At 48.0% G+C, this 114097-nt stretch overlaps 2 protein-coding genes, 1 long non-coding RNA gene and 1 pseudogene across 3 annotated transcripts; 3 read left to right on the top strand and 1 right to left on the bottom strand.

The window, feature by feature from the left end:
- Positions 1–42441: 42441 nt before the first annotated feature.
- LOC146182491 (uncharacterized) lies at positions 42442–43235 on the top strand. The gene is made up of 2 exons (XR_014700061.1): positions 42442–42671; positions 43146–43235. It is a non-coding gene; the product is annotated as an uncharacterized LOC146182491 (long non-coding RNA).
- Positions 43236–55037: 11802 nt separating this feature from the next.
- On the top strand, positions 55038–74614 carry LOC146182492 (ribosome production factor 1). The gene is made up of 9 exons (XM_084577620.1): positions 55038–55211; positions 55739–55795; positions 55874–55954; positions 56053–56148; positions 56864–57017; positions 62817–62899; positions 65947–66125; positions 68940–69066; positions 72665–74614. The coding sequence occupies exons 1-9, from the start codon at positions 55047–55049 to the stop codon at positions 72704–72706; spliced, it is 984 nt and encodes a 327-aa protein (XP_084433746.1). The 5' UTR covers positions 55038–55046; the 3' UTR covers positions 72707–74614.
- Positions 74615–74767: 153 nt separating this feature from the next.
- Hacd1 (3-hydroxyacyl-CoA dehydratase 1) lies at positions 74768–86405 on the bottom strand. The gene is made up of 7 exons (XM_084577621.1): positions 86145–86405; positions 82346–82463; positions 80594–80701; positions 79631–79752; positions 78116–78155; positions 77132–77270; positions 74768–75395 (listed from the first exon to the last, which is right to left on the bottom strand). Exons 1-7 carry the CDS (start codon positions 86246–86248, stop codon positions 75316–75318), a joined length of 711 nt encoding a protein of 236 aa, XP_084433747.1. The 5' UTR covers positions 86249–86405; the 3' UTR covers positions 74768–75315.
- A 1280-nt stretch (positions 86406–87685) lies between these two features.
- Positions 87686–87771, top strand: LOC146182494 (U6 spliceosomal RNA; annotated as a pseudogene).
- Positions 87772–114097: the final 26326 nt, after the last annotated feature.

Raw genomic sequence — 114097 nt, forward strand, 5'->3', positions numbered from 1 at the left:
CCATGACGTCAATGCGGAAACCAGCGTCGCAACACGCTGGTTGGTCGGCATGAAGCGCAGCGTTGCGCGAAGTGTCACTGAAATGCGTCACGCTGAAAGGTCCGAGAGCAGTGACGTCATGCGAAGAACACATCCCGCTCCCTCCGTCATTGTGAATTCTAATCGAAGAACCGGTGCAGTCCCCACGCTTCGGGATAGCGATGTTGCGCCTGAATCCGGCGCAGACAGTGTGACCTTACTCTGCGATTGAAACGCACATGCTCGGGCCGAAGAGAGTATTTGGCGCTTGTGAACTGACAGACACGTCAGTCTTTGTGCTTGCCCCCGCTCCCCTCGCGAGTCATCTGTTTTCAAAACCTGCAACGCACCTACGTTGCTCCGACTGCTGTTTGAGATGATGATTGCCGCCAATAGTTTGGTTTGGTTTGGTTTGTGGAGTTTAACGTCCCAAAGCGACTCAGGCTATGAGAGACGCCGTAGTGGAGGACTCCGGAAATTTCGACCACCTGGGGTTCTTTAACGTGCACTGACATCGCACAGCACACAGGCACCTTGCTTTTCGCCCCCATCGAAAAGCGGCCGCCGAGGCCGGGATTCGATCCCGCGTCCTTGGGCACAGTAGTCGAGCGCCGTAACCACTGCACCACCCCGGCGGGGATTGCCCCCAATAGTGTACGCGATGCTTTCATTTATGTTCACAGAGCCGAGTGCGGGAACACAGAGTAATTGTTCTGGGGCACTTGTTTTCGCGGTTAACCATTTTCAACCTTCCTGAGCAGGGCGATAATTAAATGGCTTCGGGTGTACAACATAGAAGGACAAAAAAAAAAAACATTTGTTTGTATATTTTGTACGTATATGAGGTATTTAAACACATTAATCGGTACTACTGCTGCTCTCTGACTCGCTGTCCTGAATAGCGAACACTAGCTCATGACGGAAATATGCATCCATACCGGCTGCATGTATCGGGTGAAGCCACTGAAAGGGCATGTCACGCAAACTTCCTATTAATCTCACCGATTTCGGTGTAGCTGCACTGCTTCACGGAGTGACGTTGGCTCGATGATCGCCACTTATCTGCGATTGTAAGAGGCGGCAGATATCGAGATCAGCGACTGAAATGCAGCTGCTCCGAAAAGAGCAGAAATGTTGCATCGTAAGTGCTCCAAGTGGCGGCTGGAAATCACCTTAGCACTACTGCCACTTCCACAAACCTCGAACCCTGTTCTCTGAAATTCCTATTTTTACCCATGCCATCTGATGTTCAGCCTTTGCGTTGGAACTTGTAAACCTCGTGTGATATTTTTTTATTGCGAAAGCAATACTACTCTATGCTTCCTGCCTTTAGCGTAGCGCGGCCGGTAGCCCCACGTGACGCTGTGACGTCACACCCAATGTGACACTAGGGTGTGGTCTGACAGGAGCTGCCAACTTGGGTCTCTCGTTTCACATGGGACGGTTATTAATCAGCCTGCTAGGACCCTGGCATTCACGTTACCCCTATAGGCCACTAAGGCACGTTCATACGGCTTAGGCTTAGTTAAAGCGGGGCTTTATATGTGGGTTGAGGAAGACGAAAAAGAGAAGAACAAGAACGCTCGGTCACCCGCAGCTAATGCTTTCACTCAATATTCGGTTCAGCATCGTTGAACCCTTGTAATTTTATTTTTATTTCTTGATTGCTGACCATGACGGCTCCGTTCACCGTTCACCATTTTGAAGCTGTCGCGGTCAAAACTGCACACCTTAACATCGATAGCTACTAGCAAGGCATTTCCCATGTCAAAGGACGTCGGCACCGGCGTCCTATTCACGAATGAGTAAAACTGTCTATGTTTGCGTGATTCCTTTTCGTACGGTCAGAACTTCGTAGCGCTTCGCAAGTTTCAGAGCGGCAATTTTCGCTCGTAGGCACCTTGACACCTTACCTGAAGAACGCACATTACCAAGAAATGTAAGCAAATAAGAAAAAAAAAAGAAAATTATCGTCAACTGCAGCCTCCCATGTTCAAAAACGGGAGCCCATGAAGCCGGCAAACGGGAGCCTATGAAGCGGTATTGTCGTAACCTTAAAGATGGACCTTATACATGCTCACTAACTCACTCACTCTGTCTCTCTCTCTCACTATACTGACTCATTCTCTCACACGCACACTAACTCTCTAATTCACACGCTCAATCACTCACACTATCACTCAATAACGCATTCAATCACTCTCATTCTTAGTCTCCACAATATTTTCATCATTTTCTACCTTCAATTCCATCCCGATCGATTTTATTATTTTTCAATATCGTAATAATTGACTGCATTAATGAGAAACCATCAAAATTCCGCTGGGAGGGAAACCTGGCGTCCCTCAAAAAGCGATGTCCTACACCCAGCTGCCAGTAAGCACACGTCATAACTAATTTACGCCATCCTAAATTACAGAAATATGCACAAGCGCAGTTCTTATAACGCGACGCAACCTATGAGCTGTCTATAGCATATTTTGTGAAGTTTCTATCGGCAAGAACCTTATTCCATATGGATCGAGTGGTAACTGTTTCTTAAGCGTGCGCTGTAAAACATCCCAGTGAAATATTGGGTCCCAGCAGTCAAGAAAAACATGCTCGATTGTTGCAGGTTTTTTGCATAAAAAACAATTGGTAGTCCAGGGTATGAAAATGCCTTTGCTGCTCATTTCGGAGTTCTTGTCAGAATATTTTGGTGATGTCATCTCACCGGCGCACGATGCCACAACGAATGTGGGAGGACATGTATTACCATGAATATGAAATGCGATCTTCTAATGGCCTATAGTCATAACTCATACACATTGCGCAAGGTAGCATTACTCAACACTTTAGAAGCAATGTACTGTAGGACGCAGGTACGTACAAGCATTACGCCTAGTCGGGACTCATGACTCACACATAAACGGTTTTTATGTACTACATACATCTGTTATCCCGGTTTCTGTTATTTATCGTGCAGTTATTCTATTCTGTCTTTCCGCAAACCGTATTCGGTTTTCTCTCGCTCGTTTTGCTCGATGTGTTCTTGCTTTCGAAATTGCGAAGAGCGAATATACATGTATAGCGAAAAAATCTGAGAGCACTGCGTAACCATCACTGGAGAAATGCAAAAGCATTTTTGCTGCTGCTGTTTTGACACTAGATGCGTTTTTTTTTGTTCACTTTTATTTTTTATTTTATGTCGTAAGTTTCAATTTTCTATTTTGAGTTTGGTTTTTGTTTCTTTTTTAACGCTTTTACTTTTTCTTCAACGGCCTCCAGCATCCTTGTGCTAAAAACGAGAGTTATGGACAGGCTCGCAGAAAGTCGGCGCAAAATAGTGCTTAGCCCGCTCAACTTGAAGACGGAAGGATGGTAGTTCGAATCGTGGCCTGGACACGATTTCCTTTCTTAAGTTTCAGTTCATGATGACACGCTTTGGTGACACGCTTCGATGACGTCTCTCATGAGGCAAGAATCATGCTTCCGCATTAAAACTTTTGCTGCGCATTCCTTGCTCCAGGTATCGTGCACTCCTCCAGCGGCAATCTCTCGCCGGTTGTCGCGCCCGAATAAGGGGCCACCGGTCACCCTGGGCACCTGGGTAGGCGGTGGAAGCGGCCCCAGTCCTGCCTCCGTGGTGGCCTCCCTCTTCACCATCACGTGTAGCATCTTTGTCATGGCCGCCATGGCCCTCAGAAAGTAAGAATCCTTTGTCCATATAGATAGCGTGAACCCCCGTATACAGCACTTACTGACCGGCCGAAAAGCGGAGAGTTCTTTTGCGACCCTTGCGGTTTACGTCCGGTGAGCACTGCTCGCTTATGGTACTGAAATAAATGTTACGGGTGATACGGCTGACAGCCGAGCTGCACAGATCTTATGTGGGGCCACCATCTGCTGACTCCTGGAAACTGAACCTGGACCACCACCCCACTTGGACATATAATATCGTAAATTGTAAATTTTGAGTCTCTTGGTTAATTCAGACCACCTGAGAATCATTAACGTGCGCCGACATACCGCGGTGCGCGGACGCATTTTGTGTTTAGCCTCTATCAAAAAGAGGCCGCCGCGGCCGTGTTTGAAACGGGTTCCTCCGACCGATGTCCGAGGGCCTCAAGCGGTGGCCCCACATTGCGGCGGGCCGATTAAGAATATCGTGCTTGCAGATTGCGATCCGTGACCGATATGTCAGCGCGTGGGTGTGTCAGAAAGGGACGAGGGAAGCTATCCACTGAGTCATCTATCAACAAATAAATGCTTTTAAGTGAGCAAAACTACTTAATATATTAATGACTTATCGAAACAGTACGGGAATATATCCAATGTGCCAGTCAAGGTATGGAAGACAAGGCGCTTGATAGTACACTAGGTAGTTAACATGAACTATACAGTGCTGTTGAGTTCGGAAGAATCGAGGAGGTTCCTGCGATAAGGAATCAATTCTGCGAAGAATTTCGGCTCATGTTTTCATCAAATAGTTTGTGAAGGGAGTTCTTTTCCTCCCACTCTGATCATTTGTCGAAGCCAGACGTGCGCGGTAAACAATGAAGCAGAAGCTTTCTTTTGGTTGACAGTGATGTGTATCCGACTCTTCTGATATCTTCTCACCGGTCGTGTACTCTTTGCTAACCCTTCTTACTCAGTTTTATGTGAATTCCAAGTCATAGCCATTTTTAGTGTAATTTTGACATCGTTGATTTTCGCTGCTATCTGTCTAATTTAGACGTTCCTACGCAAAACAAAAAAAAATAATTAAAGAGCACCGCAGAATCTGCATTAGAGCAATGCGAAGGCACGGACGCTGCTGTTGGTTGCTTCCGGTTGCTTCTAGATGATTAATTCCCTTCTTGTTTGCCAATTTTAGTCTTTGGTACTTTCTAATTGCGCGCCAATCCCTTCCTACGCCCATTTTGCGGCTCTACTTCCGGTTGTTAGACGTCACATCCTTGACGTCATATCCACTACGGCACCCTATTCTCTCTTTCCGCTTTCACTCCCACCTTCCTCCCTTCCCTTACGCGCGGTTCAGGTGTCCACAGAACAAGTGTGGCAGATACTGCGGCTCTCCTTTCCTGTGAACCAGTTATTCTAATTAATTACATAATTAACTTATTGGCATAATTATTTTTAGACAACAATATTATGTCACCCTCTATCGATTAACGCACTCATTAGTCTCTACCACATCTCAATTACTCACAACTGCTGCGGACACGATTTTGCGGATACGTTCTGCGGACACGGTCTGCGGGCAGAAATCTGTGAACATAGCGAAGTAATGCTTTTGCATTAAACAACACGCATTACCCCCTATATGCAGAATTCCCTACTTATTATTCACACTGATTTTCGTTTTATTAGAACAGGGTACAAACAGGGTATTAGAACAAGACTTCCTGGAACCCAAAGCTAAGTATTCACACTTCATGTGCGAGGAGTGTTCCCTCATGGCATAAAGCCAAAAGTAAGGCGCCCGAGTGCTGTGCGATGTCAGTGCACGTTAAAGAACTCCAGGTTGTCGAAATTTCGGGAGTCCTCCACTACGGCGTCTCTCATAGCCTGATTTGCTTTGGGACGTTAAATCCCACAAACCAAACCAAACCAAACCAAACCATGTTGAAGCCCAGAAGTCGACGCTGGCACATCTTGCATTGCTGTCTCTCTGTAACGCCACACATCTGGGTCCGCATTCAGATTTTGCGTCTTTTACAGAAGTGTCGTTATCGCCCTCACTTCAAGTTCGCTGATTGGTGTAAATAGCGGATGACTTCTAGTTCCGGCGTTTCCAACAATCAGACGAGGGTGAAAACGACACTTCCGGAAACGATGTAAACTTGTAATACTGGTCCTGGCGAACATTTACGTCCAGTAAAGACGCTTAAGATACTCATTTAGCTACGCTTCGTGGCGTGCAGCGCTGGCAGACGCTGAAAATGAGCAAGTAGGAGATGCAGCCGAGCTGGTCTTCTCCGTCGTCTGCCGACAGTGGACACAAAGAAGTGGCTACGAATACGTGCCTACAGCCTGGCTGCACACTTTTCATAACTCTTCCTCATAACTGCACTTCGTAGTCAGGTTTTCTTGCGTGCCGCCTTATCTCCGTCGCCATCGTTGAAGTAGTGATGCTGCCGAGCGATGTAGACGACGAACGTGGAATTTAGAACGTTTTATGTTATTCCACTCGAACTTAACTGTTTAACCGGAGGGCGCGAAGTTGGCACAACTTTGTCTCTCTTTGATGCGGCAGCGCTTCTATTAAGATTCCTGTATTTAAATTGCAGTTACGGCAGTTTTCCCAGGAGTCCCAGCAGCCCCTTTAGAAGCCAACTAGTCAATAATTTGTACTAGTTATTGCGTTTTAAAAGGGCGAAATTTGTTATTTATTTCACGTAATCGCATCACAAGTGGTGCGTCATACGACTCTTCGCATAATTGTTTGAGGAAGGCGCGCACTGATATTCCAACAGTGTAGTCGGCCGAATACTGCTGCACATTAGTTACATCGGCATTGAATGTCAGGAGGGGGGGAGGGGGGGTGCCAGAATTGAACTAGAGGAAGGGATGTTGAGAGTAGAGGATTTGTTGACTTTTTTTTCTTGGTCATGAGCATAAAAAGGAATTGTTTAAGAGTGTTTACTCAGAAAAACAAGATACCTGTAAAACCCATCCAGGAAGTGTGTAGGGAAACCACGTCTGCTGCTCCCTCCCCGTACAAGCGGAGAAGTGGCACCAATCGCGGTGTTCCGGTGAGTGCACCCACGTCCACGCCGCGGAAAAATTTCTGCTCTTCCGATGCGTCAAATATTACTGATCTGCGCGCAGCTGGGACGATGGCTTGTACTCGGAGGGTGACCAGATGTGCACGACGGACGACTGTCGGCAGCACGCGACGCGACTGAGCCAGACGGTGGGCACCTCCGGGGCGAACCCCTGCGGCGACTTCGAGCGCTATGTTTGCGGCGGATGGGCCGCAGAGGGCCCCTACTTGGGCACCGTGGCACAGGCGGCTACGGCAAAATGGCTAGCACGCATCTCCAGCCCCGCCTTCCTGCAGCAGTCAGACGACGGATCGAACAAGCAGGTGAAAGGAAGAAGCCCACAACATTTTCATGATTGAGATCAGGGCACGTTGACACTAATCAAAGCCGCTTGATCTAGTCACAAAGTTAGTTGGATTCTTCTCTTAGCGGGATGGTGATATTTGTCGCATAACGCCGTCCAACGACGGGCGACGAATGGGAACTGGAGGCAGGACAGTTTCATTTTCCTGGCGGCTTCTCCCTTAGACAACTTTCTCCATTATTGCAGCAGAGTTCTTCCAAGAGTCAAAGTCGAAGGCAAAGCGTTGTATTTAGACAATGCCGTCACAGTTGCCTGAGTAGTGCTAAAATGGTGGTAATTTGTCCAGAGCCAAATAATGTCCCTCGTAGGTTTAGTCGCTTTCACCCCCTGTGCCAAACCAATGCAAAAGGGTAAAAACTTGTAAGCCCAGCCCAAAAAAAATTGAATCTCGACGGTGGCCATTTTCTTGCTATAAATCAATTCCCTCATTGTGTGATCATTCATGTGATCTCCCGTGCTATCTGTCCGACGTGCTGTGTCTCGCACGAGCACTGAATTATTTAAATGTCGTCTGGAGCATCACAGCTCAATGCTGCTCAGTTATTAAACTAAATTTCTCACTGCCCAATTAGCTGCATATGACCTTTCTTTGACCTCATGTCCGATCGATTTTTGTTAGCTACGTGCGCTTGATTTGGCGCCTGATCAGTAAACCATAGCGTCCTTACGATTGTGTGCAGAAGCGATCACACTTCCGCAGTGTGTCCAAAAGAACGAATAAAGTCCTCCATTTAAAGGGGGATGTTGTAGCAGGTCGGCGGCTAAGTAACTAATTTATGCTATTCAGGACAGTGTGGCAGCATTCTGTGTCATATACCTACCTGAGTTACACAGAGCAGTAGCTGACTAAGGCGAGTTTTAGGCTGAACTAATTGAAACATGTTGTGCGCCAGCAAAAAACCAAACAAGATGGCTCTATATGTCACCGGCAGTAGCATAGCCAGAAATGTTTTTCGACGAGGGTTGACGTTGCTGCGTGGTCTCCACTGTATCGAGTTACCTGTCGCGAGTTACCTTCCACCAATTTGCACCGTTCAACAGCGCTATAATTAGGTGCTTGGTTCCGGGAGGCAAGGACTGAACCAACTAATAATACCGCCCTTGGCTTTCTTTCCACCGAGTACTCTGCGCATGTATTGTTTTAGATGAAAATTGTTATTTTAATTTAGCAAATACAGAACTTGAAATACATCACAGCCAGTTTCCTAACCATGAAATTAACGTTAGTTTGAATGCGTAGTCTCCCTGACGGACCCATAGATTAAAAGGTTATCTCCAGTTCTCAAACACTGATTACATAATGCAGCATTTGCACACTAAGCAACCAATGTGTTTCGAACGGACGCGAACTTTCAGCAGACCACTTCGTCAGGCTTTCCGCAGTAGCACGGGTAGCCGATAAAAACATCGAGATTCAGTGCGCACAAGGGCCCCGGGAGACAGGAGGTAGCGATGTCAGAGGAGGCTGCCCTGCGGAAGCTGCGCATGTGTCGTCACGATCCCTCTTAGGTTTTTTCTTCCTCCATGCAGCGGACTTCGCTGCGTGCTTTGTCAGCTTGTCTGATAGTGCGGCTTGTCTCGTTTGAAGGGTCCTATGTACCACTTCAGACAACAGAATGCACCTTTCGCGTTTTTATTCGTACCGAAATGTATCTTTGAACGTGAAAAAGACATAGACAATGTCCAGATTGATTTCTGGCGCCGGTTGTTGTTTTTTTCCTCTGCAGTGTATGACAATGCGAAACATTTTCATGAGGGGAGGGGGCTCCAGTCCCATAAGTCCTCCCCTTGGCTATGCACCTGATGCCAAGTGTCTGCAGCCTCATAAACCCTCCCCCTAGCTACGAACCCAATGCCAGGTGCCTGTAGCCTCATAAGCCCTCCCCTTGGCTACGCACCTGATGCCAGGTGTCTGCAGCCCCATAAGCCATCCCCTTGGCTACGCACCTGGGCCCGTATTCCGAATTTGTGTCGTTATCGAAGTGTCGCTATCTCACGTCACTTCAAGTCATCTGATTGGCTGAAACGCCGAAACATATTGCCATCTCTTCTGGTTCCGTAGTGGCAACACCCGATTCCGGCGTTTCGACCAATCAGATGACTCAAGGTCATGTGAGATAGCAACACTTTCGATAACGATGCAAACTCGGAATACGGGTCCTGATGACAGGTGTCTGTAGCCCCATAAGCCCTCTCCTTGGCTACGCACCTTATGCCGGCTGTCTGCAGCCCCATAAGCCATCCCCTTAGATACGCACCTGCTACCAGGTGTCTGCAGCCCCATAATTCCCACGCTTGGCTACGCACCGGATGTCATGTGTCAGCAGCCCCATAAGCCCTCGCCCTGGCTATGCACCTGATGCCAGGTGTCTGGAGCCTCATAAGCCTTCCCCTTGCCTACACATCTGATTCCAGGTGTCTGCAGCCCCATAAGCCCTCACCTTGGCTACGTACCTGATGCTAGGTGTCTACAGCCCCACAAGCCCTCCCTTTGGCAACGCACCTGATGCCAGATGTCTGCAGCCCCATAAGCCCTCTCCTTGGCTACGCACCTGCTGCTAGGTGTGTGCAGCCCCTAAGCCTTCCCCTTGGCTACGCACCTGATGTCAGGTGTTTGCAGCCCCATAAGCCCTCTCCTTGACTACGCAGCTTATGCTCGGTGTCTGCAGCCCTATAAGCCCTCCCCTTGGCTATGCGCCTGATGCCAGATGTCTGCTGCTCTATAAGCCCTTCCCTTGACTACGCACATAATGCCAGATTTCTGCAGCTCTATAAGCCCTTCCATTGGCTACGCACATGATGCCATGTGTGTGCAGCCCCATAAGCCCTCCCCTTGGCTACGCACATGATGCCATGTGTATGCAGCCCCATAAGCCCTCCCCTTGGCTACGCACATGATGCCATGTGTGTGCAGCCCCATAAGCCCTCCCCTTGGCTACGCACATGATGCCATGTGTGTGCAGCCCCATAAGCCATCTCCTTGGCTACGCACTTTATGCCAGGTGTCTGCAGCCCTATAAGCCCTCCCCTTGGCTACGCACATGATGCCAGGTGTGTCGAGTCCCATGAGCCATCCCCTTGGCTACGCACCTGATGCCAGGTGTCTGCAGCCCTATGAGCACTCCTCCTGGCTACGCACCTGATATCAGGGGTGGTTTAAAGATCTGCGAAGCATCGCGATGCCACTTTCAGGCAGCCGTTAGCGTCTAGACAAGCCTGGAGGAGCTGTATTCTTATGCATGCAGACATGTCAATTTTCCTGTTTCGATTCGTGGCGCCTGTGCTTTGGGAACGCCGAAAGGCAGAAAAGCGGCAATCCCTATTATAAAAAGTTCTTTGATGTAATCACCTCATCATAGAGCGTCATTCAAATAGCATACATATGTCATATAGAATGTCAAACAATACTATAAAAATGGCATATATTTTATGATCGTGTGCGCATACTATATTGATACGTGGCAGAAGGCTAGCTCAGGTTCAGATTGATATAGTATGATAAAGCCTGCACTGTTTCTACATCACAGAACGTTTTAGGTATTGTTTAGTTTTGTAGCTGCGCGGGATGCATCATTTATTTTTACAGTGCGCGTGTATTGCATGTGAAGTTAGTGATTTACGTTACACTACCTATAGCGCCGCCGTAGTGACTCGAGTCTCTATGACGACGCCATCATGACGACCAGTGGTGCCATTGTGGAGAACTCCGGAATGATTTCGGCCACCCGTAGTTCGTTAACGTGCTGCATTATAGCAGAGCACACGGGCATAATCGCGTTTTGGCTCCATCCAAATCAACGATCCACTGTGCTACGTATTCGATCCCAGAACCCTTAATTCCGCTGCCAGAAGCGTTAGCCACTAAACCATGCCCAGGCGATTTCTTGTGAAGCAAGGACGTCACAACACTGCTTCATTAGACTTTGCCTTTAGCGCACCTACGTTGTTCCGTTGCGAACTGCAGACCTATTATTATGAGAATAAAAAGAGGAGCTTTCAAATCACGTAGCAAAGGAAAGCACGGGAAGGACGCGGCTTCCACCCATAGGTTAATTATCCTCGCCTCTTCGATGTTATGCCAGACCACTCTATTGAAAAGCGTTCTATGATGCAATAACTTCCTACAGGCTTTACCATATAATGTAATTCAAATGTTGGCTGACCGCTCCTGCCCGCGCCACTACCTGCTTCTTCCTCCTTCTTCGTCCGTAATATTACCCCGGGCCACCGAGCAATTGTCTCGATCGTGGACGAGGAAGTTTGCCGATGTTGATGAGTCCATGTCGTGACGAAGGGCGTGTTTGGATGGCTGAAGAAGAGGAAGAAGCAAGAAGAAAGCGGTTTGCCGGCACGATGATTCCCGATGGAGCTTGCTGGCCAGGGACGCTTTCGGGCCACAGGTCGCCAAGACCAGATGGCCGAGGTCAAGGTACGCATCGCATTGCATGAGCAGGGGAGGGTATTTTCAAGTGAAGCTGCGTCTTGGGTCGTGGGGTCCTTGGCCGGCACATCTGGTCAGTCGGGTCACATATGGTCATTCGGTTGTCTTGTGTCTTATGGTCACCTGTAGCCTTCTCGGGTCAGTCTCTCCTTCGTCGTGTCTTGTGGCCGGGGCGGGGGGACGGGGCGGAGGAACGGCAAGGTCTTGCTGGGCCCGGGAGGTAAGGGAACAGCCGTACGATTCCTGCTAATCTTCTGCCGACTGCGCAAGAAGTCGCAGGGCGCCGAAGCTCCGTGCCAAGGTGAGAGGTGATGATGACATACCCGGCACCTCCAACCAAATGTTACGGAGCGGCAAGCCGATGAAAACAGGAGAACAGAGAATAGAGAGATGTTCGATGATCATGAGATGACGTTTAATGAAATGTTGGCTGGCCTACGGCGAGCGCTCCTGCCCGCGCTACTACCTGCTTCTTCGTCTTTCCTACTCCGTAACAATATATTCCATACTGTATGGTAATAATGAGGCGATAGCGTTTAATGGCTCATGCTCGCTGATCGTGTCCGTCTGTCCGTCCGTAACGCTTTTGTTACGTGGAAGGCGATAGCTGGCAGCTGACATGGCCGAGAACTAACTGGACGTAGGGCTTCCTGGCATTATGTTTGGCAGAAGCTGCCAACTCGGGGCTCTCCTTTCATATGGGATGGTGATACCAAAATCAACCTGCCAAGATCCTTGCATTCACGTTATCCCTAGGTCACGCCGACACGTTCATACGGTTCGGTTAAAGCGGGGCTTTGTATATTGGCTGGTGGCTTACGCTATCGCGTCATCTCGAAGGCGGGAGTGAAAACAGAGAGAAAGAGATGCCGAAGTGGAGGGCTTGGGACCACTGCGTGATAGAGCCTTCCGCCTCATGACAGTTTAGTGATTCAAAATGCCCCCCCCCCCCCCCAGAATTTTTGTAACTCTATGATATGTGCATGCTATTTGAGTGACATTGTATGATAAAGCCTGGACGATGTTAATGCATCATAGAACTTTTTTTCCGTAGATCTGGTAAGTGACCGCCCCATTCTCATTATTTAAAGCTGTAAGGACTTCACGTGACTTTCAGCTGTGTTCCTTGTATTCTACGTTTAATCGTGTGCTTGGCCTTCCGCAGTCCAGTGTCGAACGTGATGTCGACCGTAGAGCACACTGTAAACACAACTGCACCGTTTTCCTGTCTAATTTGCGGCCTCCAGAAAGAATGCATTAATGTACATATGCACCCTTTTAAATAGTGTAGCAAGCAGCGCTTCACCCATCAAAAGGATGCATCAGTACCTAAATACAACCTTTCTGGAGAGTGTAAGTTATAGACACGGAAGTACACCTTTAAGGGTCCGATTTTGATTACAGTGCACCTAGCATAAGGATTCATACGCGACGTACAGCTCAGTGCCCTTCAACGCTGCTGCCTGTGCAGCTTCTGTACTCCCTCTTTGCTTTTATTCTCCCTCACGTGTCCGTTGCAGAGCCTTTCTCTTCCTCTATGCCCACGTGTGCAGGCGGAGCAATATGCTGGCGTCCACAAGGCCATGGACCTCCTCAGCCGCTGCATTCACAGGCCCGGTGAAACGAAAGAAGCAACGGAGCGACTCTGGCGCAAGGTGTGTCAAGGCACACCCACCTCGCTTTAGCCACAATCTACCCGTCAGGACAAATGGCTAGTAGCCACACTGACCTCTCAGGAAGGCAGTGCCAGAGCCAGAAGCCATAGAGCTAGCACCGATATTTAGCATTTGTGATTGATTCTTATGAGCGTAAGGCGCTTCTTCAAAGTTCCCCTAATGTTTGCACGTCCCACATTTTAAGGCGAAAGCCTTTACTGGCTCATGCTGTCGCGGACAAAATGTGTCCCGGTTTTGCGGTGGCTCTGAATGGCTGAGGCGGAATGACGTCATAGAGGTATCGACCAATCACAGAGCACCACAACAGTATGCGCGAATGCGTGCCTTATATGGCCATATGCCAATCAATGATCAATAACAAATTAATGACTAATTACGCAATGCTATAACTTATTAGTAAAATAATAATTTATGCCTAATAAATATTTATTCAAACAAGGCCTAATTATTTAGTTCATTAATTACTAATTAGTGCCTTGCGTAGCAGAATGCGGCACTCAGGCTTTCGCCTTTCACTACTTTAGTCGCTAAAGTCCCTCGTAATTGTGATTTCGCTGCTACGCACGCACGTTCATAATATGCGACCCGCAACCGGATCCAGTCTAAGAAGGTTTGAGATCATAGATCGAGGCCCGTACTCCGAGTTTGCGTCGTTATCGAAGTGTCGCTATCTCACGTGACCTCGAGTCATCTGATTGGTCGAAACGCCGGAACCGGGTATTGCCACTGCAGAACCGGAAGAGGTGGCAACATCATGTGTCGGTGTTTCCTCCACCAATCAGCTGCCTTGAGGTCGGGGAGATAGCGACACTTTCGATAACGACGCAAACTCGGAATACGGGCCCGACAAAAGCCTATCACCAATCCTGCTATTTGTACAGCTTTTGTCAAACGTTTAGAGCCCAGAGGGTTTGTTTTTAAGCCGTATATTATGACTTATTTACCAATCGTGGAGGTCCTAGCCATTGGAGAGGGTAGGACAAAAAATATTCTTGCCTTCAACAAGTTTGGAAACCTGGGAATGCATTACGAGCCACATAGTGTTTCTCAGAAGTTGACGCCCTGGACTCTAAACTTTACGACAAAGGCTGTACATTTTTTGTCAAATTTTTAAAGCTCGGGCGATTTACTTTACTGTCGCATAGTGGGATTCGTAATTCATTTCTTGTAGTGTTGCAATTCTTCAGAAGGTAAGATTTTTGTTCTACCCTCTCTGTTGTAAACGACTTCCACGTATGCTAGAAGGGGGCCGCAATACAGCTGAGAAGCAAACTCCTTGCCCTAATGAAAAATCAATGAACTCCAATAAACCAATAATGAAAGCAAATAAACTAATGACACCGGTAAACCCGCGGAAACCAATATACTCATACTTGGGTTCTCATACAAAATTGGGGCAAATCTCATATCATATCATACAAAGATCATTTAATATTTGAGGATTATGAGATTGTATGACATTTGTATAAGTTTGGTATGAGAAAATTTGTATGAGGTTATTGTGACTTATCTTTTCTTCGCTAGGGTGGGCTCTGAACTTTTGACAGACTGTTGATGTACTGATGTCATCGCGTAAAGAGCATGGGGGAGGGGGGGGGGGGGCAGACAAGCAGGTTCAAGCAATGCTAGCTGCTTTGCTGAAGCCTGCCTGCGTCGTTTCGCGAAAGTCGTTCACTGCAAATTATGTGGATAACTGAAGCATCATGCAGTGTTTACAACTGCTGAGTGGCGGTTTCTTCCGCATTCCCTTTGTGCCATGTCACCTCCCGTGGGAGTCCACAAGATGTGCTTTTCTCCGTGTCGAACTGATGGGGCTAATTAAGGAGCTTTCAATATGTCGCCGTACAATGTCTGTGTTGATGGTACGTCTCTGCTTTGATAAAGACCTAAATATTCGATGTAGTTTATTAGGTTAACGTAGTGAATTCCGTGTAAAAGGAAATGTATCTGGTAGCGGTAGTTGGCAGCCGGGCACAAAGATGGCGGCAAACAGAGAGCAGGGAATGTGGGATCCTTGCTCCTCTTGTCAGACGGGCTTCAAATCGACAGTGGACCGTAAGGCTGTCTTGATACCAGTACCCGTCCGTGCAGTTCCTGGACGACAACAATTTTGTCTGGCATCGGCTCAATGAGAGGAACGTGCTGAGGGACCACGCTGTCAGCGCCCTCGAGCGGCTTGTCGTGTTCGCCGTACGCTGGCGGCTGCCATGGTGTTTTGACGTGGTATACATGCCCGGTGCTACTGGCGGTAGATCAAGAGAGTTCTACCTAACTCCGTCACCGCTGATCCCTACTTTCTATCGGGTAAGCGACTACCTCTGGCGGCGTCATTCTCACGGAACGGCTTTTTTCCGCTCGCTGGCGCGGTGGAGGACAAAATGCCTGTAATAAAGAGCCACAAAGAAAGGTGTGGAGAAAAAAGGTATAGGAGTGGTCACAGTTGTCAGGTGTCAGGCCCTGCTTTCCTGCAGTGGATCCTGCATTTAAAATGTGAGTAAGACTACTAAGTTTCTCAAAATTGCGGTTGTATTAACTGGCATTTAGCGTTACTTCAAATTGACAACATGAGATTACAGAGATACATTGCTGTGATCGCAAAGAAGCGCAGGAGGAAATATGGTACGAAGAATGGCTGCAGAAGATGAACGAGAACCGACGAACAGCTAAAAATTTTCTATAATAACAGCGTTGACGCAAAGTGGGAGGGGGGAACTATATGTAAGAAACACGCATGATACCAGAACTGGGTATTCAAGAGCGTTTAAAGGATGGTCAGTTGTGTATAGAGCGTATCGTCAACACTGCTGTGAAGCTAGAAGCGGCCTATGCACCTATATAGAAGGGGAAACAGCACAATTGGAAAATAATCTCAATGCAGGTAGCTTAAAAGTCATTGCCGCAACGTTTAAAGCGAGATTTGGGTAACTTCAATGATCGGACGCAAATAGAAGTCCACCCATAGGGACGATGAGCCTAAAGAGAGAGTTTAACATCCGAGGCTCTAAATTAAGTAACAAAATAGGTAACGTGATTGTCTCCGTGTTAGAGATGGGTAAGAAACGGGGTGGAAGCTGATTCAGTTAAAAGTAGGAAGGTGACTCAAAAGCATGGCTTTGTAAGACTCAAAACATGATTGTGTTTGTAAAAGTGGCATAATGGTTAAATAAATTTGCCCCATTTGTCCCATTTGGACGAAGCCATACGAGTAGTATTGTGTACACCCGTAATGCACCGCCGTATCAATCGGCACAGTGCGTTCTGTCGATTGTCAATTTCCCTTGATGCTGAAGGCAACGAGGCTGTCCTTCGCGCCCCGCTTTCCTCAAGAGGCGCTATACACTGCACCGCTTCGTAGGCCAGATGCTTTCATCGGTCACTCGGTCCTTCATTTAACACCGAGAGCAGTCGTTTCAGTCGATCTTTGGTGGTTAGGCGCTCAAACTTCGCAGAAAAGCGACACGCGAGAAGCAAGAGAAAAATTCGTAGGTTTACTCTAACGGGCTATAAGGTCACCCTTCCTTAAGCGCCCTCTGGGTTCTTCCCTTGGCAGTCACCCTCAAGTTGCGCATTTTGCCGCTATCCCCATGACCACACGAGACACTTGATCAACTGCAGCCTCCCACCCCATCTTTATATTCCTTTGGCTTTTACATTTTACCCACTCCCCAATGTGGTAGGTAGCAGAAGCATTAGGCAGTTAAATTACTCTAATTAATTCAGATGTTACGGATGGCACTGCATAATCCAGGGTACAATGAGAGGATGTATATGTCTAAAGCGACCTCATAAGAGCTTTCCTAGTAAAGCTAGCTAAGCACGCGATCGCTGTGTCCTGGCACTCATCACTAAATATGCTTCTCGATCGCGGCCCGGCGTTCTGTGTCATGAACAGCCTGCGACACTCCAAGTGAAGTCGGTCGGACACCGTAATTTTCGGCTGTTACAAGTCCGCGGCCTGCACACTCGTTTCATCCGAGTGATGTCGATGCGGCTGCTGCGCACCGGCGTGTCGTGCAGGCTGTAGAAGAGCTGAGCGTGTTTCCCGACGGTGTGGGTATTGTGTGGGAGGCTTTGCTGGCGGCCTCCAGGAGGAATCCCATAACCGACGTGGACCGCTACTGGGCGGGCCGTACCGTGGCGTTGCAGTCCCGGGTCCTGCGCATTCTTCGAGCCCTGCGACAGGTACGTAGTTTCGCAGTGAGCAAACAGTCCCTATTTTGGTTTTTCTCGACGCGATCTCTATTAGCCTTTTCTGTTGTGTGGTCTGACAACCGTATGTTTACATACTGGCTCGGCTAGGGCGAGACAAATCTCACAGCATCATACACCGGGGTGGGCCATCGCTGCTGTCACGTGACTCTACGTCACTGTTTAGCCGAGATCAAATTCGGCGTCGGTAGCGGTGGGCCGACGGCGGCTGTGCGAGTGCAGTGCTCATGTCATCTGCTTCTATCGCTGTGCGCTGCCAAGCATCATTTCATTAATTCATTCCTTCTGCGTTCGTTTTCAGGAAGCATACGTACGTCTCAAGGAACTTAATAATATTTAGACTGTGTAAAGACAGATATAGAACTAATCATGCGTAGTTATGGCTCAAGACCGGCTTTGTCATTTTCTGTTCTCCGCTGTAGCATAGATATACGCGGATTGCGACTTGTTACAAAAGTACGCATAACAGCCACCTGACTGACCGAAACGTTAGCAAAGGATATATCCCAAGTCCAATATTAAATATTCCTGCTCCTTATACAGCCTTATTTGACCCAACAATCCGTTTTCCTCAGATTGTGATGCAAACAAACAACTGCAGCTTGTAGCATACGTGTGCATGGTGCCTTAAAGGGGGAAGTACTATTCATAACGTCTTGTTAATTACGAACTATGTTTTGAAATATGCAAAAAATGTCTTCGGTGCAATGATATTTTTATACCTTAAATTCAATTTGTTGGTTGATACACAACTCCTTGTATTCCAAGATTTGTGCAACAGAACACGTACAGCCTTTATCAAAAGTGTAGAGCCCGGGAGGCCTGCTTCTGAGCCGTGTAGTGACGCTGATTAAGCATTAGGGGAGGAACTTGCCATTGGAAAAGGTAGGACAAAAAAATCCTACTGTCAAGAAATTCGGAACACTGCAACTGCATTACAAGCCGGACGAAGTGATTCAGAATGACACCCCCTGGGATCTACACTTTTGACAAAGACTGTACATTGCTGCATGTGGCCGCTATGTGAGACTCGTGGACTTGTGCATCGGAGGAAATTGCTGGCATTTACGGTACCCATCAATTATGTCATGAGCCTAAACATGGCTAGTGAAGTGGACACCGAAAATTTTTAAGTATATTTGCCTATCTTCATATCTGCATTTTAGAAAGCATTACTGTATCTTACTCCGCAAATTTTGTCAAATAACCGCAATGGCGATACGCGCCTTCGGTGGATGCCGTGACTGGCTGCTCCATGCGAACAAAAGATCGAGGAACGACGCGGAGACAGTGTAGTTCCGTCCGTTGACCGGCTGTCTCACACAAATATTTCGCAGTTAATGTAGCCTTCCGGGCATGAATATCGGCCAGAAAGCCAGCGCCACTTGTGCTAGCATCTCCTTAGCCCGCTTCCTCTCTGGATTTGAATTGCGCGCCGCGGAGAAAAAGTAAGCGAGAAGCTCTCCCGAGCAAGATGGCGCCTAGCTCGAATCCGTCTTCCCAAAATGTAACGTAAGGTTCTCTCCTGTAATTTTTATTTCCTCTATGCTAATATTCGTGGAGAATAAGAAGCTATGAGGGAGCGTAACGTCACTTGGCCAGCCTTTTATAGACCTTTCCATCAGGCGAGGGATCGAGTTGTCGAAATTCCTCCTCTGTGAACTGTCGGATACCGGTTTCGCTGCAGCTTTCCACAGTGCTTGCGCGTGGCGCACACCACAGTCCAGTGAACAATATGAAAGCGTCCAGGAAGCCCAAAATACAAGGCCGCCTCCGATGTCTTCTCTATCTGAAGACCGTTTTAGACCTTCATATTTAGCAGGCTGCGATCCAGCTTCGCTCGCGGGGTCTTTTCAGAGAAAGTGCAGGTCGGCAGCTTCGTAGCAATTCGTAGAGAGGGGGTCTCAAATTGTAACGGGCAGGCCTATTTCAGGCGCAGGATTAGGATCCACCGCTGCCATATCACTTGAGGGTCTTTCTCCAGTGCTGCGACCTCAATATTATTATTCATGACTAGGTTTCAAAAATGTCACGTGACAATCCTCATTTTTTTCCTTCATGACAACCGTGGTTTTCATCATTCTGTGCGTCTCCTTAAGAGCATTTTTTTTTCTTACTGCGCAGGATACTTAAAGCATTGTATGCAATTTCGCAATACGAACACGGAACAACTGAGAGGACACACAGAACACTCGTCGCATCTCCTCATGTGATTCCGTGCTCGTACTGTAAAGTGTAGAGCAGGTTACAAGAAACGTTTTCCTAAGCTTTCGCATTGAAAGAGTGACCTAAGTGTCTGTAACGAGCAATGTTGACTGACACTGTCATCCGTTTCGTGGTGCCCAGGCGCCCGGCGGCGGTAGCAGCGGAGGCCCCGTGCCTCGGACAATCCCTCTGTACAAGATGGCCACTGTCAACGGATCGCTTTCGCCCAGCGTGTGGACGTCGGCTCTGCAGGCGGCGCTGCGCGTCTATCCGGCGGTGAGCATGCGCAGTGATGTGCTTCACGTGGTCGACACCCGCGTCCTGGATGCCGTCGAGCTGCTGTTCGCCGAGAACGACGAGTTCTCGGTACTAGTGAACGTCGAATGGTCGATCGTGCTCTTCTTCGGCACAATGATCCTCTCCGACGCGGCCGCCTACCTCAGGTCAGCCACTGTATTCTGTATAGAACAACTCAAGAGTCGCTACAGCTCGGTACTTGCCTGTTAGCATTCCTTTTTAGAGAGAGAGAGAGAGAGAGAGTGAAGCCCGTTCCTGGGCTTCGCGTCGGCGTCGGCCTCGTAACCAGCTGCGCCCCCCTTTCAGCCCCCCAGTTCAGCGGTTCAGCCCCTCTCTTCCTGCCGCTGACCGCGCGTGTTATCTAATTGCTGCGCGCGCTCCCCCGTTCGCCGCTGCTTATACCCCCCTCCCCTCCCTCTTCCCGCGTGGCGGCGAGGGCGCTCTCCGGTTGCCTAAATACCGGCTCGCTATCAGCGGATCACGGTGCGTGCATCAAAAGCCGAAACGCAGAGTCTCTTCACTCGCTAGCGGCGTCTGCGGCATCAGTCTGTCGCTGCTATCTGTTCGTCGCGCAACGTTTTTATGGGCCCACGCGCTGCCTGCCGCAACCTCCCAATGACCTAATTGCTCTCTTCATTTCTCCGACCACAAGGCTTCTTTCATGACAGCCAAGAACTGTTAATGGAGTGTTTCTTGAAATAATACTCGTGAAAAATTAAAAAAAAAGAAAAGTCTGTAATTGTACATACGTGTCTTGCTCGAAATATTGGCCTCAATCTATCGAAAAGGTGAAACAGCTGATGAGCTGCGCTCAAATTTCGCATTAGGAAATAACGCAATCGTTGGCAATTTTTTTAATTTTGTTGCGACAGTGCGTAAAGGCTTCAGTTCGGCAGAAAAACTGGCATCGCCGCTGCGCGAAAAAAAAAACTATTGGGGGCACTTATTAAGTTCCGCCTTTAAGGAGCCTAATAATGTTGCTTTAATAATAATAATAATAACAATAATAATAATAATAATAATAATAATTATTATTATTATTATTATTATTATTATTATTATTATTATTATTATTATTATTATTATTATTATTATTATTATTATTATTATTATTATTATTATCTTAAAAAGGAGCACTAGGGAGCTTGCCGGTTGATTCGGATATCGCCCTCCTGTGTGAAAGGAGAAGCCCAAGCTGGCAGCTCCTGCCAAGCGTGACGTCACGCGGCCCTACGTCCAATCAGCGCGCGGCCATGTCAGCTGGCAGTGCCATCTCGTGTGATTTTTCGCTCACAACACCGACGCCGGATTTACTTTAACGCTATCGCGTTCAAATCACGAGTATGTATCCAGCTGGCACATTGTAGTCGGCAGGTGATGTGGCTGGGCGCTGATTGGTTGGCGCTTCATGTGATGTCACAAGGTCACGTGGCGAGATAGGAATGGAACCAGGGCAAATTGGATCCTGGAGACAGGCATGCTACTCCAAGGCCACGCAAGCGCTTTCTTACGAATTGGGAAAGCGGGGCTGTATAAATGGGGACTGTGACTTAACCTTACGAGTGTGTACTGGTGAGCACATGTGAGATAATAGATTCACAGATTAAGGTAGTAGTGATTAATCTAGCTCTGCAGTTGGTACAGTCCGACTGATGATTCCGATGATGATTAACCTAGCAGAAATGTGCATGTAGGTGTGTGAGGATCTGTAGGCTGACCATCAAAGTTGTATGTAATGTTTTGCAAGCAAATGGTTACTTATAATCGATTGCATCTCCCTGTAGAGCCTTTATTAAGGATTAATCAAGAAGACTACCTTAGCCTTCCTGATAATTCAGTTACTTGTTTCTACAATCGACTTCTCGTAATAAAGAGTTGTTCTTTACCGCAAGCCCAGGTAGGGCGACAGTATCAGCAAGTGAAACGCAAGAGATTAAAACTAGCTGCTCTGTCCGCACAAGCACTACAGGAATGGCGAAAAAAAAAGATATTATAGCACTAACAATAACAGGAACAGAGGCAAAAATAATAATCAGTGATTTCAAGCTAGCAGTCAGAAATTATATCAAAGGAAGAAATCAAAGGACGCAAACAATAAATCATATCTAGGCTATTCGAAAAGAGACATTCAAATAATATGGGAACCAGCCCAATCCAGGCAACAGGCCAGTAAAGGGCTTCACGAGCTTGCCCGAGATCTAACGAGATCCTATGATAGCGGCCGGGACCGATTACTTAGATGTAAAAACATCACACAACACTATAGACTAATTAGAGTGGTATACCCACCGACCGACAGATCACTAACAAAGAGCAATATCTTGCTCTTACTCTCTTGAGAATATTTGGGGACTCCTGCAAGCAAGAACGCGTATCCGGTACCCAGCGCAGTACGAAGAGACATGTAAAAATCGCAAAAACAAAACAGACATGGTTCACGTGCAAGTTCTGGACAAGCACACACCACACCAGGAAGAAAAAACAGGCCTCCCGGAAGGCTCCAATGCTGTGCTCGGCCCCGACTACGCATCTATAGCTATCATCCAACTGGCTGAAGCTCCGGGACGCTGTTTAAGCGGATGGGAACTCCATCCTGCTATGTTGGAAAGTAAAATTGGTTCAATCAATCAGTCACAATACGTAACCGTGCCATTCAACTTAGAGAACCTCAACTTGGTTGCAAACGCCGATGATTAGGGGAATTTTCATCCTGACAGAGAGACAACGGCTTGGCGACGGAGAAGCATGTCAGGCGCGATTATGTTATAGGACTCGTCAGGGTTACTGCCATCCCCTGCGGCATATCCCGTCCTGGAAATAACTGCGCATGCGCTCTGTAGGGACCCGTGCTCTGCCAAATGGCTTCGCGACTTCCACCCCACTGCCTCCAACTCGAGAGCTTCCGCACGGGGCAGCAAGGGATGGATGTATCTCAAGAAGCCGCGCAAAGCAACATTTCTGTTGAAACCTGTATTACAACACTAGAGGTTTGTGGACTTTAGCTGTTGCTCAATATGTTCACACGTGTACTTACTTTATAATATTGCCTTTCACCCCAGTGCATTCATAAAGAGGGTTCATTGTAGGTGCGCGTATTTTGACGAGGAAACCTGAAGTTTGCGACAACCTTGGAAAAAAAAGATACTCCCTATAAAAACTAAAACGTTTAACGAAAAAATTGGAGGGGAAACTGACGTAAGGTGACGATGTTACGTGATCTCGCGCATTTCAGACAACCTGCTCAACTGTCAGGACCCGACCGTGTTACCTGCCACCTACCACCTGCTGGAGGCATGCCTGTGATTTTTCGCTTGGAACGAGGCTTTTAACACGATCGCGTTAAATGTCGTAAACATTGCAAAAGTAAAACGTTTCCTTCCTGCAATTGTCCAATTACTTTTCAGAGGCTGTAAGCAGTTGCTTCCACATTGAATAATTGTAACTGCAATCGGTTTCTTATTTGCTGTAACGTGCAAAATAGGGATGACAGCTGCAGACGGGAACGCTATCCCACCATAGTCTTAACCCTGCAGAGCTTTCGTGTCCACCGAATATTTGCTGTTAGCCTTGCTTTTTGCGCGCACCGAAATTACATTTGACGACGCAACAACTACCCTTCGGACTAGCCAATCTATCCTTTGATAACGCGTCGCAGCCGAAAATCATTTTGTACTCCACTGTAAGGACTTCTGTGCCATTCGCATCGCACCAACGACAGGAGGGACCGGTATGGCGCCGAGGTGCTGCAGCAGCTGTGTGGCCTGCACGTGGAGTCCGTGTTCGCGTTTCCCCTGGCGCAGCACGACAAGGAGGCACGTACCGCTGAGGAGATGCGCCGGCTTCGGGAGGTTCTCGCCGCCGTCAAAGACGCCGTCCTACACAAGGTCCGGGGAGTGCCATACTTCTTCCTACTCGCGTGCGCTTCGTAGGTTATCTCTGCAATGCGCCCATCTTGTATGCACCTCTGTCGATACTTATTCCTGTACATTCTGTTCCCATTCTGTCACTGTTGACAGCAGCTTATCACGCCATAGCCGGCAAACACACAAACGACACCTATCGCCGGCTGCACGATGACCCGCGTACACCAGGAGCCTCTGGTCATCGTTGTATTGCTGGCTGGGCACGGTGGAATGGTCTACTGAACTTCCCATCGTGTAGACGCCGACAAATTTGTACCTCCTTTCTAAACTTGTGCAAGCTGGTTCTGCTACAGTGGCGGTGGCGATGTCCATGAAGGCCCGATTGGAAGGGTTTATAAAGGCAAATACTGCCCTGTGGCAAAGGCAACAAAGGACTCGTTAACACAATATTTTGACAGACATGGTTAAATTCCACTAGTATTGGAGGCTTTTTTGCGTAATGGGCAGGTAACTGTGGAATTCGATTTCCTAGGGCAGGCTGCTACCGCTCCGCCATCGTTATATTTAAGTGCGCTGAGAACTGCACTCATAGAATCATGCAATCCGAGCATCAAAATTGTGTTTGCCGTGACTCTGATTTGTTCAGATTTTTCATGACGTCATTAATATACCTGACAACCTTGTTTGACGTCGCTAGACCGCATGGCATTGAACTTCCAGCTCGGCAGTTCCTTTAATTGGAAGGGTGAAATGAGAAGACCGTCGAACATTGTGTTAACATTCTACATTCTATTGATTAAGATTTTCATTGGCGTCGCAACCACTTGGGCTCGCGCGAGTAATTAAAACTAATAAGCGTATGACTAAACAATGACTGAGCATAAACTGGCATTTCACTTTGATCTGATCATTGCAATTGTATTGGCCTTTTATTTGACTTTGGCCTAGACCATAAGCCTGCCCTGCCCAGTACACAGCACAGTGACATAGGGGGTAGCATGGTTGACTCTATTCATATTTGTTTCGTGAAGTAGCGTGGAGGGCGTTGTTTGTGCAACCCCCGGTACGCATCAATCAGTCGCGTAACTCATTTTCGCAAGACGTAGCGCGGACGTCCCAAGGTAGCCTTAACTACAACTGTCCTCTGTGTTCAGAAAGATGACGTGTTGAGCAGTATTAAACAATGGTTGAAATGTTGAGGGACTGTATAATCTCCCACGGGGCACCCGAGACCGGAGCCCGTGAAGCACGTTCTCACATTCTTGCCTTTCAGGTTACAACTGCCTTTCTGGTTTCTCGTGATAGCTTAAAAACTCATCAATAAATAATTGTCGCAGCCCCAAGCAAAAAAAAAAAAAAAAAAGATTCTTTAATTTCTAGTTAATTTTTGCTCCCTCACCACGAATATGATATCGAGAATTCAATATTTTCGGCAATGATATCGGGAACTGAATAGGACTATAATGCCTTATTTGGCGAAAATTAGAAAAACAAACGCCGACAAGGTAAACTTGTACGCCGGTTAACTAAATAATGATTGTTACTTTTTTTTATCTGAGGCGCCAGGTTGCAATTACTGATTGTAGCCAGCCATTAGCAAAAATCATAAAATCATATAGCTTTTTTTCGAATTTCGAAAGCATTGTTACCCTCAACTGTGTGGCTCGACAAATTCTGATTTTCCCGTGCCAATGGAAGCGCTATCGAAAAACCCAAACACCTCCTCCCCTCCTCTTCCCTACTGCTGTTAATCAATAAATCGATAGGGTCTTCCGGTGTGCGAAGCGCTGTTTGCAGCGAACGACCGGCTATAATCTGTAATGGTTAAAAACTTAATTCTTGAAAATAGCCAACTTACTAGTCCAAATTTACTAGTGCCCACCAACAGGTCATTATTATAATGCTACAGATGCTGTGTTCAAAATAAGAAAAACCTATTTTAACAATTAATTGGTGGAATTCCCGAAACGCCGGGCATTCTTACGCGCGCGAGTGTAAAACAGCAACATCTAGGCAGCTGACTAAAAAATAAACGAAATTGCGTCCTTATATGCAGTTTTAAACTTGAATAAACAAGCAGGCAGCAGATAAACGCGCTCCATAGCCGCTGAAAAAAAAAAAAAAAGGAAATCTGTGCTTATGGCGAAATCATGTGCGAAATCGGTGGCAGCTCTCACCTTGCCGCTTGCGTCAATGCAAAGGCTTTTGCAGCCAACCGCTGCTACGGCCATCCTGCGCTGTGTCGTTCACGATCCGCCAGGCCTGAACGCTAGAGCGAAGTTGCGAATCCTTATCCCACAGCCTTCTCCTGTGTCGCCTGGAGTTGACGACGAAACGCATTGTGCATAACCATCTGCGACGTCACTACCACATGGTGGCACGGACATTCCTTCGGTTCGACCTCAGCTTTGCGGACACGAGTAGCTTGGTGCCTCATAGTGTCATACCGAGAGGGATTTAGCATACCGTGATCCACGATCTGTCACCGTGACCCTCTACTGTATACCGGGCACCGGCGATGCGCATGCGCTTATTGGTCCTGATGCGGCAGGTCTATGTGCCGACTTCCAACAGGTGACGCCATCTATCGGCGCCAAGGGATCTGGGCATGCGCAGTGTGACACGCGATGGCGGATCACGGTAACGTATCGCGGTAAACTAAAACTGTATTAATCTCATTGTTGGGTGGAGCAGGTGGAAGGCGGAGACTGGCCTTGGGAGCTGCGTGCAGCCATCTCGAGCCGCGTAAACGCCACGACAACCGTGATGTGGACTGAGAAAGACGGTGACGAGCGAGGCGAACAGTGGCTGCTGTTCCGCGCCCTGTACGCCAACATGCCGACCGAGGGCGCCCTGTTCTTCCAGCGCTGGAGCTCAGCCGTCCAGTACGTGGACGACTGGCACAGCCCCCTCCAGCCCGTACTCCTGCGGAGGCTACGGCGCACTCTGCCCGACGAGCTGGTGCACTATGACCCGGCTGACAACACCATCACGCTGAGCCCTGCCGCCTTAGGGTCGCCTTTCTTCTACGCTCGGGCTCCCAACGCGGTCCTGTACGCGGGTCTCGGGTATCTGTACGCGAGGGAGTTGGCCAGAGCAGTAGACTACGCCGAGTCGCTTCTCCAGCCTACCGTTGCGAAAGCGCGACCACGAGGGGCCACCAGAAGAGTGAGGATGAACGGTGGTCTTCCTTCAGACTCGCCGTTACCAGCGCAGATGATACGCGGACAACTGTGGGCCACGGACACTGGCGAGCGCGGAGCGTTGTCTATGGCGGAAAGCGCGCCGTTGACAAAAGAGGCGCTACCCCTGCTGAACTGGACGCTGACCAATATCTCCAGCGAAGCTGCGGAGCATCGGATCCAAGCGTCGGAGACCGCTTTTCCACCGGAAAACGACAGGACAGAAGCCGAAATGACGCTATCGCGGAGGTGGAATAATGGTTCTCAATTGACATCGTCGAAGTCGATGCCTCCAGCGGCGAACACGTCTCCAGAGAACGGGACGCAGCGAAAGCTACCCTCCAATTTAGACAATTTAACCTCCAGAGTACCGGCGGCCCCAGAGAAGGCGTCGTCGACGTCCGTTTCGAAGCCAACGTGGAAGCCTGCCTTGCAGGTGCAGCAGCCGTTGTGCAACTGGAAGGGCAAGTCCCATGGAGAGTTCCTGGACGTGACCGCCTTGGAACTGGCGTACGCGGCCTTCGAGAAGGTGCTGCGACTCGGCGAGAACGTCCGTCTCATGGAGCTGCGCCAGTTCTCGACCGAGCAGCTCTTTTTCCTGAGCGCCTGTTACACGGGCTGTCGCCGAGGTCTGCGGCCTCAAGGCATGGGCTGCAATGAGGCGCTCATTAATCTGGAGGCATTCGCCAAGGCGTTCGGCTGCCGCCCAGGGTCTTTCATGAACCCCGCCGAGCGATGCCGGTCGCCCTGGCTGCGTGTTCCTGGCCCTTGATTACCACTTACCCATTACACTGGTCACGACGGACCACTTTGTGCACCGGACACACACGTATATATATGCGTAACCTCGCCAGCCTTTCTTTGCTTAGGCCTAACGTTTCGAGTGTTCTTAATTTTCTCTTTTATTCATATTACATCTGCATTGTGTGCTGAGAACCAGCAAAAGATGGGTTGAAATTTCTTTGGTGTCGCTTGCTTGGAGTTTTAAGCGGTGGTTTCTTGTTGTCCCCGCTCATCACGTCACTTTGTTGAACTTTCACTGTCGATACAAGAGCAAATAGAAATGTTTGGCGTGTTGCACCTGCTCGCTTCGCAGAAACCTTGCCACACCACCGCACTTTATTGCAGCGGGTGCCTGCAGCCACTTCACGAATTAACGATGTCACCTTTGCGTGCTTTCCGATGATATCGATTTCGAAGCGCTTATTCCACGGGAATTTATAAACGAATGCTTTAATACGCCCTCCCGTCCTTGCTCGGCTTATGTTTTTATGACCTTGAACATGCGGCACTCGGGGCAGATGGCGCTCACTTCTGCTTCACTTCTGCATCGCACAACTTCTTGTTCTTCTTCACACACCTGGCAAACTTCATTCGTCATCATCATCATCATCATCATCAGCCTGATTATACCCACTGCAGGGCGAAGGCCTCTCCCATATTTCTCCACTTAACCCGGTTCTGTGCTAGCTGCATCCACTTGACCCCTGCGAACTTCTTCATTCGTACCGGTGCATATATCCACAAAAAATTTGGAGGACGCTTAAGCTTCGCCTTCAAGAGCGGAACGCGATAGCGTTATTACACGCCGTACTGAGCTAAACTGCCTGAAATACTGCACAGTTTGACAAGAAAGTCAAGAATGAAACGTTTCTCACTTTACCAGCAGAAGCGCTACGGCGCAGCGATCACGTCAGAGGCGTCCGGCATCAGACGCTGCACCTAGCAATCGCGCTGTGAGCGGAAAGAGGAGCCGCGTCGCCTAAACACCACTGTTCGAGTGACGCACGCTGGGTATTGGAAGGGGAGAGAGCGAGAAAACTTATTAAACGCAAGGGTATTGGGGCATCCTCGCACCGGTACCCGCGCGGCCCGAAGGGGAGAAGCGGGTGAGCGAAGATAGTGATCTAAAGAAAGGAAAGACGCTTGATTTTACAACCTGTGAGGGTGCACGGCGAAACGTCAGGGGCGAGTGGCGCGCCACGTGTCGGGGCAGCGCCGCACATGGAAGTTGCTTTTTATTTATGAAGTGCATGCCGGGATTTGTCGCTCACGGCCAACGACGCCGACGACACCGGCTTTTCTGCGACACGAGCTCCTTAACGCTACCGCGTTAATACACAACACTGCCTGACACAATGCCACACAGCCTTCCATTCCCTTGTCCACTCTTTCTCTCCGCCGCCACCGCATGCCCATCTGGCTCGCCTACCGGGACCTCCCCCTTCAAAACGCCTTCGACACATTCGCGCCATCTGGGCCCATGCTGTGGTGTCCATGAGATTCGCAGACATCCATACAGATATCGCGCACTTTCTATTCGTCTATTTTGGTTTTAGCCGTGTTGAACATTTCCTTAATTTCATTTTTGCATTGGTGCAACACTGTCACTGATTTTCATGTCTTTTTGTAATATCAGCTTCTTGACATTCTTGAGAGCAGATATATTTTTGCGAGCGCACAACTCAAGCAAGATTTATGCTTTGGGGGTATTCGTCCAGTGCACCCTATCGCTACTATGTGTTAGTTAGATCTGCTTCCCAGAAGGTGCGTTTCGGTTTAAAATATGCGCCATACGATTTTTTATGAGTAGATTTATTTTAGCGCATTCTGCATGTGTGCTTCTATCCTTTTCCCCATTGCCGTCGTAAAATTTAGTTTTCTGAGAACCGCATTCTTTCTCTTTTTTTGAATGAGGAGAACTCTTTAAGGAAAAACAGATTTTAGCTGGCGTTAAGAATTCGCTGGAATGCTACTCCGTATTCCTTTGTTCAAAAAAGTAGAGAGAATACCTCACCTCTTGCTTATTGCGCAAGCCGAGTGGTTCTGTGCAGTGTATAATTCTCGGGTGCTTTTCCCGATGATTAGCACTCTGTCAACTTATTTAGATAATAATTGAAAGGCCTGATCCTCGTGAATCAAGAATCTTATGCGCGATAGCGCTCAAGGGTCCCGTGTCGCGAAAAAGCTGTGGTCGCCATTGTCAGCATCACCGTATTTGGCCGTTAGCGATAGGTGCTGATTGGTCGAGAGTGTCATGACGTCACAGCCACATGATCCTGCGCGGGAATTTCGAACACTCCGCACGCGATAACTTGACGTCATGCGTGAAGTTGAAGTGATAAATTATCTCCTCAAAACACGACTGACAGTTCTCCGCATGCCAGAATTTTCTGGCTTTATAAACTAATGTCAAAGAAAACCTTCGGGGCTTAGCAACAATAGAGCTCACGATCTCTCGTTTGCGAGCTACACATGCTTCCGACTAGAGTACACAAGCCTTAATTGGGGAACTAACGGAAGGTCGTATGTATCTTGGTGTGGTCTTTCACGTATAGTGGCATCTTCAAGCGCGTGCTCATGAGTTACTATTACAAAGCACCATGGGCTGCTACTACGTCATATCTTTAAGGAAGAGCTAAATTGTATCCCCAAGTTCTAGCGCAGAAATGCATTTAAGAATTTGCACGCCAGCTTTCAGCAGAACCACGATTGTGGTAACATCCGACCTATAGGGCTGAGGAACAGCGGGGGCCATGGTGGTGGGGGCAGTCAGGATGCTGTCGAGGTAACTAGGGCATGCCAGAATTCACTCAGCAGTCACTCGCAGTGGCCTAGCGGAGCCCTCCACAAAGGCACCCCTCACAACCATCAAGCGCTACATGCCAGGGACATTTTTTATCCACATGAATCATTGGCTACCTATAGAGAGCATTAATAAGCTATATGAATTTGGATCTGCGCATGCAGGCACTGAAAAGAATATTCTCATTAGTTAGTGCTTTAAGAACCGCAGCATGCTTATTAGCCAAGATCTTCATGACAGGATGGTTTTTCGCTCGCTGGTTTATTTCCTAGTTTTGCAGCGTGTAGGCTGTTGCCTTCCCTGGTGGTTGAGAAATAAATGTGTGTGGTAGTTCAGCTCAAACTCGACGAAAACTACATTTTGCCACGTACGGCGCTTCTTTTTCGTTATCTTAGCGTTCGCGTACGTATTCTCTTACTCCAAGCTCCACGCATGCGTTCACAAATTCGAAGAAAGCGAGGATGCCAAAGGGTACATTTCAATTTGGAGAACAAATGAATCTAGTCTGACCGTGGTCTGGCAGTCAGTATACTGTCCCCTCGCTATGGCTTGCGCTGTCTGTCACCGTGAGATGCCGGTGACTAATGCCAGACAGCGAGAGGGACAGGACACGGGGACAATTAAACTCGGCACCGGGCGTGTCATGACGGGATGCTGGAGCCCAAAGTCCATTTGCAGTCCCAGGACGTCCTAACGCTGTTGGCGAGGCTGCCCACTGTACTGGGGATCTCAGCAGGATGATGATCTAATTCGACATGAAGTTCCGATACACCCTGGCGTTGTTGCTGAGGCTGGCCACAGTACCGGAAGTCTAGTAGCTGTGTGCTGGAGTCCAAAGTCCAGTTGCAGTTACAGCTGCAACCCGAGCGTGATAGTGCAGATAAGGGCGGTGTCTCATAAGCGTCTCGGTTGTAGCCGAAGTGGGCCATCATGGCGGCAGAATGCGCCGGACACAGACTACGGCCCGGTGAGCCAGTTGCCTTTTTCCGATGGGGCGACCACGGTGTCATGGCTCCAGTCTCCAGATGTGGTCGAGACCTTGATTTTGCCGGATTAGTCTTTTCCAGTGCGACATAGGCAGCACCGGCTCAACCGACTCCACCTAGGTTTACTGCTGCTGCTTCTATCGCGAGGCCTTGCGTGCTGTGCAGCACGTGCCACTCACCTTTTTCTTAACATCCATAAATGTGTTCTTCGGCTTGTACACCAGGGTCTTCGCCCACACCACAGTTCGCAACTACTTTTTTTTTTTTCTTCGTTTTCACCGCTCCGGTGATGACCCGACTGTATAACAACTGACTCGAAGCGCGGCTGCTAGAATACCGAGACGCCGGTTTTCTGAAATTCACACGATGTACACACCGACATGTACCTCAAACCATGTAGACTTCACTGTGTGAATTCCTACGCATATTTATGAGGAAGCATGGCTGCGCCCTCTTTATTCACTACGTGTATACATTCACCCTCGCTGTGTACACATATTCGTCCGCCGTCACCTTTGGGAATGAGTAGTGAACTCCTCTGTGCTAAGCACTGGAACCCCTCCAGGCCTAAGCATAGGTGTCCATCATATAAGCCGCGTGCTTGGCCAGGTATGAGCACAGGCTATATCCATGCTAGCATGCAGCAAGTAAAAGACTAAGAGGAAGATTGCCAAGATAGAGTCAGCGGCATGTGACCCAATTGAGTTTCCTTATTCATCCAGGGGAATTCGTCAGTTTAAGGAGATCTCGCTTTCAGTCTCCACAAATTTCGTTGAATCCTTGCTGGGGGCCACTAAATCTTCAAATGCCTGAAATTGTTCCGGTGCAATCAATCATATTTGTGAATATAATCGTCGATCAAACTTATCAACCTAATGCCAAATTACTGCCTTTCCCTTTGATAGACGGCATGTTCCACAAGACTGACTTTTCGCTGTTATGTTACGATTCCAACTGACGCCTCGATGTGCGGAAAAAAGTCAGGTGGGGGCATTTTCTCTCAGTCCCTTGAGTGGTCTTTTTCTCTCCGTATTCCAGATGTCATCCTGTTTGTTTAGCTGAGTTTCTAGCGCTAGTCATTGCCCTGCGCAAGTTCCCAATTCTTTTTCAAAGGCTCTAATGCTTACAGACTCATTATCTGTGTGCATTTCCCTATTTGTGTCTAATGGGTCGCCAGTTAATTCGCACGTTTAAGTTTCTCATCCCTCTACATGTCCAATCGATTAGGATTGTTTGGTCACTTGGACACAGGAACCTTCAATGAATACTCTGATGCATGCCTTAGCGAAAGCAGCCCTGAGCGGCCCGAGCTTTGACCTCCTTCCAATCTGTGCGATCTTCACAGCGGCACGTTTTCTTGCGTATATTTTAATGCGAGAATTTGGCATCTCAGCGCTTACTTCCCTGGATGATTTTTCATCACCTTCTATTCCCTTGAGGGTGCATTTAGTCGATAATGATGATAGTAACGATACTGACGATGACTGTGATAGTAGGGATGACAATGACGATGCAGTTAGTGAAAATAGTCCTGTAAAGCGAGTTTCGCCATTCCCACTCTTAAGCAGACCTGTAACTTTGCGCAGTCTAATTTTGTGTAGGGGTACGGTAACGGCGTATTCCTCAACACGAAGGGCCATATTCGGACTTGACCCCGCCGGGGTGGCGCAGTGGTTACGGCGCTCGACTACTGTTCCCAAGGACGCGGGATCGAATCCCGGCCTCGGCGGCAGCTTTTCGATGGAGGCGAAAAGCAAGGCGCCCGTGTGCTGTGCGATGTCAGCGCACGTTAAAGAACCCCAGGTGGTCGAAATTACCGGAGTCCTCCACTACGGCGTCTCTCATAGCCTGAGTCGCTTTGGGACGTTAAACCCCACAAACCAACCAACCAAACCATATTCGGACTTGATCGCCAAATGTGCCGCATCCGATCACAAGTTCATCAGTGTGCAGTTGCATATCCGATATGTAAACTATTGCGTGGGCGCCATCAATTGATTATTCGCTGTGGGAGGTACCGTTGGTTCACCTTTGCTAGCTTTTCTTTATTTACCTGCTCCAGAATACGATAGGGGGGTTCATAATGCTTATCGATCAATATGTGATTGATTGCGGTATCTAAACGCCAAATCCGGTGATACGGAGATAAGCCGCGTAGTACCACACAACAGTAACAGCCTGTCATCTCCGCCCATTCACAAACTTGCGACAAAATCCTGGCTCGTGTTCGCCGCCGCGTTCGCATTCTAAACAAACCTGTTCGTTCAAACACACGATCGCATTCCGGACTTGGTCGCTACACACACAAACAGTGCTCGCTTTTCGCACCGCCGCTTTCCGGTCTACCAAGCACGGGGCGGCATAGAGTGGCAGGCGGCGTCACGTATGACGTCACATGACGGAGGGGTGCCCGTGACCCCGATGTATCGCGAAGTTATGCGCGAAGCTGGAATGACTGCCGGAGAGCAGGGCGCTTTCGCGGGACCGCTTTCTTACCCGCCGGCAATGGTGGAGCTGGTATGTGCCGCGGGACCTCTCCGAAACTGGGCGTCGTATTCGCCCGGAGGCAGCAGGTACCAGCCCGTATCATCTTGCGCCGAAATGTTTTGCCTGGCTGCCTTTGACGCGTTTTGGATGTACGCGTCCCTCCAGACGGGATTGCGGATGTGTATATGCATCGTCTGCGCTCAAGTCTTGGTCGTCGTCTGCTGCTGCTTGCATCGCTGTGGTCGCGGATGCTCATATCGTCTGCTCCCATAGCACACACACTCAGAACAGCGTCGTCTGCTACACGCTTTGCTTGAAAGTTCTGCACCGCTCACTTATACACTCGCGGATGCTGCAACTTTTATCATCCGGACTAAGCGTTTGGGAAAAGCCCTCGTTTTGGGAAACTGAGTCATGCGTGGTGCGGCGCGATGGCGTATGTCGTGTTCGTCTGCGTTGCGCTATATACGCTCCCGTGTATCTCGTGCATGTGTGGTGCAGTGCATCGTCTGCATTAGCGGACGCGCTGACGCGTTTCAGACGACGCCGTTCCAACAGCGGAGTAAAGGACAACTAGGGCTGAATATCAGACGAATGGGGAACTCGAGGCAGGAGACACGAGGTTTTTAAGAATAAAAAAAAAAATGAAATACCTCTCAGCTTAGAAAAAAAGAGAAAACCTCGAATAAAATAAAACTAGGTCGCAGTCTTTTTTTTTTTTCACGAGCAGACGAAGCGCAAACATCCAAAATGCAGACACGGGTGAAGTTTCATTGTGGACTACCAGTCTACACGACGAAGAGACTGCAAGCATGATGGCAGTACGAACCTACTGCACAGCAAACGACACTGATACTTGCGCACTTACGCGATGTATTTCCCATAATGCACCGCTCCACAGAATAAAAAGAGAGCACTACACAATCTGCAGTGGAGAAATGCGAAAGCCTGGGTGTTGCTGCTGCACACGGTACATCGCGCGCCCCGTGCCGAACAAGAGCAGCGTTCCGTTGAACGCGTCAAAGTTCACCGGCGTTCTATAATTGGTTTACAAGAAAGAAAAGGCGCAGTATATCTCACTCGCGGAATCTCGCTCACACATCTCGCGGACAAATCACGCCGGCGCGAGATTTTCACCATGAGCCTAGCAATGTTTTCTTCTTAAAGAAGAAAAAAAAAGTTATGTTAAACATTGAAGCCAAAGCTTTTATGCAAAGACGCAGCAGTCCAGTTCGAGTATAGAGGATAGCCGCTGAAGAGTCTACCTTTATACTCTCCTTCCTGCATAATTTATTTATGCAGTCTTTAATACTCAGCTGAAGATTTTCAGAATGCTCTCTTAAGATTGTAAAAATTGCCTAAAGAAATGGTGAAAATTATTCAGTGGCTTTTCACGAAATATCTTGAGCAGTATGTAGCACCTGTGCACAATCAGCGTGCACCTTGGCGACCTGCTGCTGATCCAAGTACCGTAAGCTCGGTCCCGAGTGCAGCGGATATATGAGGATGGCCGTACGTGCGATATCAACTTACGTAAATAATCGCAAGCAGTCTAGATAAACCCGGAGCCCTTCCCTACTGCTTCTCTCATAGGTCCCTCCCTGTCCATAGATTATCTATCATGGTCCCTTCGAGACCTTAAGCACCACAGTTTACAATTTTCCGAAAACTCAGCCCTGAAGCGCTCAAATTATTGTTATCATTCGAGCGTAACACAAATAAAGCTGGAACTTTCGCTTCCTGCGTTAAGACTGCGTCGAGATATTGCCCTTCTATCTCTATTTCACAAATTAATCCACGCTACTCACTCATATTTATCGCACCTGCAACGACCGTCTTATTCGTCAACCATATGTGCCACACTAACTTCAGTTTTACACGCATTTATGGCAGTACTCATACGTTTAACTTTTCTTCGCTCCCACCTGTTATGCGCCTGTGGAATGACCTTCCAAGCCACGTCGCCTCTCAGCGCAATCATGAAGTTTTTCATGTTCATCTAGTGAAACATTTAATCGACATTTGCACTTAGGGCGTTCCCATCTGTATCAGAAAGTTGTGACTCTTGTTTCACTTTATTTTTCCCTGTCATATCACACGCGGCTGCTATTTGTTGCTATTTCCATATCTGAAAGATATGCATGTGTTTTTCTGTCTGATTGTTTTTTTTTTTTTACGTATGTTTTCTCAATTTAATTATTTTGTTCATGTTGCGTTTTTTTCTTTTCCTGGGTTGTTATGTTTGCAATGCTTGCTTGATATATTTTTGTATTTAACACTGTTCGATACTGCGGATTTTGCTGCTTTTTCAGGCACTGTTATATGTATGTATATCTGTTCTCCCCCCCCCCCCCCCCCTACACAATGCATCCCTAGAGATCTGTAAGGTATTTTACATAAATAAAGAATAAAAACAGTATGATTTCACTTTGTATGTAATGCGTGTGATGCCTGCGACGCTTCTTTGTCAAGCACAAATTCGTGGGAGAACTGCAAGGTTCGCTCTGTCTCTCTCTCTCTCGCAGGCTCTCATATAGTGTCACGCACGAGAGCCGACGGTTGTTGTTCGTATACGTTGCAGTTACGCCTGAAATATTATATCAACTCTCCAGAAGCTCCTTTTCATTTAGAGCTAAATGAACGTTTAGCACTCACGAAAAAGAACACTCCAAACGCCTTCGCGCCTCTGCAACATGAAATGAAAGCTGGAACGACGTCCTAGCCAAGGTGGCACCAAAGCATGCAAGGCAAGAATAAGAAGAAACGAGCCAATTCTTCGGGGTCAAGGTCAAAGAATCCTGGAAGGAACAAAAGTCGCCCTGAGCGGCGGCGAACCGCAAATCGACTACGCTGAATTCCTCGTGCCGCGCCGAAATAAGAAGCGGCACTGCAGAACATAATAAGCGTCACAGCTAGACGGAGAGAAGGAAATAAGCGCTAAAAAGAACAGGTTCCAAGTGACCCGCGAGTTTGGGGCGTGTTTTGGAAAATAGGCTTATAGCTCCGGCGGCTGCGATCTGCGCGTTCTGAGCCTTTACGCCGTCCGCCGTCACCTTAACTGCTTGATGTCTTCATATCATATGTGAACGGAGAAAACGCTCAAAGGCTGAGGAGACGCGCAAAGAGTGGAAGAGGAATGTGTAAATAGCCATCTCTTCGTATATTCGTTGACGCGACGAAATTGAAAACGAACTGTCCTTTCGCACGACTGGGTTGGGGACAGCGTCGAAAACTGGGCAGAAACGCTGACCGATTACGATTTTTTTCTAGCACGGGAAAAACCAGCAACGAAAATACCTAAGGAAGAAAAGTCCCTGCCACGTTTGTCTGCTCGTAACCCAGCGCATTGCCTGAGAGCTCGAAGCGCGCTTATGTGGAAATGGGTCGCCTGCCAATGCCTGTGAACTGCGCTGATATCGTCTGCGCAAATTTCGGCTAGTCTGCTTCAAGTTTTCTTTTTTTTTTCTCTCTCTCTCGCCGCGCGTTGCAATACTAAAGCATGTATTTCTGATCACGCGCTTCAATGCTCGCTACAAGCGAAACCGTTGTGAAGGTTTGGTCAGCATGGCCACAAAAACCCATATTGGCTACAAATTTTTAGAGTTCAAACTCTGTACAGGTGCAGGTTGAGATCCGCATTTTTTTGTTATCAGCTTTTTCTCTTCTCGTCTCAAAAGCGCTGCGTCAGTGCAGGAAACGACAATCTGCTAACGAGTACGAATTGACTAAGGTTCTTATATTAAGGTTTAGTGGAGTGCTTGATTAGTCAGTGTATAATTTTTGTACACATTTCATGCGGAATGCTTAGGATGACACAGTTTAATTTACGTTCCCTCACTATGCATCTGGTTCGCCTGCAAAGCATTTACTTTTGAACGGAAGAGGAACTATCGTTCGCACAGGGTAATACGGGATGCTCGGCGTGTATATATATAGCCAGAAAGCCAGAAAGTGTAGAAGGAGACGTCTTGAAGGTTTCTTTTTTATATATATATATATATATATATATATATATATATATATATATATATATAAAAGAAACCTTTAAGACGTCTCCTTCTACACTTTCTGGCTTTCAGCCTTTCTTTCTGACTGCTTAGTCTTCACAATGGCTGTACAAGATGTTTGACTGAGGGCCTTTGATATTAAATAAGTGTAGTAGGCCAGCGGCTGGATACGACGAAATGTCACAGTTTTCGTACGCATCGACACAGCAACCGTTTAGAAAAGGCAGGCGCGAATCGCCGGCGTGTTTAAAGGCACACTCTAAGAAAAAAGGGTGTGCGAAAGGGGTAAAAAGGGCATAGCATGGTCCTTTACCCCCTTTAGAAGGCCTTGGGGGTAACTTTGCACCTGCTGGAAGCAGGTCCCTATTCACTTACCCCCTCTTAGAAAACTTGCACCCTACTGCAACCCTACTTACCCTCTCTACCAGCGTTTGTGTGTTTGTGTGTGTGTTCGTGCCCCTTAGACAGCAGTGTGAATAGTTTGGGCACATGTCACGATGGGGCGCTGGTTCAGCATTCTGTCCCATCATGTCTCGTTCCTGCACCGTCGCTTTCAGAGAGGGGACGCCTTTTGTGCCACCTTCGCCACCGTTTTTCTCTCGCAGCGTTTGTGTCCCTCTCCATGTTTACTCTCCCCAGTCAGGAACTGCAAGCTGCAGGTGTGTCCTGGTTTCTATGGGGGGACGTAATGACTGCAAAACTGCTTCTAAATTCTAATGAAACAGCAGATACTTTTGTTTTGCTTGTGGGAGTAATGCTCTGGCAGTGCACAGCCTGTTTCAGGCTTATAGTGGAGCCACTCCGACTGCATAGCGAACTGTCACGGGCCGTTCTGCAAACGTATTTCCTAAGCTGCTTAAAGGAAAGAAAAGGCACAGTATCTGTCACACTAATTGGTAGAATCCTGAACCACACCGTAAGGGGAAGCTTGAGAATCTTCGAAGGAAGGTGGATTAAAAGAAAAGAGAGAAAGAGGTGTTGGTTGTGTTCAGCAACAAAATTATGCACATATTTGATTTTACCTGAAGCGCATACAGCTCGTTCGGCCGACAAGGCATCGCCATTGCCATGGTCGTCGCCGAAACTCGCAACTCGTGGAAAAATATATGCTCTGTTTTATATTAAAATCTTGATAAAATCGATTCCTTATACAGCTTTCAGGGTGGTGTCATGCCCTTTTCGCGTCACATTTAGCATCCATCTGCTAGTCATGTTGAAGGTTAGTTTGCGACAGAGATTGGAACCAACGACCTATGTACAGCTGCCGAAATCTTAACTGACGTTCGTGACGGCAGTACTTTCTGTAATTCTGAGTGTTACAGAGCAGCTAACCTGCGAAAAGTCAAGTATAAGAAATAGCTCACCAAGCTGTTGCGTAATCTTGATCATCTGGCAAGTATTGTCCTTATTAAGGCGCAGGAGCATAGAAAAGGAGGTCGTCATGCGCACGCCAGTTAAAGATTTGGGCGGCTCTACCTCCGTTTTTATGCCTTTCATTTTAAAGCTCGCCGTTCACCGAGAAGTGAGGCAGATAGAGCACCTTCCGTTCCTCCAAACAAAGCAAACTAAAGGCGTTAATCACATTGCCAAACTCTGCGTCTCTTAACGGCTAGAATTCGCGGAATGAAAACGCCGTGTTAAAGGCGCTATCGCGCCTACAGCTTTGGTGTCATGCTGGCTTGAAATTATTTAATTTTATAGCGTTAACTAGAGGCAGGCTGGTGGGCAGCTGAAAGCTGTGACACTCGAGGACAAACTTCATCAAAAGTTGAGTCTTTCTACTAGTTTTTTGTTGAGTGCGACCAGCTACACTGAAAATAAGGATTTCTTCACCCTCATTTACTGTACCGCGGAAAGTATGTCAGTCGGACATTCTTAGTTTACAAAAGGACACACACACACGTATGTATAATATATATATATATGCTTAAACTGACCATTAAAAAGACAAAGATCATGGCGTCTGCCCCTATCAAGTCCTGGAGCATCAAGGGACAAGAAGTGGAAGCTGTGACAGATTTTCTCTTCTTGGGCTCCAAGATTACCCCGGAAAGAGACTGCAGCCATGAAATTGGGAGACGCCTGCTTCTGGGCAAGAGAGCCATGGCTAGCCTTGACCGCCTTGTAAAGAGCAGAGACATTACACTGCCAACCAAGATCCGTATAACTCGTGCTATGGTCTTTCCAGTGGTGATGTATGGATGCGAGAGTTGGACTGTGAAGAAGGCTGACCGCCGAAGAACTGACGCGTTTGAATTGTGGTGCTGGCGGAGACTCTTGAAAGTTCTTTGGACGGCCAGGAGATCAAATCAGTCGATATTGTCGACCATAAACCCTGACTGCTCATTGGAGGGTCAAATTCTAAAGTTAAAGCTCAGCTACTTTGGTCATCTGATGAGAAGAGAGGAGTCGCTGGAGAAAGATTTGATGTTGGGAAAGTTTGAGGGTCACCGGAGAAGGGATAGGCGGCGAACGCGATGGTTGGATGGCATCCTCGAGGCGCTGCAGATGAAGTTATGTGATCTTAGGAAGATAGTGGGAGACCGGAAAGCGTGGCGTAATATGGTCCATTATATATATATATATATATATATATATATATATATATATATATATATATAGCCGGAAAGCGTGGCGTAATATGGTCCATATATATATATAGCTCAAAATTTCGGGCAGAAATGGCATTTTGTCGATGGTATGGTTCTTGCCTGATTCGATCAGAAGTTGGATGTTCCCATTGTATGCGGCGGCAATGCCGGTGCTATCGCTGAGGCAGTGGCTTGTCTTGCATCGCAGCCGCCGCATATTATGGGAACATTCGACTTCTGATCGAATCAGGCAAGTACGCCAAACAACTTTATTATTAAAAATACCAACGGCAAAATTCCATTTCTGTGCGAAATTTTAGCTGCGAGGATTTTGCGGTTTAGTTTGGAGGAGCATTCTACAGCGCGCTGCGCTGGTAATTGTACAACGCCCTGTATATTCCTGGGTCTCCTCTTTTAGAGAGTTTTCATGTTTCTGCAAACGACCTACCTGCCTGTCTGTCCTATAAATGCACTTTTCCACGGGCCGTCGGAATGCGGTAAATAACTCGTCTTGCCTCGACCAAGGTTTTCATTTGCTTGATCTTACTGTTCTACACACATGCTCTCTTCTTCATTCATTTTTTTTTTTTAATTTTCAAAAATAGGCTAATCAGTTTGGAAAGTGAAGAAAACAGAATGCGTACACCGTGTCGTATTGCACTGTATTAATATTGCAGGAGACGTTATTTTTGCATGTCATCATTCATAATTTTTTCATTCGTTCCGATTTCAGCAGGTTCTTTTAATTTTAAGGTGTACAAACTGCCCCAAGAGCTAGCTCTATTGTTCTTAGTTTACCAGGGCTCCTTTTTTTCGCAGTGCTTCGGCGTGTTTCGTACTTGCTGCACCAGGCTGTCGGGTGGTTCCAATCGCCACTTCTCCGGCGCTTTTGTGATGAAACACGACGCATGCATGTTTTCCGCCACGCCGCACACCAGGCACTTCGCGTTTTTCAATGCAGCACACACGTGTTTGCAGCAGCATTGTGCGACACGATGCCTTCGAGCATAAGTTGAGTGGAAAACTTACAAAAGACCAGCTAGCAGGCTGCGGAGCCACGTACAACCTGTGATACTTGCACGTGGTCACTTCTCCTTTCTAGTTCCGAGAATTCAGGAAACTGGGCATTGATTCCTTCGCTCGCCGTATGACACAGCGCAAAGGTGACGCACGCTCTTTTGTCCTGATAAGCTTGCCCCTTCAGTGAACATCAGAATTTTGGACACTGAATCTCAAGCGCCAATGATGGAGGTGGGGTAAGGAACAATCAGAAGAACCTGCTGCTCCCCGGAACTCTTTTCTTCACAGCATGAAGTCATTTTTCGCCGGACTTTCGGAAACCAGTTTGGCTGTAGCTTCCACAGTGCCTAGGCGGGGTACACAATACTTCATTGTGAACAATATGACAGGTCCCAGGGAGCCCAAAATGCGTGCCTCTTTTTGACGGCGAGCACATGGTGGCTCTGAACACATACTCTTCTCAAGACTCCGTGGGATCACGAGTCATTCCAGCAGAAGCGATGTCCTGTTCGGACGCGGAAGCATCGAGTGGTCTCAGCCTTATGCCTATGGGCTGCACTGCCCTTGAGTTGTAAATATTTGTATCATACTCAACATACAAATAGATATGTGCGAGCAAAGTCCTTCGTTGTCACTGCAGGGAACTACCCTCTGTAAAGACGTAATCTTAAATTAACTGACGCGGCAGAATTCTGTTAAGGACACAGTTCACGACGACTATGCAATCAGCGACGACGTGGAGCTCGGATAAAGCAAGAGGTACGCATCTTCTAGTGCTGCAACAGTCTTGGGCTGCCCAAAAGCAGCAGCGGAGGAGAGATCACGTTAGCAGATTCGCTGGGCCAGCGTTGAGAACAACTATGGACTTGAAAGGTTGCTGCTGCTGCGGTGGCGCCATGTACCAGCTTCGGACTCCATTACGCATGTCAATGATGGGCGACAGCAGCAGGTGCGGCGGCAGCGGTCAACGTAAACCGGCGCATGGTGCTTGTAAGTTCCATTTTTCAAACTTTTTGCTGCCCTTATTGTGGGTTTAAGCCGGTACTCGTGTAATCAGCATGCATCGCAATAGTGAGCACAGTGTTAAGTCCGAGGTTCGAGTGGTCCCAATCTCTATGATCTATATCTCTATATACTGCTTGGAAAACAGGCCGGCACCACTACTGCGAAAGAATTTGTGCAGAAAAAATAGGAGCGATCTTCGGTAACCCTCCCCGTCAGATGTTCCTCGCTTGGCGGCCACAAGAAGGGTGCGGTGCTGGAAAAATGTTCTCCATGCAAGAGAAAGCGCTTGCTGTATCTGCAGCCGCGATGCGGTTCCAACACACTTCCATTTTTTTTTTTTTTTTTGCCGCGCCGCCGCAGTTTAGTCGCCGAGGTGTTTCGATCGCTTGCATGTGTATACATTGTGAATGTGTCTATTCCCTCCACATCTCATTTTTCTCTCGTTTTTCTCTCACACAGGTTCCCTCGGAGTATGGATTCAACCACGACGATGACAAAAGACTGCTCGGTTATCCTGCCATTTTCAAACGCAATAAAAAGTAAACCCTGCCTTCCGTTCTCATGTACTAATATCGGTGTGCAAACTGCACCCTGAATGGCTACATGGCCCGTCACAAATATGTCGCTCTAGCACGAAGAAACCAACATTGCGGAAGCGAGGGCGTCTGTGACCGGCTGACGAAGACATCATACATATTTTCACCAAACGTTTTTCTTCTGTATAGGGCGTATGTTAAGGCTGTCTAATGTTGCAGCGGAGGCAGCATTACCACACATATGCCAAACGGAGTCGCTTGCGTTGCAAATAAAGAAAATGTATGTCTCGTATCGCTTCGATAGCGGCGATGTCTTGTGACTAAGTGCACAATCAGTCGAAGTGCGGTTGTTTTCAAATTACTAGCGTACCAGTGTGCGCCTAGACTATATTTAGAAGGGCGCAAACATACCCTTCGAAGGAAAAGAACATTATTTTAAATGGGTGTAAAAAACACTATAATATGAATTTATTTTATTCCTCTGGGTGGTAATATTACCCTTCCAAACAAAGCATAAATATGAACGTAAAAGTGCAAAGTTACGCCCATTCATAAGGTGCAAAGATGCACTTATGGGGTGCTGTAGTAAGCTCATTACGCTGGCATAAATGCAGACCCTGTGAGGGTAAGTTTACGCCTTATGATTAGGCATAAGCTTATTCCAGCTGGGAGCAAACATGCACCCGATTTTAGAGGATATTTTTGCACTTTCATGGCCTAACCTTTAGTCCTTCTGAGAAAGGGTAACGTTACTCCCCAGTAGCATATACTTGCACTTCACCATATGGCATAACGTTAGCCTCGTTGTAGCGTAAACTTTACACCAGACACACTTAAGCCCCCGTCGAGGGTGTAACTTTGCACCCAAAGGGGCTCCCCAGTGCGTCAGTGGACTTACCCCCCTAAAGGGGTAAGATCACACCTTTTTTTCTTAGAGTGCAAAACTTCCCGCTGTTCTATCGTTGCCCACTTATTAACCTTCAGTGGCATTGATAGTGAAAGCCGGTAAACCTATTGGTCTCGAGATCGACTAGTGTCGCCACCTTGCGGCACTGCTATGAACCCTACTAAGTGTGGATGCGCGCTCGCGCCGTCGGCCTGGTGTCTGCTGCTATTAGCGTTGCGATTACGGTATTTTGTAGCGAGAGGTTTTCGAGCCGTCAGCGTGACTGCGCCGCCACCTTTAAGCAGCTAGGGGTCACGTCGAGCGAAGCAGCTGTGCGCATGCGCCGGCGCACGATTGGCCGTCGGTGGTGTAGTACTAATGGCTAACTAGTCACTAACTAGTACTATTAGTCATTAGTCATAAGTAATGACGATGATGACTGGCTATGACGTCATCACGTGGTGACGTCATCGGCTGCGACTTCATGACCGGATGTGGCGTTATTATGACGTCACATTTGGTCATGATGTCCCAACTGGTGATGGCGTCCCCAGGGGATTCACGCATTACGAATTTGACCCAGCCGGGAGTTCGATCCAGACGTCCGTGCGGCGCCACTCATTAGCACTTCCTCGAACGCCGCACCATTCAGCATATAGAAGCAGGCAGTGCAGCAGGCATCAGCGGCGTTTCAAATTGGTTTACAGGAAAGAAAAAGCGCTGTATCTGTCACAATCCTCCGCTGACACCTGATGTGCGCAACGCTGGGGTATGCGTCTATGTCAAAGAGAGCATACAGGCCGTACGTCTAGCTCGAACCGTGCTCGCTGAACACGGCGAAACTGCATCGGCGTCGTTGTGACCGGTGTGCACATATCTCCACAGGCCAGCGTCCAAACCGCCCTCAACTTCGTGGCTAACGGTTTGCCAAACCGCGCTGAATGGTGTTGGTTCGCGTGGTCGGCGATTGCAACAAAGGCCCGAAGGGAGACCCGACGTTTCTCCAAGGCGTAGAAGAAAGGTTCCAACTAGAGTTAAGTAAACATCAGCCGCCAACCAGGACACAATGGGGAAGCAGCCTGGACTTGCTACTTCTGCGAAGCTCTGTGACATCTAGCCACGTCGTCGACCAGGTTGAAACCAAGTCTCACTATTTCAGGGACCATCGAAGTCTCTTCGTTGGCATAAATATAGCTGAAACCATAGAGTAAACTATACTATGTGCAAAAGCCATGTCTAATTTCAAGCCGAACCTAAGCGTAGCTAGGCAGGTGTAGCTCTCGCGTAACTCCAGGTTTAACCACAAGCTAAACAACAGCTAATGTTTTATCCACCTGTTTGGCTCTTAAGGTAGACTATGAGCAGAATATCATCCCTAAAGGCAATAATTGTCCTTATCGAGTATGTCACGCTGAATATGGCATCCTCCGTCAATCTTCGGCACTTGACAGTCTTTGCCAATCGTCGTCTCAAACACAGCGATGAGGTCATTAGGCGCCGTGTCAAAGCAAAACGAACCGGTCGCCAACATCCATACAACTTAACGCAACCACCCAGAAATTATATACTCTTGTTTCATAGAATCCGGCCGCTACTCAAGTGTGAGCCGGCCTGAACACTGTTCCTGAGCAAATGCAGACTGACAGGCCATTCTGCGCCCTCTGTACGTGCGATCAGGTTGTTCGAGGGCTTCTCTCCATGTTAATCATCTTAGTAAAATCTTTTAAGTGCTGCTGCTCCCTCCCGTCCAATGCCATTGTTTCCGAGAAGAAAAGAAAACAGCATCAAACTTCATTCGGGTTTAACTATATCGCTTTCCTACTATCTTGACCGTGTTTACTTCGGAGATAAATAAATTTGGCAGTCGCCAGAATACGCAGAGAATCCATTTCTTTCGAAAGAATTTTAAATCCTGCCCCTGTTCTGGTAATAATCCCAAACTTTAGCTTTGCAAAGACCGAATCACTCCTCGATATTTACAGTGTACCTAACTCCACGAAAAGTTTCCATATGCCTTCGTCGGTTCAGTAAATGGTGGCCTTCTTTTACAACCTTTTTATATTCATTAGCGCAGCGTCACGATATCAAATTCACTGACATTACCGGAAGAAAGTACCTTCCTCGTACAGTTCAGCGAACTCACTCCATTCGACGCGCTACATGTGAATTAAGTCAGCCTTCCGGTTTCGGCGAGAATTCTTGTGGAGTATCGGCGTGATCTCACTTGGGGTGAATACTTCGCAGCACTGCCGGCGCTGTCTATGAGTTGGTGTGCAGTCATACTCTGCGAAAACCTCGCCGGGCAGGGAGCTGTCTCAACCACATATTCAGTTAGCGCAATCCTTGGGTTAGTGAAGACGTAGCGGAGCAGGCCCTGCCTCCTTTCTTAAGCCTGCTCAGAGCACAAAGTTTGCATCTACATGCGATTAGCTAACTTAGAAGATATTAGAGAGATTTAGTTTCCCGTGATCCGCGATCCGCCACCGTGACCCTCTACTGCGGGCGGGGCGCACAAGTTGATTGGTCCCGACGCGGCAGGTCTATGTGCCGACATACAGTATGTGGCTCCATCTATCGGCGTTAAGCGGGTCTGGGCATGCGCAGTGGAACGCGAGGTGGCGGATCGCGGATCACGGCAAACTAAAACTCTCTACTCACAGCAACTAGTACATCGTCCTGCATTTCGTCGTACCCCTGCAGAGCGGAAGACCGGCGTAGCGCTTCGCCTCATAAAAATAGAGGAGGACGAGAGAAAGCGCATGCGTAGTACGTTGCTCGCAAACAGTTAATTTCGGAAGGCGATTTTCTCCCCCCGTAGCACGGTGTCGCCGCAGTGAGATTTTAAGACGCGAAATGCACTCGCTGGAAGTGACATTAAATTTGCTCGTCCCGAGCACCCACACGCTGGACAAGAGAAAAAGAAATAAAAAAAAAACTGTCATCTGGTGTGTGTGACGCAACGAAGCTCCTAAGCCTATGAGCGCGGTACAACGCAAAACGTGTGGAAAACGACAGCACCCACTTCAAAAGAGGGGTGGCAGCATGCCGTGTTTTTCTATAAACCACGGTTTTTTTCAGCAGTGTTGGTAGATTCAATGTTTTTTTTTTCAAAATTGGAACGGTATAAACAGTAAATCGTTCATGCATTGCGGAGAGAACATTTTCATAGCCAGAAAACCTGGTTGCTGTGAACTTGGAAACAAACCGACGCCGCGCACACGTTTCTACGAGCGCCGACGACGGCTGCCGATCCACACTATCATAGCGATGATGGCGCCCCCCTCTTGGTCGATCTCGCGACGGATAGATAGATAGATGGATTTATTGAAAGGAAAAGCGAGGTTGGCCGGAATGATTAAAACCTGGCCTGCTACTCTGCACTGGGGAATGGGAAGGGGAGAAGAAAGAGGCTCATGATGGGTACATGATGATGATGATAGGGTTGTGCCTATATATTTTTTTCATATGCCTTCTCCCACGTCGTCATCCACTGCCCAAATTTTTCCAACTGGTCTTATGACAGTCACCACCTTATCCAAGCCCGCGCAGATGTCGGTATGTAAACGTTTGCTCCAGGAGGCGCAAAACTAGACCAATTGCTTTAAAATTGAATACCGAGTGGATCATCACCGCTGATGTGGTGATCCAGTCGCTTCAGACAAGTTAAAAACAATACATTGGCATGACCATTTTTTGCAATAGGCAGCTGTCAAAACTGCTTATTGGAACTGAGACTTGGGGAGCGGCCGCGCTATGTCACGGACATCGGACGCTGCCTAAAGATGCAAGGTCAACTGATGTTCTGCTTTCGCCTATGTAATGCCAAGGCGTCAAGCAGACTCAAAAATGAAGGCGCAGGCGATTCACTGAGTCCGACTGGAAAACACCGTGCATCTCGTGTGCATGGTATCATATATAAAGCTTTCACAAAAATGTATAAATTTCAGAGTATACCCCAGCTCCGTTTTCCTCACAAACGTGACAGTCAGACCTGTAGCCGTCCGCAACTTCCGTTCTGCCGTATTCAAGCCACACAGAGTTAAACGAGTGCGGAGACGTGAGTTCGTCCTAGCGACGCAAGCGCAAAAGCCGGTCGGATTATGAAACCGAAGATCCACTTGTCCCGTCGAGCCAGAATGGGATATCAAGCGGCCGGACGCTGCAGTCAAAAATCCACTTGCCCCCTCGAGCCAGGACGGGAATCCAAGCGGCCGGATGCTGCAGTCCAAAATCCACTTGCCCCGTTGAGCCAGGACGGGAAGCCAAGCGGCCGGGTGCTGCAATCTAAAATCCACTTGTCCCGTCGAGCCACGACGGGAAGCCAAGCGGCCGGATGCTGAAGTCCAAAATCCACTTGCCCCATCGACCCAGGACGGGAAGCGAAGTGGCTGGATGCTGCAGTCCAAAATCCACTTGCTCCGTCGAGCCAGGACGGGAAGCCAAGCGGCCGGATGCTGCAATCCAAAATCCACTTGTCCCGTCGAGCCAGGACGGGAAGCCAAGCGGCCGGATGCTGTAGTCCAAAATCCTCTTGCCCCGTCGAGCCAAGACGGAAAGCCAAGCGGCGGGATGCTGCAGTCCAAAATCCGCTTGCTCCGCCGAGCCAGGACGGGAAGCCAAGCGGCCGGATGCTGCAGTCCAAAATACACTTGTCCCGTCGAGCCAGGACGGGAAGCCAAGCGGCCGGATGCTGAAGTCCAAAATCCACCTGCCCCGTCGAGCCAGAGCGGGAAGCCAAGCGGCCGGATGCTGCAGTTCAAAATCCACTTACCTCGTCGTACCAAGATGGGAAGCCAAGCGGCCGGATGCTGCAGTTCAAAATCCCTTGCCCCGTCGAGCCAGGACGGAAAGCCAAACGGCCGGATGCCGCAGTCCAAAATCCGCATGCCCCGTCGAGCCAGAACGGGAAGCCATGCGGCCGGATGCTGCAGTCCAAAATCCACTTGCCCCGTCGAGCCAGAACGGGAGGCCGAGCGGCCGGATGCTGCAGTCCAAAATGCACTTGTCCCGTCGAGCCAGGACGGGAAGCCAAGCGGCCGGATGCCGTAGTCCAAAATCCGCTTGCCCCGTCGAGCCAGAACGGGAAGCCATACGACCGGATGCTGCAGTCCAAAATCCACTTGCCCCGTCGAGCCAGAACGGGAAGCCAAGCGGCCGGATGCTGCAATCCAAAATCCCTTGCCCCGTCGAGCCAGGACGGGAAGCGAAGCCGCCGGATGCTGCAGTCCAAAATCCACTTGCCCCGTCGAGCCAGAACGGGAAGCCAAGCGGCCGGGTGCCGCAGTCCAAAATCCACTTGCCCCGTCGAGCCAGAACGGGAAGCCAAGCGGCCGGATGCTGCAGTCCAAAATCCCTTGCCCCGTCGAGCCAGAACGGGAAGCCAAGCGGCCGGATGCTGCAGTCCAAAATCCCTTGCCCCGTCGAGCCAGGACGGGAAGCGAAGCGGCCGGATGCTGCAGTCCAAAATCCCTTGCCCCGTCGAGCCAGGACGGGAAGCGAAGCGGCCGGATGCTACAGTCCAAACTCCACTTGCCCCGTCGAGCCAGAACGGGAATCCAAGCGGCCGGGTGCCGCAGTCCAAAATCCACTTGCCCCGTCGAGCCAGAACGGGAAGCCAAGCGGCCGGATGTTTAAGTCCAAAATCCACTTGCCCCCTCGAGCTAGAGTTTGACGCCGAACGCCTGGATGCTAGAGTTTAAAGTCCACTTGACCCTTTCGGGCCAGAGTGGAAAGCCGAGCGGCCGATGCTGAAGACCAAATTCGGCGAAGTGTGTCGGCTCTTGCGGTGATCTTGATCTTTTCCTGAAATGGGGGGAGGGGGCTGCAATCTAGGGATGATAAGCAAAACACTCAGATGGACGTCGGCCTTCGTAGTGATGTGTGTTTTGAGGGGGCCGCGCACCGAAGAAGGGTCCTGATGGCAGCGCGCCGCCATTTCGCTGCAAGACGACACAGTGCTGTGTAGCATGCCGGCTCCCGCTGCTGCGCTACTCCCGCTCTCTTCAGTCCTTCCACGACGGCTGCAGTGCTTTAGTGGTGAAATAAGTGGAGAAGGCTCCAGGCTCATTCCGTATGCGGAGGGAGACATCGTTTCCCGGGCGAAGGGTCTTTTCCCACGGTGAAAGTGAAGTGCCGGCAGCTGCCGCCTTGGCAATTCGTTATTATGTAATGTGTCTGCTTTGATGTTGAACAGCTCCGCTGGATGGACTCTGTGGGTTTGCGCTTTTAATAGAAACACATTCCCGGACGCTGTGGTCAGTCACAATTTGAAACAGGTGGAATAGAGTTCAAGTTAGAAACTATCTTTTTGAGCAGTAAATCTGTTATTATCAAGAAATTTTTTTCTAATCAACAACTAGGACAACAAGATTGTAAGACAGAGGCTTCGGCTGTTACGCTGGCGTCGGCTGGCCTGCTACCCCAACACAGCTCGTCTCCCCATCCGAATATCTGCTTGGATGTAGTAAATTGCTTTTCTAGAGGGCTACAGCGCTAGGCCTTTCGCTCCGCCGAAAAGCCATCAACTGTGACTGTCCATCTTGTTTTGAAAGAAATAAACTAAATATAGCCGTGACTAGGTTTCGATCCCGCTGCGACGCGAAGAAATCAGCTTCGCTTGCCACCGCACGAACGTTGTAGTTGTTGTTGTTGTTGTTGTCCAAATAACATATGGCACATACCCACAGAGAGGGATCTTCCAAGAATTTGGTAGCAACGAAATTTTTTGAAGTATAATTTCATGTAATAAAAAAAGAAAAAAAAAGTCGACGCAACTGATCTCCGCTCGAGTTGTTGTTGTTGTTGTTTGACTGCATTACATGTAGTCGCCTTCATCAACTTCTATCCGTGGTCAATGAATACAAAACACATCTCTATCACATTGCACTCCTAAGGTGCATTAAGTGGTCTCGCAATTTTATGCTGCGTTACCCACCGATTTAGCCCATCTTTGCCTGAAGGTTGGACTTGCACCCGTAGTCAAGCCGAAAACGAAGTGAAACGCGACGTGCAACCGCACGTACCTACTTGCATGCGTTTGTATAGCTAAGCTGAATAGGTTGCGGTTCTTTTCTGTAGTTTTCGGCTACCTGTGCCTAAAGGTACTTTGGATGAACCTCATCGCTTTATTCTAATGCACTTGCTGAATCTTTGCATCGTCCCATTAGTTGTTTTTTGGGGGAGGGGGAGTGGTATGTCGGTTATCAAAGTCCGACATATGTCACAAATCTTTCTCGTAGGTTCGATTCGGGCATGTTCAAGTCGATACGATTGCATCACAGTACCCGCTGCCCGAAATAAGACGACTGGCATTGGGTGCTCGTACTTGAAGTGTGCCAGCAATAAACCGCGCACTGCAAAATTACTTGACAAAAACCACATGACATTAGGATGCATACGGGTTGGCATGAGTCGTCGGGGAGCAGCAATCAACTGCAAGTTTCATCCTGGCTATATTTCCATGCTACCATATGGCACATACGTGAAGTGCAGTCTAATGTCTCAGCAGGTGCCGCGCGATCGGCTCAAGCCGACCTCGAACCTAGGGAGGAGGTTTAAACTGAACGTACGGAAACTTGCACGAGAAGACAAAGCTACATGCAGTCTGAGTGCTTGCATAAACTGCCACTAACGTCGTTTATCCGGGCGTGTATCGTTCACGCTTTCGGCTTTCCCGTTGTATACTACGCACTGCAGTGCAGTACGCCTTCCCATCGGCCAGCATCTCGGCGGTCTAGTCATCACCCCTGTCTTGAACATTGATGGCGCGAGACTTTGTTGGAGGCAATTCGTCCCGTGATACCCCAAGTGACTCTTAGAGTGTGTGAAGCTTTGCGGGCAACTTTTTTGTTTGCTTTTTTTTTTCTTTTTGCTTGACCGTGCCGTTGACGTCGCGGTCTTTCTGCTAAAAAGAATACAGCCAGTATCACCATCAGCAAACAGACTCGCCATGCCTTTTTGCCAAGGTTTTCCCAGAAAAGAATATTTAGCAATTATACCAGCATATTCTCAACACAAGTAAAACAAAAGAACCGTATCAAATATTTCTGCAAGGTCAGCGCAGGTGGGAAAGCAATGCATTCGCTAGTTACTAATTTCAGCTTGAGTTCTCTCTAGGTGGTCATGTTTGCGCATTTTTGTTGCTGCATCTGCTTCTTTTCTTTTTTGGTAGGCGATAGTGTGCCTATCAACAATATTGTAGTTTATAAGCTTAACATTGCCTTAACTGGCCCCGTATACGTGTAGAACAAAACATTCTTACCATTAATTAACCCAACCAAAAATAGATCAGTTCTTTGTGTTATCTATATCCCTAGACAAATCCATGAAAGAATGATAGCAACCCTGCATATAGCGTCAGCTGACGTGCCTCTCATCTGCCTCTCTATAATTTTAGGATGCACACCTTCAACCTACGTATTCACTTGCAGGACCCGCACCGTGTACGCCTTTCTATGCTTTCGAATTATGTAACTTCGCGATAGCGTCATATACACATCTCAGTAGGCCGCATGTTACTCTACACTGCTAGCTGTTAGCGGGGCCTGCCCACTTTTTCCTGCTATCTCAAAGGTATCCTGCAAGTCCTATAAAGTGCGGGACAAACTCTATTCAAATCTTTCTTCGGGCCATTTATCCATCTTGTCGTGTCGGCGGCCTATTGGTGACGTGACCACGCACATGTGCCCGTGTTCAAAGAAACTGAGGGGCAACTGAGGGTAAGCAGTTCCCAACAATTGTCGAAAATTGATGCGGAAAAATCTGTGATGAACAGAAAGGGGGGGGGGGGGGGGGGAGAGAATCATGGCCAATCTGTGCACGGCTATGTGCGGTGCTGTTCCCTCTGTAACCGCAGCTTTTTTTTTTTTTCGGCTTCTCTCGATCGTTGTCTCAAATATGCACATATCAGACATGGAAGCAATTTATTGTTCTTATATCGACAGACATAAATTGGGCAAGTAAAATGAGAACAACTGTGGACTGGTGGAATCGCGTCCACTCTTGTACGTTGTCACGTTGGTCTCGGCAGAGTCATTCGAGGCGCGTACTTCCCATTCTAGACCCGCTTGAGCAGAGCACCATGAAATTCGACACGAACGTCGTCAACCGCAGGACTACCGGAGTCTCCGACGCAGGCGACAGCTACCGAACCGTTGACAGCTTTACAGTCAGCCATGTCATCCCGGGCCTGTCGGCTGACGAAAACAGACGTCCAGGAGGCCACCCTGCCGTGGCCCGCTGAAAGCGATACCCAGGGCGACGCATACGACTACCAAGTCAACACGTCTAGCTACGACCATCATTGTGATTTTAGATTTTTTCAGTCGGTGCCGCGCTGTCGAAGGCGCCGGCTTATGGCCACTCTCCATGAGCCCCGTGAGCGACTCCATGTGGGGCAACACGGCGGCAGAGGTCGGTGCTTATGCGTCGGGCCTGCTCTGCGCGGAATGCTGCTGATGGGTGGGTGGCACCGGGGAGTCAGTCTGCGTTCCAAGCACCCAGCGGCCCGTTCAACCCATGTTCAGGCCCTGCGCTTCCAGGCGGCAGAGTCTTGCAGGAGCAGTTGTTCTTGTTCAGGAGTGCGTGTTGTCGGGCTAGTTGGTTCTGCATATTTAAGAAGTAATTAGCGACAACACTTGGACGAGGACAGAAGAAAACACACACGCGCTTGTCAATCGTCGTGTGTATTTCCTTCGGTCGTCGTCCAAGTGTTAGCGCTAATTTCTTCTTAAATGAATATATGTTGTTGTTGTTGTTGACCAAATAACATATGGCACATACACACAAGGGGATATATATATATATATATATATATATATATATATATATATATATATATATATATATATATATATATATATATATATATATATAATCACGTGCCAACCACCACATGCCAGAGGCATGCCCGTAGTTTTTCGCTCACAACGCGGACGACGTCGACGCCAGAAGAAAAAAAAAATGTTTTCAAGAACAAACTCTCAGTCCTGCCGGTCGTAAAATGCTGCATGAACTCTGCTATAAATAAATAAATACATGGCTAATAAGCTAAAACTCGCTGCTCTTTTGATTAACGCAGTTTAATGGTTAGCGCGAGAAAGTCCTGCGCATCATTGCGCACTGCAGTTGCTACAGGGTTTTCTGTTCCACACAAAACATGAGACGCGCTAGAAGTTTAAAAAGTCGAAGGTCCTCATCTCACACCTCTTGACACGGATTTGGGTCTTGCGCAATTTTTGCCCGCTTTCTCGTCATCCTACTACTACTGCCACTACCCCTTCTACCACCTCTACTTTAGAATTTTTGCGGAGGGCGTAAACATGGACGAAGAAACAGCTGGCTGTCTAACGGGCTAAAGCCGACTGCAGCAACAGTGTGTTCAAATATATGCATATTAGCTTGGTTCTCGCAGGACTTGGAACTGCAAAATTCATTGCAAAATGAATTTAGCGCTGCTGACGATGCAATGGCGATGGAACCATATTTTTTTCAACGGGCAATTACACAAAAGAATCTCCCCAAGAAAAAACACACTAAATAAAAACTAAAAACAAGCCTTAAAGAAGATTTTTGTTGTTGTTGTTGCAGCCTTCGAGCTGTTGAAACGCACTTCACTCCGCATTCCCTTCAAAGGTCTCGCTGCTCCTCGCGTTCACCAGGACCGGGCGATGAAGTCGCGTTCGAGAAGATTCTAGAGCACTATACCGCTGCCGCTTTATGCTTTATTCCGTGCGCACGACGCTCGAGTGTATACGCTGCCGAAACGCGCGCTCTCCCTCGAGACCGGCCGTGACCAGAGCTGGAGCTCCAGCCACTCCAACCGCAGTTTTGTGCACTCCACAAACGCCCCCAAGGATTCCATTTCTTTAGCAAAGAAGTCCGCGCTTGATGTCACTTTACTCGTTTCAGCGATTTTGGCGCATTTCGGTGCGTATTCGAATGGGAACGGCAACCATGAGCAAAGTAATAAACAAGAAAAACGAAGTCAACATGGCCGACGAAAGCGTTGAGGACGATCATGTGCACAAGCGAAACATCTCGCAGATCAAAAACAAGCAAAGAAGGCTCGAAGAGTATTTAAAGCTCAAACGAGCCAAGCAAAAGGCAAGTACAGACGCTCAATTTCTTTCACCTTAGCGTTCGCCGTAAGCCCAGTCGTGACTGCGTAATACACGTGGCTAGCCTGCTGCGTTTGAATGAACTCCCTTTGGATGTCATTTTACGGACAGTTTCTGTCGCATTATCAACAGTGCCACTATAGTGCCACGTTCAGACGAGATAGCCTGATGTGGCTTTGTAACCTAAGTTGTCCGCGAAGCGGCATAATGTTTGCTTACTACCTTAGCTTGTGTCAGTCGTTGGATTCTCGATTAGGGCATACACGCGCTTACGTAAACGCAGCTCGTTACTTATACATGTTGCGTGCTCTGTCGTTCGTAATGAACATATAAATTATCGTGATCACGCAGTACTGAAGCAAATGCCTGCTATGGGAAATCATTGCACCTTTCCAACTTTGATGTGTGTGGATACATTGGACTGGTATACGTGTATTTTGTATGTCGCATTTATCGCGAAGTTTGTCACCATTTTATTGGTGTATATAACTGTAAACATACAAAATGTTGCAGATCAAGCGGCAAGCCCAACGGAAACGCCGTAAGGAGGCCGAAGCCCTTGGCGAAAATGTAAGTGCATCGTTATTTGTTACGTAACGCAATTCTTGCCCTTTTGTTGATAATACTGTGACACGCCTTGTTACGCAGGCACCCCCCAAGCAAGTGCCCCGTACGATTGAGAACACCAGGGAGCCAGATGACACTATGGTTCAACAGGATGACGAGGAGGTATACTTGTTCACTGGTCAGCTATGTGGCAGGCCTTGTATGGCCTCTGCTTTTTTGAGAACCAACACTCACACCTGTGACTTTTGCCCCTTTTGTAGGTTCAGCTCGACGAAGCAATGGATGAAATGGCTGCCTATTTCAAAAAAGAGTACATACCTAAACTGCTTATTACCACAAGTGACAATCCGCACACAGTGAGTTTGTGGAGGATCCTTCGCGACTAATTCATTGCTACATTTGTTTCATCTGCAACAGTGGCTTCATTTTTTAACAAACTGTTTTGTGCTTATTGGTCGTTGCCGGAATATAGTGTGCCGCAGTTGGCTGGAGCTTATATTTGCTACCCTTCCCAACAAGCTATAGACCCATCGCATATGGATTGAATGCTGCAAAAATTTTATTATATTTTTACCCCTTATTTTATGGTAGGTATTGTATAGCTCTATTTAGTTTTTGCCTCCTTGTTTTGCCAGGACAAATTGTTTAAAGGGCTTAAAATCGCTTATTTTTACATAATGAACCAAAAAGCAAAATTTATAATCTAAAGTAGCGTACAGTCATGGTGGATACTTATGATCACCAGATGGAAATAACAATTTATGGTCGTAGGAATTTCTTCCTTGAAGTCCTGACGTGCTACTTAAAAAACACCTTAGCATTTTTAAATGTCTCACCCCACTGGATAGCCATTCACGACTAAAAACAACGTTTTAACTACTTAAAGCACTTATATGTTATCTTGCAAACTTAAGCAAACTGAATTTAGTAGTGAGCTTGAGAAGTTAATGGAAGAAGTAAAAAAATGTGAAAGTACTCGGTATTCGTGAGCAGGTACATGCCGATATGTAAGCCAGAAATGTCCAGTTTGTATCCATCATTTGCTACAAGTTCCTCTCGCACCTTTTGCAGCGCACCATCCGATTCTGCCGCGAAATCAAGCAGAGCATACCCAACGCGGATTTCCGGTGGCGGAATCGTTCACGGATCAAGAAGACTGTCGAGCAGGCTATTGAACGCGGGTATTCGGACATTGCAGTCATAAATGAAGATCGCAGACACCCAAGTGAGTTAAGTGGTTCATTGTGCCTGTGAAAGCATGGAAAACTCGTTATATTCTTTTTGTGCCCAGTAGCAGATGTGCAGAATGTGCAGCCATTATTTCTGAGGGCTAGTGAAATGCTTCCCTAGTGTGCTGTTGCTCGTATTTGTGCAAGGCCCTACTGCAGTGGCTCATTAGTCGGGACACTCAACTGTTGATGTCGTGTAAGCGTGTTTGATTCTAACCGCTACAGCCACCTTTCTGATAGAAGGGCCATTTTTTTAACCTACATCACCTACACTAGTATAAGACTGTATGAGACGCTCCACTGTATTGGATGCACCAGCAAACTTTTTGGGAAAAAACTGCATCTTGTGCATTGGAAAATGTGGTTATCATAATTTGTTTCGAGGCTTTTCAGATCCCAAAGGTGAATATTTCATTTTATGTTGATATAGCAGGAAATTGCCTGAAAATATAAGTGCCGTTTGGTGCCCCTCACTCTCTCGCAACTCCCTGATAGAACAGCATTCCAGATCAGGTACAGATTGTCAAACCATCGTAGTGCAACTTGAAATGACAGCTGCATTGAGGTTCCTTAGGAAGAAAAGAAGGTCTCTTGCCTCAAAATAGCCAACTAAGGGACTCTGTGGGCTGCTGGCATTTTCTAAGTTTGGCACTTCCAGCTTTTTTTAGTGGGCTCCCTAGCAGGTAATATGTGAAAGTCGCTTGAAACGACACTAGAGGCAAATAAAAACAGGGAACAACCTGCAATAGTAAATGTCCTCTGGAACACTACCGCAACATGTTTTCTTTTTTTTTTTTCTTTTTTTTTTTTCTCCTTTTTTGTGGAAAGGTTACTGAGCGTTGCTGAATGCAGTGCTCCATTTCTTCCCCCATAGAACAAGATCACTGTGTCACTAGTATCGTGACGCGTCTTTCTTTCGAGCTCTCACAGTGAACTTGAGATAATGTCCAAGAACAGAACCACTTGACCTGCTATTAAATTATGCCTTATGACACTTGTATAGACAGGGGGGGGCACCACTGTGCTGTTTAACATGCAATCCGCTTTGCCGCCTTTCATACTGTGGAGGCATTTTCTCAGTGCATTGCAGCCTCACTGTTCACACGAAGCACGAACAATCTTGCAAGCTTGTGATTGGCTTGCATTGCAGTTGCTGCAGCCAGCAGATTCATTCAATAATTTCAACTTCGGATAATTGGAACATAATATCTGGTTCTTTAAAATTGGAATTATAACAAAGTTTTACTGTACTGATTTCCTTGGTTATTCAGACTTTAGTCCTTAGTGAAAATTAGGTATTTTTTTTCTGATTGTGACACTAATTTCTCGATCTGTGTAGCCTTAGTAGTACCTTTTATTGCCCTTTTAGTACTAGATGTTTTTGCACCTCTTATTTGGCAGAACAGAAGTCACTAAGAAATATGACAGCATTATTTGATTGTTGTGCATGTTCTCAAAGCCAGTGCCTTTATCTCGGAGGAACGTACACAGAGAGGAACGTACACAGCAAACGGAGGGTCAGCGTAAGAAAGACCCCGAAAGGGGGGACCAGGAGATTTCTGGGTGCAGCGGAAGTGCCGCCGCAGTCTGGAAAACAGCAACCTGTGGTTGCAATAAATTCTGCTGAACGTGAACAGAGAGGCCGGTTGTCAAGTGCGCGCGCCCTGATCGTGGGCAGAAAGAACGAACGAATAGAAAGACTGCGACGCATGTGTGTTGGCGTTTGTGTGTATGTGCGTGCGTGTGCAAGAGAAGCGGCCGTGGATGACGCCTCCCTGTGAAAGACCCGAACTTGGGAGGGAGTCTGCGGGCTGGCGCCGAACGGCCGGCCGGCGATGTCGGCCGAAGAAAAGCGCCGCTCCCGAGAGGACACCCGATCCTACCTCAACCACCCCCAGCCGTGCCGGCGAGTTGTTTTCCAGGAATTCAGAGGAGAGCTTGAAACTGCTGCTACGCTGATGCCGGATGACGGGGGAAGAGGAGAACCCGGAGAGGGGGAGAAGCTCCGAGGAGTCCGATCGACGCGGGAAAAAGGGAGACTTGTTTCGGGTGCCGTGACGAGAGGCCGCACCCTGACTGAAGTGAAGTTATGCTGCAATGGTGTATATAGTGTAAATAAATTATGTATTCTGGAATTAGAATGAATTCCGGTCCAGGTTAATCGGGAGAGGAATGAAAATTTGAAGAAAAGAAGCAGAAGAAAGAACCTGATATTTAACTGGCGCAGTCGGCAAGGATCTTCCGATTTGAAGCGGACCGGCCAACGAACTCGACGGAGACGGAACAACAAAGGAGCCAGGGCTGAGCCATGAACCTCGGGCGCTGACCAGCGGGCCAAGCCATCTTCGGAGCACGACACAGGTTGGTGTCTTGTAGGTCCCTCTTCCGCGGCGCACTATGACAACTGTGGGGCATAGTTTGCGGGACCGTAGCGGGGAAGGATGGGGCCGGGGTGCTGGAGCTGGGCAGATAGAGCTGGTGGCGGGCGCAAAGGTAGGGGGCGTCAGCGGAGGCTCGGGGTTGTCGTTTGCCGACGAGATGGCGCGGTTAAAATTGAAACTAAAAATTGCAGAAATGAAATTGGCAGCAGCGAAATTGCAGTACGGGGAATCTGTCAGGGCAGCGGCGGCCGGCAAGAAACAAGCGGTGAGTTCAGACAAAGGAACGGGCATCGCGGAGAGTCTCGAAGGAGGTCAGAGAGCGGAAAGTTTGGACCGCAGACTGGCAGATTCGGTAGGCGGCAAGGAGGCCGAGATTGAGGAGCAGGAGGCAGTGGTTAATGCGTCTGAGGTGCGTTCTGACGACGCAGTGGAAAGAAACGCAGACACAGTTGACACTGCGCTTCTCGGTGCTCCGAAGAGCACGCTGGCATCGGAGGGAGATGCGATTGTTGAGGATGTCACAAATCCGGGGCAGGTAGAAGCGACACCCGTAGTGCGCGTAGAGATGATGGCCCGCGATGCGGATTGTGACAACGGTGAGAGGTGTGATGAGGCAGAAGCAACTGTAACGGTCATCGCAGCAGAGCAGGAAGGTAGCGACAATGCCAACAGAAAGAACTGCTTGAATGAAAGGGTTGCAGATTGCAAGGAGCTCATGCATGAGCTAACTGTCAGCGATGCGTCGAAGGAGAGAGATGACCGTGCGAGCGCGTGCGTTTGCGATGAGGCGACCGTAGGAAATTTGCCTGACCAAGGAGACGAAATCACGGGTCATCCGCGTGAGCCGCAGGCACCACGCCAGTCGCGCCGGCCAGAAATGGGGTGGGCCTCAAATGATTGCGTGCGGACTGGCCACAAGGGTGACCGAGATCCTCGTCAAGGGAAGAAGCGCATATTCCCCTCAATAGAGAGAAACGTGGGCAAAAAGCGCTTCGATCAGAGCTTTTGTGAGCGACAGATGAAGTCCGGTGAGTGGACAAAGCGCAGGACGCGAAAGCACCAAATTGCCAGAAGGGATGCGACCTTGGAGATGATTCGTATGGGGGACACGGAACCGACAGACCGCCCTCCGCCGCAGGGGGTCGGAGGCATCCCGCGCCTCCTGGCCTGATGCGCTGCTGACGCGTGTACACCAGCTCCATTGCTCAGAGGGAGCGAGGGCCCTTTTGTTTCCATTTCTGCGTTTGTTTTTGTTGTCATGGTGCGCCAGAGGGGGATCACGGACATCAGCCGCGCACTGGTGTTGTGTGAGGTGTGACGCGTTCCAATAAGTCACGCATCACAATGGCGGTGGAGGTGTCAAGTGCGCGCGCCCTGATCGTGGGCAGAAAGAACGAACGAATAGAAAGACTGCGACGCATGTGTGTTGGCGTTTGTGTGTATGTGCGTGCGTGTGCAAGAGAAGCGGCCGTGGATGACGCCTCCCTGTGAAAGACCCGAACTTGGGAGGGAGTCTGCGGGCTGGCGCCGAACGGCCGGCCGGCGATGTCGGCCGAAGAAAAGCGCCGCTCCCGAGAGGACACCCGATCCTACCTCAACCACCCCCAGCCGTGCCGGCGAGTTGTTTTCCAGGAATTCGGAGGAGAGCTTGAAACTGCTGCTACGCTGACGCCGGATGACGGGGGAAGAGGAGAACCCGGAGAGGGGGAGAAGCTCCGAGGAGTCCGATCGACGCGGGAAAAAGGAAGACTTGTTTCGGGTGCCGTGACGAGAGGCCGCACCCTGACTGAAGTGAAGTTATGCTGCAATGGTGTATATAGTGTAAATAAATTATGTATTCTGGAATTAGAATGAATTCCGGTCCAGGTTAATCGGGAGAGGAATGAGAATTTGAAGAAAAGAAGCAGAAGAAAGAACCTGATATTTAACTCCGGTAAAAGCGTAAGAAAGAAATGACAGGAAGAAAGACAAGTGCCTACAGTGGCGGTGGGAGCTGAAGTTTTCTTTCCCAAAGTGCAACGTGTGTTCCATGAAGCCGTTAACGCTTTTCGGTGAGAGTTAAGACACACTCACAAAGTAGAGCGACAAAAGAAAGGCGACGTAAGAACACGCAACCGGGACCGGGCATCCCGTCCTGGACGCGCTTACCTCTCATGCTCCTGGTTTTTGTCCCTGTTGCGCTGCCGAACTGCCACATTTTACACACTAGGTGGTCCATGTCGGCTTCGGTTTGAGTCAACGATGCGGCCTTGACAATGTCTGAGCTCTTCGTAGTCTGCTAGCCATCGTTCTAAACTGTACTTCAGCTAGCAGTGTTTGTTTTATAGGAACACGTAAAAAGGCGCCAAGAAGATGGGGTGTTCGATAGCCCTCTGCATAGCAGCTTGCCAACTTGACTCCCTTGCTTCCTTACCGAAACAGTACAAGGCAAAAAAAAAAAAAAAGAATCAGAAGAATGGAAAGGCAGAAAGGTTAACTAGGCAAAAAATTGCAAAGCATCAGGAGCCTGTAACCCTCAACTTGAGTCTGGCTTTTGGCATGGCGGGAGTTAAACGCAAAAGAACAGAGCTGAACGTAGGCGCGAAGAAATCTGTGAATACAAGCGGCAAAAGCCGTCTCAGTCAATCCATGCCGCGAGGGACTAGTATCGACAGCTCAGCTGTTTCCTCGCCTCAGGAGAATCTCAAGCAGCTACTTAGTGGCTACTCTGCTCAGTACCGAGGCCATTTTGGAAGTGGTGGTGAGTAGAGAATCAAACGCTGATTTATCGGCCAGTGAGGAGTTTGTGCTCGAAAGTTTGACCAACACAGAGCCCACCATCACGGGTGTCATGGTAAGCGAGTCGCTTCAGACTGCACTACAATTTTTCGAAGACAACGTTGACAAGGATAATGCACTCAAAACTTCCGGTGTTCTGTGAAATTTTGAGTCCAGTGCACACTGTTATGTACAAAAGCAGTCGCTAATTACAATTCTTTTTTCTCAATAAAATCCTTTTTGTTTTTATTTATGACTCGTTATTGTGGATGACTCGCTTTATTGACAGTTTTGGTCAGAAACCAAAGTGTCCATATTAACGAGGCACGACTGTACTATATACAGCGCTTATTTGAAAAGTAAAGGTCTCGTGGCAAGAGCTTATAGATATGCATTGGGGGTGCTCTTGTGGCATGTAGGGGAATGATGGGCAAGAGGGTAGAGGATGAAAGTTTCTCTTACACCAAAGGGGTTTGAAGTATGCATAAATTGCATAAATGCATAAATTGAGACTGACTGCATAGCACAGATGCAACCACCCCTGGCCTGTAAGCTTTTGATGAAGGCTGTAATTTGTGGCAGTGGCTGTGTTTTTGGAGTGGAGGTAGACACTCTCCCTGATCTTGACTCTGGCCATGCCTACATTGCGACTTGCAGACGGACTCTTGTTGACACACCTGCCTGACGGCCCGACCGCCTACTTCAGGATCAGCAGTGTGAAATTCTGCAAGGACATAAAGGTCAGTGGTGCCACGTTTTACCAGGCATAACGGTAATGCACACTTGGTGCGAAACGGCTTGATTACGTAAACGAGAAATTCTCATCTCTCACCGATGCCGAACACATGTGAAAACTAGTTGCCGCCAATACAACAAAAGGACTCATCATCTGGACTCGGGCAAAGACCCGTCCTCTTTTAACATTGGCTAGCAGGCTGGGTATCACCCCTGTACTTTGGTCAGTTTGTCATGGATCCCATTTTGTTACTTTCTTCTCAGTCTTTCTAACTTTGTGGGAGGTAAAGCAAGGACTCCATGCAACACACAGGCAATCCAAGCGTCTCTCATAGCCCGAGTCGCTTTGGGATGTTAAAATGACGAAACAAACAGGCAGTCCAACATATGCGAAGAGTCTTTTGCTCTTGTAATGACAGGATCTACGACTGACCAAACAGGTGAAACAGATATAAAAGTAGCTGTTGTTAAGGTGTGTTTTTTTTTTTTTTTTTTTTTTTTTTTTTTTTTTTTTTACTGCAGTGTCTTCTGGCGGGATGGATGGATAAAACTTTATTTGAGCAAAGGAGTTTGGGACTCGCAGATCCCTGGGCCCCCGCACGGCCCCACTGTACTCAAGCGTTCATGCCCCGAAGGTCCATTACGCTGGTAGCCCGGCTTGTGACAGTTTCCTGATCAGCCGGGTCCGTAGAGCGCAGCAGGGCCTCCCAGTCCTCCCAGGTGATAAGGTGCTCCAGGCCCCGCGGCTAGTTGATGAAATCCATTCATATTCAAAACTGCAAGAGTAGAAGAAGGACAAAGCAGAGACACTGCGCTTTGTGTGGTGTGTGTCTGTTCTGTCCTTGTTCTACTCGTGCAGTTTTGAAGGGCAGTGCAGTCCACTTATAACGATATTGAGAAAACCTGAAAATCTGATCGTTATAACCAATTATCGTTATATCTGGACCGGCAAAGAAAAAGAGAAAAAGGGGGAAAAAAAGAAGCACGCCCACATATTTTCCCATGCATGTAGGCTTGCCTACTACTAGCGTAGAGTAAATTGGGTTGAACAACGCTAATTATCGTACTGAGCACTAAGCACTTTATTACATTATACATCAATAGCCATTAAATAACTTAGGCATATTTAAAGTCGGAAATTCGCGCTCACTTGAGCAGCAGCTAAAGCTTAACAATCGCTGTGAGCATCGCTTCCAGTAGCGTGTACGTTGGCGGCAGTCCTTTTTGCGTGCACAAAACCGATTAGCGGCTGGATGAACTGAAAGACATCCCCAGCCTTGATGATCGTTAAAATTGTAGAGTGCGAATGTCCGTATTTTTTCACAAGGCTTCCAACCTTGAAATCCTGCCAAAAATTTCGATGAATCTGCCGTTTCATCTTGTGAGCTATCGCGTCACCCGCGATGTGGTCGCCGCCATCTTTCACGGACGCAGAATCGGTGATGGCAATGACGATACGGCCGCAGCAACATCCTTTGGGTGATTGTGATGATGATAGTGCTCATTTTCTTCCATTTTCGCCGCATATGTCGAGTTTTCACGTCATTGTCTTCTTAATTTTTTACCTTTTATTGAATATTCAGTCAAATTTTCGTTGTAAACACCTATGGGGCGGTGATAAAGCTATCATTGTATCCCATGTACCGCCGATAATCAATTGTTATATCTGATTTATTTTTACATGGGGCAGTGGGAAAAATGATAAATCTCAAGAATATGATTGTATAAGCGATATATCGCTATATCTGGTATCGTTATAAGTGGCCTGCACCTTTCTTTTTTTTTTTTTTTTTCTTTTTCTTTTGTCGTTTAGGCAGAACATGTAAGAAGGGTCACAATCCCAACTTCCCTTACTGTCCATGCATTCTGCACATGCAGTTTTAAGGACTAAGAAATAGTGGGAACTGAGTGCAGCCAAATGGCTCCAGGCTAGGCTTCATGCTAAGATTTAGTTGTTTACCTCTGTCTCTTGCTCACCTGTTGGGCAAAATTGATGCACAGAAATTCGAAACTATTCTTCGTCTCACAAGATGTTGCAGTAGTACTGCGAAAGGCAGAGGCACCTGGGTCCAATCAAGATCACCCGCACTACAATAGGAAATTGTGCTCCTATGCACCTCTGGCCCCCCAAATTGGCGGGGTGACAGTAGGAGCACAGTTCTCTATTATACTGCAAAGGGGCAAGTGGCAATTAGGAGCACAATTGCAAGGGCTCCTCTGCCTTTTGCAGTGCTGCAGATATCTTGTGAGACGAAGTATACACAGCCGTGCAGTTGCCGCAAACTAGTCGGGCCGCACTCTAGTGCAGAATTCAGCAGAGTGGAACGGTGTTTCCCTTTTGATATCTACTAGCATCGTAACATGTTTATAATATTTTTCTTGACGTTGCGGAGCTATGATGGCATACACTACTAACGCAAAGTGCAACAGTGGTAATGGAGAAAGGGGAGGAGGGAGGGGGGTACGTGCAGCACCTTCTTACAGTGAAATTCTTTGCCTGAGACCAGTTTTTTCTTTGTGTGTGTGTGTATTCAGTTAATTTGAAAGCCCATTTAATTCTAATATTCCTCGTGGCCCCAGTGTGTCTAAATTAATTAGGTTTACTGTTCCACTTTCATTTTTCTCTGCTTGCTGTCTTGTTTAGCTTCTTTATTTTTGATTGTAATTCTTTCTACAACCACACACAGCTTCAAGTTTTTTCATTTATGCAGTAAGTAGTTGTAAATAAACTTTTCACACCAACAAAATTGCCACAATAGGCATTAATTAAACGACTTTTGACTACACAGGATTGCCACTTCAAATCACCGAAAAATGTCAGTATATATCATTTGTCGGAAACAACTTTCATAGAAAAAGAGAAGTCAAGCTTGCATTCTGAAATGAACCCAAAAAAAGTCTGCCGATGCTTGAAAATGTAAAAGGGGAAAAGTTCATCCCCTGTGTATATATTTTGTTGTATATCTGTTGTTTGCAGTGGATGACTTAAGCAGCGATCGCTCACTGGTCCTCCTTTTCCTTTGCATGGTTGGTCATCCACTGACCGATGTAGGGTCGTGCTGCATACAGCGTCCACCGTCCTGAGGTGATCCTGAACAACTTCAACACCCGGTTGGGTCACTCGGTGGCACGCATGCTGGCATCACTCTTCCATTATGACCCCCAGTTCCAGGGCCGGCGGGTCGTCACCTTCCACAATCAGCGGGACTACATCTTCTTCCGGCACCACAGGTCAGTTGCCCCAGGGAAACAAGTGGCGCTAGTCTCTGGAGGAGGTGCTGATAAAGGTGCTCATTTGTTTGCACCTACTAAATTCAGCCACAGGATGTTATTGAAGTGTCATCATCATCATCAGCCTGATGATACCTACTGCAGGGTGAAGGCCTCTCCCATATTCCTCCAATTAACATGGTTCTGTGCTAGCTGCATCTACTTGACCCCTGTGAACTTCTTAACCTCATCCGCCCACCCAGCTTTTTGCCGTCCCCCGCTACGCTTTCCTTCCCTTGGAATCCAGTTTGTTACCCTGAGCGACCATTGGTTATCCCCTCTTCGCACTAATGTCCCACCCAAGTCCATTCTTCTTGATTTCCACTAGAATGTCAGTACTTTGAGTTATTTGTCTGACCCACTCTTTACGCTTCCTATCTCTTAATGTTACACCTACCATTTTTCGTTCCATAGCCCTCTGTGTTGTCCTCACAACCCTCTTCATGTAGGGTGTTGCAAAAAAGGAAAGACTAAGCAGGAATGCGCATATGTATGAGACAGAAAGGCACTTTTAAAGCAGAACAGCTGAGTGTGTGCCAGTGTGAACAAGCCTGACAATGTTAGCAGGGAAATGTCACATGTGCATGAAACAAGCATAAATGGCCATGACCTTGGTGAGTTCCATGTTTTTATTGTACAATAAAACAGTGTTAATTAATAGCTTCAAGAAACTGGAAAAAATGTTCGGATTATCACTTTTGGTTTCTGAAAACAAGTGGATTGATAAAGCCACACAGAAGGAGTAACACACACACAAAGAAGGACAGGACAAGTGCTTGTCCTATCATTTTCTTCGTTCCTGTGTTGTTTTCTTCCTTCTGTGTGTAAAAAACGTTTGAATTGTCACTATTGGTTCGTGAAAACTAGCGCACTGATAAACGCACAGAGAGGGAAGAAAACCAGGACAAGCGCTTGTCTTTGGGAGAAGCACTTCCTTCCCCTGTCGTTTTCTTCTTTCCGTGTGTGACTTTCAGTGCGCTTGTTTTTCCCTATCAAAAGCTGTGTAGCATCTAGCCCAGATACAAGTTTTGTTAAATTATCACTTGCATTGCTTAATATTTGTTTGGTAAAATACAAGCAACAACCTCTTGATTTTGGTATGATAACAGTGCCCTCTCACAAGTGGCTGCATTGCATACAGCTGGGCTCAGTTGGATGTTTGATGCATGGCCAGTAGCTGCCATTGCCACAAGCTGGTGCAAAGATTTTAAAACCAGTACCGGAGCTATGTGGTTGGCATATTTTTGGAGACGAAGCCATCCATCCTTCAACTGCATCATGCATGCCGTAACACTGATGTCAAAAGTGCATGAGGTTGACTCTGCAACATCTACAGCACATTGCACAATTGCGTGCTGGCCGTAGAATGCTTTTTCAGTTAAACCGCTGAATCCTTGCAGCTCTAATTTCACACAGAAATGGTATTTGGTTTTCAGTATTTTTTATACCAAAATTTTTTCTTTACTTGCCTAATTCTATCAGAAGTAGGTAGTTGGCCGAATGTTCGCATTATCTACAGCGGTGGCAAAGCAAGACAAGCTTTGATTTCAGTGATGGCGCCGGGGGCGCCACCTCATTGTGTTTTGTGTTCAAAAAGTTTTATTGAGATTTACAAACAAAAGTCTTCAAATTTAGTGCAGGTTTGGCTAAATGGTGATTGTTATTTAAAAAGCAGTGGATAAAACTTTTCAATACCTTCCAAAAACAACTCCACCCGCACCTTCCTTTGCCGAACTTTGTGGTTTGTGGCAGTGCTGCTGCGAGCAAAGCGAGATGGCGCCGCCGGTTTCATTGCTGGGACAGTGGCCTGTTTTGCTTCACTGCCGCTGCAGATGACATGGACGTTACGGCGAAAACGCTGCATCAGTGTAGCCGTCAGCATTATAAGCGAAAAACCATGCTCGTGGAGCTTGCAGGTGGTAGCTGGCAACTAACATGGCCAAGCACTGATTCTTCGATGGCTGGTGCAACTTAGAGACCACATGGTATCAAAGTTTGGAGGAGCTACCAACTTGGATTGCTCATTTACAGTGGGAAGGGGGAATAAGAATCAAATTTCCAGTGCTCTTAGTCCACGCAGGCACGTTCAAATAGCTTGGTTAAAATGCGTATTGCGTGGTAGCCTACACTGTTGCCTCGTATCCTCCCTTAAGGCAGAGCTTAAGTGTCCCCCATAATTCTTATTTAGTCTTTTCAAGAAATATTGGTAGCTGGGCATTCCAGGGATGATGCCTCTCAGTCCCCTAAGTAGGAAATATTTTCGACCAGAGGGTGGTCACTGATCATTTCACCCCGTAAGAGCCAAACACCAGGCCGGAGGAAATCTTGTACCCATTGGAAAACTAGTGGGCATCTGCCAGCACTGGGAATCAAAACTAATGCCTCCGAAAGGTACGGTGGATACTGTACCACACGATCACTACTTTGGTGGCGAAGAGCCACTTCCCAAACAGGTTATCCAGCGGCATTGCGTATCCAACCCTACACCTCTCGTCACCGCTGCGTTTAATCATGCACATTTGGCATGATTACAAATTAAGTGTGCAAGCGCTCCCATTAGAATCTGTTGTTTTTTTTTTTTTTTTTTTTTTTTTTTTTTTTTTTTTTTTTTTTTTTCCAGTAAGTTATTTCCTGAAAGTTAGTCCTCGTCTTGTTCACTTCTCTGCTGTAGCCCTTGCGCTTTTGCATCGCATCCTGAGCTACCAACAAGACCAAATAACTACTCTTCCATTGGTCAAGTTTGGCTTGACACTCAGCATTCATTGTGGACTGCAGGTACGAGTTCCGCAATGCCGAGAAGGTGAGCATTCAGGAGATTGGGCCCCGGTTCACGTTGCGTCTCAAGAGCCTCCAAAAGGGCACCTTCGACTCCAAGTTTGGCGAGTACGAGTGGGTGCTCAAGGTGAGTAGTGGGTTTCGTTTGAAAGCGGTAATGTATTGGGCTTCTGCAAATAATATTTTTTAGTGTTTCTTACACTACTAGGATTACACAAGTGAAGCTTCGGAACTGTGTGTCGTCAGTCTGATTTGGCTTAGCTGTTTCGTGATGTCACAACTCTGTTACCTCATGCGATTAGTTCAGACTAAGGTTAGTATAACTTAGTCTATGACTGAACAGTGACTGACCGTGACCTTGACTTGACCCTTGCCCTAAACCATGATCCAGAACTGTACTTCTCAGCATACTGCCATTGGCATAACTAGGTTAAGCCCCTCCTTAATTTTTTTTTATTCGAAGTGATACTAGTCATTTCCTTCAAATATTTTTGAAGCAGATATTTGAAATACCTTTTGCGTGAAAGGCCATTATGTATATAAAAGAAATAATGCATGGAGGATTTCTCACAGTTATTGAACCTATACCAACCATTTGCGAAAACAGCCATCTGCAATAGTCGGCGTACGTGCGTCGCCAGCTTGCTTGAAGGCTGAGCCGTGGATATTACATCATTTCTAATGCTGTAGCCCATTTATGAAAAACAGAAAAAGCAATCATTCCGGGCATAACTTGGTTCTGCTAATATCAAATCTGTGCTCTGTTAAACAGCTTGCTCGTGCTCACTTACCCAGACAAGTGGTAGGAAGCACGAAGTTGAACTTGGTCCTTCCGCTGGCTGCTGGAGCTTGTATGGGATCAATCCATAGTTTGGTGCACCGCTTAGTCATGCAGATCATATCCAAGTGGAAAGCACAGAATTAATGCCATTTTATCACCTTTGGTAAAATGGTGGCCCATCTCCGACAGCTGATTCCAATTGCGATTGCGTCCCTGCACTGTTGTTGCTTTTAGGTGTGCACAAGCGCCATGATGGCATCCCAGAGGGAATTCACCAGATCAAAACCCCACACATCACACGTTCTGAAAACATTGTCCACTTCAGGCGATTGCTTCAAGGTTTCAAAAATTTTGCCAAATATGTAATACTTTACCATTTAAAACCAAATATTCAAGATTATTGGATATTCACTCGCTTTTAATCTGCCTACTGATGCCCACCTGAGCATAGTTGTACGCCAGCAAAAAAAAAGTGCACGGCTGGCTATAAATTTTCCCGGCTGGAGAAACTGGAGTAGCTGGTTGAGTTTACCAAGAACCCTAGGGCTCTGTCACAAATATCAAAAGACTTTTATGTGGTGGCAGCGTGCACTCTAGAGCACAGTGTACTTTCAGCTGCATTAGTCTAGAAAGACATCTGCAGTGGTCATGTCAGTGGGTCGTGCTCAAAATCTCGCCTCAGTTTGTTTAAAAGCGCTCAAGTGGAGCTTCAATACTATAATGAACAGTTTTGTCATTGCAAGGAGCTGAGAGCAGTCTATTACTGTGAACAGTGCTGTCCTGATGTTCTTTGATGTGAGCTGTTTAGTTAAAAGGGTAGTAGGCCAGCAGTGCTTCCTTTGCTGGTGTTCTCGGTGTAAAATAACAGTCGCTCATTATTGCCTTCACCTGCTAATGTGATGGCACTGTTCTGCTGAGTTCGACAGGTTTGAGAAGCCCAGAAGCTTCTGAAAGCAGCTTCAACTATAAAATTTAGAACCAGTTTTTTTCTGAAACCAAACTTCTTGGTAGGCACACCCCTTACAGAGGCATCGAGCAATTTGCAGCTGCACTGGTCAGCCTTCAAACTTATGACTGCTGCGCTAATAATCTAATGCATAGTGTCTTTGCATTCTTGGCCAAGTGAGGTCAGCAAAATTCAACAGAAGGTTTGCGCGTCTAGCCCTAATCTTTGTGCCCGGACCACAACATTCTTAGATAGAGACAGTTGGAAAATGCGCAGTGCGAAGCAGGCCGAAGCGGCCGCAGCGCCCCTCTCCCCTGCTGTGCTAAATGGGTGAGGCCATTGAGCTAATACACAGGCGGAAATTTTAAAATACTAACCCTCTTCTTTCAGCGATGCAACAGAAAATAAAATTGCGTTTGCATTTTTTAACTTTGTACGAATGAAACGCCACCGCGTGTGCAGATATATCTCAAGCAGGCAGGTAGCAGACGACACGCTTGAGCAGCGTCTGCAACCTGCTTGCTTCAGTTGCCTCAGTAGATGTGGTACTTTCATATGCGTACAAAAGTGTGTTAAAAAGCACAGACGCTATTTTATTTTTGTTGCATTGCTGAAAGAAGAGGGTTAGCAGTATTTTCAAAATTCCGCCTGTGCATTAACTTTATGGCCTCACACATCTACCACAGCGTGGGAGAGGGGCGCTGCGGTCGCTTTGCAATCAACTCGCGTCAGACTGGCGATTGTTTGGGCCCACTTCGCAGCGCAGCGCGCTAGCACAGTTTTCCAACTCTCTATATCTAAGAATGTTGCCGGACAGTAAAAAGGAGTGATGACTCTGCTACACCAAGACATATGTTGCATCTGTGCTGCTGGAATAATCTATGTATACAACACACTTACTTCCCCATTCTGCCTTTCCACGTGCTGGATCTATGTACTTCAGTAATTTGCACATGCACTGGGTGCTTCTTTTGCTAAGTGAAGGCCGATCTGCAGTAAAATCACAAAAGCCATGCTGTTGACTTTCTGACATGTCAAGGCCATGTATTAGTAGCTATCCCTTGTGTCTAGGAGTTTCTCTGAAATTTCTTGTGCTGTAGAGCGTGCGAATATAAAAATTTGTAATATTTTTAACAGTTCTTGAGAGGTATGTTCAGTGAAACAGGAAGGAAGTATGCTATTGGATTTTTTACCTAATGCTGACACGACTGTGGAACTTACTGAATACTTTCATGAAGCACTGTAAGGAAGCTAGGTACTTCCTCAGCAGAGGAGTACCGCCAGCGGTCGGCTATCTGAGTGGCAAGGCACAAGACATTGCTGGCAAAACGCTGCAAGACAGCTCGCGAAATGGACGTGGGCATAAACCTGAACAGAACACCAGACAAAGCATCCTTTCCACGCTCCCTCACGGCAGAGCGCCTGTTGTGGAAGTCTGCCCCAAACGCAGTCACGAAGACTACTACTCGCAGCTGTTGCGCTTTTTTTTTTCTGTGCTCTAAGACGCAAGGTTTTTAGATTCCAACTGGTGTAAATTGACAATGGTATTACAATGAGCTGACAGTCAACTCGTATAAATCAGCTGTAAGCGATGAGTGCAAAAAAAATGCCATTTAAAAATGATTTAATATTTTGCCACCAGTTTAGACAAACTGTAAATTTGCAATTTGTGAACATGTAAGAGGTGGAAATTCAGTTTGAATAGCAAATGCTTTTTGAAAGGTATGGCAAGTTCTCGCACTCCCCTAGTTAAAACTGGACATGTTGAGATGGCGTTTTTTAACTATGTGATGAAAGCGGTATTTTCAACCATTTAATTATCCTCTTACGTTGCACATTGCTGTACAGCTGGCGTTGAGAGTGGGAATTGACCACATTTTCTCAATGGCTTTCAAATTGGTCATGTTAGAAGGTGTTCAGTGCTGGTCAGCCATTAACATTTTTACATACAGTGCTGGATTCAGGCTCACTGACATTGCCTCGTGATGCTTTGTGCAGAGGCACGAGATGGAGACCAGCCGCAGACGGTTCTTCCTTTGAAGAAAATCGTCGAGAGCACTGATGTCGTCATCGATTCTGTCGTCACATATGTCGACCTGGGGTCATGTTGCAAGTCTGCCAAGGGATTTGAGTCTCCTCCTGTGCATAGAAGCCTAGCTGATTGGCTGCAAGACTGCTGGTGGCACCTTATGCCAGATGAGGGTGCCATAAGGAACCACTTTGTACATAATAAAGCATGGAGTGACAGTACACAAGAGCGGAGGCTGCTCAATCACACCTGCACAAGACTGATCCAGGGCAGAACGAGAGAAAGGAGATGCTTACACGATTGAAGGAGCACTGAACAAAGGTTGAGAGGGAGCCTCAGTTCGAAAGCCGAGCCAATCTTTCGACAAGTGGATGAAAACAAGTCCACTTGTCGAAATGTTAGGTTCCCCCTCAACCCTTGTTCAGTGCTCTTTCATGCACGTGACTGGGTAGCATAATGCATGCAAACTGAGAAGTACAGGCTTTGTGCAGTATAGGAGACTGCAGCTTCGCAGGAGGGGCGCTGCAGGTGCCAGGGAAAAGCGCTCTTCGGCTGACTCCGATAATTGTCTGGGCAGGCCGGTTCCCCGTCCCATTGAACAGCTGCGCGAATGGCTCTCGAAAGAGGTCAGTTCTGCACGTGTAGTCGCATGCTTCAGAGAAGTAGGAAAATTTAGTAGATCGTGTCCCCTCCGTGAGGCAAATTGACGAAAACACCATTATCATAATGGCGCTTTTAGTGTCGCAAGTAATTAAGTGGCAAGATAGCTTACAACATGGAAAGTAAATATACCTTTTTTAAAATAGTCATCTTCACAATACAAAATTTTATTCGATGGCTCATTGTGGTGCGTGCAATTTCGCTGACTGAATAGCCTGGATTTTTATACTTTTTTGTGCTAATAATAATGTAGATTACCTTTATTTTAACACAAATAAGAGTCCTGAAGGCAATATGCGAGGCTGAAGAGAAAGACGAGACCATCCACCGAATATGCCTACCAACTGCTCGCTTATGGTTAAAAGAAAAACGTAAGCTTGGTTAATAAGGGTTAATAAGTGCCATAGACCATAGAGATAAGCGGTTGCTTATTTAATGCTATCACTGCGCACGCATACTCCCAAGACAACCAATCTGCAGAGCCATCAACCACTGATGTGCATGGCAAACATTTTGATTTCTCACAATTTTTTTTTTTCGTAACTGCATTCGGCCACATGAACACTCATCAGTAAATAACGATAATGAAGAAATGCTTAACAAAATATACGATTCCATGCAAAAATTTGGTAAATAAATGTTTCTGTAATAAATAATGCCATACATTTTCAATTGTTTAGTAGTCTGGTTTAGTTGGTGGCCGTTCATGGTAAATACTTGTGGGCGTGTGCCCTCTTTCTCTGCTCTCGTAAATTGTGCGACAAAAAAGTTCCTTCGCGAACATCTTTCTTTAGCATTCATGGCTATGCTGTCCAAAGCAACAGCTTACAAGCAGTGGCAAATGCGCTTGCACGGCTGGCATTCTGTGACACTGCAAGCATGGTGTTGTGTGCTTTTAATGAAAGAACCAAGAGGAGCCATTCCGCATCCCTGGACCACAATAGCTTTCTTCCCTCTCTGAACGTCGTGGAATGCCAGCCAGACTCGCAGCAACCAGCAACATCTCTTTTATGTACCTGCGAGTAAGACTGCACGTGCACACAATGAAGGAGCCAGCGGCGCGAGCAGCGCGCATACCAGTCTGGGCATGGGTGGTTCAATGCGCTCTCACAGAGACGTTCCCGACCAATAGTTCAGAAATGACCGCCAGAAGAAGGAGGCGGCGCTGTTCCAGTGGGAGCAAACTTCAGGTGCGCTCCCCTATTCTAGCGTGTTGGACTGCCCAGGTCCTTTCTTTTGAGCATGTGTGATTGAGCCCACTGCAGCAAAAATTAGCGTTGCTACATGTGATCATGCCTAAGCATGGAGTTCTCACTTCTGCATGCTAGTGCCCTCATGGCTGAAACAAGATGGGTTTCCATTCACATGGAACGTGGTCAAAACTTCACAATACAGAAAGAAAACAAAGATAATTTGGAGAATCACTTCTTGTCAGTCTTTATTCTTTAAAAAATGCACATGGACAGTGACGAACACTGAACGTACAGCTGCTTCCAGAGAAGTGGCCCAGAAGCCACCAGGTGGCATTCAGAGGCACGCTTCCCTGGCATCCCATAATAAACATTCCCCATAAGTAGATCACGTTCAAACACAAATGACTCTGGAACAACACTCAACACGTGACGCCTGGAATGCTCTGCAGTAGATGATCACCAATGCACCTTACTCGAGTTTGTTGGTGCTTATTATTGGAAGAAACAGCACAAAATGAACTAAGCATGCAAGCAAAGATTGCAAACAGTCTGAGCATGCCTATGGGCCAGCAAATCTGCGTTTTTTCTGCTTGCACGTTACACACTCCTTTTCCGCTGTCCCTTCCAGTTTGTCAGAAAGAGCACTGCACGAGTTTCTTTCCCTTAAAAATGGCCACAAGTGTTCAGTCGTGATTGTCATGAAGGAGGTCTCGGAAAGTGGCTTAACATCTTGGCCGCTTGCTTTCTTGGCTTGGCTCAGAGCGGCCTCACTTCTGCTTCGACTCGTCCACTGGTGCGAGGAATCGCTTCCGCTGCTTCAGCAGGTGGCCAAAAAGCTGAGGAAAGACTGATAGGACCAGGAGGAGGGAAAGGGGGAGAAGAGGGGGTTATAAAGCATCCATATTTGAAAACAAGGAATTTGTTTTAATGTAAAAATGTGCAATTGCTGCTACTACTGCAGCCAACCTATGTCTCTTCCTGTACAGCGCATGTTATAATCTGCTTTTTCCACAAGATGTGGCGCCCACTGGGGAGTGGTTGCAAATACGTCTGCTACTGGTTGAAAACGTCCTTGGGAGACGCAGCCGCCAGCGAAATGACGTGTGTTCTCGACAGCTAACGCCATCTGTCGCACACGCCTGTCGCGAATACTATTAACTGCACATGGCCTCAGAGATCAGTTCTGGCTGCACCGATCGCGGAGGCCAGGAACTGTGCATTCGCTGCTGGGGTTGGTGGTTTGTTTTCAACCAGGGGCAAGCGCGCATGCGCGGAGCAGTCTTGTGAAAAAGGCGGATTACCTACAACACTTCCTGCAAACATCAACGGAAATGTGTAGGTATACAATTTAAGACAGAAACAACACAAAATTTATAATCCTTTCGTTTGACAATGCATGCACGTTTGTTGTTGTAAAATACCTACAATTCACTTTAAAAGGACCCTGAAATGGGAATTGCAGTAATATACTAATGCAAGGAATCCATAGAGGTTGTCTTTTGAGTATTCAAGTAAAGTTTAAAAACTTCATAGAGCCTAGTATTTACAAATAATGTTTAAAATGCACTCCTTGTGACGCACCCTTTCCGTTGACATCAACTGTGCTTTCTGAGTGCGCCTTTTCATTGGGTGCTCGGGGGTGGGCAATATCACGACTTGTTTTACCACTCTAAATGTGGTATGGTAAAGCATTGCGGTAAGAATTTCATTTAGAAGTCCTTTAACAGCATTAACAGCAAACTGCTATACTACACGGCATGTGTTGGTTTACCTGAAGCAATAAGTGCCATCCAAAGACTGAACAACAAAGACTACTGTTCAGTCGTAACACTACCAACTGCTCTTTTTATGACAGTATCTTCTTTTCAAGAGGTGTACACATGTTGTCAGGGTAGTCTACAATGCTGCCGTGTCCTAACTCTGGAAGGAACAGCAGTTTAAGTTAGGTAGCGAAGCGCTGGAAGTAGTAGGCGAATATGTCTACTTAGAACAGGTAAAAATCGCAGATCTGGACCATGAAAGGGAATTAACTAGGAGAATGAGATTGGGATGGAGCGCATTTGGCAAGCACTTGCAGATTATGACTAGCAGCTTACCAGTATTGGTCAAGAGGAACCTGTACTCGCTTATGGGGCTGAAACGCGAGGGTAACGAAAAGGATTCCACTTAAGTTGTGGACAACGCAGAGAGCTATGGAACTGGAAATGGTAGGCGTAACGTTAAGAGATAGGAGGACGCGTGCAGAGTGGGTCAGAGAAATAACTCGTTACTGACATTCTGGTGGAAATAAAGAAGAAGAAATAGGCATGAGCAGGATATGTAGAGCGAAGAGAGGGTACCTGATGGTCGAAAAGGGTAAAAAACCTGATAGCAAGGGAAGGAAAGCGTAGCAGGGAGCGGCAGAAAGTCCGGTGGGCGGATGAGGTTAAGAAATTTGCAGTGGTAAAGTGGATGCAGCTAGCACAGGACCTGGTTTAATTGGAATAATATGGGAGAGGCCTTAGCCCCGCAGTGGATATAGTCTGGCTGATGATGATGACAAAATGTGCACTCTGCTCGATGAGAGGGGGATCATCAACTCACACGGCACGTAAGAGGCAATGACCAGGATGACAAACGTGTGGTAATCGAAGGAGAAGTTGAGCCGGTTGGGCAGAGGAAACGTAAACAATCCGAGCTGGCGAATGTACGGCAGGGCAGCCACCATCGTCACAATCTCTCCCTGCAATGGGAGGAGGGGGGGGGGGGGGGGGGGGGAGGAGGAAGAAAATGGCTTACAATCAGGAAGGGCGCATTCACGCTGCACCTGCAAACACCGCCACACCTTGTGCATTCAACAGCAACTACAATGACAGGCAACTGAGAGGGCAGTATGTTACGCTTAGTGTGCCTAGTACAAAAAGTTGTTTTCTTGCAAATTCAGCATTACGACACCTGAAGTACAAATCCATGAATGAATGAACAGTTAAGGTAAATTCTTTGAGAGGTGCTTAGGTTGGGTCACATAAAGCTTAATCTGCGTGCTACAGATTAGTTACTCGCCTTTATAAGCAAGAACAAAATTTTTCATGTCGGTCAATTATTTAGGGGAATCCCCCAAGGTGAAGTAGATTTGTAATAAGGAAGTAATTACTCATTGACATTCATCAAAATGCAAACATTAGGCTACAAAGGAAAGACACAGGTTTCTCGGAAACTTTGTAGTTAAAGAAAAATTTGTCCTGGTCGTCCCTGGACCCGGACGACCAGGACAAATTTTTCTTTAACTACAGAGTTTCTGAGAAAGCTGTATGGCATTGCTTTGTAGCCTGATGGCTGCGCTTGGGTGGACGTCAATGAGAAAGTACTCTCTTATAACTTTCCATGTAAAACTGGAGAAGAAAATGGAAAGGAAGTGGGTTAAGGGACTACGCTCTCTAGGTCTAAGATGCACATACACACAGCATACTATCATGCTCCAGTTATATTCCAAAGCAAACCACTGGCGAATCATGTGAATGGAAGGCTTAGTTGGCACAAAACAAAATTTGATTGAAAAACAATGTGAACAGCTCCCAGCACACTTACCGACACGCCTGTGGGGTACAGCACCAGGAAGAAGGAGTACCTGCAGCCAAAGATGGCAAGAATGAATTTCAAGCATGGGATTAGCATCTTGCTGGCACCCTCTGAAAGTACTTTCATAAAATCGCCTGCCAACGGCCACTCGTTGCCGCAATCAACTGAATCAGCTAATGTGAAAATGCTAGCAGACCCACATTCTGCTTGATGCTGCATTTGCCTCCCTATAGAGCTTCCAATCCTAACGCTAATAAACAAGGTTTTATTACTTTTTTTCTTCCGCTGAAAGTCACAACTCCCTCTACAGGATAGACGTGGGGAGGTGGATCATGTTGCTGGCCAGTGGATACCCGGCCCTCCAATGGCTGAAGGGACAGAGGGGGAACAGCATGACCCCCCACCCCCATTGCTGCATCTTATCTTGATTATAGCTTGTCTAGCCATCACCTTATTTGCTTTCCCGGGCAGGCCCTGCTGGCTTACCCCCCAAGAAACTACCATCAGCCGGACTATATCCACTGCAGCGCAAAGTTCTCTCCCATAATCTTCAAATTAATCTGGTCCAGTACCAACTGCATTCGTTTAACCTCCGCAAGCTTCCCGATCTCATCCGTCCACCTTACTTTCTGCCGGCCCCTGTTACGGTTGCCTTCCATTGGAATTGGTTGCCCTTAGTGACCACTGGTTATCCTCTTTTCACACAACATACCCTGCCCATGCCCATTCCTTCTCGATTTCGACTAGAATGTCATTAAATCGTGCCTGTTCTCGACCCACCCCGCATGCTTCCCGCCTTATAATGTTATACCTACCATTTTTTCTATTCCACCATTCAAAGCACATGTCCCATACTGAGCAATCCAACTAGGACAATGCACACTTTATGCTGCTTGTGACCCATCTGCTGGTTACAGCGGCATACACTAGATTTCAGGAATATTTTGGTGACCACCACATGCCATAAGCCATGCCAGGCAAAGAGAATACGAAATGATCCGCCATTGCCAATAATGCCAGGTCTTCTGCGACAAAGGACCCTTACATTAGCAAGCTTCAGAATAGAGTGGCCCTATCAGTCAGGGCGATAGGGGGGCGGCACCAGTTTGCATGCACAGAACATTATGTTACGATGATATAGCGAAAGGGTGTGGCTAGGTGCAGTTTAGCATCCCTTTAACAGCTCCAACCCTAATCTAAAACTGCCTACTATCAGGGAAAGCACCCCCAACTCCCAAGAAAGCTGGCATCGCGACATCAATACTCAATCTTTACTCTCTCAATAATCTAATCAATAATCTAATAATAATACTCTCTTAATCTTTGTGACACAGTATACATTCTACTGTGGAAAGACTTGCAATTCTCCCCCATCGGTGTACCCCACCAGGCACAGAAGGTTGCATGAGGCAACGTTCTCTGTACAGTGAGAGCTTTGATAAATGTAGAAATACTGTTTTCAAGCACCCGGGTCCACGAATTATACTCTGAGAACCGACAAAAATAAACAGAATCCGTGCTCACCTGCACCATGCCAGCAGGTAAGGGCACGAGTTATACAGGCTGGTTCCGTAGAATGCGTATCTAGTGATCTCAGCCAGGCACCATGCGACCAACAGCATCACAATGCCATACTGGTCCTGGGACTGCACGTAAAAACGGGGCACGTCAGCAAGGGTACCTGGCGATGGTGGTTGCACACGCACCACATCACCGGCAAGCATGTCGAAATAAAGGGTCTCATCAATATGCACTGGGAGGGCAGGTTGTAGTGATGGCAGCACTGAGACATTTGGAAAGACAGGAATTAATAATGCATCTCAGAAACCGAAAAAGCTTTGTTTCTGTGCAAGTAGTGGAGGATGTTATAGATACTTAAACTAGATTGATCAGCGTCCAAAGCAGAGCTAATTAACATGGATGACACAGCAATAAGTACTAATGAAAAATCTATTTGCGTACTTGGAGTAATTATTCATTGCCATCCACAAAATTGCAGCAATACAGCCACAAAATGAATGCTCCTGATTAGCTCAGTTGGTAAAACAACTGCCCCTAGAACAGGACATACTTTTCAACCATAAAGTTCCCGTGAAAGCTGTATAGCATTCTTCTGTAGTCATATGACAATGCTAGGGTGGAGTAAAGTGATGATAATTACTCTTTTAATACAATCTACTCAGATCTTGAGTGACTCCCCCAAAAACATTGGGCCAATTTGCATTATGCCCTGAGACTTATAGAAGGAATGACAGCAGAAATAAACATCTTTCTTGGACCACAGCGCAAAAAATTCCTTACAGCTTGCAGAAGGTCCACGCAAGCTCTTTATTTACTTAATTCTTCTTCTTTGGTTTTTTATCTTTTTTTTTCAAGGTGGTCATTTGTTTGAAGACATGATCTTACACTTCAAAAGCAGTCTTTTCACTCAACACAGCTGCCACCCTACCCCAGGAAGAAGGAAAAACTAGAAGCACCCACACATACCTCTGGTACAGGCACGAGAATGCCCCACACGACCATGAGCCGCGACAGGATCTGGATGAGTGTGAGGAAGGCATTGCTGGACACCAGGCCAACTAAACAATGGACCACCTGTGCCGGAAGAGGACAATGCACAATGGGTTTTAGGCTGATCGTTGCACACTATTAAGGAGGTCAGGCCAGTGTTTCTTCAGTCCCTCATTTCTTTCCCTTTCTTTCATATTTTTTTGTGCCTTCAGCAAAGTAATGAAGCAAATGAACCTTGTTGCAACACTGAAATGCCACGCAGCAATGCATGAATAAAAATGAAATCACCCAAACTAGCCAACGACCGACCTAGTGAAACAACTGGCATCAACAATAATTGAAGAATGTCACTTTCTAATGATTTCAGCCCTGCATAACAATGTGTACATGGTCTTCATAACGCAATGGCTAAGCATCCACAGCAGCACCTCTGAACAAACTAAGCATGCTGTAGCTTAGTGAAGCAAGTATGTAATAGTAACTTTTCAGCTCGAGCTCACCTAAAATTAGTGCAAGGAAGTTACTGTGTCTTGCTTGCTCATTGCGTATATCTTCGTTTCTGCTTCTCTCCCACCCATGTCAATACGAGGCACTGAAGCATTCTCTTATCTTCCTTTTTAAGCTGCTTTGGTCAGCAACCTTGGACGGACTACAGCCATGCAACAGCTCAAGGTGTACTCTGCATAACAGCCCACACCATAAAATGTGCACTTCAGCACCAGCTGCACTAGAATGAAAGCTGCACCAAATATGCGATCGCTTGATATGAGCTACTATTTTCATGTGTGCATAGATATAATAGTTTAAGATGAATTCAGTCTGGAATGACTAGTTGATTCAAATGGATTGAATTCAATTCATTAAATTCAATATTGTGTTAATTCCTATATTCACATTCCACTTCGACTGAGCTGACTGTGCACAGAAACTGCTACACAAAATTCGCGAGACAAAAGTGCCCAGATGCAGGCGTCAAACAGTGTGTCTGCCTTAATCAGATCTTTGTCTTGTATGGAAGTGGATTTTCCAGTACTACTTGTTAATCCTAGATTTGGGGATATGCTCTGCCTAAAAAGGTATGGGCACAGTGTGACAGCAATGCTGGCTCCATCTGTGGCTGCCCTAGTGGATCCCCGTTTGCGTACAAGCACTTCGCTACTCGCTTGAATCACTAATCCTTTAATTTGTGGCTCTATTACCTCATACTCATTATTAACATACAGCTGTATGACCACTCAAAATAGATCTAAAACCCCCTGAGTAAATTAGGGCAGAATGTGCCTGCATGGTCTAGGGGTAGTATTTCTGACTCGGATCCTCACCTCACCCCATCTGAGCTCCTGCAACTCAGACACGTCATGCAGTCTCGTGACATCACGAACTGTTACCAATGATTTCTTCGCTCACAACACAACTGCAGAAGCTGGGTTTTCTGAAGAACAAATTTTTTAACACTTTCGCGTCAGAACACAGATGACTACAAGAGATATGTTAGCAGTTTCGCTGCACCCGGCCCAGTTCAAAGCCCATCAGGAAATGTCCACAAAATACACACCACACTTGCTGACAAAGAGGACATTCCAGATGTTTATAACGCAGTGCATAATGTTGAAATGGGAAATAAAATGTAACTAATGTGTTAGAAACCTCTAAAAGCGCAATCCATAAGAGCATGTCAAATGCAACTGTCTTCGTTCAATGACCCGTAATGCATAACAGTGTACCCACCTCAAGAAGTGCAAGTGTCTGGAAGAATTCGGTGGGGCATGCCACCTCGGTCCATAGGCCTTTGAGTGTCTTCTTGTGAAGCAGGTACTGGAGTACGCAGAATAGGACATAGCCCCACCTGCCAGACACAAAGACACACTCTGGTATCCATGGTAACAGAATCTTCAGCATTCTGTCCCCAGAAGGAATAGCACTTTCTGCATTGAGACATCACTAGCTTAATGGCGGATTTCAGTGGGCGAGTAGGAGCACTCAAGAGCAACCTAAAAGTGCTCTCACAAGAGCGGACGCCTTCTAGTGGGAGCAGTTTCATTCAGGAGTAGAACAGGGGTGGTTTCGCTGCACCGAGAGCAGTCGAGAGCAGTCCGTGCTACTCAGTCTTCAAACGCGAGTGTACAGCGAGTGTGAAAGAAGTCGCATGGCATGATGAAGTCATATCCTTGCTGTTTTTGTTGGTTTGTTTTTCTTCTGGCTGCGCTAAAAATGGCGGCTGTGGAGCGTTCGTGTTCGCCTATCTTCGCGGGATCGCATGGCGCTGTTCATACTGTGACAACTGAAGACGAGGAATTTCAACTTCACCGTCTCGACCGGGAGAAGCTGAGGGGGCAACGCACAACTCTCGTCGCCTTGCTTAGGTGCACCACCCATGCTATGACGAGGACAGCAGCGACAGCGTTGGGAGCATCAGCAGTACCAGCTCGGAATCCATAGTTCGCCCGAGTGTTCGAGTAGTGACGATGACTTTGAATGATACGAAACTTGGTCACGTGTCGTACTGCTCTCAGATCGCAGGGATCATTCCAATGGTGAACAAGTACTCCCTCACTCAACATGCTACTGTACTGCTCCTCCTTGCTCGATGCCTCTTCTCCCATCCGCCCACTGGAATGCACCATAAGTCAACCAGCAAGATGTTCTTCAATGTGTGCCAAACTTTCAGTACAAACATAAGCCACATGCCTTTTATATTGAATCAAAATGCTCTACAGACTACTCTAACTCCTATCTACCATATGATCTGACACAGGCTGTTTGGAATGTTCCAATCACAGTTTGAGTCAATGCAAAGAAAATCACCAATTGGTGCACAGTTAAGTGCTCGGTCAACTTCTGCATTGTATTAGTTGCCAGCAAACTGCAGTGCCACGTGCAGCACCATACATAAGTAAGACGCTGTAACTGCATTCCTCAGCAAAATTAAAATGTAAATGAATGGCTGACAACCATGGCTGACAACTCACGGTATGATAGAGTTTCGGAGCGGATAGCAACAAAGGTAAAGTATGTCAAATGCAGTGACGAGCTAAGAAATTTAGAAGTATGAACAAGGTCAGAGTTAAGTGAGAACATATAACTGGAGGTCATTTGAAAGAGTCTTCTGTACAGTAAACTATTTTTGGTTTGCGGTAATGAAGAAGTTTCTAGTCTATGTATGTTTGACAGCTGGGTGCACTGTATTTCAGTTGACCTTGCCTATGCATTCAAACTCAGAAAAGAAGCAACCGAGCAAAGCTTTTGTATTCTGAACTACACTTGTTCCAAAGTTGGCAACCCTATATTGCGGTGTTACTCTGATCCAGAACCACTCTGATCACCCATTGAAAAGAGTTTGGGCCATACCATCATCATCACAATCAATTTAAGGTAATACTCGATGCAGAGGTGGCCACACAAATTGTTTAATTAATCAGGATTCAACTGCACAAATTATAAGTGTTGCCAGCTAAGGTGCAAATGCAGTACCAAATATGTGTACAGGGATTTTTTTTATATCACTATCATGTGTACTTTACCAACAGGAAAATTTGTCATGCAAGGCTCAATGAAAAGACAAGGCGTTACATACAGCTGTCTGTTCACAATAGTAAATGCTGTAGTGTCGAAGTTCAAAGTAACTGATGGGAGCTTATACTAATTGATCCACAACAGCAGTGATAACAGCATATCACAAGGTAGTTTGTATGCCTCCCTGCTGCTAATGGTCTAAAAGATATTTTTATAAGTAAATGTTAACTGTTCCTTATTAGCATGGAGAAGTCCCATTTAGTGGCATTCTTTTCTATTTTCCCCTTTTTGATTTTTACATTTATTAGAATCTATATAATGCCTGTACAGATTATGCTTCAAGGCAGTTTTCCTGTTAAGTTGTTATGAGCCGTTACAACGCCGTCAGACGTTAGCTTCGCTCGCCAAATAACAGCAAGAGAAGCATTGAAACAAGCTGGTGATATAATCCGTCGGCCACTCTACATGCATTTCTCTGGGATTCTGCGCACTGTGAACACTTTTTAGTCTTTCGGTATTTATCCTTGGGCCGTAACCAGCGATCAAATCTCACTGAAGGTTTCCTCCAGCATGACCCTCAAAGACCAACGATGGCGATAACATCGAGAACTTATCTTCTTTGCAGCGCTGACGCTATCTCCAAGGCAACGCTTAAAGCAGCACTGATTACAGCTGATCGGAGCGGCGGCACGACGGCCTACAGCAAGTAAGCAAAGTGACTACTAAACTACTAAACTTCCAGGAAACTACGATGCCCGGCGCGCGTAGACACCTTACTGCCAAAGGCGCGCGAGGTCGCACTGCTTGAAGGAAATACAATCATTAGCGCGCTCGCTTTTTTTCCTCCTTGTAAACGCAAGAAAAGTGTATACGCTTGGCGAGGAGGACGTGGTTCAGCGTGTTGTCCATGGGAATTTCACGCCGGGCAAGGTCGCTGCGCGGCCGAACGAACGCTGTTTTCAACTGTCAGTTTCAACAAGTGGAGAACCCAAAAATTGGAAGAAAAGCCTTGCCCTTTTTCCGGCTCGATTCGCGGCGACTTTACTCAACAAGGCAGGAAATTATGGAAAAAATAAACACACACACACACACACACACACACACACACACACACACACACACACACACACACACACACACACACACACACACACACACACACACACACACACACACACACACACACACACACACACACACACACACACACACACACACACACACACACACACACACACACACACACACACACACACACACACACACACACACACACACACACACACACACACACACACACACACACACACACACACACACACACAAAAGAAAAAGAAGGTACAGTCAGCTACAGCAGTTCTGGGGGGATCATGATTTTTCTATGAGGAAGTCAAATATTGCGAGCGACATTTATGTGCAGACGGGCGGCGAACACCAAAACTTACTCGAGTATTCTCAGCGTACTTTAGTAAAAATATCAACGCTAAAGATCCTGGTGTCTATGCACGGTAAGTATAGTATGTTATTCAGAACGATAAACCGTCGGCAGCACTTCAGAAGTCGAAGCACAGATTAGAGCCGGGAACTCAAAAGCGAGACGTTTAGGTACGGGGAAGAAAAAACTCTGATAGCAAATTCTCGATTCCTTGGCTTCTTCAAGCTGTCTTTCGCAAGCACAGTTTGTAGTCGTAAGAAATAGCCATCAGTAAATGTCGCAAATTTTAAGCTACTAAACGTGACCCCGCCACAGACAATCAAGTTATGGCACCAAATCAAACGCGCGTGTACCGGATCATCCGGCTAAACCCTGAATCTTGACAATCAGTTTGATAACACACTTGTCATGATCCGCCACAGACAATCAAGTTATGGCACCAAATCAAACGCGCGTGTACCGGATCATCCGGCTAAACCCTGAATCTTGATAATCAGTTTGATAACACACTTGTCATGATTTGAACTAAAATTGACGTTTCGATCACTCCTCGGAGAAGGAAATCACTGAAATGCTCACCCTGCACACTGGAATAAGTTGTACGCGGCCAAGTACAACTTTCCGGCTTCACCGGGCCCACGCTTGGGTTTCGCAGCAGTACTTTGTGTCGCCGGTCGAGACATTTGCGAGTACGCAAGCTGGTGTTAGGTTGGTGATGAAGTTAATGAGTTAAAAAATGCCGACTGGCAGTGATTTCACTTGGCGCTCAGCTTCGAAACACCCAGCTACCTAGCGCCTGCTCAAGTCGCCTCTCTGGCTTGGCTTGACATGCAGTCAATGGGTGCAATGGGGTCGACTCGGACGCCCTCTAAACAAAGTGAGGGAAAAACAGCAACCGTCGACGTCACGTAACACCTTCATTACAGAGGAACAGAGGGGCAAAGCTCCTGCTTTTAAGACGAACCGGTTTCTATACTTGAGGAAGGTTTCAACGCATCTCCCTCAGCACCGTGCCCTCAGCACTAAAACAGGTTGAGCACCGTAATGAATAGAGCATGGCCTCAGAGACCCACGAGCCATTTTGTGGCTGCTCGATAAACAGCTTGACAATCCCAACGAAATTTCAAGCGCTTAATTCTATCTGCACTCCATGACGAAAAATGGAGGGATAAATATATCTGGCGCATGCAAGTGTGAAGCAGCAAATTGTTATTTAGTGTTTGGACAACTCTCTGGTTGTAACATGTCAGTAGCGATCCGCGTCGTCTGCTACGGCAGGAGAAAATGGCAGGTTGATTTCGGTTTCACTTCAAAGTATAGCGTTCCTCAAAGATAACTTCAGTACTCAGTAAGTCGGAATGCCTTCCTTGCATTCAATTTTTTGTCACCGTTGGTTGGTTCACAGGAAGGGAAAGGCGCAGTAACTGTCACACCTGTCACCGTTCTAGTAAGCGCCGATGGAAGAAGTTGAAGAGGAGGATTTGATAAGCGAGGGTTCGAGGCGCGGCGGCAGAGTTCAAACATTTTAGCTACTTTGAAATTGCCGAGGAACTTTAGTAAAGCAAATACAGTGCACGAACCTTAAACACGAATTCAGACCCAACCAACAGCTAGGTTCTGGCACATGGAGGTGCAGCGTGCAGCTAGGGTGAAAGTTAAGGTGCACGAGACAGATCCAGCAGTGACGACGCCATAGTGAACTATAATTCTAGCTCACTTTAGGCACGATTTTCTTTTGTGATGAAAAGCAGTGCAAAAAACAAGCACACATGGGAGAACCCTCCAGTGGTCTTTTTTTTTTAACGTTATGTAATAAGTACTTTTGAATTTACGCGCGTGTTGTGCTAGTTGCAATAACCTCCTCGAGAGGGCAGAGCATATAACAAGCCACTATTACCATTTTTTGCCATTCGAACGAGCCTTTTGAACAAACGGTGCAAGAAAATAAGGAAGTTTATTAACAGTAATACGCAAACAGCAACGTCTTTTTGATTGCCTTAACTAAAAGATTAAAATTTATGTTATTGAAATGTAATTGCAGAATGTCATCCGGAGCTCACCATACTCGTGTGCTTTGCGCAGAATGTGACTATATATACGAGGACACCGGTAACGCACGCGTACTTCCAAAGTACATATACTAAAATTGGAAGATTAGCCCCTGCGCAAGGATGACACGCAAAATCGTGAAGCGTTCCACATTTTTTTTTTTCTTTTTTGTAATTAGAACGAGTTATCCGTTTGTCAAGAATGACACGAACCAGTGTGAGGGGCCATGCGCTAAGGCAAAACTACCTTCGAACGGATCACTGCGTTTATGATATTAAACGGATGGACTACAGAGAGGGGGGAAAAAATGCCAGGGATGCAATCTAGATCTAGCTGTCAGCAGTGCGGCCCGAGCACAGCTTTGAGCTCCTCTTCGCTACTGTGCGTAATGTGTCATACCCGTTTTAATGCAGTGGTCGATGAAGTGTAACCATGTTTCCCTTATCTGCAGTACTTTCAGTGGAAGAATACCATAAACTGTGGAGGCGGCTTCGTGACCAGCCTCCTTTATACTATGCCAGTACACGCCAGAATCGAAGGCCGTCGATTTGGCAACACGGAAAGGCAGCGGTTTTGAGCCCCCAACAACCTGGGAACTCGCGAAATCGATGGAATTCAACAGGAACTGCGGCCGACCGAGAAGGTGGTCTTCACGACTGTGTAATCAGTGTAATCTCGAAGTCGTCTGCAATCGTTTTGACGTCACTTCCGGAAGGCCGACGCTTCGCTGTTCCCTGCGCCGGCGCGCTCTTTTGCTTTCGCCGACAGCGCGTACAGGCTGTTCGCAGCCGGCTGCAACATGACCAGCGCTGTGCGCTTCTCATAGTCGCTTGCCATTTGTGCGGGTTTATTCACGTTGCCGAGCACGTGTGAATGCCGAACAAGTGGTGTGTGCTGGGTTGCTCCAGTCAGGAGAATGTTCAAGTATTTTCTTTTCCGAAAGACCAAGAAACTTTCGAGAAGTGGCTGCGTACTATCCCGAGGAATAATTTCGTGTCAACGTTATATACCAAGGTAAGGGTGCCTTAATTGACTCTGCATTTCATTTTTCTCACGCAGTTTCTGTTTCCCCAAGAGGTTCGAACGTCGTGCGTGTTGTTGGAGCTATATCTTTTATTGCCCAAATTAATGGCTTTCCCTGAATATGGGTGCACACAAGTCTCTCCCATTTGCATACGTTTTACAAAAATTTATTATTGATGAATCAAAGAAATTAAAAAAAAAAGCGTTGAAAATTGTTCTTCTGCTCCGAATGAAAAGCCATGCTTAATCATGCTAAGTATCGATGTATAAAAGGGTAAACATATTTCGAAGTATATAAAATGAAATTTTAAAGCGATTTAAAAACGTCCGTGTTCGCGAACGCTTTTTCGTCGCACCCTTAACGGTGGTCTCTAGGCATTTCATCGCACGCAGACAGCCAACACCTCCTAAGGAGGCGTTGAAACAGCGCGTTTTGTCGCCACCGGAACGCCTCAGTTTCAAGAAGCGGTGTCCGAGCTTGCCGCTGACGTTATCGATGTTATCGCCTGGCAGGCTATAGCTGGTCTGGGGGTCTGGCCGATGTACAGGCGCCCAAATCTTTAACTGGCGTGCGCGAGCGGCGACTTTTCTGTGCGTCAGCGCCATATGACGGAGCGAAGTTGGAAACAGGATGAGGCTAAGCGCATGCTCACAAAGCACGCTCAGCTGGGCTATAGTGAACTAGAATACTTTCTAGTGGCGCGACCGCCTCCGCTGCAGAGGGCCTCCAGCGGAAGAAAGGTGCGGCGGCGCTGCAATCGACCGCACTTGAAAGCGCGTCAGCTTCCAGGCGGCCGTCGCGCTTGTAGCAAGCCGTTGCTTGTAAGACAACGCGTCCTCTGACGTTTTAGGCGAGTCAAGTTTACCACCACGAAGTGATGCAAAACTACTAAGGAACGAAAACGTTCGCTTCCGCTTTCTGTTCCTTCGAGCTTCGTTGTGCATATGAAAATATTCCGATGCTGTCGCTGGTGGACCTTATAGTTGTATAATTGTCTGGTCGGAGGCAGCCGCGTCACATTTAGCGGTGGTATTTGTTGCAGTTTGTCATGCTTATTACTGACCCTGTTTTATGCATGAACGAGCAAAATGAAAAAAGAAAGTGTATTTGCAAACGCGCACTACGATTTCGCGGGCGGCTTAGCTACATTGCTGATTGCAATATACATTCCTCGCTTCGCTTATACGTTTTGTATGGTAAATTTCGTCTCACCGATGGTGCACTTCACATAAAATACGTGCTTACATCCTAGCTTCCAAACGCCTTTAATGACGAAATAAAAAAAAATTCCCTGCCTATGGTCAAGCTACCGCCGGCCCCGAGACAAGAGTGCATGAAGAAGGAAGTTCGCCATAAGTGAAATGCAACGGCGGTTAATATTGTTTCCTACTACTAATTTGAAAGAAATGTGCTTTGTCATAATTTTAAAATTGCTCTTGGAGACTCATAAGAGCTCCTCCCTCTGTACCCAGCCTCGGAACTAGCCGACATTTAATTACGCCGAGCAGAGTCGTAACATTTTGTGTGTGTGTGTGCGCGCGCGCTTGAGGGGGGTGGGGGTGACGCGCCTCAATACTGTCCGTTGCACTGCATACATGTTGTTAGTTTCTTAGGGAGATTTCATTTTTTTTTTCATCGTTTAATATCTTCGTATACGTTTCTGTATTGCAAGGAATTACTGCACTGCACTTATCTATTGCTTGGTACGCACAAGTGCTTGGCAGTTATGAACACCAATAAACAACAAAGTTGTCGCAGAGCATAACAATGATTTTTACTGCACATACACAGCTTGCTGAATTGACACGATACGTGTTTCTTCTATTAGCTTGCCCAATAGGTGCACTCTACATTGCACGCTGCCTTCGATTTCAGCGTTGAAAAACACCGTTCTCGCAACTGTTATCTCGCCCGCAGCCGCATTCAGTGCACAGCAAACATAGCACACCCCGGTAAAATCTAAAAACTCGTGCAGCGCCCACGATTTTGTTGGAAGTATGAGTCCGCGGAGGTCGGCGACACTAACAACACCGTCTGCTTCGACCATGCCTTTGCATTCTTCGCTGCCCAGATCAGAGTCCGCAGCTTGTCCGTCCTCTTGATTACAGTGATCAGTGCGCCGGGATTTACTGCTGGTATCACATGGCAAGCCTAGCTGCCGTCTTTTCCTATGAGGCCTAGGAGTCGGAGTGGGCTTGCTCAAGTAGGCGGGCAAGTTAGGCAGAAGGGTCGGAACTGGCGCGCCAGGTGCAAGCGTAGGAGTCCCCCTCGGAATTCTAACTTCAGTTCCATTTATCACATGGACATAATCCCTCAAAATCAGATGAGCTTCAAAGTGCAATTCACACACAGCACCATCAGCGTCAAGCGGCTTGTCAAGCCTATGGAGGTTTCGCTGCCAAGCAAGCCTTTGCTGTTCGTCTTTTGGAGCCTTAAAAAGCGACACCTTACGCTCCTGCGCTGTTCTCGCGTAGCCAGTTGTGCAGCCTGGTGCGCAACAGTGATTTAACCACCGCTTGGGAGGCATCGTCGCAGCTTGGGAGGCACGCACGCACGAAGCAACATTCCGCGACGCCAACAACACGCACGCAACTGGCAGGAGCAGAAGGCGCAAGGGAACCAAAGCTGGAGTTTGCTCCGCGATGCCAGCGCTCGGTTTCCAGCGGAGCGGAGAGGAACTACAAAACCTACGCGCATCCGCGCCCGCGCTGCGCGTGGCTGTCTGCGGAGTCTGCGCAGCCCGCTCGCTCGGGAGCGCGTGCTACGTTCAGCCGCGCGTGCACGCGGAGCGGGAGAAGGAGAGTGAGGACGAGGGGGGTTGGTGGCGCGTTCTCGCGCGCAAAGCCGGCGCTCTTTGCCATTGGGATTTCTTAATTTTGCTTTTTTTCTGTGCCCCGCCGGGGTGGTGCAGTGGTAAGACGCCCGACTACTGTGCCGGAGTTCCCGGGTTCGAACCCGACCGCGGCGGCTGCGTTTCGATGGAGGCGAAACGGAGAGGCGTCGTGTGCTGTGCGATGTCAGCGCACGTTAAAGATCCCCAGGTGGTCGAAATTACTCCGTAGCCCTCCACTACGGCTCCTCTTTCTCTCTTTCCACTTTCATTCCCACCTTCCTCCCTTCCCTTACGGCGCGGTTCGGGTGTCCACAGAGCAAGTGTGACAGTTACTGCGCCTTTCCCTTCCTGTGAACCAATTTATTTATTATTTATTATTTTTTCTGTGCCCCGGCTGACATAGAGGCTGGCTGGAGGCATGTTTTTTATTGGTGCTTTCGAAAGCAAGAAATTATGATTAATTGATCGCCGTACATTGTTTTCAAAGAGCGCTTGTTGGCAGGCTCAGACATACATAAAAAAAAATGAACGCGAATTCGCTGCTTGAAGGCGGGAGGCAAACGACAGGTATCTTGAAGGACTTGAGGCGGCACCTCTTGATGCCTCTGTCCATGTTCACAGAATGAAGGGTCCAGCCTTCGAGTGCTCCCTCCTTTCCCTTTGTGACTGGTCACTTGAAAGGGGCCTATTCAGCTCTTTGGGGACAAACGTTTTAGGCAGTGCTGCCGGCGCCGTGGGGCCTGTTTTCGGCGCGTTTAGGATGCGTTCCCTACAAAGGCACAAAGCATGCCGCCTTACCCTTTGGTTCCTGCCGACACCGGCCAGGGGAAGTTCACTGCTGCGGCGCTGCCATCTGAAATCAATGACCTAGCTACCGTTAACGATGAGGGGTTTCTTAACGACCTGGGTCATTCCCCAGAAGCCGAGGCATGCCATTTTTGCGGCAGTTTCCTCTCCACGAGACGAACAGCGAGGAAATGTCTGACGACTTTCCATGCAGACGGGGACATCTCTCCACGGAAATCTTTGTCTTCTTAATTCCACTGTTACGCTGCGCAATTCCTAGTTCAGTTATCTCCTATAGCGAACGCGCAGTTTTGAGCCCCCGAAGCAGGATCGCGTATGAGGATAGGATGATTGACGTAAAGTGATCGCATTAATGACGAATATCTGTTTCTTGAGGCCGACCCGGTTCCACGATGGCTGCTTCAGCACCGCCAGTTAGAGAAGTACGACACACGAACGGTACGAGATATCCCCCCCCCCCCCAAAAAAAAAACGAAAAAAAAAGAAAGGCCCACAACCATCCCGTTACCGTTTCCACACAAGCTTCGCGAAAAAAGTGCGCCGTCATTATTTTCCTTCTAGTTCTTTTCTTTCTTTCTTCTTCCCCCCTCATTGTTAGAGCGCGACGGTGGCCACAATGCGGCCGGAGGAGGAGAGAAACAACCGAGCGCGCGCGCGCAAACACGTGCTCGAAAGCAGCGCGGAGCGGACGACAACATGCTTTTCTATGCAGCGGCTAGCAGACGACGCGGCCGGGCTGCGCGTAGATTTTGACGGGGTCTCCATGGAGGGCGCTGCCGTACAGAGCGGCGCAGCGCCCCCTGGCCCAGGTTTTCTCCCCGGATGCGCCTCCGCTCGAGCCACTGGAAAACCTTCTAGTACACTGTAGCTGGGCGCTTCGTCTGCCAGGCTGTTCCTTCTTAAGGACGTCACCCCTCCTTATCGCGTTTCGACGAGCAGCCATTTTTCTTTCCTCTCTTGGCTGCTGCGACGCTGTTCTTCGGAACTTAAAATACGAGCAAAACCATTCGCTACTCACGCTGGCTGCTCGTCGAAACGCGATAAGGAGGGGTGACGTCCTTAAGAAGGAACAGCCTGGCAGACGACGCGTCCAGCTGAGCGTGCTTTGTGAGCATGCGCTTAGCCTCATCCTGTTTCCAACTTCGCTCCGTCATATGGCGCTGACGCACAGAAAAGTCGCCGCTCGCGCACGCCAGTTAAAGATTTGGGCGCCTGTACACCGAAAACGTGCCAGCGCTCTAGGGCATCTTGTGCGCATGCGCGGTGCGGCACCGTGCACGCCAATCCCGCCAGGCTGTCGAGGCTGCAGTTTCTTGACACCGCCCGTGTAGCCGACATAACGTGACCGACGTCATCGGCCCTGCCTGTCGCACCGAAAACGGTTGGTTTGGTTTAACGTCCCAAAACGGTCGGACAAAAAAGAAAAAAAAAAAACTACAGCGGAAGAACAGTGGAAGACAAACGCAGGACAAGTGACTAACGAATGCAGATTTTGTGCAAGAAACACAACTAAATATAACGACAAGGTTGGAGCCACTTGCAACTGGTATGCTGGTGTGGGGCGGCACAGGGCACCAGGCAGGGGCGTCGCGTGAATTTTACATCGCGTTTGAATTTTTATTCTGATGCGCGATGCCAATAAGACGAAATGTATGCAGATCGGAGATGAAAAAATGCATTGTTTTCTCCATCAGTGCGCGTAAGAGGAGCTTAACGGCGCAATTTAAGAGAAGAAGGCTTTAATAGAACGCATATCAGAATATTAACTATGCATTCGTTTGGTTTTCGCTAAAGGCTTGATAGCCCGAGTGCACATGACAACGAACATGGACAAGGCAGTCTGACTCTGAGCTTTGGAGTTCGGCTACAGCTGCCGCAAATATAATGAGTGGCCACAGAAAAAAAAAAAAAAGAAACAATTAAAGGGTATCTTAGATGTGTCTTATGAGGAGAATGGCGAAGGCCTACCCTTCCTATCCGATAAGTTGCCTCCCATCGTTAGCCTCTTGTCGGCGTTCGTTGCAGTGCTACATATAACTATAATTGGTTTACAGGAAAGGAAAGGCGCAGTATCTATCACACTTTCTCCGGCAAGTGTGAGCTTGGACGGTAAACCATCGCTCCTGTCGCGTGCCGTTCCTTGGCGCACGTGGTGGTAGTGGTTATTTATTGTATATACAAAAGGAAAGAAAAGATGTTTGCGACTCCAAATACATTTTTAGCGACTCAAAAACAGCCATTAGTAATTTCGCAAAAGGTAGAATTCATCAACCAGCAGCCAAAATTTTGAAATTTTTTTATTACTCTAAAAACGCACGTTCGATCAAAATGTTGTGGGTCCCCGCACACTCGGGTCATCCTGGAAACGAGGCGGCGCACCAGTATGCCCGAGGATTCGTCGTAGGCCGGGAGGTGCGTTACCCCGAACTAAGATCGGCTCGCGAGAGAGACCCTACGTACAGAGGAATTACGAATTGGTATAAAACAACAGACTGAAATATCCGGAGCCCCACTACACACTCAGCAAATCACAACAAACACTACGTAGAACACTTCAAACAAATACGTGCTTTAATCCGTATAAGCTAGCAAATGGTATCCAGGCGAATACAGCCCCTCATGTTCACTTTGCGGTGACCAGAGGGCAGATCTCGAACACATCATGTTTAAATGTGAAAGCATGCATCCGCCGGGGGGACTGCAGATTACCAACTCGGAACAGTGGGAGGCCGCATTGCTTAGCTCTGATTCAAGCCGGCAACACGCCATCACGGCTTGGGCCAAGGAGGTCGTCGAGCGCCATCGAGCGATGACCACCCCTGGGGCGGCTTGAGGAGAAGCGAACTCCCACGAAGAAAGAACTTTCCCAATTCTCCTCAATAAAGTTTGCTCCTCCTCCTCCTCCAGCCCCGGTATCTGCTATCTGATATCCGAAGCACCTGAACTGGAGCGGCGGAAATAAACGGATAGCGAGGAAAAGGTAGAGGAAATCAAAGAGGTGAGCCATAGGGAGAAAGAAAAGGGTAGGCAAAAATAAAAGAAATATATACACTATGGTACAGTATACAGTAGTTTGCTTGAGGCCCACCGGCAAATGTCTTAGGTCACTGAGCACTCGGAACATCGGGCGGGCCTCCGCAATAGCTCCACGTCCAGGCAACTGTTCACTACGCACGCACTTGCACACTGTACAAAACACTGACGGCTGTCGTGGGCGATCGGCCGTTATTGTGCGAAATAGCACACGCGGAGCGTTCAGTCACAGCGCGCACTATCTGGCGGGGTGAAACAGGCGGGTCATCAAGCCCGCCTGTTCGATATACTCACACAGGCTCAAGCGTGTTCGCTCGCGGACGCGCGCACTTCCCGGCGGCCACAGGAGCACAGCTACGCTGTCCGGGATTACCCCCTGCGCTCTGCAAGCAACTCACGTCGTGGTTCGGCTAGCGCGGCGAAGTGCAGTAGAAGATGTTCGAGAGTTTCTACCGCGCCACAGCCGTCACACACGTCACTGGTGGCAAGTCCGTGGCGCATCCGTCGTTCCCCAGGCCACACACATCCAATGCGTGCACGTAGGATCATTGCGCGGTGCAGCCGAGTCAGCGAGCGGCCGCTGACACTGTGAATGCGCTCACTTCTTGAGATGCTTGTGTCGGGGCGCTGCGTCCGGAGGTGGTCACCGCACGCACGTCCTCCAAAACGAGTTGCTCGTCGCTAGGAGGGAGTTCATGTGCTGCGGTCGCGAGCTCGTCGGCACGTTCGTTGCCTTCTATGCCGCAGCCCGGGGATCCATTGTGCCAGTATAGCGCAGCCGCGCTCCGCCAAGCGCTCGAGACGCGCGCGAATCTGACACAGCAGCGGAGTTCCCCGGCCGGTGGTTCGAAGGCGGCTGAGGGCAGCGCGGGAGTCACATAGCACGGTACACCTAGGTACACCTGGGTGGCAGCGGAGTCCACTAGCAGCCTAGCGAAATATTTCTTTAAACTAATGCTCTTCATGCGAACCGACCTGTGAGCACTTGACTATACACACAAATACAATGGTGCAACCTGCGTGCGTTTGGAGGACTGAGCAGTTATATTGCCATTAGTGCGATAACAAACTTTTGAAGCTATGCATATTGTTAAAAGCTAGAAGGTAAACAAAATAAAATGGCTGAACGTTATTTAGTTTGGAAAGAGCGCGATGAGGGCGTGCTAAAAGCGACGCAAATGAGAAAAGCATCTACATACGCACACGAGCACACCGCAATGTTTTATTCGATGAAGATGCCTTTTATCAGCTTGTAAGAGTGAACCACCCGCGTTAACTCAAGCATCCTGGAGGTAGTTAGGAAACTCGAGGTTCACTAGTGTCGCTAGAGAACTATATGGCTGGTTATAGATAAAAGATAGATGTATCTTTCTTTAACAGAAAGTGCCTAATATGATGTCAACGCATTCGCATATTTCAAAAATCAACGTTTTTTTTTTTTTTTTTTTTTTAAGATAGCGATATCTTTACAAGTTTTATTCAAGGTTTGCTCAAATGTTTTTGCAGCAAAAAAAAATGTTTGAGAACGCATAATTTGTTATTCGAATTGTGCTGGAAAATTGCATTCATAGCTTTCATGTCGTGCATTTCATAAAAGTTTGGACGTAATATTTTTTAAAGAAAAATGTCCAGTGAAAGCGTGTTCCTTTTGCAGTTACAAAGGATGGATTTGTTTTCCATCAAACGCCGGAACTACAAGAACGTGGTTAGCCGAGTGCATCGTGGTGGACTGAGGCCTTACAAGCTTGTGTTCTTGCCGCCTAGCAGAGCCGGTACGCGAAGCCCAGGGGTTTTGGGGTGTGCATAAGTTACTGCGTCCGACAGCACACCGAGGGCACTACTTGACGCCCTCAAACGCCGCAGAGACGGGGGGCGGATAGCAAAGGGTTTATGCTGCACTGTTTGAATTACCAGTTACAGGATATGTACTGTGACGGTAAACAGTCTGGCGCCAAAATAGTCAGGCACTCTTTAGAATTTTATTGCTCGGCTCAGACGTCCGCATGATTGCTTTTGAATATCTCATCGGAAGCTATATACATCCAATAGGAAGTAACACGTAGCAGTCGAAAAGAAACTGGCTCAGCCAAGCGCGCCGCACGACGACGGGTGAACCGATGACGCGGGACAGCTGAAGATGCCTTCCCTTAGCGATGTAAACTGTACGCTGTAGCCGCAGAAGCCACAACTGAGGTGGCCTCAGTTCAGTTCGGTTCAGTCGTGTCCGACTCTTCTGCGAAGCGTGCGAAGGCCGTTAAGACGCCGTCATTACCTTGTTCTGTTGTTGTTGTTGAGACTGTAGGAAGAAGGAAAATAAAACGCACAGGCCTGCTACTAGCTCTGTAGCTGAGCCGCCTCCGCTGCTTCGTGCGGACAGAAGAGAAAATAGAGAAGAAAGAAAAACAAGAGGGAGATAAAGACCCGCGTCGCAACAGCCGTCGTCCACCATTGAAGCGGTGGCGGGTGCAATGACGGCCTTCGTAGCAGGCAGGCGGCGGTGACCTTGTTTTGAGCATAGCAACAGCCCAGCAGCGGGCGAATGATCACGTGGCTCTCTCCTGAAAGTTTATTGGGCCTGGATTGGGTTACGCAACGATTCGTCTATCCCAGTCTCAGTTGCGGGGGTGCCGCCTGCCCGCTGGAGTGTTCGCGTTGAGGCGGTGGTACGGTGTGATGGTGTCGTGTTCGTGGCCAGCGTGTTGACGTTCGGGAATGCGAAGGATGCCTCGAGGCTCACCGGCTGTTGTCTCGCCGTCGTAAAGGCTATGAGTATTATTTCGCTGGCGCGGAGGTCCTGTAGCATGGTTTTTATTTTCATCCTGAAGAACGGAGTGTGGTCCGCACGTTTGGAAAAAGGTCGGACAAAATACATCGCGCGGTCGTGTTCGTCATCGAGAAAGGGCCAGCATTCTAGAATATTTTGGGGTTGAAACTGCGCGCAAATTGCAGCGTATCACCACAAGATTTTCGAGTTCGGTCGTCAGTTGTAGAATTTCACATCCTGCTTTTCACCGATGAAATTTGAGACATCTGATATCGGCCGCTAGGCATGTGACGGCGCGTTCTGCAAGCCGCGTAGTTAGCTTACTTCCCAGTAATTCTCAACTACCTTTTGTTTTTTTTTTGTTTTTTTGCCTAGCCGTGTCTTCAGTGCGCTAATACTTTCAGCTCCACTCCATGCGTCGCAAGTTCATTTCAAGCGACTGTCAAGCGAGACGGACTTGCGGGTGGCTCAAGGCGCGCATGCTAAAGGAACTCTAAGAAGTGAAGAAGCGAGCGCGGTAGGCGCGGGAAGAAATGCGTACACGAGAGCGCGCAAAGAACGGTTCACAAGATGGCCGATTACGGAGGAAGAGCCTACAAGATGGCGAGGCGGACGGATTGAACTCCGCGCGCAAGGGGAGAGGCTGACGCGGGCGCGCACAGAGTGTGCAGATTAAAAAATAAAGAGCACGGACAACGGGATGACGTCTCCAGAGTATGGAGGAAAGGAGAAAACCATGTCCCAGAGCGACGCCGCCCGCTCAGACACGCGTCTCTTGACAGTTAGAACTCGACGGAACGTTTCAAAATACCCCTCTTCTTCCCGCATCTCCTCACATCGCCTGATGAGTCGTGCCAGAAGCCTTGGCAAGCCGCCAAGTATCATTATTTCGCCGATATGAAACACGGCTGCACCTAAACGGAAGCATGGGTCTACGTAGACGAAATTCTTGCATGTCTCAGTGCGAAGTCCGTTAAGACGCCATCACTGCCTTCTTTCGCGCATAGCAACAGCATATCAACGGGCGAATGATCACGTGACTCTCTCCTGAGAGTTTATTGGGCCTGGATTGGGTGACGCAACGATTCGTCTATCCCAGTCTCAGTTGCGGGGGTGCCGCCGTGCCGGCAGGAGTATTCGGACTGAGGCTGTGGTAGGGTGTGATGGTGTCATGTTCGTAGCCAGCTTGTGGACGGTCGGGACTTTGAGGATGCTTCGGGGCTCACCGGCTATGGTCTCGCCGTCGTAAAGGCTGTGAGTATTATTTCGCTTGCGTGGAGGTCCGTATCATGATTTTTATTTTCATCCGGGAGTTGGAAAAGGTCGGACAAAAGACATTGCGCGGTCGTGTTCGTCATCGAGAAAGGGCCAGCATTCGAGCGCGCGGAAAAAAAAAAAATAATAATCTTTGGGGGTTCAAACTGCGCGCGAATTGCAGCGTATCACCACAAGATTTTTGAGTTCGTCGTCAGGTGTAGAATTCACATCCTGCTTTTCTCCGATGAAATTTGAGACATCTGATATCGGCCGCTAGGCATGTGACGGCGCGTTCTGCAAGCCACGTAGTTAGCTTACTTCCGAGTAATTCTCATCTAGCTTTTTTTTTTTTCTTTTTTTTTGTCTAGCCGTGTCTCCAGTGCGCTAATACTTCCAGCTCCACTCCGTGCGTCGCAAGTTCATTTCAGGCGACTGTCAAGCGAGACGGACTTGCGGGTGGCTCAAGGCGCGCATGCTAAAGGAACTCTAAGAAGTGAAGAAGCGAGCGCGGTAGGCGCGCGAAGAAATGCGTACACGAGAGCGCGCAAAGAACGGTTCACAAGATGGCCGATTACGGAGGAAGAGCCTACAAGATGGCGAGGCGGACGGAATGAACTCCGCGCGCAAGGGGAGAGGCTGACGCGGGCGCGCACAGAGTGTGCAGATTAAAAAAATAAAGAGCACGGACAACGGGATGACGTCTCCAAAGTATAAAGTTTTCACCACCACCATGGAGGAAAGGAGAAAACCATGTCCCAGAGCGACGGCGCCCGCTCAGACGCGCGTCTCTTAACACCTAGTAGATGCCCCCCTCCTTCCCGCATCTCCCCACATCGCCTGATGGAGTCGTGCCAGAAGCCTTGGCAAGCCGCCAAGTATCATTATTTCACCGATATGAAACACGGCTGCACCTAAACGGTAGCATGGGTATACGTAGACGAAATTCTTGCATGGGTCAGTGCGAAGTCCGTTAAGACGCCATGCCTTCTTTCGCGCATAGCAACAGCATATCAACGGGCGAATGATCACGTGACTCTCTCCTGAGAGTTTATTGGGCCTGGATTGGGTGACGCAACGATTCGTCTATCCCAGTCTCAGTTGCGGGGGTGCCGCCGTGCCGGCAGGAGTATTCGTGCTGAGGCTGTGGCACGGTGTGATGGTGTCGTGTTCTTGGCCTTGGCCAGCTTGTTGACAGTCGGGAATGCTTCGGGGCTCACGGGCAGATAGGTTATGTGAGACCTTGAGGTGCGGTGCCTTCTGGTGCCAAACCTCCTCCCATCTGACAACGGTACCGGCTGTGGTCTCGCCGTCGTAAAGGCTGTGAGTATTGTTTCGCTTGCGTGGAGGTCCGTACATAATTTTTATTTTCATCCGGGAGTTGGAAAAGGTCGGACAAAAGACATTGCGCGGTCGTGGTCGTTATCGAGAAAGGGCCAGCATTCGAGCGCGCGAAAAAAAATAAAAATAATAATAATCTTTGGGGGTTGAAACTGCGCGCGAATTGCAGCGTATCACCACAAGATTTTTGAGTTCGTCGTCAGATGTAGAATTTCACATCCTGCTTTTCTCCGATGAAAATTGAGACATCTGATATCGGCCGCTAGGCATGTGACGGCGCGTTCTGCAAGCCGCGTAGTTAGCTTACCTCCGCGTAATTCTCATCTAGCCGTTTTTTTTTTTTTTTTTTTTTCTGCTTAGCCGTATCTTGAGTGCGCTAATACTTTCAACTCCACTCCGTGCGTCGCAAGTTCATTTCAAGCGACTGTCAAGCGAGACGGACTTGCGGGTGGCTCAAGGCGCGCATGCTAAAGGAACTCTAAGAAGTGAAGAAGCGAGCGCGTAAGGCGCGCGAAGAAATGCGTACACGAGAGCGCGCAAGGAATGGTTCACAAGATGGCCGATTACGGAGGGAGGGCCGACAAGATGGCGAGGCGGACGGAGTGGACTACGCGCGCAAGGGTAGATGCGGATGCGGGCGCGCACAGAAGTTCGCGGGGTTAGCACCCAGGCGATCAGTGGCATAGAAAATGCGCGAGAAACTAGTCTATGCAAAATAGCACTACTGTAGAAGCCGCCGGTGTCCCGGGCCGCTTTAAATGGGGCGAGCGTCACCAAGGGTGCCCATGAAATATCCTCCTTCCCGCATCTCCCCACAACGCCTGATGGAGTCGTGCCAGAAGCCTTGGCTAGCCGCCAAGTATCGTTATTTCGCAGATATGAAACACGGCTGCACCTAAACGGAAGCATGGGTCTACATAGACGAAATTCTTGCATTGGTCAGTGTGAAAACCGTTGAGACGCCATCACTGCCTTTTGCGCATAGCAACAGCCCAGCAACGGGCGAATGATCACGTGACTCTCTCCTGAGAGTTTATTGGGCCTGGATTGGGTGACGCAACGGTTCTTTTATCCGCGCGTGCTCACTTATGCGAGTGCTGTCTCAGGCGTCGGAGGTGGAATGGTGCGGTGTGATGGTGTCGTGTTCGAGGCTAGCGTGTTGACGTTCGGGATTTACCTCGAGGATGCTTCGACTGTGGTCTCGTCGTCTGAAAGGCTGTGAGTATTATATATCGCTTGCTCGGAGGTGCTGTAGCGTGCGTTTTATTTTCGTCCGGAAGAACGGAGATCGGTCCGCACGCTGGCAGGGACAAAAAGATCTCGCGCGGGTTCGTCATCGAGAAGGGGTCAGCATTCTAGTGCGCGGAAAAAAGCCTAGTCTATTTTGGGGTCCGGAAATGCGCGCGAATTGCTGCATCTCACCACGATTTTTTCGAAGTCTGCCTCCAGTTGGGGAATTTCACGTCCTGCTTCTCCCTGGAGGTTTGAGATTGAGATCGGCCTCTATGCGGCCGCTAGGATATGCGTGGTGCGTGCCGCATATCTACCGTGCTTCTCCCCATTTATTGACTCGCTGTTATAATGATAATTTTTTTTCTGACAGTATTACTTCGGTGAGCAAATACTCGTAACTGATGATAATGAGTATGTATTGTTTCGGGAGCGCACTCAGCGGTTCCGAACTCCATTTTCTAGAATCGAAATTTCAATTTCGATCTATTCTAGAAAATGCTGGGATTTAATTAACGCTGCGTTTCAAGAGTGCACGAAGGCGCATGGATGTGTCACGTGTCTGTTGTTCTGCATGGCGTTTTCGTCTACTGTGTGGAGTTGTCACTTGCTGAAATGAGGACCAACTATATTCGCATATATTCGAGGATGCGTGTCTGGTTTCTCCGTGTGGCCAACGGCGGCAAGTTCTGTACGCCTGTCAAAAAAATACTGCGTGCGGGCAGTGCAGAAAAGGTATGCCGGAAATAAGCGACGCAAGATTGAGGAGCGCAAAGTTAGCGTTTCGCTTCGCGCTACACGTTAGGGCCATTTGTTCAACCTACACTAGTGCAGCGAAAATCCATTTCTTACACTGGTGTAGGTTAAACCATCGCCTCCTCTGAGGCGATGTTTAAACAGATGGCCCTTTTATTTGGTGCTGCACATGGAATGTTGCTGCAAACGGTTATTGGGTTTTGGCATGTCTGCTTCCGTTACACAAGTTATATTTTTACATAAATCAGCAATATTGTTGAAATGTGCTCGGGGCCGTTGTGATGAAAATGTTGCTAAGCGTGCACGTCTGGTCGAAGTTTTAATAACTAATGTGCCAAGAATAGTTTGACATTATTATGACACGGGTTTGGTTGTGCCGTGAGGTGCGGTCTTGAGTCGCTGGCGTTCGTTTCAGAAGACATCCGCCATCCTTAACCGAACGTGACGTTATGGCCGGATATGATTCGCCGGGCGATTCACGCAAGCTGACCCTGCCGGGCGTCCGATCCAGGCGTCCGGGCTGCGCCTTTGCTTCCTCGAACGCCGCATCATACAGCATACTGCAGCCGACGCAGTACAGCATTTCAAATTGGTTTGCAGGAAAGAAAAGGCGCAGTACCTTCGATGGAGACTAAAGGAAGGCGCCCGAGTGCTGTACGATGTTGGTGCTCTCTAAGAACCTTAGGTAGTAGAAATTTCCGGAGCACTTCACTACGACGTATCATAACCTGGGAGTCGCTGTGTGACGTTAAACCGCACAAAATCAAACCAAACTTTTGTATCGGGTAGTCTTTACGAAAAGGAAGAAACCCTCCTTAAGAGTCCTTGCCTGTTTTGTAGGAGGATCGTCTTCCCAGTCACCACTTCAGTCGACGCGTGTTTGGTTTCCACCGCCCCAAGCATGTCATGTGACCCCCAGATATCTTCCGTTTCAACCTGAGTGATGTGGCTGGAGAAATAGATAACTCAGAACTACGTCACTTTTAAGTCTGTTCCGTCTGTGTTCGAGGAATTTCGTCCACCGAAGCGCTCTCCGTAGCACCCCCCCCCCCCCCCCCCCCCCCCCCTCCCCGCGCGCGCACTCCTCAAAAAGCAGTGAATCTTCTACGGAGTTCTCGTAAAATATCCAAAAGAAGAGGTGATGTCGGTTTGAAAACTAGCGGAAACTACTTTTACTAGTAGGATAGGGCTTCATATCGATTAAACGCTCCGTAGCCTTACTAGCCTCTATAGCATTACCATAGTCCTTGTATGATTTTTAAAACCGGTTGCGTGACCTCTTCATCCCCCGGCCCCTCCCCTTCTTATCGACATTCACTTCGCTATGCCTTCAATGCCTTCAGGCTATGTAATTTGTTTCCTTGCTTGGTGGCTACTTGCGGTATCAAACTGATCGTTGGCTAGTGTGCTGAGGTTTGTAACGTGAGAATTTGTTGCAATCTGTTTTCAATGTCGACTAGCAATGTGAGGCGCGTCAATAATCATACCGGTGCCTAGACTAGGTCAAGGGCCACGATAATCGAAAGCCGAGGCCTGCATGAAGACCGCATGGTGTCATGTAGTCCTGCAGTGCGCATAGTGATGTTCCAGCCTTAAATAGATATCGTTCGCAGCTGACGCCAACGGCAACCATTCACGAGTGTTCAATGCGCGAGAGAACTTGCAGACGGAATAGACGGTTCATACTTTCACGAGGCAGCGTGGCGCATTGAAGAACTTGTACGACGTGCACGTCTGGTTAATTTTGTTCCATATATTCTGCTGATCTGGCTAAAACCATATGAACGCGCCTGTTCCCGCGCCCATATATGCATTTTGTTTCTCTGCCGACTGCCTGTGGTGCTTGCTATGTCAAGGGCCATGATATGCGAAGACCGAGTCCTGCAGCATGAAGACCGCATGATGTCCAGACGTCCTGCAGCGCGCATAGTGATGTTCTCCGGCATTTCAGTGCATTTAGAAAAGATATGTAAGGTTAAAAAAAAAAAACCCTGCCAGCTCCAGAAAGTGCGATGCCTGGGCGGCGGTGTCAGCTAGGAGCCTTGTCGCGTTGTCATCGATGCTGTCATGTACATAGCGATGGTGTATATGTTGCAACGTCGTCACATGCCGTCGTCGGCGGAAGCGCTGAGCCTCCTAAGGTTGATTGTCCACAGTAGTGTACCGCTTAATGGCACAAGTTCTCCGCAGCGCAGATAGTTGCCGATTTGTTGCTGTCGTTCACCGAGGCCAGGTCGTGGGACATTTAATAAAAAACCGCGGACGCCTTAGGAGGCTCAGCTCCGAAAAACGGGGACCTCCCGATGTAATGACAACATCGATGATAACGCGACAAGGCTCCTAGCTGACCAGCGAAGCGACAGCGGTGTCTGGGCAGCGACCTCAGTACACGACTCTGCCGAGATCGGACACTAAGGCCCACGCGCAATGCGAGGACGCGAACAAGCGACCTTGGTTTCCGTCGACGATGTTGCGACCCGGGCCCAGCGGTGGCCCATCGCGGGAGAAAGGACGAGGAGACAGGATCATTTAGGGAAAATCAACAAGGTATATATTCACATTACAGAGTGCAGTGATTGAGAGCTGGCAAGAAAGGTGCGAAGATAAGAACAAAAAAGCAGTCCTGCTCACTAAACAGTCTTTTCTTATCAGGGTCCCGCCTTCTTTTTCTCTAATGAGCAGAGCTGCTCCTCGGGAGCTGTCTTGCAGTAGCATCCGCTCTATGTTATTAAACGCAGTCCTTGTTGCTGGGGCTTTGCCTTTTAGTTATTTGATTGTCCTGAAAGGAAGATTTGAGCTGCAGCGCCGAGTTGGCTCGTACATCCGACGGCATCACGCGTGTGCGCAGGTGCCAGACGTTATCCGATCCCCAAGGCTGGCTGGCCTCTCTTTGCTGACGCTGGGCTTCGCTGTAGTTTCTCTCGGTACGTACGGAGCACGGGATGTTGTGCGGGTTTCCGTTGCACCGCAGGCCACGCGCAAGCACACACACAACAAAAGAGACGCTGCCAACACTCCCTCGCCTCGCCTCGTCTCGGAAGGCGCAGTCAATGTTTGTGGAGTAGAATTTCCGAGGCACTGATCGAGGTCTCTCCCTCGCGGGTGGGTCGCCTCGAGGCCGGGAATCCCCCGTTCTCTCCGAGGGCTAAGTGGAGGGCTTCGCTGTTGCGCCAGGCCGGCCTAGCTTCACCGCGTCGCCGGGTTGTGTGGCGCCGCTGTGTCGCGGGATGGACGTTGTTCTCCCCCTGCGTTTGCGGTTTCGGGAGGAACGCGACCTCGGCAGGCAGGAGAGGAGGCCGGGATGCACGGCCGACCATCGGACGCTTGTTGCCATCGGCTCCGAGATGGGACCCGAGACCTTGGGACCTGCAGCTGCATCTCGACCGCCTGCTGCCTGACAGTGATTTGTGACTGCGTGGGCGGGGCCGGACGAGAGGAAGAGTGTTTTCGGACACGGGTGTTGTGTGAAGGCTGACTAGAGAGATTGCTCGAGAGGCTCTCAACGGAGGCAGGCTGCCGTCCTGCTCTCAGAGTTCTTTGGTCCTGCTGTAAATAGCTGTATAAAGCTATTTTCATTTGTTCTTCTCAACTCCGTCTCGTATCGTCCGCTTGATTGCTGTTCCCACTCCGACACCACGCTACCCGTGATTCACGATAAGGCATTGACCGCCAGTGCACGTGATGAACGCAGTATCGTAACGACAGTCGCACAGTCGCCATCTTGGTGGACAGCGGAGGTGACTGTCAAGAAAGTGACGACCGCTTGGGGATGGCCCGCTGATTATTCTGCGTGGGTACCGATGACATCGAAACCGCTGAAGGCGTCGTCGGGGACATCAGTTTGCCACACAGGATTGGACATAGCTAGAGGCATCCCCCATATCCGGAATCGAGAAGCGGGCATCGCAATGCTGGAAAGGAGGCTCTGATTTTATTTCGACCTATTCAACCGCCTTGTGCCTCGTAGAGGTGAGCAAAGCATACATCATCCCGTGCTAAGAGATAAAATATCGTTAAATGCCCTGTTTTCAGAACAACCGGCGCGGGGCTGTGAACGAAAAATTACGGGAATGCCCCTGGGAAGCAGTATACGGGTGTCCAAGCTAACTTTAAGCAGTTACAAACACGTGGTCCGCTGGCTTTAAAAATTTCCGCCTTTGATCCGAAAGCATGTGCGAGTTTTACGAGCAGCTTTCGAAAGCTACACTGGGCTAGTGGAAACGAGTTTCGCAGTGTTTGTCATAGGCCACAACTTTGCATGCGCCGTAACCATGGCAGCCAGCTGTGGCTTTTAACAGGTGTTCTGCCGTTGCATTCCGCCGCGCCAGTCTCCACCGCTGCGTCGATTCGTAACGTCGCGCACCTTGTTATGCAGCCTCAATGCGCATGCGCAAACAGTTGTCTTCGGTAAGGCGCGAATATAGTCCGACGCAAGGCACGCACGCGCTCTCGCTCGCCGCTGGGGAAAACGCTCCGTCGATAGCTTGGTGGAGACAGTGTTGCCAAATGTCGGTGAGCAAAAGTAGCTAGATGGCAGCGTGAAAGTAGCTAAAAGTAGCTAAAAAATGTAGCAAGGAGCTAAAAGTAGCTAGATGTTTTCCCAATAATTTTTATTTGATATTTTGGATATATAAGGCAGTTATTGGTAGCTCTATTATTGTAAAAATTAAACGCAGCTATCAAGATATTGTTTCCTGCAGGCGACTACGCATGACAAGTGCTAACCAACGAATAACGAATGATAAATGTGCTCAGGTTTCGATTCCGATAATTTAGGCAGACGTTTTCGCAAAGCGTTAGGCTTGCGCGCTAAGAAAAGGCTGCGAATGCATCACTGCTCTGTAAGCATGTAAGGAATGGACTTTTATCTACTATTTGCGCGTACACAGAGGCCTATGAACGGATTGTTATGAAAGGTTTAATGACTGTCCAGGCGATATCTTCAGTCCGCGACTCGGCGTAACTCGGACCGGTGGGCTTCTTTCATCCGCTCGGCGCTGAGAACAGTATGCCTGCTGCTCTCGGCAGCAGTAAAAAAATATTGGTGGCAGGAAAACGTGTGATAAGACGCCGGAATCAACTCATCCCGAAACAATGCGGAACTGCCTGCGCCTGGCTGAGGTCGAGGTCAATCTCGCGTCGCAAAGCAAGCGCTACCCTGCAGGTTCCGTTAGGCTTGGATGTGAACAAAAACACGGTAATGCTCATTAGCATTCATTCGTAACCTACCACATTACAGTAGACGCCCTTTAAGGTAGACGTAGAGACGTTTCGGTTTCCCAAAGTCTGTGCAAAAGGAAAAAAACAAACAAACAAATCCGCTTAAAATCAACACTTCGCACGCGCTGACGATGGTTCTAGGTGAACTTACACATCGGCCTGCCACGCCGCCCCACCCGTGCGCAAGTATTAGCGTAGTGCTGTGGAATGAAAGCGAATGACGATAAAAATGAAACCTTTTGACTAATGAAGTCGCAGCATTGGGTTCGGCAGTCCGCGTCTTCGAAGTGGTCGCTGCTGTCACCACGGTACAGGAAGAGAAGCTGAGGGCCCGAAAAAAATAACTCTCAGGAACTCTGCACTTCTTCTGAAGGCACCACCAGTTCTTAGGCGTTTGTTCATCCTCCTCTTGCTGACGCATGCCGACTAATGCTGGGCAAGCACTTTTTTGTTGCTCTGGCTTATTAGCATGGTGGACTAGTTATTCAGGATCTGTTAAGTCGTGGGTAATGCAAGCAGAACGTAAAAGTGTTCCGCTTCCCGTCTGCTGCGCAGAACCGGTGAGCGAAGCTAAAGTCGCACATAAAATAGTTAGCACCGGTTTATGTTGGCTGAGATTGATAAACACGTAAAAGCATTATTTACCTCTCGTTTGGGTGTTTTGCTTCGTTTAGGCTTCAATTGCCACGTATTGCTATGTTTAGTTGGGTATTTATCGGGTGTTTTAGGGCTTTTTTAGCACGGACAAGTCGTAGCTAACAAAGGAGTTGTAAATCAGTGTAAGAGACCAAGATGGCATGGCATGCGAATCACTGAGGGAAACGGGCAGCTAGCGGGCCAAGGAAATCGTTACGGAGCCGGCGGAGTGGTGTTTGTAATGCCGTGGACAGCGAAACTTTGCCTCAGCGTGTGTTCGAAACCCACTGGCGACGTGTGTCTGATCTCTACTAAGATGCAAAAGTTGATCTTCACAGGGTGCGCACGTTTCGCTGTCATTTTAAGCACCGCCCCGTTGCTGCAGTGGTTAGGGCGATCGACTGTCCCGGCGGCCGCTCTCCAATGAAGGTGAAACTCAAGGTGCCCGTGTGCTGTACGATGTTAGTGCGCGTTAAAGAACTCCGGCAACAACTGCCGCCTGCTAAGCCTGATGGTGAATAGGGTTTACACACCAGTTATCGGGTGAATGGCTCTGCGGTGGAAGCTAGCAAACGCGATCGGATGATTGGTGGATGAAAAGCAGAAAGGTGAATATAGAAAAGTAGAAATACAAACTTCATAATTGAAATGACGAAATAATGGATGTAAAGCAGAAAGGTGATTCGAAGTTAGAAAAGTAGAAATAAAAACTTGATAACTGAAATGACGAAATAATGGATGTATGACAGCATTTAAGATATGAGGGAGGAAAAAGCCGAGCAATGTGGCTACTACCAGCATCCCGTTTCAAAGGAGGCGCTCTTTTATTCCATCCACCACGCAGCGCCGATCAGCGATGCCTACGTGGTCAGGCGGCTTACTCAAGCGTGGCGAGAAAGCTGACATATTGAACAAAGTCCACGGCGCCGGCTTTCTAAGACAGAAATAGCTCGCAAGTCCAGAAGCGCGAAAAGTACGGTGGCATCGATATTCAATGATACACGGGCGAGTAGTGCGCTGGAGGCAGTGAATTTGCCCACAATTAGAATGACAGCTTCAATAGTTGAAACTATTCTACGTTAGTGACGAGTTAGCTGCTGCCGATGCTTACCTCAGTACTCGTGGTTCGTTTACATGCTCTACATTCGTCTGATTGTTTGCCAAGCTTTTGCGATACGCTGCCGATGCTTCTGCGAAACGCCATAACCCTTCCTTGGTTTCTTCTGTTTGCCTACGATGGGCTGCAGCCTTCTTTTGTTGCTGCACTTCCCCCGAATCACGCCAAGTCTACTATAAAGGGACCGGGCTCCACCTGATATATCTGATGCGGAACAAACGAAGCAAGTCCCAAAAACGTTCCTTTGTGAGAGACACTTGCTCCGATCTCACCGCATCCCTTTAGCTCTACGCCCCCAGTGAGACCCTGTTCCTCTCTGCCTCACCGCTCTTTTCTCTCCCGTTCTCTTCGGCTTGGCGAGGCCTGACGGTAATTTTTTGGGTGTCCGTTCCAATGCTGACTCACTAAGCCACAACTCCACGTGTCGCTTTAAACCATTTTGACAAATCTGGATTTGCTTAAATAAACGTGCGGGTGCCATACTGTCGCTTTGATAAACTGCGTTTTCATTCTTTTTGCAGACAGCGGAAGCCTTGCAGCGGGCCCCATTGCCGCCTTACTGCTCTCGACTGGAGGGTGCCTGCTGTCTCGGTAAGTCATGGAGGACGTCGACCAGGAGGATCATTTTTCGGGCGCTCGACATCCATGTGAGTGAGACTCTACACAGCGTCGAACATGTTGCTTTCTGGGAGAAATGAAAACTGCTTCTTTCCACCGTTCGTCCTCTTGCCGTTTCGTAACCCCCAATAGGAAAGGGTTTGCTTTGCTTTCAGCTAGTGAAGGACTTGCTTTGTTTTCAGCTATATAAATAGAAGGCAACGACTACGTGTAGAGGTAAAGAACAACTCTAAATGGTTCTTGAATGCTCACGAACGATAAAATTTGTATCAGAAGCACTGCGCAACGTCAAAATTGTCAGCAGGCTCAGCTCAGTTGAGGAAGTTTTAGTGTGTTCACGAAGTAACCTGGATGATCTATATAGCCTGCAGCATGGGCGACTCACTGTTAAACAGGAAATGTTTACGGGCAACGGGGCTCGTTGATGTCATGGGTTGGCGAGTTGCGTGGAGAAGACGGCGGCGACAATCTGCTCTACTCGGCGCTGCTGGTACCTTAGAAATAGGTGTGTGCTCGCTCGTGTATAGCCTCTAGTCCTTGGCTGTGTGCTCAGGCTTAGAATGACTGAATTAGGCAGTCTCCCTGTCGCGGAGCAGGGGGGCGCTGGCGCCACGCGGACGCGGCCAGTCGACAGACAGACGACGGCCTACTTATGAGAAGTGTATATCGTGGCCTGGTATTTGTGTGCACTTTTAGAGACATAACTTGTGTGGCTTTCCTGGCTTGGGTATAAAAATGACATCTGCTGATTTCCATTGTATGGGGAGCTCCCCCTTCTCCCATATTTCCTGCATGTATTTGGTAAGGCTGACAATGGAGTCGTCGTCTAAGTTCCTGATTAGTTTGTTGGTTATGCCGTCTGGGCCGGCAGCAGAGTTCCTTTTGAGGCTGGCTATCTCTGCCCTGACCTCGGATTCTGTTAACGGTCGATCTAGCTCCGGGTTGTTTTACTCGGTCGTGCTGTCGCCTGCTCCAATCCACGCTTCCCGGGCCGTTCTGATCAACGTTGGTTCCACTCGTAGCCCTTGCTGCGCACTGCGCACCTGTGCACACAATTACATCAGCTTTGGTTAGATGTCGGTTTGAACAGAAATCAGTTAATGTCGCGTCTGGGACGCGTTCATACTCGGTCGTGCTGTCGCCTGCTCCAATCCACGCTTCCCGGGCCGTTCTGATCAATGTTGGTTCCACTCGTAGCCATTGCTGTGCACTGCGCACCTGTGCACACAATTACATCAGCTTTGGTTAGATGTCGGTTTGAACAGAAATCAGTTAATGTCGCGTCTGGGACTCGTTCATACTTACTTGGTCGTGCGGTCGCCTGCTTCAATCCACGCTTCCCGGGCCGAATTCTAATCAAGGTTCCACTCGTAGCCTTTGCTGTGCACTGCGCACGCTCCGCATCGATGAGTAAAAGAAGTGAAACGAGTGACCTAACGTTTAGAGCAATCGTGTAGGCTGTAGCGGGGTTTGTGAGCACCACTTCAAAGCGTGCGTAGGCCGTGTCATGGGAGCGAGCTCTGTTCGAGACGCTGACATTCCGGTGGCAGCGACGCTCGCATGTATTTAGGCGGTCAGAGAGGCTCTTACTAGACATAATTGCTGCCACCACCTGCCGGACATGCAGACCGCTTTACTGCCCCGGTATGTCAGTTTTTCTTTTTTCGCGTGTACTGTAAGTGGCACCTTAAGGTGCGCCACCTGTGGTGCTCACAGATGCGATGCACAGCCAGTACTTCCGAGGTAGTGCGGCTGTCAATGAGCACTTTCTCTATAATGCGTCATCAGTCAGCAGTCGGCTTGATAACACTTAGAGGCGAGTATGACACATGGCACAATTAAATATTCCCCAAACTTGAGATTAAGCCTGCACTGTACAGGAAACCTCGCCGTGCTGGAAAACCGACTGTTCACATGTAGAGCGGTGTGTGGGCTGAGTTTGCCGAGCTCAACGAGGCGAATTCTGGTAGTGTTGCAATGGACATGATTATTAATCGACCTCCCTTATTCCATTGCTCTGACAGTCCTCCAGAGCGCTCCGTTGTCCTTTATTGTGGCCAAAGTACTGCAGCAGTCATTCCTACCAGTGAGTCCAATTCACTCACTCTGCATCGTACCTGCAGTGATGCCACCTGTGGCACGCGTGTTTTTCACATTGGAAAACTTTTTTTTTTTTTTTCGCAGGCGTATATCGTCATCGTCTAATACGTCGAAGGTTTTAATATCACGGCCTCCGCAACAAAGCGTAAATGATAACGCCTGCAGGATGAAAGCCATGACGCCGCAAACAATAGGTCCCGAGAAGCTGCCTATCTCGCTTTGGTGATATGAGCTGATACGTACTAAAAGCCCCTCAATAAACTAAATGTAGCGCCATCTCCTCTCTCCTCCTCCGGCGGCGCCGCTCCTCTCGCATTTCGACCGTTGCTCCACCTACGGGGGTGCGCGACTAGCGCGCGCTCTCCGGAGCAGGCGCCGGTCACGGCTGTCTCGATCAGCGGTCCCGCCGCGCGCCCGCAGATCGAGGCGGCCGTGCGCCGGTAAAAGCGCCGGCGCCGTGTGTCACCAGAGCATTTTAGCTTTCATTTTGTCGCAATGTGTTCAGGTTAAAATATCACTCACTGCTGAAACATAATTACCGAATGTTGACAGGGATTTCCGGCCAAAATAGTTTCAGCTGCGAGTGTCTTACATCACATGTACGTGATTTCGGCGTTGGTTGAACTCGCCGTCATCTCCGTGTGTCCGTAGTTCGTCACCCTTCGCCAAACTCAGCGGCATGCTTTAAAAAATTTGTAACTAGGCGGCGGACAGGAACAATTTAGCAACCGTCTGTGTATGGTTTCTTTGCAGCGTTGACTGGTTTGCGAGCTGCTGGTAAATTAGAGAAGTGTGGCAGCAGTTGTCTTCCGTGTATTTTCAACTTAAGCTGCAGATCAGAATTAACTAGGCGGCGGAAGCTGCAGTCTGTGTGGTGTCTTTGCCGCTTTGACTCACTTGTTAGCTACCGTTAAACTTGAGAAGCGTGTTAGCAGTTTTTTTTTTTTTTAATATTTTGCGCTGAAATGGTTCCGTTTTCAACTGTCAGTGTGTGACACCATTCGTACGCGATGTCAGCGTTGGTTGAACTCACCTTTACCTCCGTTCTTGTATCTGCCACCGGCCAAAGTGCGCAACATGCTTGAGAAAAAAAAAAAAAAAAAGCGCGCGCGAGCACGTGATCTCGGCCAATGAGAGGGTCGAACGACGAAGGGAGAGCGCCGGAGAGGAGGCGGGCGGCAAACTTCACATGTTAGCGCTACTTTTAGTTTATTGAGGGGCTTTAATACGTACAGCTCACTTTCACGTCACGCGAAAAATCTCCGAGGTTATACTACCTATTGTAGAGGTTCATTATGAGACGAAGCACGAATGCCTTTCCACAAACCAATATATTAGCTTCGCATAATCCGTTTGCAGCTAATTTTTAATCGAAACATCTCCGTACGACTCATCCAGCATGAACACCACTTATTTTGGTCTAAAGCAAAACTCCGTCCCATTCGCGGATCCTTTCGAAGGTGTCCGGCAGCAACGAGTAAACGTTACGCCCTGCCGCTCCCGTGAAGCGGATATGCAAGGGTCGTGAATCTGGCGTCGAAAGTATAATTTTTGTCGTCTGTTATATATTCTTCCGCAAATTGATTTTTTTTACTGGAATGGTGGTTAAATGCAAAATAGAAAGCGAAATGGTATGGCAACCCCGAAGGCGCTGCCTGACGATTGGCTGCTTAACAATTTCGATTCGAAAGAAAAGATAACTAGTGGTGCTGCATTGAGGTCCGTTGTTGGTAGCTATGAGCATATTGTT

The sequence above is a fragment of the Amblyomma maculatum genome, chromosome 8 (genome assembly GCF_055883805.1).
Source record: "Amblyomma maculatum isolate TAMU_Amacu chromosome 8, ASM5588380v1, whole genome shotgun sequence".
Lineage (NCBI taxonomy): Eukaryota > Metazoa > Arthropoda > Arachnida > Ixodida > Ixodidae > Amblyomma > Amblyomma maculatum.

Excerpts from the sequence above, each read along its gene's own strand:
- LOC146182492 (XM_084577620.1), top strand. The coding sequence starts at position 55,047 with ATGGGAACGGCAACCATGAGCAAAGTAATAAACAAGAAAAACGAAGTC. Across the intron at positions 55,796-55,873 it reads CCGAAGCCCTTGGCGAAAAT|GCACCCCCCAAGCAAGTGCC; the intron begins GTAAGTGCATCG and ends CTTGTTACGCAG. Across the intron at positions 69,067-72,664 it reads AGTACGAGTGGGTGCTCAAG|AGGCACGAGATGGAGACCAG; the intron begins GTGAGTAGTGGG and ends TGCTTTGTGCAG.
- Hacd1 (XM_084577621.1), bottom strand. The coding sequence starts at position 86,248 with ATGTCTCGACCGGCGACACAAAGTACTGCTGCGAAACCCAAGCGTGGG. Across the intron at positions 77,271-78,115 it reads TGTACCCCACAGGCGTGTCG|GGAGAGATTGTGACGATGGT; the intron begins GTAAGTGTGCTG and ends CTCCCATTGCAG. Across the intron at positions 75,396-77,131 it reads CATTGCCTCTTACGTGCCGT|TCTTTCCTCAGCTTTTTGGC; the intron begins GTGAGTTGATGA and ends TGGTCCTATCAG.